Source organism: Lissotriton vulgaris, chromosome 1_1 (assembly GCF_964263255.1).
Source record: "Lissotriton vulgaris chromosome 1_1, aLisVul1.2, whole genome shotgun sequence".
Lineage (NCBI taxonomy): Eukaryota > Metazoa > Chordata > Amphibia > Caudata > Salamandridae > Lissotriton > Lissotriton vulgaris.
Window position 1 is genome coordinate 1,602,485,488 of NC_141685.1, and position 144,179 is coordinate 1,602,629,666.

At 44.3% G+C, this 144,179-nt stretch overlaps 1 protein-coding gene across 6 annotated transcripts; it reads left to right on the forward strand.

The window, feature by feature from the left end:
• Positions 1 to 13,058: 13,058 nt before the first annotated feature.
• TMPO (thymopoietin) lies at positions 13,059 to 101,022 on the forward strand. 6 transcript variants are annotated; one of them, XM_086918198.1, is made up of 11 exons: positions 13,296 to 13,658; positions 32,089 to 32,212; positions 36,960 to 37,106; positions 46,652 to 46,749; positions 70,863 to 70,970; positions 71,317 to 71,436; positions 71,541 to 71,633; positions 72,527 to 72,673; positions 76,312 to 76,396; positions 76,529 to 76,625; positions 99,763 to 101,022. In XM_086918198.1, the coding sequence occupies exons 1-11, from the start codon at positions 13,443 to 13,445 to the stop codon at positions 100,025 to 100,027; spliced, it is 1,500 nt and encodes a 499-aa protein (XP_086774324.1). In that variant the 5' UTR covers positions 13,296 to 13,442; the 3' UTR covers positions 100,028 to 101,022. The 6 variants fall into 6 exon arrangements, with proteins under 6 accessions (XP_086774342.1, XP_086774329.1, XP_086774324.1 ...); XM_086918193.1 differs by having other exon boundaries at positions 13,297 to 13,658; positions 32,086 to 32,212; XM_086918203.1 differs by lacking the exon at positions 76,312 to 76,396 and having other exon boundaries at positions 13,268 to 13,658; positions 32,086 to 32,212; positions 76,531 to 76,625.
• The last annotated feature ends 43,157 nt before the right edge of the window (positions 101,023 to 144,179 follow it).

Sequence of the window (144,179 nt, forward strand, 5' to 3'; positions counted from 1 at the left end):
TTATGAAAGAGATGCAAGTTATTCCGAATGTATATTTTGTATGTGGAAGAAATGCCTATGTAAAACTACCTGACAATTGGTATGGTTCGTGTTACTTGGCAATTGTCTTCCCCAAAATATATCATGCAAAGGATGTAGCGATAATAGAAGGAAAGGCTTCGAGGAGAGCGAAAAGGGAAGTAGGAGATGCAGAAGTAGTAGGAGATGTATTTGGAGCAATGTTTCCGATGTTAGGTTTAATACTTAACGATGTTAAGATCAGGAGACTGGCTACAGTTGTAGATAGATTGTCTGCAAGTACTGCAAGGTCATTAATGTTGGTAGAAGGCGAGATGCAGTCGATTAGAGCAATGGTTCTTCAGAACCGACTTGCTTTAGATGTACTGCTAGCAAAAGAAGGCGGAGTTTGTAAGGCTTTGAAGGTCCAGGAATGTTGTACTTATATTCCTGATAATTCAAAACCACTTGAGAAAGTCATACGGAACATTACACAGATTCATCAAGAGATCGAAGATTTATCCAAAATAAATGTTTGGGAAAAAGTTGGTCATGGAGTAGGAAAGGTTGGGAGTTGGTTTGCCAACCTTGGAAAAAGTATAGTATGGTACATAATAAAGCCTCTATTGATAGTATTAATTTGTATAATCACATTGTTAGGTTTAGTAAAATTGTATAAATGGTATAGATCGAACCGGTTACAACGAACAATGAGAGAGCAAGAAAGGAGATTAGCTGCTTTACAAGATCAACAGTACAAAAGCTTAAGAGCTCTCGAAACGATGAAAAGAGGGAATATTGTAACTAGTTCTGTTTAGAGATATTATTCAAATTGCATTTAGTGATGACTCCTAGAAGTCATCAAAGGGGGGACTGAGAGAGCGCAAATTTGAATGAAAATTATGTATAGGGCATATTTACAAGCACATTGAATAACGTAGGAATGAAACGTATATCGTAATGTGAAATTGACACTTATAGTACATAGATAACCGATATAATCCAAAGTAATATAGGAAATGTAACTGTATTCACTTTAGAACCTGTATTGGATTTAGAAGGCCGTATATGTAGTAGGCTGATGTAGAGATGATGTAGAAATGCTTACGAAATGTAGAACGTACAAGGTCGAATTCATGTACGAGTGTAACCTTTAAACGGAGAAGCAGCGAGAAATGAAACGTGAAGAAATGTGTAGAACTTGTATAAAACGATATAGAGAATGAGAATATAAAGTTATGCTTTACGTAGTTTATATTCAATGTATAATGTATTCACTTCTATGTAAAGGGATTGCTAAATACGAATATAAATGTGTGTTAAAGGTTGTACTGTGTAGAAGGCTTTTGTGAGAATGTTAGAAAGGTTTAGGTCATTTGTGATTCTAACCGGACTGGCCAAGGGTTAGCAGGAGCACAGTCCAATGTATATAATTTAGCGGACTTACAGGAGTCGTAAATAGCTTGATGTGGACGTGAGAGCCAAGAAGTCTAGCACTTGTTAGATTTAAGGTGACAACGCTGGACAAGGTTTATGGCCTGAACGTGATGAGAAGCGCTAAGAATTTGAAACTTGTTTTGAGAAGTCCATTCACAGGACCTAGAAGGGTCAACATCACAGTCGTAGTTTAAAGTTCTGTTGACGATGTTGACTTGTGCTCTGAAATGTCAATTATAAATTTGAATGAAGTCACCAATAAGAAGATGAAGATGACATCTAAAGAAAAAAGGTCACTTAACGGACGGCGAAAGAGATGAAGCAATGGAAGAAGCTAGAAGCTGACATCATCGGGGAAAGTCCGTGGTGGGCGTCAAGGGGCGTTCCACCCACACTGTGATTGTGTATTTTAGGGACAGCACCCCGGGGAGGAGGTAGCAATTGGCAATTGGAGATTAGGAACAGCAAGGGAATTGCTCAGAGAGAGAAGGACGAAGGGTAGATGACTTGAACAGATGCGCTGAGAGAGATTAAGAGCGCAAGAGAGCAGTAGGCCGAGGACCCTTAAGAAGAGCGGATGGGTAGGCAGAGAGGGTGAAGTATTTCGGGGTTCCCAAGGCCTACACGCTCCAGAGATTACCCACTTACACACAAGAACTGTTGGCACGGAAACTGTAAAATGCAAAGAGCAAGTTTATTAAGACCCCATGGGGTGGTGGTACACTCAAACAGCACCCTTCGGTAATGCAAGAGGTATCACACCGAACACCGGTGTGACCCCGTTTATATACAATCTTTGGGGCAATAAAAAATAGGCGGCATAAGTTTAAGACACAGTTTTAGAGACATATATGGTCATGTTTTGGAACACTGCCAGCTCATTGGTGGGTTTCAAACCCGTTGGTCAGTTAGCGGCACATTCCTGAGGGTTTACGGGTCAGTAAGAACTGCGCATGAGTGGCTCGACCAGTACTAAAAATAGCCTGTTGCTGGGCAGATGAGAGTGGTCAGAGGAACGGACAAAGGACTAAAGGGCACGTCGGCCACGAGGCCGCTCATGGTCTAAGATGGCCGCTGCAACATTCAAAATGGCGTTTATCGTATATAGCCAAGTTAAGGAGGACAACGTGTAGGTTCAGCTAGTCGCTAATCCAAGCGGGCCAATTACGACAGACGACCCTTTTAGCGTTTAGCTGAATCTACCTCATAATGAACATACTCTGGATGTTCGTCCTCGATGTCTATTAACATAATTTGTGTCACCTCTTTGTGTAGCATTATTTTGTCATGGGCAAGAGCCCGCCTCGATGGTAAGCAGGCTGATAAACACATTGAACATAAGGTAGGGCCACATTGGATACACAAGCATATAAAGAACATTGCTCCCACAAGTATGCAGAGAATTGTCAACAGTTTCCAGCCCCAAGTTGCAATCATGGACCAGAACCATCCAGAAAGTGTCCAAGTTCCATTGTCCGGGTGTATTTCGGCAGCTATCTTATGCAGCTTGGAAATCGCATCATACACAGATGGAGAATTATCAGGCACGTAAACACAACAGCTGCTTCCGATGATTCTACATGCCCCCCCACGATCAGCCAAAACAACATCCAGCACCATCCTGTTTTGGAGGGTGACAATTCTAGAAATCTGCAGTTCTTCAGTGATATTCCCCAGGGCAATAGCAGTATCATTCGCAACAGCCTCGACAACGCGAGTCAGCCGTCTGATTTTCCGGCTGTTCAATGCAGCCCCCACAAAGGAGAATAGTCCCAGATTGAAATCCACATACTGTTGTAATCCAGTGTCCGTTTGATCAATGTCCTCTAAAGCAACAGTTCGCTTAACTCTGTTCAAAACAAAATCGTGGTACAGAGTATAGTCGTTATGATACATCGGAGGGGCAATGAATACAGGAGGTAGCACAAACGATACATAGCATGTGCCCAACCACCCCACCGGAAGCTGATGGTACCCCTTCGTTCCACAGATGAAGTAGGTGTTTCGAGATGCAACAAATGAAATGCCATTCGGGCTATCAAACGTGAGAGTAATATTACATTCACTTTTCCCCACTGCAATCGTGCCCTTGTTTCTGATGCATAAATCGGCTTTGGTGGCAATGACATTTATAACATGAGCACTGGATACATTCACGTTTCGCTGATTGCTATATATTCGTGGGGCAGACACATTATCAGGCCTGTATTCTTCCCATTCAAAACGTGTACCCTCTGCCCGTGGAAACCCATCCTTGTCATGGGGACATTCTTTATTTAGGCGAAAAAGCACCCCCCCTTTTGTTGGCCATCTCAAAGTAAAGAGGAGAGTGTACCAGGCATTGCAAGACCCATTGTGCGAAAACGGGAGTGGAATAAGTGGGGTGCCCCCTCTCTTCTGGTGCCCAGGCAACATTCCACACACCCAGCAGTTAGAGGTATTGGTCATGTTATGCGTGTGGTGAAGAATCTGAATGAAGCTGTTATTTAAATACGTTTGGCGATGGCGTTCTTCATGGAAGGGCAATGTAAAATGGAAATGTTCAGACGGTGCCGGGGTAGTCGGCAGCAAATGTTCACGCACAGGCACCACAAGTTCGACTACCCAGGCTATAACAGCTATCACCACAATGGTTAGAAGAAAAAGAAAGGCACCCAACAGTTTCTTGTCACGAGATGCCGTTGATGCCATAGTTCAAGAAAGTCTGTGCAAAGTCTCAAATGACACAAATTGTTCACAAATTTTCACAAATAGTCTCAGATACACGTACGTGTATACCTAAAAAAGAAAAATGCGGTGCTGAACTCCGAGGTAGCCGTTGTTTTCTTCTCCGGGCCAAGACGGGTGTCGCTACTCTGGCAGAACTGATCCCCCCCCTTGGAATTCCCGGTTTCCGTTTCACAAACCTGGAGCGGTTACCAACCAGTCATAAAAAGGACAAAAAAAAAATCTTCTTATCGCGGACGTAGATTGTAGCGCTCTCTTCCAGTAGCAGATTGGTCCGGGAAGGCTCCCTCCACTTCGGCCGACGTCACAGCTGGGCTCTTTTCTTTCTCCAAGATCTCCTTATAATCAGTCAGCACAACAGGAGTCACCAGATCCGGAGAGACTCGGCGACAATGCGTCGAATGCACCCACCGCTTCCTGTTGGTCACTCGTACGGCGGTGCGGGTCGCCAGAAGGACCTGCTCGGGGCCCTTCCACCTGGGCTCCAGACTGCTTGCTCTTTCAAACGAACGGATCATCACATGATCCCCAGGACGAAGATCGTGGCCCTCTCCAGCAGAGTTGTCAGGGAGCGCTTCTCGAACCTGTTGGTGAATAGAGAGCAAATCATTTGTTAATCGTGCCAAATAATCATTCATCATAACACAAGGCACATCATGTATTAATCGCGGCTTGGGCACCCCCCAGATATTCATGGGGCGGCCAAACACCACCTCATAGGGCGTAAGGCCAGTTCGTGAGTGGGGTACTGATCTAAGAGAGAGCAGTGCTAGCGGCAATGCATCTGGCCACTTCAACGATGTAGACGCCACGATTTTGGCCAGCTTAAGCTTCAAGGTGGCATTGTACCGCTCGACCAAACCTGCTGACTGAGGGTGGAATACAGCGTGGAACTTTTGCTGAATCCCTAACCCCTTCAGTACATATTCCACAATCTTTCCAACAAAATGGGGCCCATTATCGCTCCACAGAAATTTGCAAACTCCAAAGCGAGGAAAGAACTCCTTAAGCAACACCTTAGCTGTTGTCAAAGCTGTATTGTCTTTCGTGGGGTAGGCCTCAACCCATTTGCTAAAAGCACACACCACCACTAGGACGTACTTCAGGTTGTTGCAGCGCTCGAGTTGGATGTAATCCATTTGAAGCACTTCAAACGGTGCTGAAGGTGGAACGAACCCTCCTTTCGGAGTATGGGTCCCCTTCCCAGGATTGTGTTGCAAGCATACCAGGCAGGTCTGCACTACTCTCTTTGCAGTATTCGCGATCTCAGAATGTTCCCAAACTCGTGTTAAAAGCCGGGTGATTGCAAGAGCTCCGACATGGGCCAGTCCATGAGTCATCTGGACCATCGCCTGTAAATAAGCCGCAGGCAATTTCCACTTCTCCATGTCTTTGCTTCTCCAACAACCTTCATCATCTAGCACCCCCTCTGCTGCCCAAGCCGCAAGCTCAGATTCTGTAGCTGATTTTTGAATATCCCGTATCTCTGCTCTAGCATCACTCCATCTCTCGGCCTGTGATTGTACCACGTACATAGGGGAGCTAGTTTGGGACATAGCCGTCTGCCTTGCTATGCTGTCTGCAAAGGCATTTCCTTGACCCACTTTATCCGTGATCTTTTTATGGGCACTGCACTTCACTATCGCTACTTTCTTGGGGCAGAGCAACGCGTTTAGGAGATCACGCACTAACTCTCCGTGCATAATGTGCTCTCCGTGTGATGTCAGAAACCCACGTTCCCTCCAGAGAAGTCCGAAATCATGGGCCACTCCAAAGGCATACCGGCTGTCTGTGTATATGTTCACACATAGGCCAGCACTCAATTCGCAGGCTCTTGTTAAAGCTATCAGCTCTGCTGCCTGAGCCGATTTTTGTGGTATTCTAGCTGTTTCAACCACCGTCTTAAGAGTCGTGATCGCATATGCTGCGGAAGTCGTACCATCTGGTAGCCTCAAACACGATCCATCAACCCACAGTTCCCCATCCACATCTGGAAGTGGCACATCCTGTAAGTCAACACGACCCTTTGTCTGTTCCTCAGTCAGGAAAACACAATCATGATGTTTTTCTTCCTGACCCTCCTCGGCCGGATAGGGCAATAAAGTCGCGGGGTTCAAAGTAGCGCATCTTTTCAATGTTATGTGTGGCGCTAAAAGTGTCAGCTCATATCCTGTAAGTCGTGCACTCGTGAGGTATTGGGTCTTTGTTTGGTTTAACAGGGCATCTACTGCGTGAGGAACTAACACCAACAGTTTGTGTGATAACACTATGCCCTCACTCTGTCGTATGGCTACTGCTGTTGCCGCTACCGCTCGAAAACACCCAGGCAACCCTCGTGCTACAGGATCCAAAATGGCAGAGAAGTATGCACATGGTCTCTGCTTATCCCCGTGTAACTGCACTAACACTGACAACGCGCACCCATCATTCTCATGCACGTACAATGTGAAAAGTTTCGTGTAGTCTGGTGCTCCTAACACGGGTGCAGAACAAAGGGCCTGTCTCAACTGTTCAAAGGCTTTCTGACATTCGTCTGTCCACTCAAGAGGCATCGGTGTAGTTTTGGACAATAATGCTAGCAGAGGTTTTATGATATGTGAGAAACCCATAATCCATTGTCTACAAAAAGATGTCAACCCTATAAAAGCACGCACATCTCTCTGCGTGCGGGGGACTGGTGTGTCTAAAATTGCTTGAATTCGATCAGATGTTAATGCCCTCCCCTCCTTAGACAACAGATGACCGAGGTAGGTCACCTGGGGTCTACAGTATTGAAGCTTTTTCTTGGAGACCTTGTGATTATTTTGTGCCAAAAAGGAAAGCAACGCAAGCGTACTCTGTTCACATTGTGCATAGGAGTCGGCGGCAAGCAGAAGGTCATCCACGTACTGGATGAGCGCGACGCCAGACTGCAATTCGAAGGAATCTAGTTGTCGTTTCAAAGCCTGGCTGTAGATGCTAGGGCTCTCAGTATATCCTTGGGGAACTCGACAAAATCTATATGATTTATTATTGAGCGTAAAACCAAACAGATATCTACTATCTGGATGGACAGGGATAGAAAAGAACGCATTCTTTAGGTCGATAACAGTGAAAATGGTGGCCGTCGGAGGAACCAATGTAAGCAAGGTCGTAATGTCGGACACCACTGGGTATTGGGGAATGACAATTTTATTTATTTCACGCAAATCAATAATAAATCGATAGATCTTGCCATCTGAGTCTCTCTTAAGAATTGGTAGAATAGGGCTGTTACAGACATTATAAGGGACCTCCTCCACTACCCCTGCAGAAATCAAATCCTGGACAATGTGTGTTAGTGCAATTTCGCCTTCCTTCGAGATCTTATACTGTGGTACTCGTGGTAGGGGGGCCCCCTCCTTAACGGTAATGTGTATTGGTGGAATACGCATCTCTCCCACATCCGTATCTGATGTCGCCCACAACGTGTGCGGCAGAGAGGCCAAAGCGGGAACATCTAAAATGACACAAAATCTGTCAGGGTCAGGGCAATCATCAGGGTCAGGGTAGTTGTCATTCAGAATAACCCGCACTCCCTCTGGAGCGCAGCGTATTGTTGCTCGAAAATATTTAAGCAAGTCAATGCCCAAGATATTATCTGGGGTATGAGGCGATAACAAAAATTGGCCAAAACTAAAGTATTTGTCAATGCATAGTGCAAGGGGCTTGGACAATGGGCTGGGGGAGGGTGTGCCATCAAACCCTACACACGTAATCATTTCGCCAGACAGGGGAGCCCTCGGAACCAAGTTTTTCGACAGAGCGCTACGAGTAGCTCCTGTGTCGACTAGAAACTGATCAGTAGAACCCAAAATACCCGCTGTTACATATGGACCTTGCTGATCTACTGGCACTTCAACTGATTCCTTACCCCATCCTACGCAATCCTATGCATGCACATAATCCTGATGTTCCACATTCTCTCCTTCCAAAATCTGATATTGATTCCGTCTATCAAACGTATTTCGTTCGTCCTGGCCACGGCCCCTCTCCTCAACCTGTCTACGATCACCTCCGCCACCTCTTGTTCCCGTATAACCTCCTCTTGACCTTCCACTGCCTCGACCACGCTGACTACGCTGTTCACGAAGTACCGGACAATCGTCGGCCCAATGCCCAAACTCCTTACAATAAGCACACTGATCCTCCGCAATGTCCGTACGACCATACGATGCGTTACCTCCACCTCGTCTACCTCTCTCATTCCCTCTACCCTGTGTTCCCCGAACCTGCGCCAACATCACCTTCGTTTTCAATTCCTTCGTCTTTTTCTCTACACTTTCTTTAGCCTCCACCTCCTGCCGCTCATAATACTGAGCCATAGTTAACAAGGACGCAGGGGTCGCCGTGGCCCAGGAACTTTCACTCGACTTCAATCGCTTTGCAATCTCTGGTAGGAGATTAGCCACATACTTATCTACAAACAAATGCCGACCCGTATCGTCAGTTAAAGATTGACCACTATAATCATGAAAGGCCTCCTCGAAGCGCGTAAAGAAATCGGAAACCGTTTCATCGGGTTTCTGTTTGCACGACGTTAACATAGTCCAATCAATCTTTTTGGCGGGAACAAGCGTTTTTAATTTACGCAAAATAGCCGCCGGGAGTTCTAGGATTAGCTGACAAGGCTTGCATGCTGGTTCTCTATCTAAATCTGCAGCATTTATCTCTTTCCAGGTCCCCCCCAAAATCGTTTCGTCATTAGTTTTACGAATTTGCCTCCACATATCAGGTGGTAATATCAACCCAAAAAACAAATCTATATCTACAAGAGTCATCACACAAGACGATATAGCCCCCTCTACCCCCTCATAGAATGCCGCTGGGTTCTTTCGGAGATCGGGTAAAGAATTTTTCAGTGCCATAACATCTGCCCTATTCCACGGCGTATATACCCAATTGTACACAAAATACCCTTTCGCATCCTTCGACAACTTATCATCATCCGTACCTTCCCCTTTTGGTGGAACATACAAAGGCGCGGCTTCACGCATAGGCATAACATGCAACGCAGAACTCTTATCTGAACCACGAAGAGAACACTCCTTAGCCGCCTCATCATTCCCCGGCTCAGACTCCTTTTGCCTCCGTTTCCGTTCCTGTCGCAAATGGGTTGTCTCATCCCGCAGCGCGATCAAATGCTTGAACAGGTCATCAACATCTGTAAGATCAAAATCACCTTTAGCCAAATTCTCACGATACACCGACAAAACTTTAGGCTCAAGCGTATCAGAAAGTTCACGATATGCATTTACAACTTCATCCGCCAAACTGGACAGAAAATACATTAATTCAAGATCCGACCACCCTTTCTTCTCTGTTAACAACTGCTCCTGAGTAACACTATGCTTATTCACTTTGCGAGCCCAACTACGTAAATGAGCGGACCTCTCCGCGGTAAACCTGAGAGCAGATACACCCTTTTGGTTCGACTTATCCTGTCCGTCATCATCAGAATCCACAGCTGGAGCCGTCGGCGTGACGTACGGAGGCGGTGACCGATCTAACAAAGAAAAATCATCAATTTCATTATTAAGGACAGGATAAAGTGGTCGGCGAATAGGAAATTGACCAGTCGTTAGCAATCTACGCTCCCGTTCCTCCCTTTCTTTCTTCTCCTGAGCCTCCTTCTCCTCCAGCTGTAAAGCTTTATCCCGAGCAGCCTTGCGCTGCTCTTTGTCCGCCAAGGCAACCTCACGCTTCATTCGTTCACGCGCCGCTTTCTCCCACATTCGCACACAATCAAACATGTTTTGTCTAGACCTGCGCTGAAACATACATTGCTCTACAAATTGGATTTTACTCAAATCATACGACCCGTGTAGGGGCCATTGCAATTCGGGATCGGCCTTAGTGTACTTATGCCATAATTTACCGTACATAATAGGGGGGAGGCCAAACTTAATATACATCTCCCTATTTGGTGTTCCCTCTGGGGGAGCCGGCTGTGATTCCGCTAACCTAATTGAGGTACCATCTCCTAAACAACACATTCCCCGGAGTGTGCTGAAAACAGGCATGTTCAAAGGAGTATCACGAAAGCGTGACACCGGACCAAATGGCACTTATAGTTCTTCTCACGATTGTGCCGCTCAAAGGAAAAAACAAAGTTTGAGAAACATCTCTACATGCCTGCCTATGTGAAGTGCACTACACATATAAGTTCAAAGATCACAAAGTCAAAATGTTAGCTAACTCAAATCAAAGTTCATAGAATTCGGCAAGCGTCCTCACCGATCACAAAGCACAGATTTTCAGTAAGCGTCCGAAGACTACCTTACCGAACACAATTCGTAGGACTTCAGTAAGCGTCCGAAGACTACCTTACCGAACACAATTCGTAGGACTTCAGTAAGCGTCCGAAGACTACCTTACCGAACACAATGCTTACCAAATACTCAACTGTCCAGGTTCCAACTGCCAAGGTCTTGTAAGCCAAATCAGCCAAACGGCACTCTCTCAGTGATGCGGACACTTCGAAAACTCAGTCGGAGACCGGCGCCACCTGGAAGGTCAGATCGGAAGGAAAGGAAAAGACACCGTGGCAGCCAAGACTCGGGTCACTCGTGGCAGCGCGCGCCCATGGCGGATTTCCAAGCCTTCGTCACGACCTCTCCTTCGGGCATCCGAGTCGCCGATGAGTCCCTTCGTGGTCGCCAATTGAAGTATTTCGGGGTTCCCAAGGCCTACACGCTCCAGAGATTACCCACTTACACACAAGAACTGTTGGCACGGAAACTGTAAAATGCAAAGAACAAGTTTATTAAGACCCCATGGGGTGGTGGTACACTCAAACAGCACCCTTCGGTAATGCAAGAGGTATCACACCGAACACCGGTGTGACCCCGCTTATATACAATCTTTGGGGCAATAAAAGATAGGCGGCATAAGTTTAAGACACAGTTTTAGAGACATATATGGTCATGTTTTGGAACACTGCCAGCTCATTGGTGGGTTTCAAACCCGTTGGTCGGTTAGCGGCACATTCCTGAGGGTTTACGGGTCAGTAAGAACTGCGCATGAGTGGCTCGACCAGTACTAAAAATAGCCTGTTGCTGGGCAGATGAGAGTGGTCAGAGGAACGGACAAAGGACTAAAGGGCACGTCGGCCACGAGGCCGCTCATGGTCTAAGATGGCCGCTGCAACATTCAAAATGGCGTTTATCGTATATAGCCAAGTTAAGGAGGACAACGTGTAGGTTCAGCTAGTCGCTAATCCAAGCGGGCCAATTACGACAAGGGTACTGCTTCTTAAACTTGAGTTACCTTTAGAGGCTAAGAGAGTTTGAACTTCTTTGGGAGTCAAACTGCTGACACCTTTTTAGGTTAGGAACTTGCGAAATAGGGATGTCACATAGCATAGAGTAGGGACAGATTTAACGTGATACTTTTCTCTTTCTGTAGATGACGCCAAGGAACCACTTCACATCGAAGCTTTAAATTGCGGATATCGGAATTGATTTTGTATTCTTTTGTATACTTTGAGGTTTATCCTGAGCGGATTGTAATTGCATCCAACTTTGATTTTATATAAAACTTTTAAACTTTATCAGTTGTAAGTGGTTCTTCAGAGTGGCGTCCGTTAATGGGGTTAGTCTAACCTATGCGGGGGTTGTCTTTTACTCAATGACAGATACTATCGTTCCAAAATAGATGAATGAGATAAGTTATTAAATTGATCATAAATTGATATCAAAATCTCATTCCCCGCAAGTTGATTACTAAAATATGTACACATTCACTGGAGTGACCCTCCAGTTGAGGATGGTATCCGCAGTTACATTGAAACAGTAATAATTTATGGGCCCAGGTGCTCCCATATTCCTGAATGTTTGGGTATATTTGCTCAATATTGACTGTAGTAGCGATATTTTGTGTTAGACTGTGAAATATCTGTTCCTCTCTATACTATAGCGCAAATTACTATTTGGCAATATATATTTAGTTCTTTATTTGTTTTTTTATTATGCTCCTCTTTTTTATTGTCTGAATGAGCCATTTTATGTTATGTATTTTATTGAAGGAATGTTTTGATTTTACCTTCGTTATTGTGTGGTCAACATGTATTCAGGTCCCGTTATAAAGGACTACTTTTATTTGATTAAAAAAATGTTTGGAAGGCTATTTATACTGATTCAAAAAAATGAAATTGTATTTAATTGTATGGTTTACGTAGCAAATATTTTCGGGGCTCGACTACTACACGGGCTCCAAAATCCATGCCAGACCTTTGGCTCGGCTATCCCTCTTAATTTGTTGGCTCGCCCACCTCTACCTTTGGCCTCACATAGGAGTTTTAAAAAAAAAAGTTCTAATATGCAACCTATACATTAGTGTTGCTTTCGGGCAGTTGGAGCGCGCTAGAAGAGTTTAAATAAACATGAGATGTTGGCCAGATAACTACTTATTTTTAATAGGATACCAGTAGGGTCAGATTTTCTACGGGGACGCCAGTATTTAAATGTCCTGGGTGGTGCAAAAATAAGCAAAATCTCGTAAAGCATATACTTAGCCTTCATCTATAAACACTTCAAACAGCAAATTTAATTAGAAAGCGTCTTTGAATGTGTTATAGAGCTGTGTTAATGAGCCCTGGTTAATAATCAATGTAAACAAAGAGAGAAAATGCACGAAACAAATGTCTCTATACCATTCTGTTTAAAGTCCTCTTTAATAGAATGTCCAGACCTTTGCAGACTCTTAAAACAGAAAAGGCCGATATTTTTATCTTTGAATTGTTGCAACCCTAAATATTAACCCAATGTATAGGATGCCAAATACACGAACTTTCTGATAGGGCTATTATAACTGGATGGATTTGTTTGTTTTCATGATTAGTATGGGCTCTAATGCTATTACGCAGCACAATAATAAGCAGACACTACGAAGCGGGGAGTGCCGAGGATGGAGTCAGGCCGCTCCACCCACGCCCTCCCTCCCGCTCGATTCAAACAGAGCATTTTCCTGCCGTTTCGCTTGTGCGACTGAAGGTTTCTGTTACAGAGCTACGAGCCTGGTTATGGTGTCTTGAAGGGGGCAGCCAATAAGCGCCTCGCTTCATACCGCTTTCGACCAATTGTAACGCGCTTTGCTGCGGGGTGGGCTTTACCTTCCTCGACAGTGTGAGAGCGGGCTCCATTTGTCTGGCTTAGCTTGTCGCCTGACGCCTCCGCCCCCTCCACCCGCTGCAGCTCAGAGCACGGGAGCCGCTTCTGGACTCATCAGGGCCAGCCAGGCAAGAACCAGGGAGCTGGTGCAGGATGCCCGAGTTCCTGGAGGACCCGTCTGTGCTGACCAAAGACAAGCTTAAGAGTGAGCTGCTGGCCAACAGCGTGGCGCTGCCGGCCGGGGACCAGCGCAAGGACGTGTATGTGCAGCTCTACCGCAAGCACCTAACGGTGCGCAACAAAAGCAAGAGCCGCGACTTCTCCAGCGACGAGGAGAGGGAGGCCACGCCGGCCCGGGGCAGGCCCAAGGTGAGCGCCTGATAGCGAGAGTGCATATGTTCCCAGGGCGCTGTTGTGGGTTCTGGGGAGTAGCACATAGTAGTCTCCACGATGAGGGCGAGAGGGAATTGAGGCTTTAAATAACAGATTGCACCCTAGGCCTGCGTGGCTGCCTGTGTGCATATGGTTATACTGGCGTTGAAAAGGGTGATCAGCTACACACATTTGGTCGTTGCTGCTGGGGATAACAGTCCTAAATAAATGCATCGTTTTTGGGCCGCTGCGGCCATCAAAACACCCAGAGGACTTGCTAACCAATCCAGCGCAGTTGAACCCTTTACTGCACATTGCAGAAGGCCGCGTGTTTTTTCCGCCTTGGTTCTTGGCTAGCCTAACGTTCGCCTTTACTTCAAGCCTTTTGCCTGTGTGCAGCTGCCCAGCTGGAGCGCTCCTCGCCCGCGCTTGTTGGTTTGGTCTGCTCTAGTCTGATTCCCTCTCTGCTACACTGTGGCGAGGCGGCGCTTTGTTGCCAAGGATTCCTACTGAATCACGTGTTTAAACCCGTCCTCGCGTGAGGGTGTTGTGTTTATACTGACAGTGCAGCTAAATCCACATGGAGTTGGCGGTTAAGTAAACTCGGTGTTGCCGAAGCTATTGCTTTGGTGCACACACTGCGGGCGAATGAGCTTCGCCCTTTTGTGCAGGATGTCCGTTGTCTCCCCTTTCCCCGCGCTCATTGTTCTTGTAACTACGTGAAAGGCCACCCTATATCCTATAATGACCACAGACTTGATTATTGCGTGGACCCGTGCAACGTATTTAAAATGTCACATTCGCCAGTGCAGCCTCTATGCTTAATTGTTTTGGTGTCTAGACCGTGACACTGTAGGCACTTAACGGGTTGAAGAGTTTCCCGCTTCCACGTACATTATGTAGGTCTGATAATGTGCCGCGCCCCCTGGAGGCCGAGTTAAACCCCTATAATATACATTGTGAGTTGTGACTACGCAGTCCCGCCTTTTCTGCAGCCTGCTTCATCCTTAGTTAAAGTGGTCTATTTCAGAGCTCCGATACGTTCATCCCACTTTTCTGTTCCTTTGTGATTGTGTAATACCGCCAGTAAAGGTAGATTGGAGTCTCCACTGCCCGCAAGCCAAACCCGATTACCTTGAAATGTATTCTCGGAGATGGACATTTGGTTTTGATGCCACAACAGAAGCTAACAGGAGTTTCTCCCTTAGCAGTGGAGACTGTACCTAGTGAGCAACTCTAAAAGCACGTGTTTCCAGTGTCTCAAATGCGTGCCTGATGTGGTAGAGCTTAGTTATTTTGTAGTTTACATTCACCGAGTGGCATAGTTTGTTTTGGCTTGCAACATAATGTTGCATTATTCAGTAAGCAATCAACAAAGTATTGTAATTAGGTTTACAGTAGTAAACGCATTGTTGAAACTGGCATCTGTTTTGTTTCATGAATTAATGTGTTTGGGTTTCACGCCCTCAAGTGCTTCATACGCGTGCGCTGTGTTTCAACCACTTATTCCCTTTGAACATTAGGATGCGTTGTGTGGCTCCAACGTAGTATAACTTTTCAAACATTAAATATTCAGAAACGTGTACAACTCGGGGGAATTCTGGCGGGTGTTTTACCTTGAACCCATTTAATGTCGGTGGTACGAGCCGTAACGTTATTTATATATAATTATATATTGTTTGTGTGTATATGTGTGTGTGTGTATGTATGTATATGTATGTGTGTATATGTGTGTGTGTGTGTGTATATGTGTGTGTGTGTGTATATATGTGTGTGTGTGTATATATGTGTGTGTGTGTATATGTATGTGTGTGTATATGTATGTGTGTGTATATGTATGTGTGTGTATATGTATGTGTGTGTATATGTATATGTGTATGTGTGTGTGTGTGTGTGTGTGTGTATATGTATGTGTATATGTATGTGTGTATATGTATGTGTGTATATGTATGTGTGTATATGTATGTGTATATGTATGTATATATGTATGTGTATATGTATGTGTGTGTATATATATATATATATATATATATATATATATATATATATATATATGTAATGTAAGATAGCATTTGTACCGCGCAGCAGTCACTCCAAGGAGCATCAAGGCGCAAGATACTGATCCAGAGATGTAGGAAACAGGTAGGGCATGGATGGAAGCTCACCCAACTGTTACACTAGTGCTCTAACACAGGTGTCCTGTAGCTTGTAAATCCAGGTTTTCAATCCCTTTCTGAAGTCTTTTTCCTTGTCTAGGGCACGAAGGGGGGGGGGGGGGGGGGGGAAGAGTGTTTCAAGCTTTTGCTCCGAGTACTGGGAGGGATTTGCCACCTCTCGTGCTGAGCCTGACCCTAGGTACTGACAGGAAATTTGAGCTGGATGATCGGAGATTGCGAGAAGGGTGGTATCTGGCAAATACATACGTATGTATGTATGTATGTGTATGTATGTATGTATGTATATGTATGTGTATGTGTGTATGTATATATATGTGTGTATGTATATATATGTGTGTATGTATATATATGTGTGTATGTATATATATGTGTGTATGTATATATATGTGTGTATGTATATATATGTGTGTATGTATATATATGTGTGTATGTATATATATGTGTGTATGTATATATATGTGTGTATGTATATATATGTGTGTATGTATATATATGTGTGTATGTATATATATGTGTGTATGTATATATATGTGTGTATGTATATATGTGTGTATGTATATATATGTGTGTATGTATATATATGTGTGTGTATATGTGTGTATGTATGTATATATATATTCAAACTTCTCCTGATCTGGAAAGATCGAGCCACGCCAACCAGGTACCAAAAGGCGCGTTTCCAGCGCACAGGCTATATATCAAAATGCCACTCCTTCAAGGACCTTTGAGGCCCAGCCCCTCAAGGGGCTGCATGTTGGAATCCCAGTCGCCCTTGAGGGGCTGGGCCTCTAAGGTTATTGAATCTATGCTCAGTAGGCGTTTACACAACATCGCACACTTACCGTAATAGCAGAATACATTTAATCAGAGTGCGCCAGGTACACTATCATTTCACTCCTTCAAGGACGCCACTCCACAGACAGGTAGGTTAACAACCATTTATTCTAGAAAGCTGCACATTACGTCTGCATAAAGAGGTCCCCAACGCATTTCGGAGCTAACAAGCTCCTTCCTCAGGGGGCGGCATCTGGTAAAACACTGAGTCACATCTATTTCGCTTCCCAAACGCATGCAAATCTCTGGTGATGCATGCTTTCTTGAATAAATGGTTAACCTATACGTCTGTGGAGTGGCATCCTTGAAGGAGAGGCATTTTGGGTGAAACTATATATCTATCTCAAAGTCAAAATATCGCACGCTCTCAGGACAACAAGACGCAACTTCCCAAATGAAAGGACAGTGTTGTTTTATTTCACAACGCGTTTCGCCATAACGATGGCTTGATCACGTGAAGATAAGACTCTCATCGCATTGGGTACATATCTGGAAAGGGAGTAACAGACATGAAAGAAAGACTCTGATTTATAACTGTCCATAATTGTAAATAAAGGTAATAATAAGCAAAATACATGTATGATGTATGAGCATCTGTATCGATGTTATCTACACTGGACACACATCTTAATTCAGTTTGTGGTTCGCAAAATATGAAAACAAATTAAATCCAAAGTGGATTACAAACACCCCATGTTCCTAAATAAAAAGGAATAGCTTTAAGAAGTCATAAAGGTGGTGCGGGGGGGTGTCCCTCCATAAGCTCCAACATACTCCGTAGTGTCCAGTCATACGGGCAAGGAGTCTAATTGCTCATGCGCAAATTATACGAGACTCCGCCTCCCTCACTATACTAGAGGTTTGGGCCATGGGAAATGTACGTGCAGAAGTAGCACACCCAAGTGGGTTGGCATATGTATTGGGGCTAAGTATGAGAACAAATTGTGATAATTACACAGAATAGTAATAACGATATCACAGAGCATGAAACTCTAAGAACTGGGTGAATGTATGTTGGCAATCATCACATGTCTATAATGTACACTGAAGAGTCCATAAAAACATGTTACCCCCGGTGATAGACCACATGGTGCAAGAATATTCTGGTGCTCGTGAAGAAAAGGAGACTGAGAAGGGGAGAAATCCCATGCAAGTGAAGTGTAGGTGACGTGGCCCCTTCTCAACCTCCTGCAAGACAAACAAAATAACATAAACATTAAAATATATAATAACGTTCACTTGATCACAATGCTACACATTACATTAGCATATTATCTGTACACAAGCACAGAATATAATTATTCTAGGGAATGAAGGAATTGAAAGAACTAAATAAAGAACACAGTCATCAGCTTTTAAATGAACGGACCGTTCCTCATCCTGATTTAACCGCCCTGGGGCCTTCGTTTGGAAGTCTAGGATTAATTATGACTCCCTCTGCCTCAGATTAAGAACTTTGTTTACACCCCTGGGGTTTTTTGGTACATGTTCCAAAATAATGTAGCTAAGATCTTTGACGTTTGAGTAATGTTGTTCTCTGAAATGTTGAGCTACTGGGTATTTTGGATCAAAATTTGTGATGGCTCTGGTGTGCTCAAGTATCCGTTTCTTCGCCATACACGTCGTGCTGCCAATATACCATTTGTTGCAGGTGCATGCAATTGCATATACAACAAATGTAAACAGCACGTGAGGAAATTAGTGATGTTTTTTGTAATCCCATTGTACCTAACCTGTTTGCATGCCTTACTGTTGGCACAGGCCTTGCAGTGGCTGCATGGAAAGAATCAGTCAAGGCCCTGGATGTTGGACGGGGGATATGCTGTGATATCACTATGGACCAACATGTCCCTAATGCTTTTACCCCGGCGATATGTTAGGCTTGGTCTCTCTGAAAAAATATCGCCTATGACTGTCAGTTTTCGATCCTCCCCAATTTCTGGTGATCATTTCTTGATTGCTTGGGGATCTGAGCTGTATGTCAGTATTAGTCTTGTGGTGTCATTGTTAGTCTCCTTATCAGAAGGCTTGTCTATGATGGTATTTGCCCTCTCTATTTTGTTTGCTCTTTCTTTTGCCATCTTAAGCACCCAATTAGGGTAGCCCCTCTCTCTGAATCTGTCAAGGATGGTATCGCTCTCCTCGGAGTATGCCTAAATAGTGTTGCAATTCTGTTTTGCCCTCGGCAGCTCCCCAAAAGGAATACTCCATTTGAGTTTCTCTGGGTGACTGCTGAGGGCATGAATGATGCTGTTGCCGGCGGTGGCCTTCCGAAAGAGTGAGGTGTGAACTTTGCTATCCTTTATCTCAAGTTTAACATCGAGATATTCTATACATGTTTTGCTTTTTATGCCACTGAACTATATTTCTGTCATTTTGATTTAACTTGTTGATGAAAATGTCAGCTTCATCCCCAATGCCTTTTCATACAATAAAAAGGTCATCGATGTAGCGAAGCCACATCAATACCATCTTAAATTCTTGTTGGAGGGAGGCATCAGCACGAATGTCCTTTTCCCTCCCACCTTCCTAGAAATACATTCGCAAAAATAGGTGAAAAGCAAGAGCCCGTGGCAGAGCCACTGACCTGACGGAAAAGTTCCCCATTGAACAAGAAAATGTTGTTCTGTAAGCAATACTTCACCATGTCCAATATCATTCAAGTATGTTCTGGAAATCTGATGTCTCTTTCAGAAAATCTTTCCATGCCTCAAGGCCCTGATGATGGTCAATTATGGTATACAGACTCTGTACGTCAAGTGTGATGAGTATAGAATCTGTATCACACCTCGTATCCTCGATCTTCTTCAAAAAATCTTAAGTGTCTCTAACATAGCTGTCTAAATTAACCACAAATTCTCTGAGAAAATGATCAATGTACTTAGACACTTTCTCAAACACCTCCTCGTGAGGAAACTATGGGTCTCCCGGGAGGTCTGGCGTTTTTATGTATCTTGGGTAACAAGTAGAGGACCGGGAGAACCAGATAGTCACATTTTAAATAGTTAAACTCCTCCCATGTAAGTATACCCCTCTCTTTCCACTCCATAGGGTGATAATGCTCTCATTGTAGCGATCAGCTTCTATGTGTTCCAGGGATGTGGAATTCCTATAGCCTGACACCCAGGACATATTGTTTGGGGTCAAGGGCAACCAGTTTTAATTTGCATTTTGTCCTTGGGACAAGTAGGCCCCACCGCCTGCAGCACAAACCCTTTGGCTGCCAGTTTGCAGTAGCACATTAAGGGCCAGGAAAGGGCACAGCCTGAAGTCAGGTTATTATGTGTGTGCCTATGTTAATGCTGTTCAAAATTGTATTTATGGTTCATTAATTGAAAGCCTTTATTAGGGTGAGCGATCTAAGTAAATGTAAATTCTGACTGCATTACTGACAGTGGTTACAGTATAAAAATGTGTACTTACGGTTTCAAAGTTTAGCAATATGAGGCTATGCATAATAATCCCAGAATGCTCTCTGATTAGATCCAAATATTTGCAGAAGCTTTAGAGCAAGATTAATGACTCTTTGCTTTCAATATAAAATGTTCCTAAAAAAATGAAAGTAGGAAAATACATTTTGCTAAACTACTGTGAAATTTCAGGTACCGTTTCTTTGCAGCATCATTTAGTAAAATGTGTTGTTGCATGCTAGTATTTCGCAGAAATATTCATATTGGAAAATCAGTGTAACCAGTTTCAATAAGATTATGAGAAACATAAAAATAAACAAGAATTGGCAAAGCCAGTAGGTCTAAAATTAGTGTCAGCTTTTTAATTTTGCCAACACGTGACTTGTTTTGACATGGTTTTTATAAAGCCTTCTTGATGTGAGAGCTGCTGGGCCCTCGCCATTTTAACAAACTTTGGCAAAAGCAAAAAACGAATTAGTCTAAAAAAGCACACTGCCACATTAGTTACTGCCACTGAACAAAACTACTGTGTGCCAATATACTCTGTGTGAAAGAGCTTAATGCAGTCACTCACAGTGAAGCCAGCCGATACAGAGGGAGAGAGAATTTTAATAAACACAAAAGGTTGTGGTTAACGCCAGACCAAATTAGGGGCCCTATTAAAGAAAGTCTCAAAGTGCACCCTTGGTATATGTCCTTGCATTAAGTGCAGCTATATGGCTTTAGTGAATTTACAAGAATTTATAGAAGTAGGGCAAGAAATGTACTCCTGGAAAATATTTGTGAACTGCAGTTTATCATGACCAAATATGCATGTGTAGATTTGCTCATGCGAAAACCAGAGAGTTTGCAAGGTTATTTTCCCATCAACCACTTTTTTCCCAACTCTGGAAGAAAGTTTGCGTCTGCCATTGTCAGGAGTAAATTTCCATCATTTCTCAGTATAGGAAAAGATTAGAGAAGAGTTGTTGAAAACCCTTAAAACATGCAAGTTAGTAGATTTGTACAGACTTAAAGGGCATTCCAAACCTGGAACCATTGCTTACCACTACCTTTAGTCCCAGTATGTAGATCTGCAGAAACGTGGCAACATAAAGGGATTGCCAGCATTCAAGAACCACTATGGTATGAGCACTGGCATAATCAGAGAGGCTATATAAGCTCTTATATGAGATTGCTACCATAATTTGTCGCCGAGCCACATGGCACCAAAGGGACAAGTGGATTTTGTTAAATAACAAGTAGATTTATGAAGCAACTTGCCCCATGGACAGGTAGATATTTTAATAAATTCCACACCCCTGTGTTCATAGAAATTAGCATCAGAAAGTTGTCTATTGGCCTCCTCTATATATTGTTCTCTATCAAGGATAACAATGTTGCTCCCTTTGTCCACTGCACGAATGATAATAGTATCGTCCTCCACGAGGGCTTTGATAGCCTGTCTTTGTTTAAATGTCATATTTTGATCTTCTTTGTGTCTCGATTTGTGTTTGTCTCAATTCATTAAAACTCATGTTTACACATTCATCATAAAAAGTATCAATGCTATCATGTGGGAGTATAGGAACAAAGCTAGATTTCATTTTAAAATCAGTGTCTGCCGCTGCATCTGTACATACATTGAGCTCTGCAAGCAGTTGTGTGGTACTGATTGGTGCTCCCTCCTTGTTCAGTGATACCTAGTTTTATAACCGTTCCCAGTATCTCACTGTTGCCAATATCCAAATTATGTGCATTGGACAACTCTTGTGCGTTCTTAAACAGTGTCTGAGCTTCCTTTAAGCTTATGCCACTTTTTAGGTCGAGCATAGCGAATGACCTCTTGTATACATTAGTATACCTATTTGCTTACTGAATATGTGGACACGAGTCGGACGCGCTCACTTTCCTTTTCGGATTTGGCCTCGTGAGCACACGTTTGCTGCTGGCATGAGCTGTGAGCGTGTGCGGCGTCAGCAGCGTCTGTTCTCGCGCTCCCCCATGCTTTCACTTTAGCGACGCCACATGAGCCTCTCGCAGGCACCTTCACTGCGGCTAAAGGATGCGCCTGCTTGAGATGCTGGCGAGGAACCGGGATGAGTCCAATATAACGCCTTGTTTGTTTTTGGGTCCATTTCACAGCGAAGCCGCCATCTCATCACCCGAACTCGTTTTAGGACTTGTGCCCTGCTCATACAGTTAAAGCGTGGCGTTCCTCAGTGTTGGACTGCAAGTAAGTTTTCATCTTGGATGCGGACAACTGACTCGTGTTTAAAAGCGGTTCTACTTAGAAAATAATTCTCTAGTCTGGAGTAGCCTAACCCATGGTGCCACCGTCTTGCGGAAGCTACTACTCTTCACTTCCTGGGTGCAGATAAGAAATGTGATGAATTACCAGCCTGTGTTTTCAGCAGGAGGAGCCACTTTTAAAGATAAAGCCTTACATTTTTCTTTTATTAATTGCCCTTTTTCCATACAACTTCAACTCAGAAGTGGCTTTTGGTATCGTACATCCGCACAGTTTCTCACAGTAGAGGACAAAGGCTGCAACTATTATGTCATGTGACAACGTCACTGGGCGCTAGTAGCATCCGCTCAACGTCACTATCTCCAGTCCCCTTCCCACCCTGGCTGCCCTGCTCTTTACCTGACTCGAGCACCACCTTTTCCATTGCTAGTACCCGTTCTGTTTTTTTAAATCTAATTTAAACCATGTCTCCCTGTCCTGTCGGCTCTGGGGCCGACACCTGTGCCACTGAGTCTTCTCCTGGGGATACCTGCCCCATTTCTAATGTTCCTAAAGATAGCTGTCCCACAGGTAACCCTGACTCCTGTAACTCGGCTGCTTCTGGCGCTGCTGCTTTCCCTACTGATACATGCAGTACTGGTAACGCGTGACACTACGATAATCTGCTCTTTAGCCCCATCTGCTAGCATCTATCCCTCACAGGCTCTTCATGCAACCGGGCGTTTACCAGCCGTTAATGCCTAGCTGGCTGTCCCTTTTGCTGGGGTGTGCCTGTGCTCCTTTTCCTTCCCGGTAATACAAATTCTTATCATACTCTGTGATCTCACCTATTGGTGTTGCTGCACTGTTTTTCTCACACCATATAACGCGTTATTTCACCGTAGGTTGTGCATGCGACTGCCCTTTGTTTGCTTGCAAACTATAATATCCCCCCCCCCCCATCCACGGATGGGGGGCAAATATTACACCTCTCGTTTCACGCACTCGTGTCTCTGAAATGTTTTGCCCCCAGGGACGACATCACTCAAAATATCAAAGCTGTTGTCGGATAAGGTGTGGGGGACCTCTGTCGCTGTAGATGCGCAGAATATACAGTACATTAAATAATTAGGAAACGTGCTTTGAAAATACAACTTTTTCACCAAATAACTGGAACTGAATACTCTGAATTTGGGGCCTGATGAACAACACGTGTCGCTGTGTTTTAAGTAACTGTTGGAGCGTTTGAGCACAAAACAATTTTGTTTTATTTTAAGATTATGCAGCAGACAATGGATTATGTGGTAAATGCAGTAAATCTATATATACGCAAAAAATGCTTTAATCCACCTCCGGGTACTCCCTACCCTTTATGGAGGTCCCTTCTTTCTCCAGTTGTCACAGGTTTCCCCCTTTCTCTTCCTCCTTCTTTCCCCCTTGTGTATTTTATCAGTCTTATGCTAGGCGCTAAAATTTCATAAGGAAACATAAAGCCAGTCCCCACGAGGAGTGGCACGCAACCCCCACAACCACTGTCTCAAATTGAGCACTAGTTACAGATCAAACCCTCACACCCCCTCACACCCTCACACACCCCCTCACCCACACACACCTTCACCCTTACACACCCTCACACCCCCGTCACCCTCACCCCCGTCACCCTCACCCTCCCTCACAACCCAACACCCTCACAACCCCACCCCTCACACCACTCACCCTCACACACCCCCTCACTCTCACACACCCTCACCCCCACTCAGACCCTCTCATCCTCACACCCCCTCACCCTCCCTCACACACCCTCACCAGCATATTATAACAAAACACAGCATAGCATAACATAACAAAAAAAGCATAGGATAGCAAAACATAGCACAACAAAACGAAGCATAGGATAGGAAAACATAGCATAGCAAAACAAAGCATAGCATAATAAAACACAACACAACAAAACATAGCCTAGCATAACAAAACATAGCAGAGGATCACCAAGCATAGCATAGCAAAACATAGCATAGCATAGCAAAACATAGCATAACAAAACACAGCATAGCATAACAAAACACAGCATAGCATAACAAAACACACCATAGCATAAAAAATGAAAGCATAGGATAGCAAAACATAGCATAGCATAACAAAACATAGGATAGCAAAACAAAACCTAGGATAGCATACAGCATCACTCCGCACCACCACAGCATCATTCAGGGGCACCACAACATCACTATGCGCTACCACAGCATCACTCGTTCGCCATCACAACATCACTTAGCGCCACCACAACATCAATCTGTGCAACCATTCAACAACACCTGGTTCAAATATGTTCTCTCGATGTTTCACGCTTTATTACAAATGTAATAAAACAATGTTAATATTTCACTTCTGTTCTTGGAATTTCGTCACAATAAAATACACTGAACATACAGCTAGATTCATGAAGCATTTTTGCGGGCACAAACGGTGCGAATCGCAGAATTCGGCCGTTTGCGCCCGCAAAAATGGCATTTGAAATTCATCATTGGGACATGTACTCGCAATTTGAGAAATCGCAAAAAAATGCGATTTTTCAAATTGCGATCGCATTTAAGGAATCTCAATTTGAGATTCCTTAAATGCTATTCATGACCCAATAAAAAATTGTGAATAAGCTATTTTTTTACGCAATTTACTGCGAAGTCAGACTTCGTGGTAAATTGCGAAAAATGCACTTTTGTGCATATTTCTCAGTTGTATGTTACACACACACACATGTCCTTTGGACTTGTGTGTGCACACATGTCTAATTTACATTTCAGGGGTGCTACAGGGTGTCCTGTGGGCACCCTTAGCACCCTTGAAATCGCATCCTTATTTGCGATTAGCGAATTGCTAATCGCAAATAAGGAATACCTCCCCATTCATTCCTTTAGGCCCATAGGAATGAATGGGGAGTTATTCCTTATTTGCGATTAGCAATTTGCTAATCGCATATAAGGAATGTGTAGGAATCTCAATTTATTTTGCGATTCCTACATGAATCCCGTTTTGCGAGTCTGTAATAGCGATTGCTTATTAATCGCTATTACAGACTCTCAAAACATGCCGATGATGAATCGGGCTGATAAATTTTGTGAAGATTATTTACAAAACTTTAAGCTATTGCCATTATAAATTACAATAACTTTTATTTAAGTATTAATTATTGAAAAAAAATTAAACCACTTATTTGTAATATCAATACATGTAAGTCACGTAAATACAACACATATTGTATTACAAATGCTATAGGTGTCACATTTGCGAAAGTTATAACTATTGGCATTGTAAATGACAAAGCTATTAATTTCGCTATTTTCAAAAACAAAACATAAATAAAAAAATTGTCATTTGCAATACCAATAGCTCAAACTTTTCTAATGCGAGACCTATTGCATTGCAAATGCTTGTTTAGTTTAAGTTTACGGGTATACTTGAATAAGTCAATGCGATTGTCAGTATATTTCGAGGGATGGGATGTGCAAAAGGAAAGGCCCAAACAAAGGGCTCTTTTCTTAGTTATGTTCATTACTCTCTTGGACAAGTTTATAATAGTCATGTTCACAGTTTTGTCATCCATTAGTATGTTCTTTTGGCGCGTCCCCTGTTGGTTCCCATGCCGCCACGACCCATGCCTCTTTTGCCATCGTTGTCTGATTCGCGCTCTTCTGTTTCTGCGGGGCCACTCCCTCGTGCTCTTTGTCCCCGTGTTTTGGGTACCGGTGTCTCCCTCGTCTAAATAAAGTCAACTGCTTTTTTCCTGTTTTGGGTGCCACCTCATTAACCAATGACACATCGGACTCACTTTCGCTAGTTGGATTTACTTCATTATCAGCTTTGTTTTTGGACTCATCCACCGTAACATTGCCTGAGCCATCATTTTTGTATAAATGATCATACTTAGGACTAAAGGTTAAAATGTGGCCACTGTCCTAGTCTGCGTAGTCGCGGTTGAGTTTTCTTTCCTTCCATGCTTTTGTCTTCCTCATGTTTTGTTAGTCTTTCACTTATGGATTTGTATCTTTTATATAGACTTTCTTTGTCCATGCTCCTATTTATATCCTCCATAAAGCATTAATCTCCTCCAAAATTTCATCCTAGTCAATCCAGGCATATTTTATGAGGATTTCAAGCATCCTTCGTGAACTGTTGGCTGAGTTGACTGACCACTCCTCTAACATTGGAGGATTTGGTTTCTCATAGGTTTGTGTTGTAAAAATTCTCAAACCTCTTGGCACCATGTTCTGTTCCACCTAGTGTTGCAGCGATGTCTCCTCCCACCATTTGGTAATCTCTATTTTTTTCAATTTTTCATATTGCTTCAATTTGATTTCTAGTAGTTCTGTTTGTGTCTTTTCCCCACTTTCTTTAGATGTATTTATAGGATTGCTCTTTCTCATAAACATTGATTTTTGCCGCTTTCGTAAGGTCTTCATCTTCCTTCATTCTGTCCCTTACAACACAAGTAGAGCTTCCTGTGGGGAAAACTTGTCTCAGTCTCCCAGAGAATGCCGGGTTCCCTTTGCCAATGTTGTCACACGTACATAGGACTCAGATTTTAGCTGTAAATGTAGCTGGACCCACAGTTCAATTTTGCTTAGAACTGTCTTCAAGGGTGTTCGGCCAATTCCAGTCCCCAGGATAATACTGCGGTATACCCAAAGCCCCGCTGCCCCAGAACGCAGGACTAACTACGCACAACTGCCATTGAGCGTCCCACCCCCCAAGGACGGAAAGACCTGGCTCCCGCTTACTCTCTCTGGGACTTCCGTGGAAGTGTCCTGTGTCGTGCCTAATATCCAAAGGCCGGTCTGTACAGCGAGGTCCTCGCTATTGATCCACAAAGCAAAATTACTCCTCCTGGACCCCCAGTGACCCAAGAAGGGTGGCGTGCACGCTGGCTGAGTTTAACCAGCAATCCAATGACAAAGTCAACATTTCAAAATATCGCACACTCTCAGGACATCAAGACGCAGCTTCCCAAATGCAAGGACAGTGTTTTATTTCACAACGCCTTTCGCCATAACGATGGCTTGATCACGTGAAGATGAGACTCGCATCGGGTACATATCGGGAAAGGGAGTAACAGACATGAATGAAAGACTCTTGTTTATAAAAGTGCATAATCGTAAATAAATCTAATCTCTCGGTGACTAGCTTCGAAGCGAAGGAGATAGATGGGCCAGTAGTTTTTTAGGTCCGTCGGGTTGGCCGAGTGTTTCTTGAGGAGGGGCTTGACCTCTGCCCACTTCCAGGCGTCTGGGAAGATGCCGGATTCGAAGAAGGTGTTAATGGTACTGCATAGTTCTGGTGCTATGGTGGTAGATGTGCGGTGGGCAGGGGTCCGAATGGGCTCCTGAGTGGGTTTTCTTCATGGACGTGGCGTTGTCTTCAGTGGTAGCTAGTTTCCAGGTGTTGATGGTGGGCGGCTTGTTGGTGGTGGAGATGAGGGTGGTGTCTTGAGTCTGTTTGCTGAAGTTATTGAGGGCCTTGATTTTCAGGTGGAAGTAGGAGCTGAGTTTACTGCAGAGGTTCTGCGATGGTGTGACGTCCGTTGCTTCGCTGGGGGGGTTTGGTGAATTACTATATGAGGTTGAAGAGTTCTTTTGTGTTGTTGGTGTTGATTATATTGTTGATAAAAGTACTCTTGGTGTCTTATGCGCTGGTGGTATTCGGTCATGGCGTTCTTGTAGGTGTTCTGGTCTCCTGTGTTTTTCTGTTCCTCCAGATTTTCTCGAGGCGTCTGCAGGAGCACCTGCTGCCTTGGAGGTCGGTGTTCAACCATGTGGCCGTCAGGGGGCGTTGTCTGACAGGGTGGCGGAAGGGTGCAAGCTTGTATGCGCAGATGGTGATCCAGCTGTTTAGTTCTTTTGCTGCAGAGATGTCGTTGGTCGTGCTTGTGTCTTTTGTACATGCATCACTGTTATTTGGGAGTGGTGTTGCAGTGCAGGAGCGTAGGTGTGGGACCTGTCAGCCAGTTGCATCAATGTATTTCATGCAGTTGTTGTAGTGGCTACAGGGTTTTTCTCGGTGCGTGGCATCCACCTCTTTGGTTGTGTCACCAGGGTAACTAATGGTGTTGGGAGGGCTATATCCGTCTCCATAGCTACATGTGAGATGTAATTATAGGGGTGTATCCAATAATTCACGTATTGTGCTTGAGCACACAAATAATAAAGGTGTAAGTCCGGGGCCCCAAACCCACCTTGCTTCTAAGGTTGAGTGAGTTCCTCCCACCCCGCTCCCGGTTATTCGCCAGCCCATGTGAGTGTAGTACGGCAGGAGCGCAGCTTTATGAAAAACATGTGTAAGGACGGTGGGTATGTTCATAAAAAGATAGAGAAAACATGGTAGAACCACTGTTTTTAGGATCGCAATTCTGTCGGCCAGTGGCAGCCAGATCCATCTAGCTACTTGGCTTTCTAGTTTTGAAGGGCCTTGCCTTAATTCTCCCGCACCAACAATTCAGGGTCACAATGTATTCAAATACCTATGTGTTTGACTGACTCCGTTTGCCATTGCAGAGGGAAATCCAATGGGATTTGTTTTGTGGCCGGTGTTGACGGAATGACTACCGACTTGGTCCAATTTATACCTAGTCCGGAGTAATATTAAAATCTTGCGTATTTTGTATTAGCGTGCTTAGGTTGTCTTCCGGATAATACCATATCATCTGCATATAATGATATGCTAATAGGGCGTAACCGTAACTGCAATGCTGTGTGCATGCTTTTAGCTAATCTTACACTCTAGCGGTTCGATTGGTAGTGTGAGCAGTAGGGATGACAGTGGGCATCCTTGCTGTGTTCATCTATGTATATATAACTGGGCAGCATACTACAATTTATCCGCAGCCTCGCACATGGTTTGGTATGTAACATTTTAATCCAGTACAGAAACAGTTGTAGGAATCCCATTCTATGGAGGACTGAGAACATAAACTACCATTCTATTGAATCAAATGCCTTGGTTGCATCCAGAAAGGCTGCAGCCGCAGTCCGGTCCGGGCAAGCTGGTGAAACATGGCAAATATACTGGGCAGTTTGTACGTTATTGATCGCATTGGTATGAATCCTGATTGGTCAGGTAATACTAACTTTTGCATTGGTGTTTGTAGTCGGGTTGCTATTATTTTGGCAAAGATTTTGCCATCAGAGTTTGAGGGATAAAGGCCGGTATGCGTCAGTGGGCTGGGTTTTTCTGTGGCTTTAGCAATGTAATTAGTAATGCTTTTCTAAGTGTAGGGCGAAGGATTCAATCATCAAATGCCTCAGTGTACATACCTAAGAGATGGGGGGGGGGGGGGGGGAGATCACTACATTTTTATATATTTTGCTGGGCAGACCATCCATTCCTGGAGCTTCACCATTGTGAAGGGATCTGATTGCCTCTTTTGTCTCTTCTTCGGTAATCTGTGGAGAAGTGTGGCTCAGGAGTGGAGAAGTGTGGCTCACGGGTTAGAGGCGGCAGACCCGGAAGCTGAGATCGGTCCTGGACCAGGGTTCAATTCCCCGCCTCGGCGGGTCTTGGGCTCAAAAAATTCCACGGACTCGATAATTCTCGTTCTGGTGCCTACTCGACTCACGGGTTCACACTCTGCGACTCTGGGCAATAGCTTGCTTAATCTCCACTACGGCCCCTCGCGGCGGGATGCCTGGCTTTCACCTTGTGGATACCCTGCTGGGGTTATCTCACAGGGGAATACCAGGACGGGTTCCCAAGGCAAGGGCCTTGATGCCTTCGGGTGATACGTGCGCTATATAAATCGCAATACATCTGCTGCATAAAGTATTCCCTGTGTGCATCTGAGAGCCAAGCCAAAGCTATGTAATCAAGATTTTTATTTTGGGAGTGGCTACGTGTGTGTAGTATAGGTGTGTATAATAATCTGAGAACCTTTCTATGATGGAGGGTGTGTCGTAACGTGGTATGCTATATGCGTCAATGATCTGTACTATATGCTGTGGGGTGCGCGTGTTTTGTATTCTTCCAGCTAGTGCATGACCCAGATGGCTTCTCTCTCCATAATTTCGTGCCACATAACTTCTTGAAAGGTATTTCACCTCACTTTCGGCAAACTCCTGGTATATAGTCCTTTTATTCCTGATTTCATCCAGTAGTGTGGGGCTCGGAGTCCGCGTATATTCCATTTCTAGTGAACGGATTTCTTTTTCTCCTTTTGCTAGATATGTCCCTTAATACCATGGCTCGTCTAACTATAGAGAATCCGGGAATTGTCACTTTGAATGCCTCCCATAGTGTTTGGGATCTAGTGACTGATCCAGGGTTATGCTAAGAAAAATGTATTATGGCTTGCCTTAAGCCGGCAAGAAATACTTGGTCCAACAGTGCGGTCGTCAGAAGCGTCACGTAAATTGCCTAGGGGTGTTTAGGGAGTGCCAGTACCAGTCGGGTAGTTGCATAATGTGATAGTGTCGTGGGCATATGGTCTATTGAGCTTGTCAAAGTACTAGCCCCGCATGTTGCTATCCAATAGTTGTCTATCTTTTAGAGCTCCATTCAGTATTTGTTTGGGTTTTGTACAAATGGTTCTAGATGGACATAGGAAAACTACTCTTTTGGAAAGTTGTCCACCAGTACAACTACTGTCCAGTTCATGTACAGCATTAACATGCAAAACTAATCTGATTAGCCAAGAGTGTTTGTCTTACATTTTGGCATTAGCAAACTCAAAAGCATTTTGGACACTAGAAATCTGTCTGCTGTAAAATGTTTGTCACAGATGAAATTAGCTCGTATCGTGGAGACTAAAATATTGAACCCTGAAGGACAACTTGCCCCCAAGAACAGTTTTTCTTTTTGAAGGTTACATCTGAGCCAGTTGTCCCACAAATGGGATAAACTTGACTGGTCATCCTTTCACTAATTTCCTTTGACGTTATCATTTATTTGGTTGTAAGTGTGGAAGCTTAAGGAACTGACCCACAAGCCGCATGGAGTGTAAGGAAGTGATTGAGAACATTCTAATCTGACTGCCCACAGCTGAGGTCTTGGAATTGTTTGTTCAAATGGAAATTCAGCTTGTGCCAAAATTGAAACGAAAGAAGGAGGGCTTTGGGCAAGTCCTGTGTGATGGGATAATAGAATCGTGGTGTGGCAAATTTTCCATCTTTCAATCCCAGGACATTGCACATTGTCTTGCACACTGTCCTAACCCTGTTCTCAGTGGGTTCTGTGAGGCACATTTATTCGGAGTGGCCTTTAGTTGCCACTTTGCATCGCTTCACATCACAGATTACCATACTGTTGCATTGAAGACCTCCCTTGACGCATCGCTGTTAACATTTTAACGCTGGAATGCAGACTAGGGTGATCCAGGAAAGGTTCCTGCAGAATATTGTAGTTGGGGAAAAAGGGGTGCCGAATTTAGGGCTTTTGCTCTGAGCCTTTAGTCTAAAGAGTTACCAGTTGGCATATGCGATAGGAGTGGTAGTTGGTCAGGCTCTGAACCCACATTCTTTGGGCCATGGTTGAAGGTCAGGTGGCCCTGGAATTAGGGTTGCTAAGTACTAGGATCTGTTGGGCTTTTAGCTGTACCCAGCAAGTTCAGTGAGCAAAGCCTAGTACATGCAGGTAGAGCATGATGAGTATTAATGAAGTGGGCCCTGCCGTCTTTGACCTGACAAAGCATTTAGTGTCCATAGTCCGTTGGGTAGACTCAAAACCTGAAACTGTTTCATTAAGCAGCCTTACTGGTGTCACTGTTCAAATACATGCCGCTATTAACCAGGGCTATCTTCCCTTTGTTCCAGAAGGCCACAAAGAAAACTGACAAGCCGAGGCCAGAAGAACAAGATGACTTTGATGTAACTGGACTGAGCAATGAAGATCTAAAAGAAGAGCTCATAAAATATGGATTGAATCCTGGCCCTATAATGGGTATGTGTCATACTAACGTAATTTTTTTTTTTTTTTTTTTACAAGGATAGGAAAAGAATATTTGCAACAAGTACTTTATTATAGATATTTCATACTTTGTTCTCATAGTACACATTTTACTTGTGTCTTCGACCAATAGCAGGGTTGGCAACTGGTATTCAGTTCTAAATCTTTAGAAGTGATTCCCTTGCAAACGTCTCCTCAAACTTGGACGAAGTAGTCCCCATTTCTTTATTAACCAAGTGCTGTTTTGTTTTCAATCTTTCCCGAAAAGCTAAAATTACACCAACTATTGGCGAGTCAGGAAGTTACTTTTTATGGTGCTACGACTTGTTTCGTTTTTTTCCTTAAGAAAAGGGTGACTCCCTATCACGCTTGCTTGTTCCTACGGTGCAGCAAAAGCCTTGCAATAAAGTAACTTTAAACAAAAAGGCAGGCTGTGATAAGAGCTCACAAAGTACCTCAGGTGACATCTTGTCCTGGTAAAAGTAGCCTTTTGAGTCCATTTTAAAAAAACAATTTCCCTGCTACTTAAGTTTTGAGCTCTCTTCCAGTTGTCTTCCGATGGCAGGCACCATTAGATATGTATATCAATAAGGACTAGCTAGTTTAAGGGAAGTAGAAGACTCCGGTTTGTACGTCAAATAAGGAGAAACGTTGTTTTCCTTATAAAGCCCTCACCCACCGACCTAGTCGGTGGCATGCTTCATCATCGGGCCCACCACAGTGGCACCGAATGTGCCCCGGGTGTGCTTCAACGCCAGGTGACTGCGGAGCTGGTATGTTGCTGAGTGTGCAGTGAATAGGGTGAGAAAGGTGAAGTTTAAAAACTATTCTAGAAGGTCCCAGCACCCGAGGGTAAATTATTTTAATAAACTGGGCCTCTGTTAGCAGATAAAAGGCAGGTAGACGTAGATTAGAGTGCTAATTATGACCTCCAGCGTCTAGTGTGGTCTACATGTTTCAGCCAGTGCCTTGTAGATTTTAAGCTGGCTTTCCTCTGGACCGTTTTAATATGTGAAAACGTGCAGATTAAATAATAAAATTAAATTTAAGTGGTTGTGTTGTCTTTTGGCTAAGAGAAGCGCACACTAAGGCGCTATAACTGTTAGAGGAGGATTCCCTCAAGCTTGATCTGTTTTGTCTTGTAAAAAGCTTCATGGGTCGCCTGGCAGAGACAGAGACCGAGTATTGCAGTCTAGTTCCTCCTTGGACCTATTCGTCCTTCCGGGCGCCCGGAAGGACGAATAGGTCCAAGGAGGAACTAGACTGCAATACTCGGTCTCTGTCTCTGCCAGGCGACCCATGAAGCTTTTTACAAGACAAAACAGATCAAGCTTGAGGGAATCCTCCTCTAACAGTTATAGCGCCTTAGTGTGCGCTTCACTTAGCCAAAAGACAACACAACCACTTAAATTTAATTTTATTATTTAATCTGCACGTTTTCACATATTAAAACGGTCCAGAGGAAAGCCAGCTTAAAATCTACAAGGCACTAGCTGAAACATGTAGACCACACTAGACGCTGGAGGTCATAATTAGCACTCTAATCTACGTCTACCTGCCTTTTATCTGCTAACAGAGGCCCAGTTTATTAAAATAATTTACCCTCGGGTGCTGGGACCTACTGTATAGTTTTTAAACTTCACCTTTCTCACCCTATTCACTGCACACTCAGCAACATACCAGCTCCGCAGTCACCTGGCGCTGAAGCACACCCGGGGCACATTCGGTGCCACTGTGGTGGGCCCGATGATGAAGCATGCCACCGACTAGGTCAGTGGGTGAGGGCTTTATAAGGAAAACAAAGTTTCTCCTTATTTGACGTACAAACCGGAGTCTTCTACTTCCCTTAAACTAGCTAGTCCTTATTGATATACATACATAATCTAGACCGTATCCCCTGGCTTATCTAGTCCTCTCTCTCTCGTTGATTTAAGCAGGCACCAAAAGATGACATTTGTCAGTTAGCAGCTCAAGAGTTTCCTGTTTGTGACTAAAGTTCTGATTACATTTTTATTTCTTCCAACTGTTAAGTGACACGACTAATGTCTTGTATTCTAGAATACTTGTAACAAGATAACCTACTAATAATCGTGCACATGAGTTTGCTCAAGCTGGAAAATCTAAAGACCAGGGCAGTCGTTTTCAAATTTAATTTTCTGTTGAATTAATCTATTGAAATTAAAGCCTCTCTCAGCTCTACCAATTCAAGAAATTACAAGGGGGGAAAGAATACAGATTGTAGGACTCCTCCATCCCGCACAGCATGCTTCCTTAACTGAATGAAGTGTTTGGAATAACATTTCCTTGATATAAAATGGAGATCTGAATTCTTGTTCTCTGCTATTCAGTTTATGGAGACCTTATTTTAGCTGCTATGACGACCATGCACCACCCATCTGAGTTTTCTTTGTGGCTTAGAATGACTGATCAGATTGCTAGCCTGAAGAGCAGTGTAAAGTCTAAATCTGTTTTAACAAACTCCTCTCCTATATGGTCTTTTTAACCACTGTGGAAGCCGGCAGCCTTTCTATCCTTATTCTTTGTAGTTGATGGCCAACACTTAAAGCTTTGAGGTAGTTGCTTGCTTTTCTTAAATAATGAGCTTCTGGCCTGAAGCAAAGGAATACGGTTTGCAGTATCTAAATCGCTGGCTGTAGATCTCTGGAGTAACCCAGTACTTGGATTTTTCTTCTTAAATACTTTTGATTAGGGTAGTTTTAGGGAAGAATGTCCTGCATAAGTAAAACGACTACATTGTTTAGATCTAGTTGATCTAATTAATGTGTACGAAAAGCTTAGTGAATGTAATTACAAGTTCCAGTACTAATAATTTTGTATTGACAAAAGGCCTGAGCATGGGTCTCCAGGAACCAAACTCATACAGATTTGAAGACTTGAGACAGCTTACCAAATGAAGTCGAGAATTGGTAAAGCCATCAGGTCTAGCATTAGATCCAACCGTTCCTCTTTTCCAATGCCTGTTCTTTAAATTATTTTAGTTATACTTTAAATCTTTAAGGATCCCCTTGATTGTAGAAGTCGGGTGACCATTTTGGATTTTTTTAATACAGTTTTTCAAAACACATTCCAAGATGAGTGCCTCTGTACATACATGGCACGCACAATTGAATGTCTTAGAATGGTTTTGGTGAACAATAACTAATGATATATGCAGGCATATCCAGAAAAGCAAGCAGTCAGGTAGCACTGTGCAGGAATGAAACATTTGAAAAATATTTTTTAAAGAGCAATAGTTGTCCTTCAAGCCCCGCAATGGAACTGCAGATTTCCTATATTGGTGACCTTGTTGTTCGGTAGATTAGTCACTCGTACAGAAAGGCTGATGTGGGCTCGTTACTTGCTGTATGGTGTGTTGTATGAAAGCAAAATGCTATGGATGAAGAGGGCAGACTGAAATCCTTTCTGTTAATCTTGTTGGCCCCATTTAAGAGTTGCCATGTGGCAAGCAGATGTGCTGGGTCTTCATCAGTATTTTGATGGGCTTTTCTCAGGGGAAACAAAGTTCCTTGCAAATGCCAGGTAAAGAAAAAGTAGGTTTACATTTCTACCTCATTGTGATTTGGCAGGGTAAGTCAAAATAAAGCCTGCAGTTCAGAGGTGGTTAATCAAGTTTCTGGTTGTGATTTTATGGAAAATTTCAGCACTTTGCAGCAACTTGTTCATTTCGATGTGATTTTTTGTTTTTGTTTCCCCCTATCAGCATTTATAAGCTCTGTCTATCCTTATTTGTTTCACACTACCAGTATGCCAACAAGCCAGTGCAACTCTGATGGTACATGGATTTTCATACCATTTAACAAACACTTGTGTTTTGCGCATCTCCTTATGCAAAAATCCCGACCTGAAAAGGTATGAACCGTGAATGGAAACAAGTTAATATTTGGACCAATCACTTTACAACCCCAGTCTAAAACTCCAGCATGTCCAGATAAGCATACCAAACTGTCAGGCTTCACCTGATCAGGCACCCCTCCTCCCCCCAGCTACATGTTAAAAGCCAGTCTGGAGACTGTGGCTGGTGCAACGTACAAATATATGGATTGATTTGAAGTGTGTGGTTCGATGTCTTGCACTTTGAGTAGAGTTGTTTTTTTTTTTTTGGACCTTCCGAGCTAGGGATGGCACAGTGTCCCACATCATAGGCCCACCAGCTGCCACTTTGAATGGATTGCGCCTATTTATTTGACCTGGCTGGCCCAGCCCCTTACTCCGATAAAGACCTTCGATTGTCTTCGAAATCTGGGGCATGGAGTTAATCTTATTTATTTATTCATAGTTTTGAGCCACAAACTTCATTTTTGATGTATGCCAAAAACCCTTATCCACTGTGCGTTCTTTTAAAATAATTGGTCGTCATTGGTTGTGATTATTTTGCACCACGTGAATTTTCCTTAAATTCTGTTTAAATGTAAATAATCCTTATTGTGGAACCCTGTAGTTTATATATTTCAATGGTGTTTTCTTTATCGGCATTATCTTCCTCTGCTTTATTGGTTTTCTTGAACATATTTGAAAGTTTTCAATGCTTGTTTAATATGTAGTAGAATATTTATACTATGTACTGACAAAAGATATTTAGGGCACACCATATACTTAAAAAAAGATCTATTTTGTTTTCAGTGCATCATTTTTATTGTAGGCGCCTTTTCAATGACTTAAATACATTTTTCTAGTGTGTTTCTATAAGCAATTATATAATTTTGACTGTTTCCTGGCCAAGGATCGACAAGAAAAGTGTATGAGAGGAAACTACTGAAATTGAAAGATGAGTCAGATGTACCACCCCCTCCACACGCAGTTACTTCAACAGCTGAAGAATCCAAACAGAACGGCAACACTGACTCTGATCAGTACAGTGATGATGACGGTGAGCTGCCTGGTTATTTCTGATTAATGTATTCTGTCTCACCTGGGCTATATTATGAGGGGCAGTGCCCGCATGTTCCAAGATCAAATTAAGCACTGTGGTCTATCACAGGGATAATTCCATCAAGATAAGGTAAGTAGTAAAAAGTGAAACTGTGAAGAGTATATGCCTTCAACTGGGCGGTTGTACACTAGGAGCCGACTGTTCCTGGTTTGACTCTTTGGCAGTGAGTTTCCCCTCCCACCCTACTGTGTAATGCCCTTTGTAAATGGGGACACATTTGCTCTAATCTTACTAGTGGACTAAGTCAGCTGCTCAGTATTAGCGAATGAGTATTGAGTGTTGAGCTTGTTTGTGTATCAGTGATTCTAAGAAATGAGCAGCCAGGGGCTTGTCCAAATTGTGCTTCACGCAATGGAATTTCAAAGTCAAATTATAAACTTGAGACTAAGTGCCTGCTAAAGTCAACATCGTTACCTAGTTTCATCCCTTTGAGGTCACCTTTTTCTGAATTCCTGTCTACGTTCTTTCTTCGAAGAACAAGTTTGTTTCAAGGTGACCTGTGATCCTTCGCAGATGCCCACACTGCACCAGGGCAAAGTATTCACATCAGAATATTTTTGTGACCATTTGGTTTGGACAAGTTTTGCAGCTGTTAAACAGTCTAGGTACGAAAGAGCATCTTTCCGACTGCAAACGCTAGAGTTTTAGCCAATGAATGCAGAAGACATTGGCCGACGAGGCTGTTAGAAAATTAACCTAGGCCAGTTTTTTTTTTACCACTTTGTTATATGAGGATAACTTGTGGTGGGGAGCGGGAGTTTATGGCCTTTCTGTTTCGCCCCAAGAGCAACAATAGGGTATCATAAGGCAAGCATAGGGTCTGTAACATCAGATTAGCCAATGTATTCGTGGTCTCTCGGTAAGCAGTTTGCCAGGCCTTTAAAAATTCCAACTATGAGATTAGAGGGAATGTTGATGGGCAGAAGTGGTGCTGAGGCCCCCCAGAGCCATCAACAACCCTTGATGCAGAGGATATGTAGGGAACTTATTCTGATAGAGGCAAAGCAATGGAACTGAGAAATCTCCAGTGGACCACTGAAACCTACATCCAGACTGTCTTATCACACAATACTCCATCCGACGATTGTTCTCTGTTGCTTAACCTTGACATGAATTGCAAATCTAGGCTAAACACTTGTCTCGAGTTGGGCTTCGCGCCGTAAGATTGCACCAGAGGTTTATTGGTAGCTGGTACCAACAGCCCACCTCTGCTCAGGAGAATCCTCCTGTGCAGGGCAGCAAGCCTTGAGGTCCAACCTCTACTCTAAAATTCCAAATCCCTTTTCTTAATACTGAAGGTGGCTTTGAAGTTTGCATTTGATGCCTGCCTATACCCGAAGGTATACATCCATGTTCAGGCAGGACATAAACATTTGCGCATCACAGCACGATACAGGCACTTCAACTCTGTTACATCTGGCCTCTTGCTAAATTACCCCTGTCATTTTTTTTCTTCTGACAATGTTTTTTGACTGTCGGCCGTATTTTGTTTTTGCTGGTTTTAGGACTCTGGGCACCTTACCAGTGCTTAAGTGCAAGAGCTCCATGTGTAAGTTGCATAGGTGGTTGATTTATCCATGACTGGCATATTTGATTTACTAGTAAGTCCTTAGTAAAGTGAACCAGATGTGCCTATGGCGTGTAAATAAAATGCCTCTAGTTGGCCGGCAGCACTGATTGTGCCACCCACATAAGTAGTCCTGAATACATGTCTCAGACCTGTCATTGCAGCACCTGAGTGCATTTTTGGCCCCTTCACTGCCAGGCCTCTCTCGGATGGACCTTTCTGGTTGTGGGGATATATAGGGCTTGTAGGTTCACCAAGAACCCGACGAACCCAGAGCCAATAACTGGGCATAGTCTTGCAATGGTTTGTTATGTACCAGGTATATACTAATTAATTTGGGAAAATATATACATATACATGGAAAAATCTGTATGAAAGACACCTATGTATTTCTGAAAATTGGAACAAAATCTAGAGTTTAGAAACTGATAATTGCACACTCCGAAATTGGAGTACCCATACTAGCATGAGAATTATCGGTCATTTTTCGAAATTACTTTTTTAACACATTGTCCTTAATTTGGAAGGCAGAAATGCTGTCAATAGGTAATAACAGTTGCTCTTCAGTTCTGTGCTAACCGAAGTCTCCCGATTTAAAAATGGTACCTCACTTGTGTGGGTAGACTTGGTGCCCACAGCCGGAAACTGCCCAAAATGCAACACCACACCACATTTTCACAGTGAAAATGGACCCTTTTATTATTATTTTTTTTTTTTGCTAAGTGCCTAGCTAGGGCAGAAAGGCCACTCACGGTATCGAGAACACACCAGTGTGCCATTTGGCGTCAAATATACTCAATACTTACGTTGATTTAGTCAGTATATGAGGTTAAGACTGTATATGGAAAGTTATTTGTGTGAGTAAATCTCTTTATGGATGTGGTGATGAGTAAATATATTTCTCAATGATATATGTCTAACAAACTAAAAATATAAAAGGCAGTGTATGTGACAGTAATTGTATGTAAATAAGTATTCATAATACTCAGTGATTGCATGATGGATGGATGGATAACTGTATACTTGTAATACTGATTTTATAACACACTAAGTATGAGTTACAATCTATATGAATAAATAAAGGGTTGTGTGAGTAGCTTAGTAAATATAAGTGATCGATTTTTTTGCATAAGTGAGTAGGATATCTGCATAAAGGAATAGGATATGTGCTGGTGTGTAATATTGATGTAGGTATATAAATATATTTAACACCTTGGCTGCTAGGACTTTTCCCCTCCTGTGCTGGAAATCCGTGATCCCCAGTGTGTCATGACGAGCTCAGCTCGTCATAAGCACAGCTCCAGTGTGCCTCGTGACGAGCTGAGCTCGTCATGAGCATCAAAAGGGTTAATAGAGTTCTATTGATCTTTGTTAGCGTGTATAAGAGAATCTATAGGTAAGTGTTTAGGTGTGTGTGTAGATGTAGGAATTACTGAGTGGGTTTTTAGAAACTTGTACTGGTGTCAATGGTTTCAAATATGCAACTTCATAATTTTATGAGTGTTCAAAGGTTATGCTACTGTATGATGAGGTGTATTTGTCACATGGATGTCATCCGTGATGTCACTGACCATGTCATGAATGATGTAATATCCTCAGCAGTGGATTGAGGGCGTGCAAGTTATAGTTAGTAGAACTAACTATTACTGGGGAATTTCAATGGTTTCGTATGAGTGAAATGTCCAGCTAACTAGAACGTGTGAAAGCTATGGGTTTTTTCAGTGAATTTTTAAGGTCTTTTAAATTCTAATTCCTAACTATAACGTGCCTAAAACCTATACGTTTTTTTTCAGTGAATTTCATAGGTTTTGTAAATGCCAATTTTTAAATGTATTCTATTTTTTTATACTAATTCCCTACATTTTTTATAATAATTTTTAGTTATTTTATTTTTTAAATTACATTACATATTTTTAATGTAAAAAAAATCTCATATTGAAATTTCGATTTTTTTTATTTATTTTTTTTTTTTTTTGTGGTTCGCGTACGGTGCTCGCTCGCATCATCCTTTGTATGTGTAATCGTACTGTACGCATACCTGCACATACGTTACAAATGTTTTGCAGTTCCGCATCGCATCAGCGCTTCCACATGACGTCATGCACGTTTGTACGGCGCACCTTACGCGTACTCCGAAAGTTTCTTAATGTATAAAAAGATATATCTATGTATTTAAGGTAAATATTAAGGCAAGACATCTGAGATAATCATAAATAGTTTTTATTTACTTTTAAAAGCAATTACGCAAATCGTGGGTGTACGCGCATCGTAAGCGTACCGTAGGCACACGCCATGTGACTTCAAAACAAGAGATTTGATTGGTTCATAATACGTCCTATTCCAACTGTTGAAAGACCACATCCATTTTAATCCTTCTTCTTTGACTTTCACTGAAAAACCATCTCTTTTCTGAAGCTCCTGTGTTTTAGAAGAGAACTTTAATATGGCTGCACGTCAGGATGAAGATACTTCTGAAACTCTTCAGAAGAGGAATTTCTAGCTGAGGATGCACAGCCAAAAAGGAAAGCAGCTTTAATCTGGAATTTTTGCACATTTCCAGATGGAGAAAAGAAGGTGAATGCTGCCAAGGTCACCTGCCAGTTGTGTGGGACCACACTTTATAGAGGAGATCCGAACAAAAATATTCATTTGGAACTGCTAGCATGGTTCGACACGTGAAGACTCTTTATGCGAGAGCTTCATGTGATAGGCTGTGGCACGACCCTCCACCAGCTGTCGCCAGCACTTCAACAGCACCATCCAGACATCCGTCCCGGTTTTTGGAGACCTGATAATTCTTTATGAATTTTGTAAAGAGACATTGTGCTATGGGGAACAATCAATTGAGTTGATTTGCAGGCTCAAACAGGAGCACCGTTGCACCCGCCGCTATTTATTTTTTTGTTTTTGTTCCCGTTGGAGCCTTTTTTTTTTTTTAGCACAGTTACTTTTTTTTCCTTTAAAAAAAAAGCGAGTAATAAATAAACTGTTAAACTTCACTGGTCAAAGAAAGAGCTACATTAATGTAGTGCATAAATGAATAAAAGAATACATTAGTAGTGTATGACTGTGAAAGTGCAGAACTATAAGGAAGTGCTACAGCATAAGTCTAAGGTTTTTACTTATAGTATACTGTAGTACTTCCGAAGTATTTGAATGTAACATATGTACATAAATGTTACAAGTCTATGCTTCCCTTTGCACACTGCCTGGATGAATTTGTAAGTGTTGGGGCAGATTTACAACCCCCTTGCGCCTCTTTCATGCTGCTGTTGCGTCACTTTTGTGACGCGGCGGCACAAAAGATGCGCTATGGTGCAGGATATTTACAACATGACTTATCTGGGAGATGCATCACGTTGTAAAACCCTGTGCCAGAAGGAGGCGCTTCTGCGCAGAGGGGGGGGGGGGGGGGATTTCCGATTCCCGGCGCAGGAACGCCTCCTAAAAGTGAAATATACAAGATTTCACTCAGTCACTTTTGGGCCCATGCTGCGTCAAAACCCTGTGCCTGCTTGAAGCAGACGTAAGGTTTGACACAGCTTTGTGAGCATCACAATACTGAAATAGCAGTGACGGAGTGTTTGGTGGAAGTGTAAGGATACAGACTGGAGAATTGAAGGTATAAAAGACAAGTTTGCAGGTGTATATAAGACTGCTTGCATAGTGTGTAGGGGTTTGAAGCAGTCCATGCCCTAAGGACTACTTTGCTGCATGAGTACTTGGGTACTGGCTGAATGATTACAGTTCTGCAAGCAGAGTGCCTGACTGAATTTATAAGTGCTTCAGTTTTAGCACAGTGCATAGATAAGCACATACTGCTGAATGGCTCACTACAATACTAAAACAGCAGTCACAAAGTGTTTGGTGAAAGTGTTAAGATACAGACTGGGGGATTGAAGGTATAAAAAACAAGTGTGCAAGTACATACAAGAGTGCATGCATAGTGCATAGGAGTTTGAAGCAGTCCATACCATAAGGCCTACTATATATCTAACTACGGCATTTTACTATACAACTCTAACTCATTTTGCAAATACATGAGCAATTTGCTGCACTATTTGCACCACCATTACATCGAGAAAGTGACACAATCCAACCACAAAGAGGCACAAGGTGCTTGTAAATCTGCCCCAGTGTTTTCAGCAGTGTATGTATACTGAGTAGGGAATGTAGATTTGAAACACAAGTCTGATTCTAGACAAAGTATCACTATAAATTACTCTTAAAGGGCTAATATGACTGCACACATTCCAGAAATATAAATACTGCATTTTACTGTACAACCATGAGTCATTTTGCAAATACAAAAGCAATAACTAGTTTCTAATTCTACCAAAACCAAGGATAGATTTTTAAGCACTTGTGTCTGCAAACACCAAACATACAAAAATGCTTCACTCAGAATAATTCCTAAATGCACAGCCGCACAGTGTGATTCTAGACAAAAAATATTAGACCTTGCATTTTATCAAAACACATTTACTAGTCTAGAAACGGTAAAGTGACTAAACAATATATAGTGCATTTTACTATACAGTCCTGATTAGTTTTGCAAATACATAAGCAATTTACTGTATTATTGGTGCCAACATTACATCGAAAAAAGTTACACAATACAACCACAAAGAGGCACAAGGGGCTTGTGAATCTGCCCCAGAGTGTATGCAGCAGTGTATATATGCTGACTGGGAAATTGTAGATTTGAAACACAAGTCTGATTCTTGACAGGCAACACTATAAATTACTCTTGAAGAGCTAATATGACTGCACACATTCCAGAAATATAAATACTGCATTTTACTGTACAACCATGAGTCATTTTGCAAATACAAAAGCAATAACTACTTTCTTATTCTATCAAAACTTGGAAAAAAGAATTGATTCTTAAGCACTTACGTGTCTGCCAACACAAAACATACAAAAGTGCTTCACGCAGAATAATTCCTAAATGCACAGACGCATGATTCTAGACAAAAAATATTAGACCTTGTATTTTACCAAAACCCATTAATCTAGAAACGGTAAAGTGACTGCACACATTCCATATATAGAACTAGTACATTTCAGTGCACAACCCGGGCTCATTTTGCAAATACATAAGCAATTTGCTACATTATTTGTGCCAACATTGCATCAAAAAAGTGACGCAATGGCAGAACAAAGACTCGCGAGAGGCTTGTAAATCTGCCCCAGAGAGTTTGCAGCGGTGTATGTATACTGACTGGAAAATTGTAGATTTGAAACACAAGCCTAATTCTAAACAAGCTATTTTCAACAACAAGGGGACCCCCAATAAGTATCAGCGAGGGACCTCGGGGAGCTTAATCATATAAACACAACAATGGTCCCTGGCAAGGAGACAAAATAAATGAAAATAAATATAGACTCAGTCAGTTCTATATTAGCGAAGACATGCCCAGCCGGGCAGAGGTCTTCAACATTTATAGTTAAGTAATTGTTTACAAAACACAATAACACCTTCAACAATTCACGTGTGTAGGACACAAGCCTGTGCCCAACCACAACAGTACACAGACAAGAACATACACAAAAGGGCTTGTAAGGCAAAATCAACTGACTCTGTAAGATTCCAAATGATCGACAGAGAATTACTCATAGGTACCATTACATAGTTCTGTATAGAAATCTCACAAGTATATGGTACACAGTAGGTCCTTGGTTCCAGGAAATCAAGTCGTGCCGACTGACCCGGCAATCCTGGTTCCAGGACCCTAGCGCGATACGGCGCTACCGGTATTATCCGGTCTTCAAGGTACACGCGGGAGCAGGATAATTATCCTCCGCCGCGCCTGGACCCGCGTTTTAATCTCATGACAAACCGAAAGTTCGGACCAATTGCCAAATCGTTCTGGATTAAACAATTGCCTGCGCGCTCTCATGTGAGCTCTCTTACCATATGCCCTTTGAGGCTAATAACTAAAAAAGGCAACCACTGCTTTGTCCTGATGATGGACCCCATCATTTAGTAAAAGGGGTCCGAAACGTCGTCGACCTACTGTGTACCATATACTTGTGAGATTTCTATACAGAACTATGTAATGGTACCTATGAGTAATTCTCTGTCGATCATTTGGAATCTTACAGAGTCTGTTGATTTTGCCTTACAAGCCCTTTTGTGTATGTTCTTGTCTGTGTACTGTTGTGGTTGGGCACAGGCTTGTGTCCTACACACGTGAATTGTTGAAGGTGTTATTGTGTTTTGTAAACAATTACTTAACTATAAATGTTGAAGACCTCTGCCCGGCTGGGCATGTCTTCGCTAATATAGAACTGACTGAGTCTATATTTATTTTCATTTATTTTGTCTCCTTGCCAGGGACCATTGTTGTGTTTATATAATTCTAAACAAGCAGCACTATTAACTACTCTATAACTGAAAAAGTGACTGCACACAATCTACATTTTTTAGTACTGCTCAAAGCTGAGTAACCAAACACATTAACTTACCAAATGCTTTTGTCACAATGGTTATCAAAATGCAGACAAACTCTGAATGTGATTCTACACACTTTAGAAGGATTAACACATTACTCTTACTAAAAACAAAGTGCACCACGTACATTCTCTTACAAGTCATCAACTCGCCTTTCAAATTGATTTGTAGATTAAAAAGAATGGCAGTCACACAGCAGATATTCTTATACAGAATCTCCCTACTTCAGTGTTCTTAGCAAAACCAGAAAATGGCACTTTCCCTTTCAATCTACACATATATATATATATATATATATATATATATATATATACATTAATAGCAAATCAAATTGCTTCCCACATTAATTTAAAACCAAACACATTTCTATTGGTTGAACATTTGAACCCTTTCCAACTGACATAACTTTAAACCCTACCCCAATTTGTTTTGTGCTGTTACCATACTAACAGATCATACAAAATTCAACTGACCACAGAGGTCAAATGTTCAGCACACTGTAAAACACTCCTCAACAAGTTTAGACTCTGCATAGGCATTTACTTATAAGCACCAATAAAGAGAGAGGCTCTTGGTAGAACCAACCAACATCTATACACATAAGATTGATAGGTATCTGAAATATATTTCTTTTTTTGTTCTTGCTAAGGTACAAGTAAGAGAGACATGCCAAATAGTGTGTGTGCTTGCCCCGCAATGGAGGGAGGCGAGCTGTGTAGGCTTAATTAAGCCCAGGGCATCGAAGTGCGAAATAAGCCTACAGCAGTATATCCATGTTTGGAGATTTGGTGGGCAGGGCAAAGTAACTTGAGCTTGCAGAGGTCAAATTAACAAAGGGAGGAAAGGAGAGCTTGAGCCCGGGACGGGTTTGAACAAATGCTGAGTGGACACTGCTACAAGGCTCCCTACGCAGGAGCCTAAAAAGTGCTTGTGTAATAAGTGAATGTGCTTAAACAAAGATGTACAACAAAAGCTAATGAATTCCAACTGTTTCAGCCTTCTAAATATGGTATAAGGAGAACTTTTATTTAAAAACACTGCAGTGCCTATGAAGAAAGCTGCAATGCATTTTGGAGAACGTTTATTTAACAAGCTCTCGGCATTGCTGGGGCGGAGGAGCGCATTCCTTTGAAGTCTGGGGCGGTGGAGCGGATTCCTTTTACGTCTGATGCTGAGGCTCAGACAAATGGTGTGCGATGTGCAGGCGCCTGGCTCACATGCACTGTACCTAATCCGCAGTTTGAGTAGACTTTTGAAAGCCTTACTATAATCTCTGAAAACACGCATTGCTAAAGCAATGCTGTAGGCGAGACCTAAAAATGGGGGTGACTAAGTTAAAAAGGGGCACTTTCCTACAGTTCAACTCAATACATCATTTATTTATATAGAATACGTAGCTCCAAGATTTGTACAAAAAAATAGACCTTGATTGTGTTTTTTTTTTTTCTTTTCTTCCAGATCCTGAGATTATACTGAAATTTGAGAAGAGGGAGCCTTTGAAGGGAAGGCAAAAAGCTCAAGTAAACCTCAAGCATATTAGAGTTGAACAGAATCAGGTATTTTAAATGTCATAGCTTTTAAAATGCCCAGTGAAATTCTGTAGAGGCTGTGGAAGGCCCCCTGTATATTCTCTGCAATATATTGGTAAAGTGTTAAAACTGAGGGTTTTAAACCGGTTAGTTGGGAAAAGTGACCCTTTGAGACATAAATATGTGTGTTTATCTGTGTGTATATTTATAAATATCCTTCTGGCGGTCGCCAGTAGGTAGTTCTAGTTAGTTCATTGAACGCGTTTGCAGAGTGGTGTAAAAAGGGGGCGTGCCCTCTGACCACCTCTGCAATCCAGCTGTGTGGCGCTTACTGGAGGTACCTGATGGGCTAGTTGGCCCCCAGGGACCCTCAGTATTCAAAGGGACTTAATCTCCCTATTTAGAACATGCCAGGGGGCGGGTTTGAAGAGCGGTGGCGAAAGGGGGCGAGGCCTGTGTCCACCTCTTTCTAATTCCACTGTGTGGGGCTTACTGGAGATAAGCGTTAGGCTAGTTGGCCCCTAAAGGGCCCCCAGCAGCGAAGCAGACTTTAATCCCCATCCAAGAGTGCGACAGGGAGCAGGTTAGCAGAGTAGTGGGCAAAGGGGGCGTGGCCTGTTATGAGAACTTAAAATCGTGCTGTGTGGTACTTACTGGAGGTAATAGGAGGGGTTGTTGGCCCCCAAAGATGTCCGGGGGGGGGGGCAATTACCCCTCTTGTTAGTTCCAGTAAGTCCCACACAGTAGGATTGATGTCGTCTTCGGAGGACATGCTCCTTTTTGCCACCACTCTGGAAATGCGCCTCCTGGCAGACTACAGGATGGGGAGATTAAGTCCTCTTTACTCCTGAGGGACTTTGGGGGCCAAGAACCCCTTCTGGTACCTCCTGTAAATGCTACGCAGCGGAATTCTTGAGCGCTGATCAGAGGCCCAGCACCCTTTCTTCACCTCTCTGCAAACGCGACTACTAGTTAAAGAAGTGTTTGCAATGTAATAGGTTTCGCATTTGTGAGAGTTAGAGCTATTGGCATTGTAAATTAAAAAGTTTTTTACTAATGTTTTGTGGGTGGGATGTACGTTGTGCGTAGTGGAATTATGTGGTATCTTGTGCAGTGAAATTGTGTCGATAGAAAATATGGTATTTAGTGTATGGGAATTATGTAGAGTGGGATTATGTGTTATGGAGAGTAATTATGTGGTATTGTAGTCTGTGTTGTGGAGTGGTAACCTCCGGTTTAGTCTTCCTAGTTTCCATTGAAGCTCAACTATAAACTCAGTGAGACAAAAAAGAGAATCACTGAGGAGCACTTGTGGACCTAGTCAGAGGTATGTGCAGGACCACTTGAATCATGCGACGGTTTGGCTGTACAGAGTTTAGCACAATTATACATTTTCCGCATCAGCCACATAATCCATTGGCTGCTCCTTAATCTGCAGATTAGAACAAAAAAGCCTGGTTTCTAGCTCAAACGTTACAAAAAATGTAGTGACCAGTGTTACAGCGTGTTAGAAGGCCCTTTGCAAACCTAGAATGGTCACCTGTTACTTATTGCTAAACGTGGGTGTTAAATTGGTACTAATGGTGTGCAAGCCGCTCTTGCTGCTTTCAGTGCCTCTTGCATCTTTCTGCATGTCTGCCTCTTTCTGCACCTCATTTGCTTCCTTCTGTATCCTTATTGCCTCATTCTACATTCTTCTTCCCTCTTTCTGCACCTCTTACCTTTTTCTGTATCCCTCTCACGTCTTTCTGCACCTTTTTAGGGCTCGTGATTGCATTGCGAGAGCCCTTTTTGAATGGTGTTTTCAAAGCCGACCACAAGCTCGTGTGATCGGCTTCAGTCTGGCATTGGCTTTCACATTTATTTATTTTTTACCAATAAAGCCACGCGATTGGGCAAAGGCGGGCGCTAGTCCCGCTCTTGCTACGCCCATTCCCGACAGTGGCTAGCACGCGAAGCAGCACGCATTCACCTTGCTGTCGCTCTTTCCCACCCCCGCTCCTCTGTGGTGCGCGTACACCACTAGTTGACCATAGCGATCTCGACTCTTTCAGTCCTGCTTGTTTTTTTTTACTTTTAGTATAATCGCGGCACTCACGCTTTACTTTTGATGTTAAAAGTAAAGCGCAGGTGCCGTGATTATACCTAAAAAGAAACCGTTCACCTCCTGACACGGCGCTACTGCTGACATCAAACGTGGGGGTTAATAACAGAGCATCTGGGAGCCATTTTACAGGGGCAGCCTGCAATTCCTGGCACTCGCATGGGTATGAAGTCGGAAGGAGCCACAAGGAAAGGCTATAACCATCTTCAGAGGAATGCTCTTAGAAACATCGGGTTTTTCTTAATTCCTCAGGCTAAACATCCCGAAAGTCCCGGCGGTGCTGCTAGGTAGTACACAGACATTGGGGTTGTAGCAGGCCCCCATCTAGGAATCACTGTGTATTTATGTGCGGCTGGTGATCCCCCAACCCCAATCACACATCTGCACATAATCGAGAACAAAGATAATTCGCCTGAAAACCCAGAGTGGGTCGGATAAATTCCCGATGAGGGTAGATTCACAAAAATTGTTCACACTAAACGCTACTTGCATTGCTAAAGCCCATTGTTCTGGCTTTCATGTGCCAACATATGTAAGCACATGTATTCACAAATGTAGTGTACATTTGTTGCATGCCAAAGTACTGATTATCTAATTAAAGCCGACCCTACTGGCGTAACTACCGCTAGGAAAATGCTAAAAAGATTGCTCTCTGTATAGAATGTATACAGGAGATAAAGAATTGAGTATTTCAAATAGCATGATGATTGAGTGTACTTTTCAGATCGAAAATAGTCCCTCTTTTAGTCCCATAGACGCTCTTTCAAGGAGATGAAAATAAACATTAAACAGCCATTAGCATGAAGTGAAGCCAAATCCCACTCTGTGTATGTTAAAGAATATTTAGAATATTGTAACTTGCCTCTTTATGGTCCCAAACCTAAAACTTTGCTAATCGCAGACTTTTGTAACCTCAAAGTCTTAGTACATAATGCTCCTAATTCTTTCTGACCTGAAACATACTCATTAACAAGCATTTGCAATGCAATAGATCTCGCATTTACGCGAGTTTGAGCTATTGACATTGCAAATAATGCCTTCTCTCTGCACATCTCGCACCTTCTCTCTGCACCCTTGCTTTAGAGGTAGTTTTAATGCCCCTGCCCTATTATGTACATGGGCTTTACAGGGGAGGTCATGCCAATCACAGGGGTACCCCAACTCAATACACCATAGTGTATATAGGTGTGCTCATTGTATTCTAAGTATCTTTCAGCATAGCATGGCTCCGAGCCTGGTTAGTTAGTTAGTCAGTTGGTTATCTCCAGTACCAAACCGTAAAAAATTGGAGTGTGCCCAGGGCACAGGATGACTTTGCAACAAGGCCTCTTTCTGCACCTCTGTTGGTTCTTTCTGCATATCTCTTGCTCCTTTCTGTGCCTTTCTTCCTCTTTCTTCACGGCCTACCTCTGTAGGCACATTTAGAAATAATCATTTGAAAAACCTTAGAAATTAACTGGAAAAAAACAGGTGTTCGAGGCATGAGGGCTGCTGAATTCATATCTGTGCATAGATCGCCGCCTAGTGTTGGGTCCGGATGATTGCACATTGTTGTCCTGGAAGAGTCTTCGAAGTATCACGAGATAGGTGGCTCCTCCCCTGGACTACAGTGCGCAAGGGCATCCTCTCCATCCCCAGATTGTTTTTTTCCGCCATTGGGTTCGGATGTCTAATCTCTTACTCCAGTTACTTAACTTGTACTCTTTCTGTTCCTAAGGCCAAAAGGCCTTCTTAGCGTCGGTATTGTATCGTTCGGTGCCTGGCCCTTTCGGTTTTTCGATCGGCGTCGAAAAAAGATTCTCTCGACGACTCAGGCCCAGACTACATCGACGATGGAACGGACCCCGTTTAAGCGGTGTCCTGTGTGTAATTCAAAATATTCGAACTTAGATGTGCACCCAGTGTGCAACACCTGTTTGTCCCCCGACCACGACGAGTCAAAATGTTTCGCCTGCTCGAGGTTCTGATCAAAAAAGACTATTAAACTTCCACGTGCGGCGAGGCAGTCGGCCCAACAGTTGGCTCCAGCACATGCAAACATCTTCGATGCCGGGGACGAGGAACTCTTCCAAGATGAGGATGAGGCGGAAGATGACGTTCCCGAAGAAATGTCGGAACCGGCGTCGGAGCAAGACTCCAATTTCGGAGTGGACGAGCCAGACTAGGAGTTCGGCCACGACCAGGATGTCGTCGAGGTAGGGGACGACTGTCAGGCCCTTGCGGCCGTTGATGACGACTCCGGTGGTGAACCGAGTCCGCCCGCAGTTCTAGGGCCTATCATTGACATTCAGCCCGCTCCGGCTCCGGTCGAGGCATCGCCGAAAGGCCTTAGCCAAGATCCATCCTTTCGGTCTACAGCCCTGCGACATAGCCAGGCTAAGACCCTTTCAAAGGAGCCATCGGTCGATTCCGTGAAATCGAAACCGAAACAGACGGAGACTAAATCGGAACTACTCAAAATGGTGGTCGGTTCGACGTCGACGCCCGCCTCGAAGGTTGTCATCAATCCTTCGACGCCGAAGATGCCCGTCGACGCCAAGACTGGGACTCCGAAGCAGGGGTCTGCCACCAAGACCGTCGCCTCGAAGGCCTCGGCGCCGGTGCCTGCGTCCACTAGCCAGCATAGCGAGCAGGGCAAGGGACTTCCGTTCGGGAAAGGTCTCCAGCCACCCCTCTCGGGACTCAAGGCTGGGCTGGCGAAGAGGGTCGAAGCCACGGCCAAGGACGCCCCGAAATTATCGTCGACGCCCAAAGACTGAGGCGCACCGCGCAAAGAGGTCGATTCGACGCGCTCAAGCGAGCGGCCTACTCAGGCGTTGAAGAAACACGAAGCCGGCGCTTCCGGTTCGAAGCAGGCTGAATCGACGCCACTTAAGTTTGGCCTTCCGCCCACTGCCCGTCCAAAGACTCAAGAGGCCTCCAAGGTGGCGAAGGTGTCCTCACATGCACAGGTCGTCTATCATGAGCCTTCTTACGACAACCAAACGAAACTGTTTATTGACTCGGAGTCGGGCAGGCTTACCGTCCACAAGCGGAAAATCACGCCTGAACATCCTTTGGAGGGTTACAAAATTCCCCTCAAAAAGAAGATGGGCTCCCGCACCTTTCCGGTTCTTGTTGAACCTCCTTCAGGACTACACGCACCATACTGTTCATTCTCCAACACAAAGTGAGGAAGACTTAACTGCGGACTATAGCCAGATGGGCTTCTCTTACAATACTGACACTGATCAGGATGTCTCAAATCAATGGTCAGGGGCAGCGGATCAAGGCGATGACCCTGATGACCCCCATACCGCCCCAGACTCTCAGTCCTACAATGTCAAACAATCTCCAACTGAGGACACTGCAGCGTTCAATGCATTGAAAGAGCGCGCAGCCCTCAATCATGACGTCGAAATGCATGCTGAGCCAGTGGATGAAGTCTTCTTATTCGACACCTTCTCCACATCTGAACGCTCCACCAAGACTCTGCCCATGCTTAAGGGGGTCCTCAAACATGCCACAGCCATTTTCAAGGAGCCAACAAAAGCCAGGGTTATCAATCCACGGATCGACAAGAAATACAGGCCTGCTCCAGTGGACCCCACCTACATCAAAGGACAGCTCCCCTTGGACTCCCTTGTGGTGGCTAACACGCGCAAAAGGGCTAACTCTCAATCAACGGGAGACGCTCCCCCTCCGGACAAAGAGTCCAAAATCTTTGAGGCGTCTGGGAAGCGGGTGGCAGCGCAGGCCGCTAACACTTGGAGAATAGCCAATACACAGGCCCTGTTGGCTAGGTACGACAGGGCGCACTACGACACCCTAGAACAATTAATGCAGCACATGCCTGATATGTACAGAGAGGCTGCGGAAATGGTTATACAGAGGGTAAACTGATCTCCAATGCGTCCATCAAGTGCGCACTGGACGCAGCGGACACTGCAGCAAGGGCAATCAATACTAGCGTGATGCTGCGACGCCACGCATGGCTGCGCATCTCTGGGTTTAAACCCGAGATCCAGCCTACTCTTCTCAATCAGCCGGTTAATCCAGACTTACTGTTTGGACCCGATGTTACAACACTCGAAAAAATGAAAAAAGACAGACGGCAAAGTCCATGGGGGCTCTCCAGTCACAGCAGTTTCGGAGCGGTTCCTTTCGTCGCTCCGGTAACAGGGGAGCAACAAGAGGACAAGCTCTACAGCACTCCCAGTACGCCAAGGGCAACACGCAGTCTGCATACACTAAAAACACCAGAGGTGGATACCGTGGGAACAGCGCCAAAGGGAGAGGCCGCGGCAATAACCACGCCAGGTCCTCCACTCCCAACAAACAGTGACTTCTTGTCACTGCCCCCCGACCATCTAACACCTGTCGAGGGGAGACTTCAGCAGTTCCTGCCACTCTGGGAAAACATCACAACAGACAGGTGGGTGAGACAACTTATCCATTACGGCTATTGTCTAGAACTGACCTCCCCCAACCCCCCGCCCCCCCCCCCCCCCCAACATACCCCCAAGAAACCGTCCTATGTCCGCAGAGCACTCGCACTTATTGCAGCAAGAAGTTCTCTCCATGCTACAAAAAGGAGCCATAGAACTGGTGCCTGCCGAAGAAAGGGGTGCAGGGGTGTACTCCCTGTACTTCTTGATTCCAAAAAAAGGACGGGTCCCTAAAGCCCATTCTAGACCTCAGACCTCTCAACCAATACATCATCTCGGAGCACTTTCACATGCTAACTTTACAACAAGTCCTGCTGCTGCTCCGTCATGGCGACCACCCTGGACCTCAAGGATGCGTATTTCAACATTCCCATTCACCCGAGTCACAAAATGTGTATCAGGTTTACAGTCAACGATCAGCATTACCAATTCAAAGTCCTGCCATTCGGGGTCACTACCGCTCCCAGGGTTTTCACCAAGTGCTTGGCAACTGTGGCAGCGCACTTGCGCAGGGAAGGTATTTACGTGTATCCCTACCTGGACGACTGGCTCGTCCAGGCAAAGTCTGCCATACAGTGCGGCCACGAACTGTCGCGGACCATTCACCTCCTTCACAGTCTAGGGTTCTCTCTCAACTACGCAAAGTCTCACCTGCAGCCAGCCCATGAGCAACAGTACCTGGGGGCGTCAAACACCCAGTCGGCCACGGCGCAGCCAGGGTCAACAGCATGCAAGCGCTCATCCAGAGGTTCTGACCTCAGCAATCCCTCCCAGCACAGGTTTTCATGCAACTGATCGGCATGATGGCATCCTGCATATTCATAGTCCCGCACGCGAGGCTGCACATGCGACCCCTCCAAGAATGCTTAGCCCGTCAGTGGAACCAGGCTCATGGACATCTAAAGGACCTAGTGTTGGTGACCGGTCGTGCTTACAACTCTCTGCATTGGTGGAACCCACAAAACCTTTGCAGGGGACGACCGTTCCAGGAGCCTGTCACACAAATAGTGCTAACGACGGACGCATCTCTCCAGGGTTGGGGGGCGCATGTCCTCAACTACACGGTGCAGGGGCTATGGACTGCACAACAGCAGAGGATGCATATCAATGTGTTGGAACTCATGGCGATCTTCATGGCACAACAGCAGAGGATGCATATCAATGTGTTGGAACTCATGGCGATCTTCATGGCACTGAGAGCGTTCAAGTTGCACCTGTGCAACAAGGTCGTGTTAGTCCGGTCGGACAACATGACCGCCATGTATTACATCCAGAAGCAGGGGGGCACGCACTCCCCGCAGCTGTCTCACCTAGCCCAGAGCATATGGAAGTGGGCCATTCAGAGGAACATCTTCCTCATGGCGGAGCATCTCCCAGGTGTCGACAACCAGATGGCGGACCTGCTCAGCAGGCACAGTCATCAGATGCACGAGTGGGAGATCCACCCGTCGGTTCTCCATCCGTACTTCCAGCAGTGGGGTCATCCAGACGCCGCCAGGTTCCTACACCCGCAGTCTCAGGGCAATGCGATATGTATGAACTGGTCAGGCAGATTTGCGTACGCTTTTCCGCCAGCCCCCCTCATACCTCTGGTGGCGCGCAAACTGCGACAGCACTCCATGACACTCATCCTGGTTGCTCAAACGTGGGCACGGCAAGCTTGGTACACCACATTCCTGGAACTTTCAGTGGTGCCTCACCAGCGGCTGCACCTCACCCCCAGCCTCCTCACGCAGAGCCATGGCGACATTCAGCACCCAGATCCACAACAGCTGAACCTTGCGATTTGGCTCCTGAGGTCATAGTTTGGATACCTGAACTTGCCTCCTGAGTGTATGGACATCATCAAGGAGGCAAGGCGACCAACTACCAGGGCCTGCTATGCGGCCAAATGGAAGCGGTTTGTTATTTACTGCTCCAACAATAACGTTAACCCGTTGGACGCATCTACGCAAAACATCATGTTACTTGTTGCATCTGTACTGATGCAACCTGGCGTACAGTTCCATCAGGATCCATCTGGCGGCCATAGCCGCTTACCTTCAAAACAGGCAACACCTTTCCGTTTTTAGGGTGCCGGCCATTAAAGCCTTTTTGGAAGGCCTTAAAATAGTGATCCCTCCCAGACACCCCCCTTCACTTAAATATCGTTCTCACCAGACTCATGGGGCCACCCTTTGAGCCACTCCATTCCTGTGACATACAGTTCCTCACCTGGAAGGTGGCCTTCCTGATAGCTATTACATCCCTGTGGAGGGTCAGTGAGCTGCAAGCCCTCACAATTCAGGAACCCTACCTGCAAATCCATGTGAATAGAGTGGTGCTTTGCACCAACCCTAAATTCATGCCAAAAGTGGTTTCGCAGTTCCACATCAATCAAAATATAGAACTGCCCGTTTTCTTTCCTAACCCAGATTCGGTGGCAGACAGAGCACTGCACACCTTAGATGTCAAAAGAGCTCTCCTGTATTACATCGACAGGACAAAAGACTTTCGAAAGACTAAACAGCTATTTGTTGCATTCTCTCCGCAACATAAAGGCAACCCTATCTCCAAATCGGGTATAGCCAGGTGGACTGTTAAATGTATCCAGATCTGTTATCAGAAAGCTAAACGCACACTAACAGTTCCCCCTAGGGCGCATTCCACACGCAAATTGGGGGCCTCCATGGCTTTCCTGGGTAATATTCCTCTAGAGGACATGTAGAGCAGCCACATGGACCACTATACATACATTTACCAAACACTACTGCGTAGATGTACACTCCAAACAGCAAGCTGCTGTAGGTCAGGCTGTTCTCAGGACTCTCTTTCAGACTGCTGCAGCTGGCACGGGCACCCGCAAGTAAGGAGGAAACTGCTATTTATTCTATGCACAGATATGAATTCAGCAGCCCTCATGCCTCGAACTGAATATGCTACTTACCAGTATGCATCTGTTCATGGCATTAAGGGCTGCTGACATTCATATCGCCCGCCCTCCTCCCCGGTGCCTGTCGCAGCTGCAGCTCTCAGAAGCATTTTCAGGCATGGTCATCACTTTCAGTATTACACTCCATCTCTGCCACAATGGCAAAAAACAATCTGGGGATGGAGAGGATGCCCATGCGCAATGTAGTCCAGGGGAGGAGCCACCTATCTCGTGATACTTCGAAGACTCTTCCAGGACAACAATGTGCAATAATCCGGACCCAACACTAGGCGGCGATCTATGCACAGATATGAATTCAGCAGCCCTCAATGCCAAGAACAGATGTATACTGGTAAGTAGCATATTCCTTCAGGGACGTTATAGTTAGAAATTATCATTTAAAAAAGCTTTGCAATTCACTGAAAAAACCATGGGTTTCAGGGACGTTATAGTTAGTTGCACATTTCACTCGTACAAAACCAGAGAAATACAGCGGTTCTAGTTAGTTGTGCTGACTATTACGCGCGCCTCCGCAATGATTTGCTGATGACGTCGCATTACATCATTCATGATATGGTCAGTGACCACACTGAGGACCTCTCAAATGACATCATCCACTTGATAATCTGATGCACCTCCTCACACCCTAATTTAACCTTTGATGCATCCACTTTAAAATACAGACTACCATTTTCGAAACCATAGGCACACCAGTACCAGTTACTACATACCCACTCACTGATTCCTAGGTCTACACAATGTCCACTCATTCACCCATACAGTCATTCATACATCCAACTTATCAGTACAGCACTATCATTTGCACTCATACACCTATACAGATACTCGCACATCGCAACTCATCCATAGTTACACACCTAGTCAATCATGCAAAGAATCATTGACCTTCCCATTTACTAACCTATAGACCCCACCTCACTTATTCATACAGATACTAACACATACTTACTCTTTTACATTCACAGATAAAAAAATCACTCCTATCCATACAGCCGCTCTCGCAATCACTCTCACATATAGTGATTTATATACTCACAACACTCACATATACTGCCTTTCACATGTGTAGTTACTCACACATGTACCACTGAGACATCCATTCACACACCAACACAACATTACACACACATTCACCCACCCATACAGCCCTTCACAGATCAATAACCCATATAGACACTCATGGAGCTACTCCCCAACTCATGCAGCCGCTTACACACCAACCAACCAACTGACAGACATTTACAGTTTACTCACTAACCCTTGCATTCAGTAAGACACTTTAAATCACTCACACAGTCAGTCAGACACCCACTAAATAATTCATTCAGACACTCCTATACCCACTCATACATTTTATTTTTCCACTGCATGTCACTGACTTCTCAAAGGACATCACTGATGACATCCAGTGACTATTTTTCTGTAAAGTTTAAATATATATATATATATATATATATATATATATATATATATATATATATATATATATCCTATTTAATCTTTAGTCACTGGATGATGTCATCAGTGATGTCACTGACATGCAGTGAATATATATAAATTGTGTGTGTGTATATATGTATGTATGTATATATATATATATATATATTTCGTTTTTGTTTGAATTTTGATTTTTTAAGTGCAATACAACGTAGATATAGTTGTAATCGAAGTACAGAACACAAACTGTGAGAGAGATGCATAAAATAGGCATCAGCCAATCCACAATGGTGAGGCTGTATCAGACCGAACATGACAATCAGTGTAGCAGCATAGACGGATCAGCGCAACCAGATAATAGGCATGGATTAGATTAATTGCTGACTGTCCATCTCAATAGGCTCATCAGTCCCAATAGTGAGGTAAGCATCCTCCGGCTAGGAGTCTGTAGGCTGCTGTACTAAGTACATTGTGAAGGGCTGCACATTATCCCTAGGTCTTGAGGGAGGAGGTATCATCTTCATAGAAAATTCTGGTTGCTCATTACAATATGTCAAGTCGGCAGTTTATTGCTTACATTTTGGAGCCTGTTCCCTACCTCATTTGTAGGCCACCAGTCATTAAGCCGACGGGAGGCCTAGTGCTACAAGCTTCCTGTAAGGTGCTGAGACATCTTTTACATACCCTATCAAGCGCATCACAACAAGTAGAAGAATCCAATGCCCATTTCCTCACTTCACCAGCACTGGTTGTTCTCGCTCAGTCAATATTTGAATAACGTCCTAGGGGTATAGTAGGCATGCATTAGTAATTCATAATGTACATTACATAGTTTACTGCTAGCGGACAGCTATGTTTCCACATCTCGCCTGCGATTGGCTGACTTGGTTCCTCTTGCTTCCTCGGGGTGGGGAGATGGGCAACTGCTATAGTGTGTGGTAATCCAGTGTCTAGTACATTCGACAAAGAGGAATTTATCCAGTGTAGAAAATATGGGGAGGAGGTTCAAAAGGGAATCCTGGGATCTTGCTTCCATAGCTACTTTTGAGGCTGTGATAGATTAAGACAGTCAATGGGGGGGGGGTTTCATGCCCGTCCCCATAATCTCTGTTAATGTTGGAAAGATGCTTTGACTATAAGTCTTCCCAATGTCACAGCTCTCTTGCACATGGGATTGCCTTAATCTATCATGTGACTGGTAGTAGTGGGCGATGCTCTAGTGGCAGGAGGAGGAGGTGGAGGGGAGGGGAGGGGAGGGGGGTGTAAATAAAGGGCCTTTGTGCCAATCTCATTCTTTAGTCTGCCCCATGCTGTAAGGGTGCACTCCACTGTGGTGTATTGCCTGTAGTTAGAGGAGAATAGAGGTCCAAGGAATGACCGCAGTGGAACAGGCAGTATCTAAACAGACTCCACTGCCAGATTGGATGATGGATGGTACCAGTGGAGAGCAATTTGGCCTGGACACATATATAGCAGAGTTTGAAGACTGCCTCTTCAAATCCCCACTTATGAAAAGGAAATGTTTCCCATTTTATATGGACCATCTGGGCCAGAGTTCAAAAATTCTGCGAGCAGCAGTATCCGTGAATTAATAAAAAGTAAGAGTTTTAGTAGTACCACCATCTTCACAAGCCCTATACCACCGCATAGAGACAGTGATCTCTATCATGGATATGTGCCATAATTCGTGCAATTCAGTTTCACCATCCAGATGTATCCAGGTTCCTAATTTAAGCTCTTCACACCACCAGTGCAGGGGAGGGGTGTGAATCTCAGGGTATTGGCTTTTAACTGGGAGAAAGCTTTCATTATTCCGTTAATCAACACACCTAAGTATGCGACAAGCCTTCTAAACTCATGTAGTATAACATTAAGGCAGATCACCAGGCTGCAGCGGGATCTCATCCACCTAGAGCGATACCAGGATATGTCTCCTAACCACTCCAATTATATGGCCACTTGCTGTGTTTGTCTTGCAGTAGCCTGATCATACCAAGAAGGGGAACGGCATACCCATCCTCTTGAGGATAGGCAATAAAAAGGTCCACTCCATAGTCTAATGCCGGAGCACCATCTAGTAATTTAACGGTCTCTTCCATCTCCGGGTCGAGAATGTGCAATATGGCAAAAAGGGTGTGCAAATTATGTGCTCTGTATCGCCCTCTAACACATCCGAACTGTCTACCCGAACTCAGGCATGAGCAACAAGAGTCTATTAGCCACCAATTTCGAAAACGTTTCACATCACAGTTAAGCAGTGACAGCGGCCAGTAAGAGTCTCATACAGAGGGGGGTTACCAAGCTTCAATTTGGGACCAAGTTGCCTAGTTTACCTCATGCTGCCAGAAATCAGCCTATCCCTTGCACCTTACAGGTGGGAAATAAGCCAATGGCCGACAAAAGATAGTGCAGTGTAAGGGGTTGCTCCAGGGAGAACCTTTGCTCCTCCAAGCTTACCCAGCGTACTGCTTCATAGTATTGCGCAGGAGGTTCCTCTGGGATCAGGTCATTGTAGTTGTAGAGCACTTTACCGTAATCTAAAAAAACATTTAGGATGCCATTTAGGTACTGAACAGCCATACCCTGTGTTATCTCAGTGATATAATTCACATTTCTCTGGCGCCTAACCATTGAGTCCTGAGCCCTCCCCTGAGTCTCCTTTCGCCATATTTTTTTGCCCTGTGCGTATATGCCCTTACATTGCATCCCTATTCAGCCGCATTGTGAAATTGAGTAATCATGGTTCTAATATGCTATAGACTGACACCTCGCCCACCTCCACCAGTTCACGTTCCAAAACCCTTTTTTTCACTTTGTAATCCAGATTACACAAGAAGTGGAGGGCTCCACTATGATTGGATATGCAATTTTCCCTGATGGTAACCTTAAAGGCTTCCACATTGTCAAACAAGTCCACCGTCCCTTCATTTTGTTTTTAAAGAAATCAGCTATTTTTCCCTACAATCCGACATTAAAAAGAAACAATCTAATATGGTCTTGGGGGCAAGCTTCCAAAAGGAGGAGTTATCCGATGGCTTAAACCTCAATAGCATTTAAGAGTTATCAGATGAGGTGCACTTGAGATGATCAGCACCAAGGTTCCATGTGGCAATCTCCCTGGTCTCCAGCCAGTTATCTATCCGTGACCAACCCCCATTTGCCCCACAGTAAAAGGTATCCTCCCTGCCTGCGGGGGTGATGGGGGTGGCTCTTCTGAGATCAATTAGGGTGTATTCTCTTATGGCGTTCCAGTGTACAGAGGCCAGACTGCGGTAGCTGGGGAGAGGGGGGAATATGTGATCCTTCTGTCTTTTCTTGCAAAACAGAATTTAAGTCTCCATCCCGGAGTATGCTTGCAAGTTTTTGGCCAGAATCGTTCCCCATTATCTCTCAAACACGGTTTCATTTACATTTGGCCCATAATGGTTACCAAATGTTGCCTTTGAAGAGCCTAGTTTTCTCCATGTGATGGCGACCGACCTTGATCTGTGAAGGAGCCCACTTCCCATTACGGGACTTCAAGCTTTATTAATATGGCCACCCCTCTAGCACATGTGTACTAGGATGAAAAAAGCAGGTGAGATACCTATTTCATGGCAAATCCACTTGATGCCAAATGCGTTTCCTTCAGTAACCCAAAATGCACCTGATGTCAGTCCTAGGTTGAAAGTACCGACCTCATTCTGGGAGGGTTATTCAATCCTCTCACATTCTAGGTCAGGATGTCCATTAGTCTGATAATCTCATATTTCTTCTATCTGATAGCTAAGTGGCTGTATGTGACTGGTGTGCGTTTGTGTACATTTAACGAGCTGCGTGTCCCCTGTCTTTTAAGTCCAACTTCCAAGCCTTAACTGTAGTAATGTCATCTCTCAAACCAGTCCACTCCCTTTGACTTCCCCTCCTGCCTTCTGAAGCCCAACTCCGCCAGGTCCTCACTCCTGCTCTGAATAAAACTACGAAGTCCAGTTAAACAACACTCAATATAAATCCAATTCCATGAACCATGTATAGGGGTCATTTCATAGGTTAGCACTAGGAGCCGAATAGTAAAGAACAGTAACCGTCCACTGATGCCAGGGGAAACTGTAGCAGTTAGCTAGGAGGCGACAGCCAGACACCTGGGGTTCATAAACTGTGTTTCATGGGGCTTCGCCCCCCGCCACCACAAGCAGTCTAGCCACTCCTCTGACTCCTGCATGTCTGTCTCATATCCAATAAAACAGTAGGCCTCACTCAGTCGTTCGTAGTATGAGGGTGTCGTCCTCTCCAGCTTCAGTGCAGGTCCCCTTCACGGCCAGCTTTGTCCCAGCATTGCCGATTTACCAGGCGGAGACTGCCAGCGATCCTCTCTTGTATATTTGGCAGCAACTCTGTAAACTCAATGACCTGTTGTAGTGTTTGAAATTCTTTGTTCACCTTGCTGGGAGATCCGCAGTCTTGCCAGATAAAGCATAGCATATTGTATATTTGTCTGTTGAAGCGGTTGCTCGACTGCAGTGAACTTTCATCTCTTCTTCTACAGCAATTATGAAACACATTGTATTTCCTTCAAGCACCAGTGTACACTTTTCTCTCTGGCTGTGTGAGGCTGTGTCTTGATCCCTGAAGTTAAGCAGGCGGGCTTTGATGGGACTCACCAGTGCGTCAGGGTAGCCAAAGATCTATGCATCCTCTGCACTACCAACATAGAGAAGGCACCCCCTCCAGATATGGCCACCAGCAGCTGTTTAACATATTCTTACATTTTGCCCATGTTTTGGGATTTGGGAATGTTTAGGATACGTTTATAATTGCGCCACAATCTCTCCTCAAGATCCTAATTTTTGGCCGCTATCACTTTGAAGATCATTGCCATATTTAAAAGCGATATGCTTTTAGCCACCTCCCAGTCTTCCATTTGGGATATGCGCTGTTCTGCTTACTGCAACCATCTCTCCAGTTTATGCTTTGTGTCCATTCTGGACCCCGTGTCCATTTTAGTGTCGATGGATGCAGACCTACCCTGTATACACTAAAGCAAGGTTTAAGTCAGCGTCTTCTCCCACAGGGGCTCCTACACTTGGCCATGCTGCGAAAGCAGAGGGTTGACCGTCCCCACCTGCGCTGACTTACGTACATCAAATTGGAGTTTTAATTTCTGGCTTTTGTTTTTCCCCTACTCCAAGTGTCAGTACAGTTCACCGTTGTGTGTAAAAACTACTGTATGGGTCCAATACATGCCAAATCCGCCGGTGTCACTATCGACTGTTTCCCCAACTATCGCTTCTGGTGCCACCTCGCACTGGGTGCTCCCCACCTCACCTCCAACCGTGCTGCCGTTGGTCCACGTCACATCCCTTCCTCGTTACACTCTATATCAACAGTTGGAGGTACCGCATCCCCAGGCTAGTTGCGTGTCCCACCTGGTCCAAAGTTCTCACACCGGCCCCTCTACCTCACCCCTCAGTAGGCACGGCAAGCCGTCCTAGGATCAGTAAGGAGCGCCGACCGAACGCAGCTTATCCTCTGGATAGCGAGGTCTATAAAAAGATGGCTGATGCGACTGCGCTAAAGGCATTACTAGATTGCTGCTGTCTCCCGGTGTAAAAGTAGCCTTGTAGCCTTTCCCCTTTCTGCCGCTGCCTTTAACAATGCAGTTGCCAGTTGCTGGCCCCTGTGATCATCTAGCCCACCGGCTCCTTTGCACCCCCACCTTTTGGGATATTTATCCTAAAGAAGTCCTACATGTGTACCTGCTATAATTTTTTTGACAACCAAATGTACTGCGATTTTCTTTCTGTTGCATTTCTTTCCTCCTCTTGTACTTGTGTAGACACAGAATACATGTTTGCCTATAATGGTGAGGCTACAAAAAAGAAAAAAACCTGTATCCAATGTTTATTACCATTTTATTAAGCATTTGTTGTCTATTTAGGGATTCCAAAATGTGATTATTATTAGAGATCTTGCTGCTCTATTTGTTCACTACCAATATGTAAAGTCTTCAATCAGGAGCCAAAGGAATTACTTGGCAGGAGAGGGCTAAATGTGGTAGAGTGGACTAAATTATGCGGCAAGAAAGAGGCCTACAGCACATTTTGTTGTAGCCTTACTCGATATTTATTTTTTTCTCATATAAACACGGTTTAGGTAAGTTTCACCTCATTAGTACCACTTTACCATTCAAAATCTAATAGCAACGGGAGGCAATGTCTTTATGTGTGTTTGTTTAGCGCTCTTTGTTTAACCGCTTTGCCGTGGGCCTTCACCCAGAAAACATCCTGCAAATGCATCTGTAGCAAAGAATCTACTGTACTGTAGACTGTTCTATGAAAGAGGGATTTCTGCCTTCTAAATATATACTAGATCGGAAGGCGCCTCACGCTGGAACAGAAATTGTCTGATAGCTGGCAGGTACGCCCAGTGGATATGTATTTCAATGCTAGGATTGTAACTGCCTGACTTCGTGCAAAATCAAATTGTCACGTAAATTGGTAGTGAACAAATAGAGCAGCAAGATCTCGAACAATAATCACATTTTGGAGCCCCACATTTACAACTATACAAGCCTTGGTAAATGCATTAGTTTTCAACTGTGTGATAAGCTGTTTTTGTTGTAAGTTGTAGCTTGCAGAGTAGTTGTATAATATAAGCTACAGAAATGCTGTTCAAAAGTTATGACTGGTTTAAGTACAAAGGCATTATATCGTACAGTTACTAGTGGTATAGTGCGGGTAAGTAATAGCAACATTTTGAAGAATTAAATGAGTGAGGTAAATAGAATTGATGTCATAGCACTATTGTGTTTAGAAGCGCTGTGCAGACGAAACCTAAAAAGGTGCTTAAGTGTTCACACAGTGATCAGTAACTTATAAAGAAATGTAACATATACAATGAGCAATCCAATAAAGAGTAAACAAGCTACCAGACTGCACATACATTAGTTTATAGGTCAGCCAAGGTTGGAAAATGGGCAAGGTCGGAAAAAAGATGGTAGATTTAGAGAAACAATTAGCACTTGCAGAGACAGCTCTAAAAAGTGGGCTGGTGGCCAATGGGGAGAAAGAAACCTTAGTAGCAAGGTTCGAGGCTCTACAGTTGAAGTTTATGCTCAAAATCGAAGAAATTATGCTTCAAACGTGGGAGGCAAGTAAAATGAGTGATTTTGACCAGTGCAAGAACTGTGGTAAAACTACTTGCCACGAGTAGTCGATGGATCTCGTAATTATATCGGCAAGATTATGGCTGGTAACAAAATTGTGGAAGATAAGAGGGATATTGAGCAAGCTTTTGTTGTATTCTTTCAAGGCCTACGTAATGAGGAGTTAACGGTTGAGGGTGATGTCATAGATCAGTGGCTCTGCGAGAAACCATTACCAAAGTTCAACCCGGCTAGCCAAAAAATATTTACTCCAGATCTAGATGGGAGTGAAAAACTCGCTGTTTTAAATAAAGAAAAGGGAAAGCCGCGGGACCCGATGCAGTCCCAATAGTGGGTTATACATTGATATCTGATGAAATTATCTCGATCTGGCTGAGCTTGTTTAATAATCCTTAGAGAAATTCCTCTTAGCCGGATTCATGGAGTGAGGCTGTAATCACCCTTATTTTGAAGCCCGGGAAATTTAAATCAATCTTTTATGTATAATCCACCACTATGTATGCAAAGGTTATCCGATCTGTCGTTCAAAGGCTGACTAAATAGACTCGAGCTAAATCTCTTTCCACGAATAAAGCTGCTTTAAATATTCCTTGTTTCCACAGTGGTTTTGTCTGTAGGATGTTTTTTGTACATGCCTGTCACATATGAAATATTCTATGGTACAGTCAACTGTTAACAACCGGGTACAGTTAAGAAATGCTCATAAACAGGTCTCTGACGATATTTTCAGCTTAATTTTGACCCAGTACCTCACTGTCATTCTGTTGCAGTTGAGAGCCCAGAGACCACCTGGGTTATAGTGCACTTGATAAATAAAATAAACATAACGCAATTAATGAGTACCATTAAGTGTTAGCAAGACTTGTATCGAAGGACACCACATCAAATGTCTCCCTCCAAAGGAGCCTTTTCTTAACTAGTACTTCAACTTGATTGGGTCTTATTCAGAGGTTTTGACCAACCAATACTAGACACGCACCCTGCTGAAAATTCGAGGAATGGCAAGTGGAAACGGATTGGTTTTTCGACCATAAATCAACACACAGCCTGACCTTGGACCCTGACTGTTAAATCTGTTAAACCTGCCTTTTGAGATGTTGGGCTCTTTCCCTTGTATGAATTCTATAAGGGGATATGGCTATTTTTGGAGGTTCGCTGATCATGTTGATCCATCAGCTGTCTGTTGATTTTTCTCTTTTCTTTTACTGGTAAATAGATATGCTCTTCAAAGTTCAACATTTCTTCACTAGCTTGAATATGCTATTATACAACACCATGAACATTTTCCATTGAAATAGTCTTTGTGGTCGACATAGCTGTCAACAGTGAACTAAAGCACCCGTAGTGAAATATTTTATCTCTGCATCAGTCTGGAGCCCTGTCGCAGTTCGTCTAAACTTTTTCCATTTCTCCTTTCTACCCTTCTCATTGTAGACCATTTTCATACACAGCTCATCACATTTCTAAAATATATACTAACAATGATTTGCACCATTGACCTGGATACTCGCCCATACCAGCTCTTGTGTGAAAGTGAATTGTGCACAGAGTAGCACCCTTAATAGTTCTGTCTAGTTACCTAATGTTTGTTATGATGCGTCACTGGAACATGGCAACTCTCTATTTCTCTGCAAAAAAACTTTGCTGACAATTACTCTGCAAAGATTTAGCCTAATCTTTGCTTCAAGTGCTATCAACCCCTCCACCCCCAACCCAACCCCATGGTGTAGGCATTCTCTAGCTAATGTTTCCCTTGCATATAACTTGTTTGTGCTTTTACCACGCTGTTAATTTTAGGTCGAGCCTAGCGCAGAAAGCATGCTCTGCTCTAGGGCAGGCTTCTTGTGAGCACTCCAAACTTCACTGTGTGGGTCTGACTCTTCACCCCTTCCCCCACGCATTAGGTTGGTGGTTGCCTGTGTCATTTAATTTTCATAGGCTGCAAATGGCTAAAGGCGGGCACATGTCCCACCTCTTTAGCAAAGGTTCACTCCCTAAGCGTTCTGCTTGCAAGAGCGAGCAGTGGCGCGCAGGGTGGCAGCTGCATTCCTTACCACCGTGGTGCATGCTAGGTCACGTCCAGATGATATTGACAAGTCCAACATTACAAATGTACGAGCCTCTCCAAGTGCAACAAGAGTAAATTAATCAGCGGTTGCCAGGCCGATGTGCTGTAATTCCACAGACGCCAGAGATGCCATGTTACTTAGCACACTGTCTAATAAAGGGTTCCTCCCAACCTAGTATTCCTCATTTATCTGTGTGCCTAAGTAAAGGGGTCACCGGCGGAGGAGCGCCTTTTTGTTTGCTTTATGCTAATGTCGCCAATGGGTGAAGTTCACCATTATCATTTCCACGGACTTCCCGGCAGTCCATTAATACGCAGAGGAGCCGGCCACACGCCGGCCTGCGCCCCAGGGATGGCATGCTGCACTTTTACTTTGGCAATTGTTTATTCTCTTTGGCAATTATGTATTATCTTTTTTAGTAATTCACACAGAATCCTTAAGATTAAAGAACAAGGGTGAATCTTCAGCAGGTCGTAATGGCATGACAAAACGACAGGTAGACGTTAAAACCACAGCAGCATTTATTTTAGAACAGCCAGTTCTGTGAAAATACCCGCCCACGCTGAATATGAACGCATATGGCGATTCACTTAGGACACCCTCCAACCTATGAAGATTGGTTTGTAATAAAACATTACAACTGACGTCACAAAAACATATTCTAGCGGACATCCAGCAGCGAGACCTGCCAGTTCTAAGCAGATAAAGATGATCAAATATGGGCAAAGCTGCCAAAAACCATCCAGAAGGTTGTTTGTATGGGTTTAGTCCAGTGCTTAATTTGTGCAGGGCTGGTGGGCGCAGATGGCGGCCAGCAACACTCTCTTCATTGACGGCATGAGGCTCGTGTTTTTCATGGTCACTTTGACCCAGGGCAAAAGAGACCAGCAGAAAAGGGAGGAATAAAAAGGTAAACACTGACAAATGTGTGAAGCGGGCATGACATGGAATGATGTAAGGCGACTGGGAGTATAGGAAAATAAGATAAGAGGTGATATCCAATTGCTTTGATCTTCAGCAAACCTGGCATTAGGCCAGGCCAGCAGTGGGCTCCCATCAGGAAAACTTTAGGCCCCTCAGCTTATTTTTATTCATTATTTATTTTTACAAACCCATCATTCGCTCCCTACAGTGAAACCGTTAGCGAAGTGCACAAAAGAGCTCCTAACGAGGCTGGAACTAGGGCTCTGCGTCAGGAATGTGCTGCTCGTGGCTTCCGTAAGGGCGGTCCCTGGCAAGGGCCTCAAGTTACAACTCTTGGCTGCCCTCATGCTGTTAGTGTCTTGATAAACCTCACCCGTCAGCGTGTGTTTACTGCTGTCCCTTCCCAATCTGTGGTTTCTCACGGTCAGGGCCGGTCCTAGGATTTTTGGGGCCCTGGGCAGAAGGGGAACGTGAGAGGCCCCCCCATAATTTGCCTATGGCATGACATCACATTAATACTATTCATTGACTATTAATCCTGTGGACTTGTTGAAGTGATTTTGCATGAATTAACTTTACTGATGCAATATTAACAGAAATATAAATAATTGCACTGATAAAATAAGTTGGAATATTTTAAAAGTATATTAAGTGGAAATGCATTATAGTATTATATTTAATCTAATTGTTAAATCATTAAACTATAAGATCATATACATGCTCACTGGCAAATCTGCCCTGTTATCCAATGTCACTTGCATCGCAAGGCTGGGAAGCCCTTCTTTAATTTGCAAACAAAACTACATATCCCAGAATGCAAATGATTTTTCACTAATTAAAATGTCACATGAGAACACCGAAAACCTGGAAGTGGCACACATAGGCAGACTAAAAATCTTTCCCTGGCCTCTCACACATTCTGTAGCCATGCCGGACCGAAATTGGAGGCCTTCACTCTCTGCCTGTGGCAGCCCGGTCTAGTGGTAAGAGGACCAGCGGAATTCACATCTCTCCTGGGCTTCGCAGCACAATACCATAACTGCGAGGCGTAGGGCTGAAGTGCCCCTCTCCTCGTAACAGAGCCATGGTATACCCCTGCAATGCCCACGGTAGGGGGCTCTCTTGGGCCTTGCAGCAATTGTGCAGTGATGTGAGGCCCAGGGTAGGGGGGCCCCTTCCTTAGGCCTCGCAGTGATTGTGACCAAGGCAACAAATGAGGCACCCTCATGAGCAGTAGACACTGTGGCTGCTGTCTCCTCCACCCCGCCCGAATCTTCTGTGCAGTGTGATAATCGTCACCCCCACACGGAGGAACCAGTGAGGCCCGGTGCCCCATAAATCCACAGCCCGTCAGAGCTGCTCGACGCCAGAGGAGATTACACATTGTTCTCTGCAAGACTGCATCTTTTGACTGTGTATCTATGTGATGTTCGTCTTTTGTGAAAGGAGCACAATTGAACCAATTGGGGTGACGCACTTAAAACAATGATTGGTAAAAGGAAGGCCTTGGACTGGTACATGGTGTCTCAGGACATCGGCTATTCTGGTGTCCATATTCTTATTGTAAGAGCTGAATTGAGTTTTATTAACCCCAGACCCGCAGACTTGTCTCCTTAAAAGGTTGTATATTGCACGCCAGGCGTGCGGATGTGACAAAAACATAATTTTTTTTTTGCAAGAAGACGTCAGAACGGGCAGAACGATGGGGGTGTAGAGAGCCCCCCCCGGGGGGAGATAAGCGGGTCCAGCGTGACTCAGCAGAATGTGACACCCTGGCTGGGGCTTGGCCGCCGGCCATAGGTGTCTGAAACATTTTAAGTATAATAAATATATACGATAATTGAAGCAGATCTCTTACCTTAACGTACAGAACTAAGTCTCAACGAGGAGGACTCCTGCCTGCAGCCCTGCCCATGCGGTCCGATCATCTGAGTAGTGCTGACTGCTCATGGCGTATGCGCATGCGGAGTGAGTCACACTGAGCGGGGGCTGGCCATAAAATCAGGTCCAGGGCCATCATTGGTAGCGTTTTCGCGCGCTACCAGATTGACAGCCCTGGGACCCACTGTCACCCGCATCATCATGTCAGCAAGGCCGTCGTCACGTCACCACCACTAAGGCACCACCAAGCTAGGTGGTGGGGTGCGTGCAGGCGTCCCGGTCAGGTTTGCGTGCGTGCGCACTGCGCAGACAGTGTTCAGTTCCCTCTGCTCCTTCCATGCCTTAGTTACTGCCTGCTGCGGCCCGGCCCCTGCGCGGCGAGAGTGCTGTGCGCACTGCGCATCGCTTTTCCCCATATCATGATTATTTATTCCATTATTCCCGCAACTGCGGGGCCGGCGGCGGGGCCCCCCTCAGCGCGAGGCCCTGGGCAGCTGCCCATACCGCCCATGGCTAGGACTGGCCCTGCTCACGGCAGTGAAAGAGCTGCGTGGAACACCTGTAGTAACTTAATATTGCTTCTGACAGCCCACTTTCCAGAGTTCAAGGCGCTAAGCTGAGGATTACAGTTTACTATTGATTAGAATCGCCCATTCATCTCCAACGCATCTTGGCTCATTTCATATCGACTTTAAATAAAAAGTGTACAATTCGAAAATGTTGTGTATGGGCATGCTAAAGGGGGATAATCTGCTGCATGGCTAAACTTATACGGTCCCAAAGGTGAGACCCATTTGGCTATGCCAATGCTTGTTTGATCTGGGGACACGTACAGCCTACATTAAAGTAAATCCCTCCCCCCCCCACCCCCCATCTCCATAGAAAATGCTTGCTCCTTATTTAAAGAAGTTGTGTGAAAAGTACTAGGAAAGACTTGTTTGGAACATTTCTGCTGCTCAGTGCTAATCTCATCTATGATACTGTAAAAGCTACCAAAAAGCTACCACTACAAAAGGGAACTTTAAGTACAAAAGAAGTTGGATTTTTTTTCCTGTGGTACATGCCAATGAAATGTTTTTGTGCATTGTATGCAGACTGTCCTGGTAAGAAATTGTGTATGAAAGAAAGGTATACAACTAACGTTTGTGCAGTACTACAAATGAAAATGTAGGCTAGAAGACTGATATAGCACAGTTAAAATGAAGTATAATTTTGTATTTAGACAACTGAAGACATGACTGAAATACCAGAGCAGAGTCTCAAACGGATTAACAGGCCTCCTATTAAGGCATTTTCCTCAGAAGATGATGATTTGGACAGAACTAATAGTGTAATCTATCGCATGTTACCTTTATTTTCGCACAGCTTTTCTATTCTTGCAATTGAAATTTGGCGCTAGTTGGTTAAGGTTTTCATATAGGGGTGATGGATTTAACCCTGCCTTTTGATATGGCTTTACAACTGCCTTTGCATACTTTAACACTATGTGGCTTTAGTGGTTTCTGTAATGTCACAAATACTGGCGCCTGTTGTCGTATAACCTAATTAATGCACTGCTTTAAGGGCCCAGTGTTTTTAAAGACTTGACCAGGAATGCATGCTAGTTTTGAAATAGATGGTGTCTGTTTTCTTGTTCACTAAGCTGTTACTCATGCGTATGTTCGATGCTTAAATAGACCTTTACTGGAGAAGCAGTGACTGAGGCTAGTTGGACAAGCAGCTCTACCAAAATTGGACTTCTGCCGACAATTGCTAGGGACACTGCACCAGTATCGAGAAGAACATCAAGAAAAAGGGTGACACACGGCTTAATTAATTTGAGAATTTATTAATTGGTGAAGAGGGATTAGTAGCACTTATATCTGTTTTTTTTTTCTTTTTGTTCATAAAAAAATGACAGGTGGAAGCAGCTGAACACCCTTTTGATGAAGCAATCATTTCAGGGAGTATTCCCATAACTGAAACACTAAGGTCTTCAAGCAACCAGACAGTTGTAACTATATATATTTTTATTTTATATATATATATATCCATGTCTTCTATTTGTCGCTGGAAGGCTTAGAAACTTATTGGTGCAGGTTGAGGTAACAATCAACAAAGGGCCTGTCGTAATGAGTTTGCCTGGCATAATATATTTTTTTCCGCGCCAGTTGAGATCAGTTCTATAAACCTTTATGATGCTGGGCTATTTTAGTGGTACTAAATAACGTGCCACCAACAATTTGTGAAGCTCAACTATCCAATATATTATTATTTACTACATTTGCCATGGGAACGGTTAGGCTTTCTGTTGCAAGATGGTTGCTGAAACTTTACATCAAGATGGCTTCTCTTTACTGTGTTGCTGTGAGGCTTTGAATTCTTAAGAGTATTATTGAACTGCACATTGGTGTGCTGTAGGACCTAGTTAACTAATCTGATTATCTTTTGTCCGTGTTACCCAACAGTGAGTAGAAATAACTGAAAGTTCTGACTACCTACAAAGTCAACCTCTTTTTATGGCCGTGTGTCATATGGCGAAATAGGATTCATGCCTTCTTCAGTAGCCATGATATCGTCACGTTAGTGAAAATCAAAAGGGGCACTGTCCGTCTCTTCTGAGTCTATTTTTCCATCGCACTTGGATACACGGTTATTTTGGAACACCGTGATCATTCCGTTAAATGGACTTTGTTCAAATGTTTTATGTGTTCGTTGGTTAGAAATGAGGAGTGTGAATTATGGTGCTTTTGTGAGAATTGGACAGACACTGCTGGTGTTTTTGATACTGAAACTTCTCTGGAAGACTAAGTTTCTCAAATAGCGTTGATCTTTCTCTAAAATGTGCTCTAAGATTATATACACTATTATTTACAACCCTTAAACTACTTTTTCTCTGTTCTGCAGGTGCATTCGGACTATGAGAAATACGAGTCTCGACAAGTGGGCAATAAAGTAACAGGAAATTTACAGCAATCAGCTTCTTTGCGATCAGTCAGTGATTTCTCAGAATTGCCGAGAAGAACACCAAAGAAAACACTAACGACTGATGAAGTAAGTGTTCAGTTAAGTCCTTGCTCTCAATTAAAGAATTGTAAATCATTTTTTTCTGTACAAGTTTACTTTACAAGTTTACCGTTTAGGCAGGACAAGCTGGAAACAATTTTAATGATTATGAAATAAAAGATTTGAAGTCTAACGCTTGGCTCTGGATCCGTATTTTGGAGGTCCATTTCCTATCAATGAACTGTATTCTATAAACTTGTGACAATTATTTGGATCATTACATATCTTGTGAGAGTGCTTGATTAATGCCTGTTTCTTCTCTGGCTTTCTGGGACTGTCCCCTTCACCGTAGCACTGTGCAGTTGCGTGTTGGTGTAGGAAGTTTGTTTCCCTACTAGCCTCCTCCTGGAAATCTGTTTGGTTGCTATGCATGCACCCTAACAATGCGGACGATGGGGATTGAAAGTATTGCGCCTCTAATGATTGAATTTCCTTTTCCACACCACTTAGCCACCTCAAGAGTGTCCCTCAGCGGGGGTATTGATCAGTTATTCCATGACGCAAAGTGTTGCATCTTAAGAACTGAACTAAGCTAAAACTACCATCTTAAGTATAGTATTGTGTATTTTCGGCGTTTATCGTCTTGTGTTAAATCTATAAAAAGAATACTTATTTTTTAATATACAACAGTGTGGTGTCCATCTGTAGTGTTGCCACTGGATTACTGTATGTGGTCACAAATGCTTTACACACTGCCTCTGAGATAAGCCTGTCTGCTCGTGCCAAGCTACCAAGGGGGTGAGCAGGGGTTGTTTTAGGAGTGAATCCCCTTACCATGACTAGAGGCAAGGGTCCCTATCGGTCACAAGTACCTACCTGTGCAATTTAGAGACCCCCAAATCTAACACTGGCACTATTATGCAAGGTGCCGGTTCAGTGTCTTGCTGCCTCATAGAGTGTTTGTCAAAACATAGCTTGGCCTGTTTGTCAGTTTTCTCCATAGCTGGCTGGGTTCTTGTCAGTCACCTCTTAGTCTGCTTATCTGCGGGGCCTGTTAACAGCCCTTGCACCAGGTGCGTATATAGTGTCTTAGAAAGTACCTTACTGCTCTTATTCCCAGTAATACGCCCTGTCTCCCCGCCGGGATGTGACCTGCTGGCCACTATGTGTTCTCAGGAGGGTGAGGCTGTTCCTTACTGCCCCACACCTCCGATGCGGACAAATTTGAAACTGGCCCCCTGCCTGCACCTTCCTCTGAGGCCTGTGTTCCTTCTAGATGTCGTTGGCTCTCAGTCACAATGCTCTCCGATCCCCATGTGCGGCAGGCAGAAAGTCTGTCTTGCACATTGCTGTCCCCCGAGCCCAGCCACAAGATGGATGTTGGCACAGGGCTCTGCTGCAACCCTGACTTCCCTCCAACTGCCCGTGTTCCCAGCCAGCCTCCCGGCGTGCACAAAGGCGGTTGCGCACTCCTGTTCCTGCCTCTCCGGGTGCTGTTTCTGAAACGGCAACCGCACCTCGAAGCGTCACCCGCCCTGTTCTGCCCCCGGCGGTCGCAGTAGCCTCTGGCTGCAACCCAGGAGAGCAGAGAGGCAGCAGCGGGCATGCCGCTAAACACGTTGCGTTGATGGTTGTTTCCAACGGGCGGTCGTGGCTCACACAATCCTCCCTTGGCGCCTCTCATCCGGCAGGCCAGCAACAACACCGCAGTCACTGTATGGATTGACTGAGCTGAGAGCGACCTTCACACAGCTCATCGCGAGACGCGGCTTCAAGAGCGCCGGGGGCTGACCGACGTGGCGCACTCTCCGGGCAGTGGACAGTCTGCAGGGCTGCTAAGCTACTTATCACGCCTCTCTGTGGCTCCACTGCAAACGCGGCGATGTGTGCCGCAGCTTTGGGCGAACACTCCTACCCTCTTTAGTAGCTGGGAACGGTGGTTTGATGCCGGATATATGATGGATGATGTGCTCGGCTGACAGAGCCTCTTCACCGAGCAGCCATTTTGCAGCTCGGCTCGGCCATGCCCCCACACATGGCGAGAGTTTAAACCTCCAAATGCCCATAACTTCATATAGATATCGCGCTATTTAAATATGTTAAATGCCTGCAGTTTCTTCCCCAATACTATGCTTTCTTTTCCACTCATAAATGGATTTTAAGCTTTGGGTGGGTATCCTCAAGTTGGCCTGCTGGGCCCTTCAAAGATATCAGAATGCAGCCATTCAGCATCTTCTCAAAAAATATTGCAAGATTGTTTCCAATTATTAAAGTGGCATACAGTCCCTTTCATCTGCCATAACCAAACCACTGCATCATCTTTGGTCGTTAGGGCTGTTTTCTGCCCTCCTTCCATTTTCTCCCCTCTTGACACCAAAAGAAATTCTAGTGAAGCAGTAGATGAACATACTTTTACAGCTTTGCTGTGCTTAAATACCATATAGATCTAGCCAGGCACTCGTTAAAGCGCCAACAAGATTAAGATTTGTGCTCCAACATAACCTGCTCTCCTTTCCTTCGGGTTGTGCACCTTTTGGAGTTCACTCATGTTATCCTCCTGTGTCATCACAAACCACTATGCACTTGATAGTTAATATATTTTGCATTTTTTGATGCACAAGACATTTGGGTTTGCTACTACGAGATGCACAATTCAGAAGTTGCAGGCCTGCTTTAATTTGTGTTCTTTCTCTCTACTTTATAAACTAAAATTGCCACACGCAAATGTTTGGTTGCAGCAGTAAGAAAAGGGAGCACATTCTATATAGAGTGGTAGGTTCAGTTCTGGCACTAAAATAATTACGTTCAGAATATAACCTTATTGACTAGATCCACGAATATGTTGTTTATTTAGTGTTAATTTTTCAAAAGGGAAATACTATCTTTAATAGATTAGTATTTGTAGCTGAGGATGCCCGTGGCTCGGCCTCGTTTTAAAGAAAATGTTTTTTAATCTTTTAATATTTTGCGGATATTGGAAAAGTATTTGTCAAACTGACCTTTTGCAACCTACATTAGGTGGACTTTGAGTAAATCTTTCAGTCAATGGCTTTTTTCAACCCGCATCTTTCTGCCATTGGCTGGAGACTTGTCTTGTCTTGTTCCAGTAGAGTACTCCCACAGCTAATGATATTGGCTTTTTGGACGTATTCTTTCTGCTCTAGTTGACTGCTTACATTAAACTACATATTGGACTACTGTACAACTATACTTTCCACTCTTGCAGTCCCCCTCCAGCGTCTTTGTAGTGTCACAAAGCTGCATGTGTTAGCACCTTAAGTATTGGCAAAGCAAATAGGTAAGTTTGTTTTAACTGGATACGGTGTATAATGGACTTTTAAAAAAAACATTTTAAAGTGTTTTATTATTTGTAACCTAAATGCACAAGTTTATGTTGATGGGAATATGGTGGTGCTTCAGGGAATGTTCTAATGCAATCCTAGCCCACTGCCTAGAGCTATGCCAAAGGTTAATGGCCCTCTCCTGAGTCTTAGGCTTTGTAACTCCGAGCCATTAATAACTTGTATAGCACTCGGCAGCAGGCTGTAATGGTACAATGAAGCTGACAATATTCAGCAGGCATAGGTAGCCCTGTATTCTTCTGACCACAATCTCGATATTTGATTTCGCCATATGCTGTATTTGTCATTGTCTGTAAAACTAATTAATCTTGCTTCATATTGAAGGAAGCTAAGAACCAGATAGACGACGATGAGACGCCAAAGATGAGGCAGTTGAAAATGACCACGTTTGTAACACCAGTAAAAGCACAGGGAAGCATTTTAAACCATATATAATCCACTTGGTGATGGCACTTGACTTTTTAAAATTAGCACAGCGTAGGGTGGCACTTGATCTAATCTTTAGGATGCAAATTTATAAAGAGATGTTTTTCCACCTACTAGGTTTTGGAGAAAACGGCAACAGAAGAAAGAAGGTCAAATAAAGATATTCTGAAAGAAATGTTCCCTTATGAAGCATCTACTCCAACTGGAATTAGGTAGGTTTAAAACTTGTCGGAAGATTTAGCTGTAAAAAGGTAAATGAATGTACCAGCATTTGATATTTGCAAACCTAGATAGCAGTGGAGTACAGCAGAGGTTTTTACAGCAGAAAAAAATAAAAAAGAACTCTACATAAATCATAACTGATACAGGATATGTTCTTACTAAGTCACCTCAGAAACGCAAACCTGAGTCAGAAGAAGAACCTTTCTTTATTCCTTTTCAAGAGGAAGAATGGGTACTAACCCTCCCCGCCTCTTTTATCACATTCTCCTTCACTAACCTCTCCACTTTTGCATCATTTACTAATTACACCAACTAACTCTCCACCACCCGATGATGATGATGATGATGGGGATTGTGGGGACAATATTGTACCAGTAGATCCCTGGAAGGCTTATCGCATAGATTCACCTACAGATAACAACCCAGATCTTTACCCTGCAGAGCCTTCCCCCTCCTGCTGACAATGTAGGATAGCTAGAATGACTTGCTAGAGCTGCAGAATATCATGGGGTGCAGTTAAACAATGAATCTTTAGAGTAAGATTTCCAATTTGAAACGCTCCATACCACACATAGTAGTCACTCTGCCTACGCTTAAAGGCATGATGAGACCTGCTGATGGCATCTTTAAAGGTCCAGTGCGGGCTTGCATTCTCACTCCCAGGATTCTGTGTTTTTTCCTTCACCAATGTATTCAGTGGTGTTTGTTTTCTCGTTTTGAACGGACTAAGTGTTTATTATGAGTGCTTCAATTCTTTGAAAAGATTGAGCAAGTAGGAGCGTTGCTCCAGTTCAGAGTATATACTTTGCATTCTTTTGGAGTGCTCCACTGACTGGGTGCTACATCTGCTGAATACAGCATAGCTTTTGACGGACCTTACTAGCGTCCGTGCACCAACATGAGGTTCTAATCATGCTTTAGGATACGTGCTTGGCTTTAGGAACCACTCTACTATACAAGTCACCCAGCCAAATTAAGGCTGGGACGGAATTATAACCAGCCAGAAGGCAACGGTTTACAAGCGGAGGATTTTAAGCCCTGAGGAAGTGGCGGGTGTCTTGTCCTGATCGACGAACCACGTGTTGGCTGGCTGCAGAACAGGACATGAATATTAAAATATTTTGTGCATGATTAAGCGCGTCTTGAATGTTAAGTTGATATAACTGAAATAATTGCTATCTTGGTGTGCAAGTGCTGGACAACATTTTTTTTTTTATAGACGTCTTTTTCCTATGTTCTTTATATTCATGGTTCTGCCTGATCCAAATTTCCTGTCTTCTGGAGAGAATGTACTTGTTGTTTTCAGCTTTTCTCATCTTGTGAGGAATCATGGCTGTTTTTTCTTGTGGTGTTATTTCTTTAGGCCACTTTGGACTGACAGCATTTTCTTATGGCAAGTCACCTACGGTGTGATATTGGTGACCTAGTACCACTTTTCTGTCTGGGTTGTGTATTTTCGCTGAAACTCATGAGTGGTGTTTATACAGTGTATGCATAATCTGCTATTTAATATATTGTTTTGTATCACAGGTGTGTATGTGCCTGACAAGGATTTAGTTTATAAGTTATTCTGGAACTGAACTTTTAGTTCTTTTTGGAACTGGTTTCACAGCTCTAGTTATGTATACATTACTGTACTCTGTTAAACTTTTTTTTTGGGTTTTGTTTTTTTAACAAAGGAGAAAAGGGAACTGTTTTAAGCAAAAATGGGGTGCGCTTTTCTCGCTTGCCATGGTGTTTGAGCTTATTCAGGGCTCAAAATTGTGTTCGGTCGGACTATGGCACAGACTGCTGTATCGAGGCAAGCTTTATACGTACTGACAGTAGTTATTCGTCCGTAAGATTCTGTGAATTTCTGGGTCAATCAGAGTATCTGGTGATGGATGTATGTATGTTCTCCCGGTATCGTATTTATGTTCTCCCGGCATCGTTCACCAAGATGACCAAAGACTCACTCCAGGGTCCGTGTTTCAAGGTATAGTATTTATTGGCGACGCGTTTCGACCAGACAGTCTTTTTCACTAGGCAAATGCATATAGTCAAATCCACCATTTTAAAGTGCACAGTGATAGAAAGTGAGGAAGGACCACTGTGCGAGAGCAACAAAGAAGCTGGAAAACAGACTATAGCTTTGCCCAGCTTCCGCTATGTATACTATGTACATGGTAAAAAGGCGGTTCTTTCCTTGAAACAAATCAATTAAATGAAGGGAACCAATTCATGGTGTCATTTCATACATTATCATGATTTTTTTTGCAAACAAATAATATATGTTCACTTTGTCAATTATAAGAAGGTTGAGTCCTGGTCAGGAATAGAACAACCTGCTCACATGGTGGTGCTGTTGAACCAACACAGCAAAGGAGGGGAAGAACATTCCAGCCAAGTGGCCTCGTGCATGCTTTCTCTGAAAAGATCTTGCAAACAAAGGACAAACTAGGCCTAGTGGCAGAGGGCAAGGTAGTGCTTAGAAAGCATAATAAAGTATTACATCAGGTAATACAATCCTGTTCGAGCAAATACACATATTTACATAACAGAATACAATAGTGGAAAATATATTCACTTGATGCCCTTTCAGGTTTAGAAAAGGTGGTCCATATCCAGAATAAATGTAAAAAAGGTGTTCCTAAGGTACATAGTGGCATTGGAACAGCCCATGTAGATAAGCAGAAATTGCGCAAAAAAGTGACCCCTATTCTAACTATTTACAACCCTATGGATGGTTCGACTAAGAAGGACACAGTGGTGAGTGGAGGTGTGATGTGCAGAAATTAAAATAAGTTCGTAGAGAAAAGTAACCAAGGGGTATATTCAGAATATGGGAGCCCCTGGGCAGGGTTTCGCTAAACTATTTATAATGGAAACATGAATATGATATTTCAGTAGACATAGATGCGGGGCTTTGTCCGTGGCCCCGGGGGGCCCAGTGAAAAGGTAAACTATGCTATCATGTGAAATTTCAATGTCCTGTCTGTTACATCTGGGTAGAGAGTTCTCTCCCGTGTTAGTGTGGCCAAGGAAATTAGCGGTCACAGCAGCAGGAAGTCCAGAATCAAAAAACAAGGCAGAACAGGAATAAACACTGAGTACTCATCCGATATGGACGTATAACTCCTCATCTTCATTCAGACCAAAGGGTTTCTTGGAATAGAGGCGGATGATGTATTGCGATTCCAAAATTTGCAGCTGTTTCACTCTATCACCCCCTCTGGGGCTAGCCGGTACTCTGGCAATGCCAAAAAACGAAAAACAGTTAACATCTTTGTTGTGATAGCGCAACCAGTGTCGCGCTGTTGCATAATTCACATCACCATTTTTGATTGCCCTCGTGTTCTAGGATGCGTTTCTTAATGGGGAAGATTTTGCTTTTTATGTAGAACTTACCACACGGGCACACATCAGCATAGACACAAAAATCGGTGTTACAATTCATAAATTTTCTGATGCGCTCAGTCTCCCCCGTGGGCAAGGGATATGATTTTACATTCTTGTTGGTCCCGCATGCCTTGCATTGTCCACACTTGAAAAACACCTTTTGTTCCTGTAACCATGTTAGTTTCTTGGGAGCCCCCAAGTAACTTCTAACGAACATGTCTTTAAGAGAGCGCGCCTTCCTGTAGGTGATTTGTGGCTGTGTGCTAACTGTGCTCCCTACGACAGGGTCATTCCTCACAATGTGCCAGTGTCGCTTGAGTGTCTCTCGCGTATTTGGCCTGCTTCCACACTGAATGTGGTGATCATCTTGACATTATTGGACTCACCAGTCCCTGTAGTCTTCCCTGTTTTCTTCACCAGGAGTGCCCCTCTGTCTGTCGCTTTCTCCTTGGCGGCCAACAGTACCTGGTCAGGATATTCCCTTGCCCTGAATCTTGAGGTCATGGATTCATGTTCTTTTTCAAATGCTGCCTGGGAACTACAGTTGCGCTTAGCTCTCAAAAATTCTCCAAACGGAATACTACTTTTGAGGCTTGTCGGAGGGTGACTCTTGGCGTGTAAAACGCTGTTCCCTGCAGTGGGTTTCCTGTGCAGGCTAGTGTGTATTGTCCCATCCTCAATCCTGACACTCTCATCCCAAAAATCCATTATGCCCTGATCTTGCTTGCTGGTAAATCTGAGATTGATATCATTGCTATTTAGTGATTTTAGGAACCTATCTAGATCTGACTTAGGCCCTCCCCAGATCATAAAGATGTCATCTATGTAACGGGTGTAGAAGGCAATGTGACGTGTGAGGGGTTCATTAGCATCTGTCCGAAACACTTGCTCCTCCCACCATCATACACGCGTAACTGGGGGCAAAACAACTTCCCATCGCGGTCCCAACCTCCTGTTTGAACCACCTGTCATCAAAAAGAAAATAGTTATTCATCAAGCAGTATTCCAACATTTCCAGTAACATGTTTGTCTGTTTGTAAAGGAAAGATGGATCTATCCCTCAAATTTTGTTTTACAAGCATTGATACCATCAGAGTGTTTGCACGTGTAGAGGGCAACTACATCTATGGTGACTAGCCAGAAATTGTCTTCCCATGTGATATCCTTGATCTTATTAATGAAGTCTGTGCTGTCTCTGCAGTAAGAAGGAAGGTTAAGAACATAAGGAAAAAAAGAAGTGTGCAAGAAGATAGAGGTGTTCTCAAGAAGGCTGCTGTTCGCAGACCCAATAGGCCTTCCAGGCGGGTTTTAGTCATCTTTGTGCACCTTGGGCAACATGTAAAAACAATGTGATACTGGGTGTTTGATGTATAGAAATCTGTACTCTGCTTCTGCTAGTAGGCCTCCCTCATCCATATCTGTGGTTCTCATAGTAGCTGGTAATGCTAGCGACATATTCCTCCTTGTTGGACTTTCTGTAGTTACCTGAGAGTGCCAGTTGTTTGTTGGCTTCATGTCTGTACATGTTAATGTCCCAAAAGACAACATTGCCCGCTTTGTCTGAAGGTTTTATAACTAGCCCAGGATCTGCATTAAGGGTGCCCAAGGCTGTCCTTTGATAAGGTGTCAGGTTGTGAGCATGTTTATTCTTGCTGTTCTCCCATACATGTAGCAGATCCCGGATTACAACATCATGTAAGGTGTCAAGGCTGTCATGAGGCGTTATAGGGTTAAAAGTAGATTTGGGCCTAAAAGTTTGTGGAGTCACTCCCCCCAAGTGTTAGTCCCATACGTTCAAGCATTTCAAAATCATTCAACCCCTCAATTTGTTCACCACATAGTTCCATTGCACAAGCCATACTTTCCACATCCTGTATAGTGAGCATTTTGGACACCTGTGTGCTCCAAACGACTTCACCCGCCCTCTGATCTAGAGCCCGCTTCTTCTTTATCATGAACATTTTCATGAGCTTCAATTTACGGACAAAAAGGAAGACATCAATTCTAGTCCGGCTGTAATCGAAATTGGTCATGGGGCAAAAGGTCAGGCCCAGTTCCAATAACAATCTCTCAGCCAAAGTTAAATCATGAGAAGAAAGGTTCACAATTGTCAGATTAGGCTCACCCACCATTGTCGCTTGGTCTGCGGTGTTGTCCTCCCATGCGACGTTGCGCCTTTTGTGTTTCCTTCGTCCCCTCGTTGCTTTCCTTTTTGTGCTTGCGCCTCTTCCCCTTCCTATTCCTGTTCTGGTGGTCTTGCACGTAATGTCATTCCCGATTGTAAAAAATGATACTCTTCCAGAGCTCTGAAGGTTAGAACGTTCCTGCCACTGTGGTCCGTTTGTTCTTCCACATCAGAGTAGTTCTCCGACCCAGATTCAGAGTTCGTAGTTTCTTGGTGCTGCCTGGTTGCCCCCAGCTGCTTGAATTGTTTAATTGCACCGTCATATTTTTTGCCAAAGGTCAGGATCCACCTACTGGCATAGTCCTGTTTGTCACGTAGAAACTTGCGTTTCTTTTTCTGTTTTATTTTGTCTTCCTACTCCATATGTTCAAGTGCTTTTTTATTTCTTTAGCATCATGTTGATAAAGGTCCTCCTTGAGTTTCTCACTGTCCTTGATGACTTGTTCAAGCTCTGCATACTTCGACAAAAGACCAGTCTCCTAGGAACCTGGGGTGGGGATTTTGGTAGGTCGGGGTTATTAAAATACGCAGTCCTCTTGGGACTCTGCCCACCTCGATATACTTTTCTACAGATACTTCCCACCAGCGATTGATCTCTTTTTTGACTAATTTCTCGTACTGGAACAGCATCTGTTTGAGGCTTATATCAGATGGCGATGTTGTAGGTTCCGCCTCGTTGGTGACTTCAGCTGTGTTCTCCGTGTCACAGAATAGGGATCTGGCTTCGTCTGCCCTCCCTGCTCAGTGGTTTCTGGGTGTTGTTTCTCACGTTGTAGCCGTTGCAGCCACCACTTTTTTACCTTTCGTCATGGTTCCCTTCGAATGGTTACTTGGAAATGCGTTTTTTGGTGTGGCAACATGGAAAAAGAAATCCCTGCCGCGCTGTGTCCCTAGTCAGTAGCGAGGTACCCCTGCCGATTGTTCACAGCATTCTAGTGCGCTGCCTGTATTGTGAGCTAGTATAGTGCCGGTCCGTGATCAGTTTGTTTAATGCGTGCTGCTGAAGGAGCTGCTGGAATTTTCTAACAAGACGTGATGATGTGCTTTCGATATTTAGGAATGGCTTTAGGATTGGAGTTGTTAACAACCCGCCATCAATTAACATTTTGGATTTGATTTCTCTTTTGAGTGCAAGTCTTGGGACACTGAGTGCACAGGATATGGTTTTCAGTTGGGTTTTAATGAAAAGTTGAACAAAACCAATGAGACAGCGTATGCTTCCATGTGAACATTTCTCAGACCCTCCAGGATATCGCTATTGGCACTTTTGTGGTGAGGGGTGTGCGCGAGCCGCAGAAGAGATGTTTTTCCCGTCATGATGCCGCGCGGCAGGCTGCTGTTTCGTACCCATCACACACAGCTTCATTCATCGTGAGAGTGACTGATTTCCATGCTGGTGCCCCCTTACTATCAGCTGTGCCCCCTTACTATCAGCATGCACCAATCCGTGCCGTAATAATTTGTGGCTGCGCACTAGCGGCTGAAATAATTAGCCAATCGGAGCAAAAAATCTGCAATCAATCATAGTCTCTGAAGCATGGGGAAGGGAATTTTTGGACCATTCAAAGGTGAATATGGCTGCTTTCATACCGCGCTTTCGACTGAAATATTTATAGTCTTACTGACAGCTTTTACTGAGGCCAAGAACATCTTGCGAAAATAGGAGTAGTTATTTGGTAATTACAGAGCTATATCAGTTTAATTTCCAAACTGCTCCCAAATTAGTTGTCACTTCGCAGTATTGCCATCTATGCATGGCACTGATTTTAAATTCAACGGCAGCTCACATCATCACATCTACCTTTTGCGGCTATATTTTGTGTGACTTCGGTCCCATGTTAAGATGAAATGCCAGGCGGCGGTGGGGGTTTAACATTGAATTCTCACACGCACTCGGCTGGTCAGCGCATTACTGTTTTTTAACAGCATTTAGAAGGTGATAACTGTAAACGCTTGGCCGCAGTGCGCTCTAGAAATATTTTTTTCATTTCATTTCATTTCATTTCAAACGTGTAGGATAGTATGTATTGGCTTTATTGTTTAAATGGGGAACGAGTATTCAAAGTGATTCGAATGTTATAACAACTGAGCTTTCGCTTTACACTTACCACTGAGCTTAGCTTGCAGTGGCTTAGTTTCAGTGTATTTCAAGTATAATGATTTTTGGCCCTGTGTTTATGCAAAGTTGATCTTCTGTGGTTTGCATCGTATTTTTGTGACTAACTAGATACGTTTAATCTGTGGCGGACAGTGAAATATCCTTCTATCAATCAATCAATCAGTGACACTTATAAAGCGCGCTACATACCCGTAGGGTCTCAAGGCGCTGGGGGGGGGGAGCCGCTAGATTTCAGATACACGAAAGCGCAGTATATATGCCTTGTTTCAGTATACAATCTGGTACAAAAAAGGGGTATCATGTCCCCATCTTGGGGTAGTCGAGGGTAGGCATCAAGAAATACACAAATTATCTACAAATAACTTTATTCAATTCAGTCCCATGACTAGCCCACTTCGTACATCCTTAAGGTAAAACATCCCTTAGACTGGTGTCCTTTGTCGTCAATAAAAAATATCCTCCTCTCTGAGGCCCTTATTACCAGTGGTTTAGAATAAAACTGTTAGAAAATGGGTTGGTAGTTGACTTGGAAGGGAGCCCGGGCAAGCAGCAACCAGTGGTCTAAGTGCCTAAAAAAGAAGTATGGGAACTGTGATTCTGTGCACAATGGGGGCAAGTGTGAGCGTGTTTGGGGGATGGTCAAAGGTGTGGCGAAAAAAAATGATCTAACTTTTTTCGGTCTTTCACCTCCAGTTAACTACACAACAATGCACACTAAAGCGGTGTCCAGCCGCCCTCAGACTTTCAGGCGAGAAAAGGGTTAAGGATGTGCTAAACACTGGGACCGCAATGTGTCAAAAGGTGATAACGGCTACCAACCTATACTGAAGCAAATGGAGAATTGCATTTCCAAGGGATAACAGCCTAACCTGTGGGCTGCTTCCTCTATTCCACATTCCAGGTTGCCTATTCAAAGTGGAATACTGTTAAAACGATTTCCATTGATTTAAGGCTGAAAATGAATGATTATGAGTAAAATAAAGTGCCGCAAAAATGCAGCTAAATTTCCGTATTTGTGCAGCTAAATTTGCGAATCCATGCCGCTATATCCTGGGGGGGTCTGATTTCTGCAGCATGCTAGAGTTGGGAAACTCCATTAGATTTACCTATGAGAAATCATGTGATTTTTAGCATTGTATACTTGTACATCACCGTATCCTGTTTTGGCTCGAGGTGTATGTTGCCATACATTTGGTTTTTCATCTTGAGCATATGTTGCTTATGTTAAAACAATTCCGCTGTGCTGTGCTACAATTAGAGTAGCTTTCAAATTATATATGACTTGCGCATGATCAATTGATCGTAATTATGTCTCTGTTGGTGGTGTGGTCCCAGAAAGTCGAAAAATTAGTTAAGTGCATCCTAACCATTCAGTTTTATTGCATTAATCTATTTTAGTTCTCCCAATGCCCCAAGTGATGCAGCACCTCAGAAACCAAAGATGTAATGTGAGATGGTTTTCGCTGTTTTGTTTTATAAACACAGCCTTAATAGGTTTTAAAATTTGCAATAGGATGTTTTACAATTACTTGTGCATAGCAAATATTATCTGTTGGGCTATCCAGATATTGTTAATGTGATGCATTATGCCTTCTTATTACAATTTATTTGGGAGCTGCAGTCGGTTCACCTATTTAATGTGACATGTAACTTGTAATGTGTACTTCTTTTTATTAATTCCAAGTGTCTCCTTTTTTTATATGCTGTAGTTGTTTCTGTCTGACAGACATTATAAATGTATTGGAAAAAATGGCGTGAATCAGATTGACAAAGGCTGCTGCAGCAGCCGAAATCCAGATTGAGGGAGGCCTGATTCAATAAAAAATGCCTTAGAACATGCAGCCCTTGTGTGCATGCTCTCTTCCGTTGGAGTTGCTTTGATTGAGAGATATCAGATCACCATCTGGTGTTGGGCCCGGATGTTTGTTATGGTTTTGGAAAAGTCTTTGAAAGTCACGAGTTGGGTGACTCCGCCTTTGGACAATAGTGCGCACGGGCATCAACTCAATCTTCAGAATGTTTTTTTTTCCGCCATCGGGTTTGGATGTGTTCCACGTGTTCCAGTTCGGTATTGTTACAGAGTTAACTTTCAACACTTAATCCTTACCCAATTCTTTGTGTTTTGTATCGATCATGTTTCCCTTTTGACGCCATTTCTACAAGCTTCTACTTCTGTTCTGGTCGTCGAAGCAGGCCTTCGGGTGTAGCTGTGTCATCAAGCCTTCGTGGCTCATGGGAAGGACTCCATTCAAAAAATGTCCTCAGTGTGGATCCAAATTTCCTCACGCCGATCTGTATGATGTTACCTCTGCCTTTCTCCTGAACAAGGGGCCAAAGACTGTCCGGCTTGGGCCGATTTCCTCTCCAAGAAAACCATCAGAGATCGTTAAGCTCGAAGCATGGCTTGATCATCTACACCGGACGACATCTTCCAGGAGGGCTTCGATGTACCAGAACAGGAACGGGTGAAAGAATAAGTCTCTGAAGCGGAAGAATCCAACGTCGAAGACACGACCCTGGGGCAAAGGGTCGTAAGTACCCACCCACCCACCCAAAGGCTTTGGTAACACCTTCACATTCAGGCCTAGGTGCACACCATGACAAAACTTCACATGCCCCACCTTCAGGCTCGGCAAAGAAGTCCACAGTCAAGCCTTCAGGCCACTCTGGATCGAGTGAGCCTACCCTCTGTGTCAAAAGTCAATCCTCTGCACCAGCCTAGGACAAACCGAAAATGAAACCGAAAGACAAACCATTGTCTTTGTACGTGCCGAAGCCTAGACCGGCACATTTGGCACCGAAACCAAGAGACTCAACCTTCGGATCTGAAAAAATCCTCGGAACCAAGGAAGCCACAGATTCCGAAAGCCACTACCGAACCTTCGGATTTCAAAAAAACATCTGAACCGAAAAAACAACCTGTTCTGAAAACACCTGGCAACTCCGATCCCAAAAAATCATCGGAGCCATCTAAACCATCGGTTCCTAAGACTCCAACCAAACCTTCAGAACTCACAAAGCCTTCCCAAACCAAGCCAAAGGAGCCCAAATAACTCCAAAGACTGTGCCGCACAAGCATTGGGACCCCAAAAAATTGGCGCTGAAACACCAAGGTTCACAGGAAGAGCTTTTTCAGCCTGATCCTACACAAGACTGGAAATTAACCCAAAAACAGGTAATTTTAGGATTAGTCCTTCCAACAAAAGGAAAATGGACAAACCTGTACCATCTCCACTACATTTAAGTAAAGAGACATTGCCAATTCTCCTTTAAGGATCCAGTTTCCACCTCCTCCACCATATATTTTCCTGTTCCATCTCCAGTACCACCTGAATCTCCTCCACCTCCCGATGAGGATTATACCACTGGGGACAAGGGAGATAATGAACCTCTAGAGGCGCCTATTCCTTACATCCCATCTGGTCTATGGGAAAATTATGGCACACCAGACGTTCCTGAGTTACCACAAGAGGACGTCTATTCATCTAGACCATCCCCTCCAGAGGACACTATAGGTTTCACGCAGCTAATGCACAAGGCTGCGCACAATACCACGGGGTAAACTTAAAGACCCCATAGAAGAAGACTTCCTTATGGACACTTTTGCAACATCACAAAGGTGGTCCTCTATTCTACCAATGTTAAATGGGGTAATTAAACACTCTCCCGAAGTCTTTAAAGACCTGGTTAGAGCTAGAGGCATCAACCCTAGAATAGAGAAAGTACAAAGTGGCCCCAACTAACTCCACATACATTAAGGGACAGCTTCCATTTGATTCCTTAGTTTCAGATGCTAGAGAAAGGTCCAGTTCTCAAACACCAGGGGATGCTCCACCACCTGACAAGGAATCAAAACTCTTGGATGTATCTGCCTAAAGAACAGCGTCGCAAGCATCCAACATGTGGAGAATTGCTAACGCACATGCTTTACTATCCAGATGTGATATGGCACACTATGACAAGCTAGAGACCCTACTACACCTTCCAGATCAATATAAAACTAAAGCCCATGATCTTAGACAGGAAGGTAAGCTCATAACTAATACCTACATTCGGTGTGCTCTAGATGCCGCTGATACAGCCTCCAGAGCTATAAATACCAGTGTCCTTTTACGCAGGTATGCCTGGCTAAGAATATCAGGGTTTAAACAAGAGGTTCAAACTACTATACTGAACCAACCCTTTGACACACTACATTTACTTGGACCAACAGTGGATTCATCTTTAGAAAAGATGAAGAAAGACACTGACACCGCCAAATCAATGGGAGCCTTGCAATTGCAGGCTCCAAGAAGTTCCTTTTGTCGCTCCTCTAGAGGCTTCAGCACAGATAATGTCTCCACTTCATAAGTCCCACCCCAACCTCCTCTGCCTGAGGCTGTTAGAGGAGGCTACAGGGGGGAATAACAGCAAAGGTAGAGTAAAAACTACCAACACTCGTATTGCCACCACCTCAAAACAATGACTTTCCATCGCTCCCCCCAGACCATTCAACACCAGTCGGGGACGATTAACCCTGTTCCTACCTGTCGAACACCACCACAGTGGGTGAGAAAGAAGTTCCAATCTTTTTTTTGCCTGGAACTCACTGCCACTCCCCCTCCCCCAAATACCACCCAGACAGCGTCCAATGTCAACGGAACATTTAACACTTCTAAACCAACAAGAGGTGCTTTCCCTTCTGCACTAACATGCAATAGAGCAAGTTCCCCTTCACCATCAAAACACAGGAGTTTATTACCTATACTTTCTAATTCCGAAGAAGGATGGAACCCGGAGGTCCATCTTGGACTTCAGACCATTAAACCTATACATACAATCAGACCACTTTCACATGGTCACTCTTCAACAAATCCTTCCACTACTCAAACAGACGACTTCCTTGCCACTTTAGATCTCAAGGACGCCTACTTCCACATTCCCATTCACCCTGCTCACAGGAAAGGTCTTCGGTTGCAGAGGACGGGCAGCACTATCAATTCAAAGTTCTCCCATTTAGAGTTACCACAGCACTCGGAGTATTCACAACATGTCTAGCAGTGGAGCAGTCCATTGAAGAAGACAACAAATTCATGTCTTCCCATACTTGGACGACAGGCTAATAAAAGCCAATTCACATACTCTGTGTGTAAATCACACACGCCACAATCCAACTACTTCACGACTTAGGATTTACAATAAATCGCGCAAAGTCTCACCTCCCAACTATCCCAAATCCAACAAAATCTAGGTGCCACAATAGACACCTCAAAAGGCCTTGCATATCCCAATCCAACCAGATGCGCCCCTTGCAGGAATGCTTAGCATGACAGTAGGACCAAGATAAAGTTCAGTTAACAGATCTGGTGTTCGTGGACTGCCGCATATATCGCTCTCTGCAGTGGTGGAGCACCCAAAACCTTTCCAAAGGACAACCTTTCCTGGAGCCGGTTCCACAGATCGTGTTAACAGCAGACTCCTCTCACTGGCTGGGGAGCTAATCTACTACATCACACCATACATTGCATTTGGACACCACAGCAAAAGCTACTCCACATCAATCATCTGGAACTATTAGCAAGATTTCTAGCATTAAACGCATTTCAGAAACATGTATCAAGCAAAGCTGTTTTAGTCTGGATGGACAACATAACAGCAATGTATTATCTACAAAAACAAGGGGGGACGCGCTCTCTGCAGCTCTCTCAACTAGCACAGAGCATATGGAGATGGGCAATTCCTCAAAACATATTCCTCTTAGCCCAACATCTTCCAGGAATACAGAATCAGGTGGCAAATCTGTTAAGTCATCAGACTACAAATACACAAGTGGGAACTTCATCCACAAGTTCTTTAATCGTTTTTCCAACTGTGGGGGCATCCAGACCTAGATCTCCTTGCCACAGATTTAAACACAAAATGCCCAAGCTTCGCCACCAGATATCCACACCCATTGTCCAAAGGCAATGCGATATGGATGAACTGGTCAGGCAAATTGGCGTATGCTTTTCCGCCTCTCCCACTCATTCCACTAGTGGTATGCAAGCTGCAACAACAGTCACCAACACTGATCTTAGTTGCTCAAACATGGGCCAGACAACCCTGGTACACAACCTTGCTAGAACTATCAGTAGTCCCCCATCAAACTATATCTCTCCCCACAACTGTTAACACAGAACCATGGAGAGATCAGACACCCAAATCCAGCACAACTCAACCTAGCGATGTAGCTCCTGAAATCGTAGTATTTGGATACCTCAATCTTCCACCTGAATGCATCAGTGTCATTAAAGAAGCTAGACGCCTCCACGCTAGAGCATGCTACACATCCAAGTGGAAATGATTTGTAATATATTGCAACAATAACACAATCAATCCTCTCGAAGTCTATCCCAAACATATGTTACCTACTACATCTTCAAAAATGTAATCTAGCTTATACATCAATTAAATTACATCTTGCTACCATAGCAGCCTACCTTCAAAACAGACATCTGTCATTGTTCAGAGTACCTGCCATTAAAGCTTTTATGGAAGGCCTCAAAAGAAAAATTCCTCCTAGGGTACCAACCTCTCCAGTGTGGGATGTAAACATCGTTCTCACTAGGTTAATGGGTCCTCCATTTGAACCTCTACATAAATGTGAGCTACAATTTCTTCCATGGAAAGTTGCTTTCCTTGTGGCTCACATCTCTCAAGAGTCAGCGAGCTACAGGCACTAACTATTCAAGAACCATTTTTACAACTCCATCATAACAAAGTGGTTCTTAAAACAAATCCCAAATTCCTTCTAAAGGTTATTTCTCCCTTCTATCTTAACCAATGTAGAGTTGCCAATCTTCTCGCAACCACAAACGATAGCAGAAGGAGCTCTTCATACTCTAGACGTTAAAAGAGCACTTCTTACTACATTGATAGAACAAAACATTTTCACAAAACCGCTTTTTGTTCACCACCACATAAAGGCAATCCCATATCAAGGTCTGGAATCTCAAGATAGATTGTCAAATGTATACAAATTTGCTATCGCAAAGCGTACACTTTCTATTCTCTCCCCCGACCCCCCCCCCTTCAAGCTCACTCCACTGGCAAAATAGGGGCTTCCATGGCATATCTATGAATCATTCCCTTAGATGATATCTGCAAAGGAGCTACATGGTCTACACCACACACATTCACAAAACACTATTGTGTGTAGATGTGCAAGCAAAACCAGCTAATGTGGGCAAAGCTATACACAAAACACTATTTCAAACTACTGCTACCGATACTGGTGGTCGCCGCTAAAGGGAAAGTACTGCTATGCAATCTATGCATAGTGTGTGATCTGCAGCTCATATGCCTCGAAGGAAAATGCTACTTACCAGTATGCATCTGTTCTTGGCATGTAGAGCTACAGATTCACACTCGCCCAGGCACCTCTCCTGCTACCTTTTTATCTGTCTCGGTATTATCTTATTTAGATACAACATACATGGACATCTTTCTGTTCTCACAAAACTTATCATTTCCCTTCTTGGCGAAAAAACGATCTGAAGATGGAGTCGATGCCCATGCGCACTATTGTCCAAAGGAGGAGTCCAGCAACTTGTGACTTCCAAAGACTTTCCAAGACAATAACAAACTGCAAACAACCGGGCCCAACACCTAATGGCGATCTCTGCATAGTGTGTGAATCTGCAACTCTACATTCCAAGAACAGATGCATACTGGTAAGTAGCATTTTCCATATATCTTTGTAGCAGGATGTTCTGCAGTTGGTGAATAGGATGAAAATTCATTTTCTCCAAACTAAAATATTTATACCAAGGAGGAGTTGTCGTTCCTCTTTCCCTTTGGAAAAGAGTTCTGAAAACTGTTTTGGAGGTTTATCAGGACAGTTCTTTATCAGATTAACAAAAAAAAATGGATACATTTTAACTTTTTTTTTATTTGTCATTAACAATTTATATAATGCATTTTACCTTTTTGGTCATAGTTTTCTGATCCCTTTGGGGGACGTGGTTTAATGCCTGTCATCCGACAGATGGTTCTTTTCCTTCAAGGGCTGATTCTCTCTGACCTGTAAGATTCTTTTTTATTTATATGTTCTGTGACGGTAATCATGGATTCTATTTAAGAGCCCTACTCTTGTTCTGCTGTTCCTACATACATTTGGTCGATTGTTTGCTTTGACCGGCTAGTTCTTTGAGAACTTTTGTGGGATTAGTTTGCAGACCCTCCTGTGGGATATAGTTATGGTATTTAATTCAAAGTTAAGGAATCTGCGGCTAGATGTCTTTATCAGATGTAAAAGTTAGTTGCCTTCTGTAATGCTATATCTGGTAGAGACAGTCTAGCCGCAGGTTATTTAACACCCTGGCCGTCCTCCACACTCTGCGAATGATCTTTGAGTACTGGGTTAGTATACCAGTGATCTCTATCTCAATCTATGTTGCAATAACATTTTCTAAATATGTATGGTTGGCAGAGTGGGAGGTGTGTTTTCTTTTTCACTCTGGATGACACACCAGTGAGCAGTATTAATTTAATTGTTCTTTCTATGAAAGTCTTCAAAGTATCATCATACCGTGACATTGGTACAGTCAATATATCACGTAATGGTGTGATTTAACAAACAACCTGGTGTTGTTGGTTCAGTTTGGCCATTGCCATGCCATTCATTACCAATGATAAATGGTCAATAGTGTGTTTGATCTCTTCCGTTATACAGGGTTTATTCACCAAGGCGTAGAGTTTTATGTAGCCCTATATTTCGTTGATTTTATTGGGTGTTTGCTTTAAAATCCATGGCTGGCATTAATATTCCATTTGACGTTTCTTCTTTATTAATATTTCAAAGACTTTTGATCTTTTTTGGCACACAGTTTCCATAACCAGTTTCTGTAGTGGTACCGCGTTCTGGCGCGGAAGGTGTGTCGGAAGAAACTGATGTTCGCATGCCGAAGGGACTCCACTGAAGTCTTATCCGGAGACTCAGTCACCAAGGAGCCGTGCGAGTCCGTCCCCCAGCGTGCAGAGGTACTGCTGAAAAATATCCGGATCCAGAATGGCACCTGGGGCAAGTTCAAAGTTAAGGAATCTGCGGCTAAAATGGGTCTCTACCAGATATATCGTTATCGAAGGTAAGTAACTTTTACAAGAGGTACCAGTAGTACCAAGTACCTTGTAGTCTGACTGGGTCTCTTAGGGCTGCAGCATGTATTGTGCTACCCTTAAGGGCCCCACACCAAACATACAGACTTCTGCTGCAGGCTGTGTGTTGTGGTGTGACTAAACTGAGTCGATATGACACACCTTCCTGGGTGCCATGTCTACACAACACTGCCTGTGGCATAGGTAAGTCGCCCCTTCTGGTAGGCCTTGCAGTCCTAGGGCAGGGTGTACTATACCACAGGTGAGGGAATAGCTGTATGAGCAATATGACCCTACAATGTCCCAGTCCATTCTTGGACACTAAGTGTAGTGAAGCCATTTTGAGTACATGGGCTGGGAGTTTGTAATCACAAACTCCACAGTGCCAAGATGGCTTTACTGAAGACTGAAATGTTTGGTATCAAAATTATCAGCATAGTAACGTCTCTGATGCCAGAGATAGATTTAATATAAAACGTGTCAGGAGTGCAACTTAGAGATGCCCTTGAAAATGACCAGCCATTAGTGTATTGGCTGACAAGTCCCTACCTACCTGCCAGTCTGCCACCACCAGACAGGTTTCTGACCCCATGGGGTGAGAGCCTTTCTGCTCTCGGAGGTCAGACAAAGCCTACTCTAGGTTGAAGGGCTGCTCACCTCCCCCTATCAGGAACAGCAGCACTTGATGGTGAGCATCAAAGGCTCTCCCCTTGTGTTATGCTAATTTGGGAAGCTTCAACAATTGGAGATGCCTGATCCCCTTTCCTTGCCCCTCTTTTTGGCGGCAGGATAGGTGAGAAAATTGTAAGCTGAATAGGAGTGTCCACCTGGGCCTGACATCCCCCTAGGATGACCAGGAGCCGGGGTGAACCACCATCTTGGTATGGCATAGGAATAGGGATGTGCCTGTTTCCCCAACGGGAGGGGGTCCCCAAAGGGTGTAGTCTTACTAGGGGACAATAGCCATTGGCTACTGCCCCGGCCGAAGAGCCATGTAGCAGTGGAGAAGACAACTGGCTTGGACCCAGACCTACCGGCCTGTCTCCTCCTCCAGCAACCCTTATCTGAGAAGCTGGGGTGTCCAGTAACCTAAGCTGCCTTGTCCTGTGGACATCGGATTTGTCCAACAAAAGCAACCTCCAACAAGGACTCAAGTACCTTCACCTAGAGTACTCACCACTCTGTACGAGTCTCCCTCAGCCTGAGTCCAGGTGGCCCAAAGATCCAGTGATATCTCCCTGGGTCCAGTGTTGGACGACCTCTCCTGAATTTTACCACAATGCCTGCAGCCTCATCTTGAAGGGTCCCCTGATATCTGGTGAGAGAAACTGACACCCAAAGACACCCTGCACCCGCAGCCCCAAGGCTTTGGAGTGACCAAACAGCGGTGTCGCGGCATAACCCCCACTATCCAACTCACCTCTCCAGTCGTTTGATTCCTTCAGCCAGTCTTCTGGTCCAAGCCTGCAGACCTTTTCTTCAACAGTGGATCTCCATTGATTCCTATAGGGGAACCAACATCTCCTTTGCACTATGCACCCGGCCATGCCGCTGGTGGCGCTACTTGGTAGCCCCTTCAGTGCTGAGCTCAACCCCCTGGGCCTCTGCCCCTAAACCACGACTACTTACCTGCAACCAGTGCCTCTTCGAGGTACCCCCATCTACTACAGGTTAACATTGGACCCAGTGGCCTTTGCACCTGGCTGCTCCAGTTCCACTGGTGGTACAGTACCTACCGTGGTCCACCCCATACCCTGTGTTGGTTAAACCCATTGAAGACTTGGCTTGTAAGTCGAGGGCTTACCTGAAAGTTACTAACCCGTCTTTCCTACCATAGGACTTCGTTGATTTTCTCTGTATTGCACTTAGTGTTGATTCTGAGATTAATACAAAGTATATCCTTTGGCATTGAAAAGTATTACATGCACCTGTAGAGTATTTTGAATACTTATACAAACAATTGTCAACTGTATATAAAATCGCATTTCTGAAAAGTCTACTTGCCTGTAACTGAGTTCAGATTGGTTCGTAAAATAAAAGTAACTAAAGTAATATTTTTGTAAAACATTGGCCTGGAGTTAGTCATTGAGTGTGTACCTGCCTTGAATGAATGTGTACAACAAATGCATTCACACTACCCTCTGATAAGCCTAACTGATCAGCTACCACTAAAGTGAGAGTAAGGTATTTAGTTTAGCCTCTGCTATACCTTTTTGGCACTTACTGACCTCTGTGCACACTATGTATTTTTGATATTACAAATACAGAGCCAACTTCCTATAGATCCCACCCGAGTATTCTCTGGAAGCTAAAGTCTGTTATAACATAGGAACAATTACAAGGCAAGGAATTCTTGCTTATCTGCCTGCAAAATGTGAGCCTCAGTAAAAAAAAAAAAAAAAGCTTTTGTGAATGTATTACTTTTGGTCCTCGTGTTCCTATCTTCTCAGCTAGTGAGTCAAGCAGACCTCCCTCAGAGCATTGTCGCTTTTGGAGTCCCTCTGTGCTCCTGGGCTCCATTGCTGTACACCACAAACCATGTCATACAGAGCCTACACCCTTTTGGAAAGATAGGATGAGGAAGTAGTTTTGCGAATGTCTGACCCAAAATGCTGTTGTCTGGGATGACAACTTTGGCCTCCGTTTCACAAGGATGAAGCATAGGTAGTAAAAAATTAGAGGGAAGCGGTGAGAGGGGGCAACAAACTGTGTAAGGAATCGGAGCCTCACAAGTTAATGCTGGCCGACTAAGGAGGTGCCTACTCAAACCATATACAACTATTCTGTAACTCACTTTGGTTGAGTGAGGGAATATTTCAGTCTCTATCAGCTAGTGTATTTCCCTTTGAGGAATGCTCATCTAACACATTACTATCACACCATTCTATCCTTGGCTAATTTGGTGCAATTGTTCCTATGTGGCCGTGCAATTTAGGACCTTTTTGGTCTATAATTCTACATATGATTCATGTTTGCCAGCTCGTGCAATTCATTCCATACTTTCTCTATACTCACCTGGCCGTTGACTTTACATTTATTATATTATGCATTTAACGAGGCAAATAAAAACTACAATTCTCAAAATGCACCAATTTAATGAAAGGCCAAGTGCAAAAGCATTATGCCCTGCGTTTATTGATTGAGGTAGTTAAATATTTACATATGTTGGTGCATATTTAGATATTTGTAAAGAGTAGCAAAGCACAAGAGATTTCCAAACAAATTTGGTGCTTCGTAGCATTTCACAAGGTGATAATAATAAAAGTAAATGCTACATGGATTTACATTTCAATATTGGCAAACTTCAAAAAAAAATTTTTTTCAACTTTTATATTAATTGTATTTGTGCTTTAGAAAAAATAAACTGCTGCTATGTACTTAAAACTGATTGCATTTTTTTTGTGATACAAGCTATCTAAATATGTGTTTATTTACCAACATCTAGAGCTGTGTGATAATTCATGAACGTAAGAGGTGTGGCACAGCTCTGCTGTGAGAAGCAGGACATTAGCTAGAGATTACAAACAAAAACTGCACCAAAGTGCAGTGCTTTATAACGGCACTTTATTTCCACCAGCCTCACAAGGCCAAAAATGAGAAAATATTTTATTAGTATGAAATAAAGTGTCTTTCCTGAGCTGTAGGTATGCATAGCTCGTTCAACACCTGTCGAAGGAGTTCTACTTGCCAACAACCTCGTAGCCCTTGGAATTTGTGCATAGGGACTCTGGGATTATGCAGAAGGGAAGTCAAACTGTGTTGATGTGTCAAATACAATGAACAATATTAGAAATTATGCTATTTATGCAATTTTATTACTTAGAGAGGTCCCAGTACTATCTAATGCATAGCTTTCATGGGAAGGAAACGTGAACAAATTTTCAGGTCCACAATTAATTATTTTTTCTTTGTTTTAAGAACTTTTATTAAGTGTCCTGTCTGCGTCACAGAGACACAATATAATGTTTAAAGGGTAGTATTGCAGAGAGTAAACGTTCCCACTTGTCAGAGTAAAAGGTGGGACTCTTATGTGACACCTCAGCCTTTCAGCATCAATCTTTTTCCGTATTCACATGCATCTATTCTACCATCTAGTGGTTTGGTCCAGTAATGCTTTGTTTAAAAAAAACTTATTTCAAATGCTTTGACCACCACCATTAGGTGTTAATTCCATCCCTTGTGTGACGTCAGACAGCGCCCCGGAAGTTCCTGAGCGTAGTCATCTTCAGGTTCTTTTTTTCAGCATTGAGTCTGGAAGCACGATGGAAGAGCTGCGAAGAATCCTAAGAATAAGGAATTGCACCACCGAAGTGGGACAGGTACTTCACTGGTGCAGGGACAATGAAAAGTTGGGAGCTAGGACCGAGCACGAGACTGTACTATTATACCTTACCCCTCTGCTGGACAGCAGCTTGACCTATGCATCTCTAAAGGTTCACCTGTCCGCAATAGTCTCACCACAGGTACAACAGGGAGCAGCCTCTTTACACTCCTATTGGTGAGAAAATTCTCCTGGAGTTACCAAAGAGTAGCACCACCACCGAGGGTTGCTCCAACGCAAATGAGGTACCTGAACCCGTTCATGGAGCAATTGCTAACAGAGCCTTTTGAACCTATTTCCAAGGCGGATTTAAGTCTTTAACCTTAAAGACCCCCTTCCTATTAGCGATATTGTCCCTACGCAGTCTACGAGCTACAAGCACTGACTATACAAGAGCCATACCTACAAATCCACAAGGACAGGGTTGTCCTACCAACAAATCAACTGTTTCTACTAAAGGTTGTGTATCAGTTCCACGTCAACCAAAGGATCCACCTTCCAGTCTCTGCACACAAACTGGATGCGCTAAGGGCTCTAATGTACTCCCTACAGGAGACGAAGAATTTTTGTAAGGGGAGTCAACTATTCTATTCACGGCAAGCAAGGGATCACCAGTAACCAAGGGATCAATCGCACGCTGGATAGTGGACATTATACAAATCTGCTACACTGGGGCCGGAAAGATCTTACCCATACACCCACAGCGCATTCAACTAGAAAAAAGGGTGCAACACTAACATTCCTAGCAAAAGTACCGATTAATGATATCTACATGGCTGCAACTGATTTGTCATCTCTACACACCTTCACCAAAGACTACTACGTGGACATCCAGATGAGCAATGAGGCACAGACTACTACAACACCTCTTTGCCAACCCACCTGCATTTCATCCCAGCCTACCCAAAGAACGAAATTCGGGTTCATAATTGGATGCAAAACATGTGGAATCCAGCAAAGGATTCATGCAGTAAAACAAAATGGTTACTTACCAGTAGAAGTAATTTTGCATTATGGCAAGAAAACCTAATCTAAAAAAAAAAAGTGGGAGGGAGAGGAAACCTAATAAAGGGGGGAAAAGAAAAAAGAATGACCACGCACAAGAACGTCCGGGACACCGTCTGACCTCACACAGCGGATGGACTTTAATCCAAATAGTGGTCAAACATGCACACCAGGGGAGGGCTAGGAAGGACCAACACGTTTCTGGACTAAACTACTAGTTGGCAGAAAAGATGCATAGCATGTGAATACAGAAAATTATTAAGGCTGCAAAACTGCTCAAACTGGTAAGTAACCATTTTGCTCTCAAACATAGTTTTTTTTTTTTCGGGCACTTACTGTTGGGTCTTTGAAATCCTTCCTTTAATTTAAAACACTGCTGTACAAACCAGTATTTTATAAATGTCGGTACTTGTCACAATAGTACGCACTATGGAATTCAAGACGTAACTGCAAAAAAATATATACAACCTATGCGAGATTCTTATAAAATTCGAGAGCTAAACTACAGATTGGTGTTTGATGTATACATGAATGTGTATATTGACAAAGGAGTCTCCCTAGTTGGATTACATGTAACTGTTTTAGAAAAATCTAGGAATTAATTTTTCTTGTCATTTCCTGACCTTCATGTAATAATTTGCTATGAATGGTGCAAGAAGCTTAAAGACAAGTGTAATAAAGCACTTCAACGTATAAAGTTGACTATACTTATAAAAGTAGGTCCTGCTCTTGGATACCATGGATAATGGCAAGTAAACTTTAATTTTTAATGAGAGGAAAAACAATTTGAGGCCCAGAATTTAGTTTATTTTACTGAAGGTATCTGCATCACCACCGTGTGTGTGGCATAGTGTGATGAGTACTTTGGCAATCGAAAAAAAGTTTGATATCTGCGGAAGATTTCTTGCTTATATATGGTCCTGGAAGTGTTAGTAGTTTGATAAATTTAAAATTTTTAGTATTTGTCAGTTTAAATGTATAACTTATGGTTCACTTGTATTTCAGTGTGAGTTGCCGCCGACCCATCAAAGGAGCCGCTGGCCGACCTGTGCATCTATCTGAATACAAAATGGAAGAAAGTTATTCAGGAAAATATGTCCCGAAATATACTACCATGGTGGATTCTAAACCTCAACTCTCAAAGAAAGGACGCTCTCTTCCTGTCTGGATAAAAATTATTCTTTTTGTTCTTGTGGCAGTCTTCTTGTTCTTGGTGTATCAAGCTATGGAAACAAATGAAGGAAATCCATTTGCTAAATATCTTCATTAGCTACAGAATACCCACTCATCTATTTTTTATAACTATCGGAACAGAACTTCTGCCCTCTGGTCAACTCAAACTTACTTAAAATATATTCATAACTGGTTGAGTCATATGTACACAAGTGGACTTAAATTGCATTTGTAACTGGATTTTAGGAAGTCACTTTGTGCCATACAAAGAGAAATGTTTTTTTAATTAGGTATCTTGAAACTTTTTTAGGCTGTAATTTTTTTAATGTGGACATCTTAAAGCTGATTCTGAAGAAAATACGTTTTACACAACCATCAATTTTTGAGGGCAAAACTGTGAATGTGAAGCTGTGGTGTTGTCAGACTACATACTGGCAAGTTCTTAAATTCTGACTTTTATGTGAATCATTCGGACTGGAAATGAGTTAGTCCAATAAGGCAGAATAATAAACTTTGCAATTCCTTCAAGCATTGTATGTTGCTGAGTCCAAGATGGCAATAAGATTTTACGTAGAAAACTAACTTTTCTAGCAGATCATTGTAAATGTAATTTGCTGTATTATGTTTCAAATTCTTAGTATTGAATTTACAACCCTTAATTTGCGTGCAACATTAAATTCTTTTTAGTAATTCGCTGTTTTAGTTATGTAGTAGGTGCTTCATAATATCTATTTTGCAAGGTAAACCGGTCTCAAAAGAATATATTTATTAGCATTGTGTGAAAATAAAGTTTTCATAAAGCATAAATAGGTATCATGTTTATAGAAATAATTGAGATTATCAAGTTTCCAAAATTCTACTTTGTTGTTCTTGGATTTGTCCCTTTAACAAATTAATCACATTTATTTTGGTATCTTAGCTTGATATTTCAATCTGACATTACAATAACCTATGCCAATATCTGCTAGATGCCGGACTTAAGAGAGCTCTGAATTATCCTTTGTATGACCGAGCAAATTTAGGTGTTAATGTACAGTCTATGTCTGGAAAAACCTCCCCCAACAGTTTTATTTATAAAAATATATTCAGAAATTCGGTCTTTCAATTGTGATCTACAATATGAAATATGTAACAAGAGTTGGTCTATCAGTTTGTGTGCTTAAAGCATTTAGTCATGTCACAATGTTAGTGTGTGTATATATGTGTGTGTGTGTATATATGTGTGTGTGTGTGTATATATATGTGTGTGTGTGTGTGTGTGTGTGTGTGTGTGTGTATATATATATATATATATATATATATATCACAACCGTAGTCACAGACGCCCATCTATATTTACTTTGCCCTATTTGTACTGCCTTTGAATATTCTTTGTGTTTAGCTGGGAATACTCAATAGAACTAAGCGTGTAGAATTTGATAGTTCTTATTTTTAATGATTTACTAGTACATTCTATACAGTCCTCCTTTAGACTTCTAAGATGTTATGCTCCACACAAGATAGGTAAAAGTGCCCCCTTGGTAAATGTGGAACCCATCAATGTCCACATTCCCCTCCCCACCACCACATCCAATGACTTCAGCATCTCAACACCCCCTCATCCAGTATTATGGCTGTCTTTCATAGATTCACATGACTGAATCATTCCCCGTCGTCGAGACGGGAGTCTCCGGTACATAGGAAAGTAATGTCCTATAGACATACATAGAGAATAGTAGGCCTAAAGGCCTCGACTTAGTAACATATCCATGTCCTTTTGTAAAAAGGACCAAACTCTAGATAAGAGCCGATCACCTCCCTCTAGCTCCTTCCTGGCAGGAGCCTCAGTCCCTCAGATTTTCTACCGCACATTGTGCTAAGGGTGTCTCCTCTGAGCTCTGCTCAGATTCTGTGTTTTTTGACTTCATTAAATAACTTTGTTGTCAAGGATTCTTTTCTAGGTAAAGAAAGACTGCAAGTAAGTTTTTTGAGAGGTCGTGAAGGGCGACTTTTATTATGGTGTCAAACACTAAGACCAGAAAGGAGGTTTTTTATTTTCTCCAGTGAAAGTGATGAGGCGTTGACCTCAACATCTAGGAGATCTCAAAAAAGAAGAAAATCTCCTCAAACTCATTCCTCAGGGGAACGTCCTGCGAAGGCCCTCAAAAAGACCACTCATGGGTCTTCTGGGCGCAGTTCTTCAAAATCTCCTCACTCTGTGGAAAAGGAGAGTAAAGGACTTGCTTTTGGAGAAATAAATTGTTTAAATAATTGTTTTCACCTCAGTTGCCGATCCCCCCAGCGCCAAGAAACCGCAAGGTGTATGCTGCGCTTTACAAGTATTTTAAATTAGAAATTAAATTAGAAATTACATGTAAAAAAAAAAGACTACTTCGGAGCCGTCAATCACCTACTCTGGTCATAGGACCCTTCAGGAAGGCGTCTTCTATACCTCCTGAGGTAAAGACTAAGAAGCCAACATCGTCAACAAGATCGTCGACGAAGAAACCGTCATCATTGCCTATTACAGCTCTTCGTCTACGATGGCCTTGTCTACGATGGCCTTGTCTACGATGGCCTCGTCTAGGACTGCTAGTCTAGGACTGCTAGTCTACGACAGCCTGTTTACGGCGTTGACGATGGCCTCATCTAGGATTGCCTAGTCTATGATTGACTCATCTACGATGGCTCGTCTCGTTTCGTCTACGACGGCTCTTCGACGACTGCCTTGTCTATGACTGCTCGTTTACGACAGCCTGTTTACGGCGTCTACGATGGCCTGTCTATGACTGCGTCGTCGACAACTGCCTTGTCTATGACTGCTCGTCTACGACGGCGACGAAGGCCTCGTCTACGCCGTCATAGTCGACGGCCTCGTCTGACTACTCGTCTACGACGGCCTGTCTACGGTGTTTACGATGGCCTAGTCTACCATGGCCTCGGCTACCATGGCCGCCTCTATGACGGATTGTCTATGACTGCTAGTCTATGACGGCGGGGAAATTCTGACCATTCTGGAATCTCTTATAATGTGGTAGAGAGGGCTGCTCAATGTTTTAAGATTTAAATGGTCTCTCAAGAACAGGTCTGCTTCTTGTAGGACTTCAAAGAACCTCTCAAGAAGGCAGTAAGGTCTATACCGATTATCGATGACCTATAGTCAGAAGGGGTAAAGGTCATGCCGAACCCCTCCTCTGTATCACCAGTGATCTGTCAGTTCGATAAGAAGTATAGGGCGCAAGATAAAGCACCAGCGTGTTTAACAGGAATCCTAAGCCGGACTCCGTGGTGACACAGGCGGCCCAGAAGACCTCCAGGAATCCTTTGGCCCCTTTGTCGCTTCCTCCTGATAAGGAGGGAAGAAGAGTGGACAACATTGGGAACAGGTTTACCTCAATGACGGTAAAGGCCGCGAACGCCCTAGCGCTCTTGGGACGCTATAATAGACAATTGTGGGCACACATAGCCCCATACCTGTCGGAATTGCCAGATTCATCCAAAGAGGATTCTGCTAGATGGTGAAGCATCGGCGTCAAACTATAGACTGCGCGATGGAGATCGCTCTGACAGGGTTCCACCAGTTGGCTGGAGCAGCAGTCTTGCAGCTCCAAGGATGGCTAAAGGCAACCCCTTTCCGTCCTGAGGTGCAAACAAACATTTTGGACATGCCATATGATAGCCAGTTAGTATTTGGCACAAAAAATTGATGAAGCCGCCATTGCGAGAGCTTTGGGCACTCTTCAGTATAAGAACCAGTCCTTTAGTAGAAATAGAGGAAGAGGACAGGCTTCCTACAGAAGAAATTATCAATACAAGTCTTCTTGCTCTTCAGGCCAGAGTAGACCGCAATGCCAACAGCAGCAAAATGAGTAATCCTCTTTTGGGAAGTCGTCCTTTCAAGGTAAAGGACAGCGGAAATAACAAAAATCTACGGCTGCTTCTATGAGAGATCTCTATTATGCTGCAAAAAGGAGCAATAGAGAGAGTACCTCCATCTCAGAAGGGAAAAGGGTTTTATTCCTGCTTCTTTTTGATCCAGAAAAAAAAAACAAGTGGAAACTAATCTTGGACTTCGGGCCCTCAACAAATTCCTAAGAAGGAGTCGTTTCGTATGGTAATGATCCAGGAGGTCTTGCAACTACTGTAAGAGCAGGATTTTAGGGCGTCCCTAGACCTACAGGACGCTTACTTCCATATCCCAATTCACAGGAATAAAACAAAAGGTACTTGCGATTTGCAGTAGCGGGCAGACACTTGCAATTTCCCGTTCTGCCCTTCGGGCTCAAGTCTGCACCGCGCAGATTCACGAAATGTTGTACCCCGGTGGCGGCATATCTCAGACAGTGCCGTTACCAAGTCTTTCCGTATCTGAATGACTGGCTGGTGAAGGCTCCAACCTTAGACGCGTCCAGGTCTTCCAATGCCTGTTTAAAGCTAGTCGATTGAGGAAAACCTAAGCAATCAGGAAAAATCGGTCCTACTACCCTCTGAGTGCATCAGTTTCCTAGGTGCAACCCTGGACACACGGTCAGCAAAAGCTTTCCCATCCAGAGAGAGGATGAACCAGTTCCTTGCACTAGCTGCTATAGTAGCCTCGAAAGTCATGACAGTCCGCCTCTTTAAATCCCTCCTGGGGATGATGTCATCGGGTATCCTCCTGATTGATTCCTCACTGTCGACTACGAATGAGACCTCTACAGGAGGCGCTCTCGAAGCAATGGGTCTAATGCACAGGGTCATTCGACGACCACATAAAAGTGAATCCTCAGATGGTTGGAGCCCTGCAATGGTGGATGTCTCAACCTGTCTCAAGACTTTTCATTCCTGCTTCCGGCTGTTCCACATGTTGTCACAACAGGCGCCTCCTTGGAAGGCTGGGGAGCTTTTCTGCAAGAGCTACAGATAAGCGGGAAGTGGTCTCCTATGGAGAAGAAACTGCACATCAATCTGCTCGAACTGCGGGCAGTCTTCCTGGCCCTTCAAGCTTTCCTGCCAAGAATCAAACATTCCTTGGTGCTCGTCTGGACAGACAACACCACAACTATGCACTACCTCAACAAACAGGGAGGGACACGCTCGCTGACGCTCTCTCGCGAGTCGCAAAAAAATCTGGAATTGACTCTTACTCCACAATGTAACCCTAAGGGTGGAATATGTCCCAGACACGGACAATGTGCTCACCGACGCGTTGGGCAGGCAGAAAACATACGAGTAGGAGCTAGATCAACAAATTATCGACCAGATCTTCTCCAGATGGGGCACGTCGCAAATCGATCTATTGGTGATGAGAATGAACGCCAAATGCCCACACTTCGCAAGTTGGCCTCACCAGTCAGGGTCTCTAGGGAATGCATTTTCCATCTCATGATGTAACGTCTTTGCGTACGCCTTTCTGCCATTCCCGATGCTTCCCAGAGTCCTCAGGAAAGTTTAGGTGGAGCCTTGTACTCTAATTTTAATAGCCCCAACTTGGACGGAGCAACATTGGTTCACAGAGCTCCACCGTCTATCCCTGGAGCCGCCGATCCACCTGCGGCAGTATCCATCTCTGTTCACAATGAACAACAATAAAGTTCAATATCCAGATCAGAAGTCTCTCAGGTTAGCTGCTGGGCTCCTGAGTTCCGAGAGTTCCACAATCTGAATATTCCACAAGACTGTAGAGGCATTCTTGCCAGAGCAAGGGCGGATAGCACGACCAAAACGTATTCCTTGAAATGGAAGCGCTTTTGTGTTTGGTGTGCAGATTAAGGCATTTGGCCTTTCTCCTCCTCACCGGAGCAAATCTTACCTTATCTGTTACATCTGACAGTCAGGCCTAGCCTACTCCTCCATTAAAGTACACTTAGCAGCAATATCTCGTTATAAAAGAACTTCGAGTCAATCTCTCTGGTCAAGCAGGTTGATTAAGCAATTTCTAAAAGAATTATACCGATCTTTCCCGCCAGTAAGGATGTTGCCACCTACCTGGCATCTCAATGTGGTTCTTAACCAGCTCATGAAGCATCTGTTCGAACCAGTACACAGAGCTGACCAAAAGTATGTCTTGTGGAAAACAGCACTCCTCCTGGAGCTCATATCTGCAGGGAGGGTCAGTGAGCTACAGGCATTTCAATCCAGGATCCTTTTCTACAGTTTAAAAACGACAGAGTAATCCTGAGAACCAATCCTAGGTTAAGTACCGCCGAACTTCCACCTAAATGAACCTGTGGTTCTGCGTTCCTTCTTTCCAAACCCAAGCACGGCAGCTGAGAGATCGCTGCATTCTTTGGCTCTCAAGCAATGCTTGAAGTTTTACATTGACAAAACGAAAACATTCAGGAAATCTAACCAGCTATTTGTAGCTTACAGCAGACGGGAAAGGTCTACCACTTGCCAAGCAGAGCATCTCCAGATGGATTTCTGCAGCCATTGCTTTCCGTCATGACCAAGCTGGACAGCAGACAGGAAAGGTCTACCACTTACCAAGCAGAGCATCTCCAGATGGATTTCTGCAGCCATTGCTTTCTGTCATGACCAAGCTGGACAGCCATTGCATTCCAAAGTGAGAGCGCACTCCACGAGAGTTAAGTCCAATTCTATGGCTCTTTGCAGGGGTGCCAGTCATTGACATTTGCAGGGCCGCAACATGGAAGTCTCCACATACCTTCACTAGGCACTACTGCCTGGATACCGAGCTGATGAATGATGCAGCAGTGGGACAAACAGTGTTACGCCATTATTTCAGTAAGGTGAGCCGTCCTCCTTCCCTCCTCCTACTCTGATATGCACATTTCTTTACTAATACTTATTGTGGATGTCTAATGATGGTTCATGCTCACATGATTATTATCTAAGGACTTGTATATGCTGTTCCATCAGAAATGTGCACTCTGCATTGCTTGCTACTCTGATTCTGGCATGTGAATCTATGAAAGACACCCATAATACTGGATAAGAAATGCGTTACCTGTAACTGCAGTTATCCAGTATTGGTGTCTTTCATAGATTCACATGCAACCCTCCCGCCTTCCCTGGAAGGACTCACCTAACTCTGTGTCACGCCTACTTAGCTTAGTGGATACGAAAATCTGAGGGACTGAGGCTCCTGCCAGGAAGGTTCTAGAGGGAGGTGATAGCTGATTGGCTCCTATCTAGAGTTTGGTCCTTTTTACAAAAGGACATGGATATGTTACTAAGGTGAGTCCTTTAGGCCTACTATTCTTTTTACTTTTCTATGTACTGGAGACTCCCGTCTCGACGACTGGGAATGATTCAGGCATGTGAATCTATGAAAGACACCAATACTGGATAACTGCAGTTACAGGTAAGTAACACATTTCTTTGTGTGCTCCTATGCAGGGCATTTTGCTCTGTTCACAGGATGTTTTTTGACTGACTATTCCTCGACTAGATTCAGTGAATGTATTTCCTTATTGTGACATTTGACTTTACTTATTCAGGGTCTTCAACAGGCTTTTGGGTCTAAGCTGTCTTCCTGGCCCGAAAAAAGGAATTTTGTAACTTGTGGAGTTTTTAGAAGGTATTTAACTTAAGGTGTCTGTAAAGGCCCTACACCACACTTCTGAGTGGTTAATCATCTGGTTTTATTCTTCATGCCTGTCTGTGCTCATCAGTGGCTGACCCTGAAGTGCGATTTTGTGGTACTGTTCCTCAGCTTACAAGATGCCTTCTGGACCTATAATTGCCCATGCCTGTGGTGTCCTTGGGGCAAAGTGTCCGTGTGGGTGTGTGTAAATTTAAAGTTTTTATCCTGTTTGTTGATCCTTGTAAAGTGGGTATCTGAAAGAAACACGTTAGTGTTAGATTCATTACCTTAGAATATCCCCAGGCGTCAGTCTGGATCCGGAAACTTTTGCGTAGCAGTACCCTTGTACGTCGGTAGGCGTCGTCTGCAGGCGTCCCCTGCGTGTCCGCGTCCGTCGTCGGCGTCGTGCGCCGTGATGACGTCGCTGGAGTACATAGACGCCGCCTCCGCGCGCTGATGTCAGTTCTTTTTTCCGCGCCAGTGGACGCAGATCTGAAGAGCGGTACCCGGTCTTTTGACCAAGTTTATTACAACTTATATCTATCTTTTGTGCCTGGTAGGATGCCCGGTTTCAAAAACTGTGACGGTTGTGACTGCACGATGTCGGTCACGGACCATCACCGACTCTGTCTCTGGTGCCTGGGCCCCGACCACGACGTCGACTCCTGTGTCGATTGCCGGGCTCTGACTAACAAAGCTAGGCGGGAGCGGTCCTGCAAGCTACTCGAGCTCCGGGTGTCGGCCCACGTCGAACGGTCTCGGTCCGGCCGGAGGTCCAGGGAGCGTTCGAGGGAGCGGTCGCGGAGCCGCGCCGGGTGCTCCGGAAGTCGACATCACTCGTCGAGTTCGTCAGGTAAGAAACACAAGAAGTCGGGGCGTCGTCATCGTACCCCCGACGCTCGCGTGATGCGGCCGGGGGTTCGGGTGACCCCGACCCTACGACTCCGCGGGAGTTGCTGGCGCGGCCTGCCCCATACCCTCAGGTCCCTGGGCAAGGTGCGACGCCTGAGGAGATAGAGGTGTTCCTCATGGCCATGAGGGCCCTGTCTCCTCCGGAGGGTTCCACGGCGCCTACGGGCCCAGTGAACCTGTCCGGGGGCCCTAGCGGTTCAGCTGACCCTGCCTTGACGCCGTCGGGTGCTCCAGCGCCGCCGACGGCGCCGATCCCGGCGCCGCTAGGGCCTTCAGGTTGGACGCCAGATGGACGTCCAACCACTCCGGCGCCGATTCCATCGGGGTTGCCCCCGACGCCGTCCCCGCGCGACGCCGGTTCCTCTGTGCCGGCTTCGGGCGGCACTGGGGCTCCGGCTCCATACCCTCACCGAATCCGGACGTGGAGTCGGACCGGCGTCGCTCGCCGCCGGGCTCGACGCCGATGGGGCCTGTCGACCCCGTGGAGCCGGTCTACATGGTTGACACCGACTTTGGTGATGATGTGGAGTACGGTGAGGGCTGGGAGGGGTCTGAGGACCCTCTGTCACGTGAGTGCCAGTATGACATGGACTGGACAGGTGATTTGGGGGACGCCAGTGGTTTGGTTGACTCTCCTAACCCTGGTTTTGTCTCTCCTCCTTCCGTGGCATCGGAGGAGGGAGCTGCTTATTCAGTGGTGTTGATGAGGGCTGCCAAGGCCTTAAACCTTGAGCTCCCCGTCGCGGCCGTGAGGCCTAACATCCTCACTGAGGTCTTCAAACCGCGGTCATGCCCACAGGAGCCTCTGCTGCCGTTTAACGAAGCCTTATCAGACGTTCTGTTGGGCACGTGGTCCAGGCCCTCTTCAGGTGCGCCTGTTGATCGGAACGTGGCCAGACGCCACCGTCCTTGTCCGGATGACCCCAAGTTCCTGTCCACCCACCCCACCCCTGAGAGTCTGGTGATCCAGGCCTCTACCTCCCAGTCCGCATTCCCGTCTGCCCCGCCCGACCGGGAATCCAAGAGGTATGACCAGTATGGCAAGAAGGTCTTCTCGTCCCTGAGTTTAGGACTGCGGTCTTGCAACACCGCTTGCCTCTTGGGCCGCTACACCCACTCTGTGTGGGATACGGTCGCGGAACTGCTGCCAGAATGCCCCATGGAGGTGCGGGCAAAGCTGTAGCTGAGGGCCGAGATGCAGCTAGATATTCTATTCGATGTGGTCTTGATACGACCGACTCGCTAGGCAGAGCGATGTCCACGACGGTGGCGATTTGTCGCCACGCCTGGTTGAGATCCGCCAACTTTTCGGCAGATGTCCAGAATACTTTGATGGACATGCCGTTCGATGGCTGTCACCTGTTTGGTGACAAGGCGGACCACGCGCTGGAACGCTTCAAGGACTCCAGGGTCACAGCAAAGTCCTTAGGTCTCTCGACCCAGCGCCAGCAAACGGGTTTGTTTCGCTCCTTTCGTGGCCACGGAAGGGGCGTCCCCACACGTGCTGCCAGCCACGCACCGCAGCAATCATTTCAACGCGGTGGCGGCCGTGGAAACCGCTGTGGGGGCGGTCGGGGTCAGGCCACATCCCCCCCAGCATCTGCCTCAAAATCCTCCTAGTCCGTGCTTTCAGGCCCACGTGATGCCAGTGGGTGGCAGGGTTCGCCATCACCACGCCCGCTGGTGCACGATCACATCGGACAGGTGGGTGCTGCAAATTGTCCGAAGGGGCTACTCCCTCCCCTTCGAGACCACTCCTCCAGCCATGCCACCGCAGAACCACCGTGTGTCGGGGGACCACTTGCAACTTCTGCAGGAGGAAGTTGCGGACCTCTTGGCCAAGGGGGCCATCGAGCGCGTTCCTGGGCCAGAAGTAGGACGTGGTTGCTATTCCCACTACTTTCTGGTACCCAAGAAGAACAAAGGGGGCCTACGTCCTATCTTGGATCTCAGGAACGTCAACGGCTTCCTCCGGAAGGAGAAGTTCAAGATGTTGACTTTGGCTCAGGTCTTGGCTGCTCTAGACCCGCAAGACTGGATGGTAGCGTTGGACTTGCAGGATGTGTATTTTCAAATCCCTGTCCTGCCGGCCCACCGGCGTTACCTGCGGTTCACGGTAGGCCAGGAGCACTTTCAGTTTATCGTGCTCCCCTTTGGCCTTACCAGCGCCCCACGGGTGTTCACAAAGGTGTTGGCGGTGGTCGCATCCCATCTGCGCAGGTTAGGGGTTTCAGTCTTCCCCTACCTAGACGACTGGTTGTTGAAGGCGGGCTCGCCCCAGACAGTCGTCCACCACCTCCAGATGACGGCAGACCTCTTGCACGGCTTGGGGTTCTCCATCAATGTGCCGAAATCACACCTGTGTCTCTCTCAAAAGCTCCTTTTCATCGGAGCGGTTCTCGACTCGGCGCAGTTCCGGGTTTATCCTCCGGAACGGCGGGTCCGGGATATTCAGGCTTTGATTCCCATCTTTCAGCCGCTATCCTGGGTTTCGGTCAGGTTGATGCTGTGGCTGCTGGGGCTGATGGCTTCCTGCATCCTTCTGGTGCATCACGCCCGGTGGCGGATGCGGGCTCTGCAGTGGGACCTGAAGTTTCAGTGGGCCCAGCATCAGGGCAACTTGTCCGACCACGTCTTGATCTCGGAGGGCACTGCGAGACAATTGCAGTGGTGGCTTACGGACTGCGATTGGGTCAGAGGCAGATCCCTCTCCCTTCCCCAACCGGAGCACTTTGTCGTGACGGACGCGTCCCTCCAGGGCTGGGGAGGCCACTTTGGAGAGGCGGAGATCAGAGGCATCTGGTCTCCGGCGGAGTCCCGGCTTCATATCAACCTGTTGGAGCTGCGGGCGATTCATCTAGCACTGAAGGCATTCCTCCCCTTTGTCAACGGGAGTGTAGTGCAGGTGTTCACAGACAACACCACCGCCATGTGGTACTGCAACAAACAAGGCGGGGTGGGATCTTGGACCCTTTGCCAGGAGGCTCCGCGCCTCTGGCAGTGGCTGGAACGTCAGGGGGTGACTCTGACGGTTCAACACCTGGCAGGTTCTCTGAACGCCAGGGTGGACAAACTCAGCCGTCGGTGCTCGATGGATCACGAATGGCGTCTGAACTCGGATGTGGCGCAAGGCTATTTCAGAAATGGGGAGAGCCTTGGTTAGATCTATTCGCCACAGAAGAGAACGCGCAATGTCATCAGTTCTGCGCGTTGGAGTTTCCAAGACAGCACTCACACGGCGACGCCTTTCGGCGCGAGTGGAGTTGCGGTCTGTTATACGCCTTTCCGCCTATACCACTTCTGCCCAGAGTGATGAAGATCAGGCGCGACCGGGCCTAAGTTATCCTTGTGGCTCCGGACTGGGCTCGAAGGTACTGGTATCCCGAGCTATTCAGCATGTCGGTCGGTCCCCCGATCCGCCTGCCCCTTCAGGAGGACCTTCTGTCGCAGCAGCAGGGGACGGTCCTCCACCCGAACCTGTCCAGTCTCCACCTCCATGCTTGGAGATTGAGTGGCGGCAGTTGAGGCCATTTGACTTGCCTCCTGAAGTCTGTGATGTAATTCTGGCAGCCAGGCGTCCCTCCACAAAGTCGGTATACGCCTGTCGGTGGAACAGATTTGTGGCATGGTGCACAGCAAAGGCTGTGGATCCTCTTTCTGCCCCTCTTTCCGAGGTTCTTCTGTTTCTTCTCTCTCTTGCCCAGCAGGGCTCTGCTCTGGGCACTATCAAGGGCTACCTTTCGGCCCTTTCAGCCTTTCTAAGGCTTCCTGATCAGCCTTCTTTGTTCAAGTCCCCGATTGTAACGAGATTCTTGAAGGGCATCACACACATGTATCCACCTGTTCCGTTTGTGATGCCTCAGTGGGACTTGAACCTGGTTCTTACCTTTCTGATGTGTGCTCCCTTTGAGCCCCTTCATTCTTGTCCTCTTCGTCTCCTGACTTTGAAGACGGCTTTCCTGGTTGCCATCACCTCTGCCAGGAGAGTGAGTGAGCTCCAGGCTCTTTCTGTCCAACCTCCTTTCTTGTCCATCCATCCTGACAAGGTGGTTCTGAGGACTAGACCTTCTTTCCTCCACAAAGTAGTTTCTGCTTTCCACATCGGGCAGTCCATCACCCTCCCTTCCTTCTTCCCGCCTCCTTCAAAGGATGAAGAGCGACTCCATAGTCTGGACCCAAAACGTGCGCTTTCATTTTACATGGATCGCACACGCCAGTTCGGGGTGGATGACCAACTGTTTGTTGGCTACGTGGGTGCGAAGAAGGGAAGGTCGGTCTGTAAACGGACCATCTCTCGATGGGTCGTTCTCTGCATCAAAGCGTGCTACTCTTTGGCTCGGAAGGAGCCTCCTGTTGGGCTGAGGGCCCATTCCACTCGGGCCACGGCGGCTACTACTGCCCTGGGCCGGGGAGTCCCCTTGCAGGACATTTGCCAAGCGGCTACGTGGGCCTCGCTGCACACCTTTGCGAGGCACTACTGCCTGGACAGTCAAGTCCGGAGGGATGGCTTCTTTGGGCGATCTGTCCTCCAGGACTTTCTGGTGTGGTATTGTATTGGTTCGCAGACCCACCACCGGGGTTGGTATTGCTGGGGTATCTATTCTAAGGTAAGGAATCTAACACTAACGTGTTTCTTTCAGATGAACAAGTTACTTACCTTTGGTAACGATATATCTGTAAAACATTAGTTAGTGTTAGATTCCTTACCGAACTCACCCATCCTCCCCGTTCTGTGAACTGATACCTAGGGTTAAGGACATCCCTTTCAGGGCCCTAGTTTCAAATGGCACCAGTGTTGGTTCTCTCATGGCTCTGCGTCTTCTGGCGCGGAAAAGCTGTGTACAAAGAACTGACGTCAGCGCGCGGAGGCGGCGTCTATGTACTCCAGCGACGTCATCACGACGCCGACGACGGACGTGGAGCCGCAGGGGACGCCTGCAGACGACGCCTACCGACGCGCAAGGGTACTGCTACGCAAAAGTTACCGGATCCAGACTGACGCCTGGGGATATTCTAAGGTAAGGAATCTAACACTAACTAATGTTTCTTACAGATATATCGTTACCGAAGGTAAGTAACTTGTTCGACGGGCACTGTCCATCCCCCCCCACCCCCCCCTTTTCTGGATCACAAGGATGTCTCAATGTAGCCCCTCCACAATAGTATGTGCTTCCTGAAGGGGTTGTCTTGAATGTTTTGTTTAAAAGCTGGATGCATACAGCCCTGCAACACTCTGGGCCAAAGTGCTGCTCATCGATGTTCTAAAGGTCTGCAAATACAGGGTCCCTTCAATGTCAAAAATTATTTTTTTAGGGCTAGGTGTGAGCAGTCTAGATGGGTGTGATGTATTCCCACTCCCTGACCCAGGGCTTTTTGTATCACTGTCAGGGTATCCTCCTAAGGGAGGCTCTTGTGTAGAGTACGACCACTTATGAGTATTGCAGCAACTCCAGAGCATCAGGCCCCTCGCATCGGCGTCATCCTGTCTGAGTCAGCCCAGGGCTATATGGCAGGTAAGGGCTGAGGATAAACAATGAGCATCTATCGGGTGCGATTAGTGCCTGAAATGGAGGACCTCCTGAGGTAATAGTGTAAAATGGGGGCTACCTTAAGGTCAGGCGATTGCTATGTGCTCCCGTGTATCGCTGATACTGTGCCTTCAATTCACATCTGGCCAAGACATTACAGGGAGCCTTACTTCTGTCGTCCTCCTTCCCATGGGACAACAGGGAAGCCTCCTGAACTACTCCTGAGTGAGGGAGGACGCCTGCCATTATTGGGTCAGGTGGGCCGAGATATGTGCTATAACCTCCTTTACTGTGGCAGTGTTGTTGTATCCCCTGCACGCTGGTGGAGTATGCCATAATAACCTACATCTTGTTTGTACTTGGGTTTAATCTTTCCCATCGACCCTGCTAATAAAGTTATATCTTGGGAGTTGATGGGGAGTCTTTATCATAGTGTTAGGCCCCCCAGATGATAATAATGAAAGAGCTCCCGGAAACATGGTTGAGTCCACCCTAACTTTTAAATGTTAGGGGTGAACTCGAAGAGGCATGATACTATTGGAGTAGGTGAGGGTTATTTATTTAAAAACATGTTTTTTTTTTCCTTTTTCCCACCTTTTGGAAGCGTTTTATTGGTGTGGCACATATCAGCCCTCTTCTCAGGATCCCCACTGCTGTAACACCAATGGAAGAAGGTTGACTATTATGTGGTGATGCTGTTAGCCCTCACCTTGCAATGCTGTCACAAACCCCAAGGATGGCCCTTGGATTCACACTAATAAATCCTTAACTTAGTTCTGGTAATGTGGCAAAGAGTAGCCAGGCTTTACTATAGAACCATGTGTTAAGCATTTTAGAGTACCAACATTGACGATAAATACTTGATACAACTCAAGAGAATTCTGACACCCATTTATAAAAAAGTGTATTTTTATCTTAATTTAGATACCAAAGTAAACAGAATAGCATACATACAGCCGAAGTAATATATTTTAGAAGCAATTTAAAATCAGTGCAAAATAATTGTCAAGACCAGATCCATTCCTCAGGAGCAGTACCCTCAAGATGCCCACCTTCTGGCAGTTCCAACTCTGATTAATATAAAAACAGAGGATCAGAATGACCAAATGAAGGGAAGGGTACTGCTTGGAAAGAGACCTGAAAGCAATGTCAACAAGTTAGCAAACGTCACTTTTACTTCAATGGCAGATTTAGAGCTAAAATATATATCCACATATACATGCGAGAATTACCTGAAAAGAAATAGAAGTTTCTGGTATTAAAATAGTTTGTACCTTTTATTCAACATAATCCTTCTTTTGTTTAAAATAATTTGTGTGCTTTGTCCAACATCCGTACCAGAAAGATAGTCTGAACAGAACACTTGAAACTTAGTTCACGATGATCTTAATTAAAATACCCCAGGAAATCTGGCATGAAATGGTTAATGTTCACCAAGTTTCTGAAACTCAATACTGCACGAATTATCAATGTAATTGTTCTGTAATTATCACAAGGAGTCCTGAGTCGAAAGATGTTTAACGAATCACTCTTATGTCCAAGTATCAAAACCGCCGGCTGTTTTCATAGCGTGCCTTTGCGCTACTCTGAGTTACTTAGCTCACGCTTTCAGGAAGAGATTGGAAAACTCTTACCTGTTTCTTGATGTCCGATTTCCAAGAATTTCTGCTACCCGAGCACCCGTCCAACCAGCTCGACAGACCGCAGCTGTCCACAAACGCCAATAATCTGTAACTGGCAGCAGGGGGTGTGGCCGTTTAAATAGGATGACAGCGGGGACGATGTGAATGTGCTGGAATAATCTAACTGAAAAGGAAAACTTTAACTAAAGGCCAATAGCGCACAATACTAATCCAATGTGCTTTACTGCAAACACTGTTGCTTTTTAGCTGCACTAAAGTATCTTACAGCACAATCTATGAAACGGAGTAACAGTTCTTGCCCAAGTGCAATATACTTTACAAATGGTCGGCAATTAGACCTCACCTGCTGATCTTTTTATAGCTGTTTCTTCTTGATGGGTTCCAATTGTATTTACCATTAGTTGCCTTCTCTTGTAGTTTGCTGCATAAGAATACATGATGCCGAAGGTTAGAACACAGCATATACTTGAGAATTCCTGACAGTCCTCCCCTTCAAAAATGGTGCTAAGTAACTCACGTTGCTGCAGATGTATGACTTATGAAAATTCCAAAATAAATGTGGTGCATGCATATTCTCTTTTGATTCCCAGGAATTTTCTTCTGGACCATATCCTTCCATGACACTAAGTACTGTGTCTTTCCGTTTATCTTTTTACTGTCTAGAATGGGTTGTACATTGTATTCTTGGTGATTTCCCCCCCCCCATATAATGGGTGGTGATTTGGGTTTCACTTGTGCTCGACCTGGTTTCAGTAGAGAGGTGTGAAATAGATATAGATCGCCATAGTTATAGGTAATTTCAAATTTAACGTTACTGGGTTGATTCTTTTTACCACTTCAAAGGGTCCTATGAGTCATGGGTGAAATTTGTATCACTTTTTTTTGTAGACCACTAAATCTTGGCAACAGAGATTCGGTTTGTGATAACAAAGGCATGAAATGGGAATGAAAACCAGGAGTGGCATAAAACTGGCATTTTTGTTGATGCATGGTTGTGGTTGTTATAAGCAAATTCTGCTTCCCACAGTAGAGCAACCCAGGAACCATGATGATGTGAGAGGTAGCAACGTAAATACTGTATTAAACATTGATTTACACGTTCTGTTTGTCCATCGGACTCTGGGTGGAAACTGGTAGATGGATTACTGCAAATTTTCACCAGGCTTTCCATAATCGATCCAATATGGTGTTGCTTCCTTGATCTTTTGGCAGGTCTGTAATGAAATCAAGGTACATTTCTTCTCTTAAGGGTTGGCAAAGGCAATAATTGTCCCTTCTTTTTGGAGTGGTCACTTTTAGCTCGTATACAAATCTCACAATTCTGCACAAATGAAAGAAGATCTTTTCTCCAGCTAGGCCACCAAATATTTCTGTTTTCTAATTCCAGGGTTTTCATGTGACCTGGATGACCTGCTAATGGCTGTTCGTGACACCACCTCAATACTTGTTTTAATTTTTCAGTAGGTACATACTGTAAATGGTCTTGGAAAGGTAGCGCAGCCAAAATGGATCTATTTTTATCTCGTCGTTGCAATCTATTTGTTCAACGGCATATGTTTTCTGATTGTATCCAAGAAGTTATTTGATATGGTAGCTCCTATTATTTGCTGTGATGGTATAATAGATGGTGGACTTGGTTTAGTTATAGAAGGTGTGTTATTCATGTATTGTGACAGCGTCAGCCTTGTTATTTATTGTTTTTGGCCGATAAGTGATAGTGAAGTCAAATTCTGACAAAAACAATGTCCACTGTAATTGATGCGGTGTTAAAGCATGGGCACATCGCAAAAAAGGTTTCGATGGTCCGTATAGACAGTGGCTTATTTGGCTCAGAAAAGGTAATGTTGCCATTCTTTAAATACAAGAGGAATGGCCAAAAGCTACTTTTCAGCCACTGTGTAATGATATTCTGTTGGCAATAGTTTTATGGAAAGGTATGCCACTAGATGCAGATGTGTTGTATTGGGATCTTTTCGAGACAAAATTGCTCAGATTGCTATATTTGAAGCATCAGCTTCGACAAACCGTTAGGTAACATCTGGATGTTTTAAAACTTGTGTAGACATAAAGGCTTGTTTAAGCATTTGAAATGCCTTTTCCGTATTAGGAGTACATTGGAATTGTACAACTTTTTGCAATAATCTTGTCGAAGGAGCTGCTTTACTGGAAAACTGATTGATAAACCGTCAGTAAAAGTTAGCAAACCCTAGAAATCGTTTATCTTTAACGGAGGTTGGTGTAGGCCAGTGGTTCCCAAACTTTTGACTCCTGAGGACCACCATTGAATCACCACTGGAAGCCGGGGACCCCCAAGCAATTTGTATGAGTTAAATTTCAAATATTAAAACAGTAATTCGAAAAAAATATACAAATCTGCACACAAAACAAATACTCAAAGTACTAAGGATTTTGGGGCCAGATGTACGATCATTTCATTTAGCGCCTCACAATTGGCGACACAATGTGAGTGGCAAATTGCGAGTCGCTAAATTAAATGTACAACAGTGTGTTTAACACTGTTTGGGATTCCCAATGGGGTCGCAAATTGCGAGGTTCATTAATATTAATGAGCCTTTTCGCAATTTGCGAGCCCATTGGGAATGCCAGCCCTCCCAGGTATGGTGGCCTGCTGGACTCTGCAGGCCACCATGTCTGGGACTTCTTTTAAATAAAGCAGTTTTTTAAAACAAAATGCAGCTCGTTTACAATGCATTTAAAAAAACTTTTCATTTTCTAAGGGCTGGCAGAGGTCCCTGGGAACCCCTTCCCATTTGCAAATGCATTACCATCTACTTGAAGTAGGTGGCATTGTGAGTGTTTTGCGACTGCAAAACATTTGTACATGGTTTTGAGACTTGCTATTTGGAAGGGAATGCCCCTTCTAAATAGCAAGTTGCAACACCTATTTAGCGAGTTGCAAACAAATTGCGACTCGCAAAATAGGCAATGTACATGGCCAAATAGGTTTTTGCATGCGCAAACGGGTTCGCAAACCCGTTCGCACATATAAAAACGGATAGTACATCTGGCCCTTAGTATTTTATATTGAAGTAATAGCCCCTCTGTCACATGCATTTCTTTTGTTTTATTGCATCTCTCCATACCATTGTAGGATGTCAGAGCACTTTACATCAAACACATATAGAGACATTGAATCATACATGTAAATCAGTGTGTATATAAAATGTTTAAAGAGTGCTTGGTCTGGAAAAGCCCAAACTCAGGATTCAGAACATCACACTGGCTAGCACTGACTAACATTAAAATTGTATTTCCACCCAAATACATCTTTTTAGCAGCACCAGGATAATAAATAACTGGGAAAAAAACAAGCTACTAACTTGTACCATGCAGTTTGCAAGCAGCTCTTTGATGACAGTTTATAGGTCCCTCTGCTACATTACGATTGTCACTTATGAAGTGCACAGTAACGAAAGAATCTGTGACAAAAGCAGTAACCACGAACCTATGCACATAAAATACTGCTTTTTAAAATGCATGTTACACGTTCTTTGCAGTAGGCACATTAACACTGTGCTACATTAGTTAAGTCAAAGCTGCCACTGAACAAAACTCTTCTCACGCTCCAGCAGGTACATTAATCACTGGCATTATCTTGACACTTTTATTGTTGCTGGAAAGCTGCTAATTATACTAGAACCTTTTCTGTGCTTTTAAAACTGTTGCATACGGACCCCCTGGGATTGTGTCACTGACACCTGGGGGTCCGCGGACCCCAGTTTGGGAAACTCTTGTGTAGGCCATTCTTCGATTGCTTGCCCCTTTCGATCTGCCATATTTATTCCTTGAGGTGAAAGTATGAATCCCAGGAGTTCTACAGTTGGTGTATGAACTTCACATTTGAATAGTTTGCAATATAACCCATGCTGACGTAAAGTATCTAGGATATTTTTAAAGGTGTTGGTCATGTTCTGATTGTGATGTAGAAAAAATCAAAATATCATCGGTATAAACGATGACTAACCTATCCAGATACTCGAGGAGAGCATCATTAACAAAAAACTGGAATACCGCTGTGGCGTTGCAGAGGCCAAACTGCATAACACAGTATTCGAAGAGGCCATATCTGGTTCTAAAGGCTGTTTTCCACTCGTCCCCTGAATTAATTCGTACCAGATAAGTGCCTCTGAGGTCTAATTTCGTATATATGGGGCATTCTTGACTTGATCGAGTAGCACTGGTATAAGTGGTAAATTATATTATTCTTCATGGTGAAGGCATATAATGCTCTATAGTCCATACACATCTCTCCATTGGCCTTTAGTACAAAGAAAAGAGGCGATGCAGCTGGGGACTTGGACAGGAGACTAAAACAATTTGTATATATTTATCTAAATGGTCTCTTAGATATTGATTTCCTTGTTCAGTTAATGCATTGATTCTGCCACATGGGATTTTTGCTCCAGGAAGCAATTCACTTTCACAATCATATGCACGATGCAAGATTTCTGCATTGGTTTGACTGAAAACATAATACGTTTCCATAGATAGGAGGTAATTTTGTATCTTGTTCAGCGGCAGTAGCTACTGTATGGCCAGAAGACTGACTGTTACTGATCTATATGACATGTTCAACAGCATTTGCTATGAAATGTGAAGGGGTTTCTTGATTAACATGATTCTGGGTAGTACATTAGTGCTTACATTTCTCGGAAGTAAATGATGCTTTTGACCCAATCGATGGTGGGATTGTTGGCAGTTAACCAAGGCATGCGAAGGATCACCACGAATTGGGGTGCATCTATGAGATCAAAACATCTGGATTCGGTGTGGACTTGTTCCGGTGTTTGACAAGACATAACAAGTGGTATAGTGACATGGGTTATTGGTCCCGAAGTTAACAAAGTTTCATCCATTTCTGGTTTTGTTTTGGTTTGTGCGGGAATCTTCAAATGCGTACAAAATATTGCATCAATAAAATTGCCAGTGGCACCAGAATCTACCATCACTACGACTTGTTCTGTAGTATCTGACTGGCAAGTGCTGTTTATCTAGTGTCTTTATTCTTGCCTTTGATTGTTTGCTTGTGTGATTAGATAGTATCTATTTTTTCTTATTTATTACTTGTTTATTGGTATCTTAAATTCCCCACTTTTCAATAGTTCGATCCTGGTTATAGTATGACTGCCAAAAAGTTGAGATCTGGAAGAGTGTTGGGGGGAAGATCTACAGCTAAGACTAGATCAAACCCCCTTCGAAATAAGAATGTTTCAACGATTCAGTTGAAAGGTCAAACCCAGATTTTCCAGTTCTGGGAGAAAGCGATAGATGGTGTTTCCCAGGAAAATATTGTCTCTGATAAAAGCATCTCCCTGGTCTCAACCCCTATCACATCTTTGGCTTGTCAACCGAAGGTGGTGGAACTGGGAACTCCTGGTCTAAGCCCATGTATTTCTGGGGGTATTTCATCTACTACTTCTGTACTTCTGGAGAATGAGAAAGGCTTAATTTCCAGCCAAGTTAATCCCAGAAATTCTAAGACTCTATTAACTTCCGTAAATGTTTTGCACAACGGGTCTTCGTCCATCTCCAAGCTGAGGGAGGATATAAATGAAGAATCACAGCCCCTGATTATTGACCCTGTGCTGTGCAAACGTTATTTGGGTGACGTCCCTAGGGCATTATCAGAAGTTGTAAAGTCTCCTATGGGCGCAACTCCTTCTGGCCTCCATCTTTTTAGTAGTACCCCTTCTCCCAACTCACAAGATCCTTCATTTAAAACAAACATGTCTTCAAGTCCATTGCTCAATATAACCGGGATTGAGGTCATCAATGATCCTAGCCTGAAATATTCCGAGAAACCTATATCTGAATATTTACTTTCCTTGGAACAGTTGCTATCCTCAATTCTCACGCTACTTAATAAATTCGTGGGTAGCTCGGATTGCGTACTGGACTCTGTTACCCAAATTTTAAAGGCTTTATTAACAAAGACCTGTGAAAGGAGCTGTGGCTCTGACTCTCCCACTTTAATACCTCCCATTAATGTTCGGGCTAATACATCCTGCCTGTTGATTGAGAATACGCCGGTGGCTCCTGTAGTGAAGGACGTGTGTCCTACTTTGAAATCCTCCGCTTATAATTGTATAAGTGATTCCATCCCAGGTATTGTTGCTGAGGAAAATAATTTGGTAACTCCTAATGTTATTGCCGAAGTGGCATTATACCCTATTTTCGATCTCGAACCTAAGGGGTTGGAATTGGAGGAAAAAGCGGAAAAACAGGTAAAACCTAAGGGGGGGAAAAAGAGGAAGTCTCTCCGCAGATTCCAAAAAAGGAGGCAGAGACAAATTCTCTTTGAGAATCCCAAAGTTTCCTTCAAGTCCCCCTCTGTTGAGGTTGAAGATAACAAGGACAAGGACAAGGATAAGGTATTTCTGAAGCTTGATCCAATTAGGCCATCCTCTGATTTTTTGGGGCGCTCCATTGATTCTGATGAAATTACTATGAATTGCTCTAAATTAAATCTAACAGATCAGGGTATAGGAAAAGAAAAATCTTTGACCCACCGTTTAGTTGAAGAAGAAAGATGTTCCACCTTGGTGGCTCCCACTTCTTTAAATCCTTCTGCACCTTCTTTCCATACCCGGATAGAGGGGGCAATTGTGGGCCAAAACACCGTTCATAAATTCACGGAACTCCGTACTGATTCTTTGTTTTTGGACTTTGTCCCATTATTTGATACTGATTTAAGTCTGAACAGATCTTTTCTGTTGAAATGTTGTAAGGATATTGAGGGACTAAATCTAATCAAATCTAGCGACATTGACCTAGTAACAGTATTGGGATCAGGGTCCACGTCATCTACTAGGGTAAGATTTTACTCAAATTTGATAGTGAATCTAATATTAAATAAAGCTGAACTTTTTCAGAGCCAGGGGATTGATGTGGTGCCATTTACCGCCATTAGTGGAGATAATCACATGGCGAATGGTCTTCATAGGGGATTGAGTTCGGTTGGTCTCTCTCAACCTTTTGATGACTTAAAAATTAGAGTGTCAAAAACTAAAAGGATAGTAACGCATCCCATTCCCTCCCCTATAACAATAAACAGAGGTTTATCTGAAAATGATCAGCAATGGAACTGGTTACCCGGTGCCCTGGTGACTAAGGTGACGGACAACCCTAGACTGTTCTCTCACCTTTAGCAGTAGTTTTTCTGTCATCTCCTGGAATGCAGCTGGCATCAATAATAATCCTGAAAAATTGTCATATCTTTTTTCCTTGAATGCTAATATAATCTGCATTCAGGAAACTTGGTGTACTGATAAATTGAATATAGTGAAGGATTATTATGTATTGGAGGTGGCGGCAACCCCCTCAAGCAGAGGACACGCAAAAGGGGGAATTGCCTGTCTTTTATCAAATACAATAAAGTGGAGTTTCTCTCACTATACAGATCCCAGTAACCTTTTTCAGGCTGTGACCCTCTCCAACTTAGACAAAATTGGGGAGAGACACCCTTTTGTTATAATAAATGCCTATATTCCGCCTGGTGATCCTTTTAACACTTTGATGAAGCAAATTTTTACTTTTATTAGACAAATTAAAAAAACAGTCCCTCTCTCTAATTTTTTGTTAGTTGGCGACTTAAATTGTAAAGTGTCCAATTATAGTCTGGAATTATTTAGGAATAAAGAAAAAGAGGAGGTTTTATTGATACCCCAAGCCATTTTTCCGGATAACATAAAAACAAACAAACGGGGCAAATTGCTGCTGGAAGAATTATATAGTACGGAGGGACTCATAGTTAATGGTAGGCTTCCATCTGATGTCCCTGCAAACTATACCCATAGCTCCTTCAACAGCAAATCAATTTTAGACTATATAATTGTTGACCAACCTATTTTCCCCTTGTTAAGGGATTTGGTGGTCATGGACACTAGCCTTAGTGACCATAATGTTATGGTACTAACGCTCTCTTTAGAGCCTCCCAATTCTGATACCTGGGTGTTGGATAGGGAGGTGGTCTCCTTTCAAAAAACAGGAAGATGTTTTTGGGATTATAAAGCCATGAAGGATCTAGAACCCCTTCTTGAAAAAACTGTGTCCAATTTAAATAATTGGCAGGGGGTGGAACAGTGCTCTTTTGATGTTTTTATAAAGGAGGTCATCTCTGCTGTTAAAAAATCGAACCTAACTAGGAAAAAAAACATCCTCCCAAAAGCGGTTGTTTCCCTTAATAAGGAAGTAAATAAACAGGTGAGGGAACAATATATATGTGGTGCAGTAGAAAGATCCCAGAAAATATCCCTTCTTAAAAGGAGGCGGAGCAGGTTAAAGAAAAAAATGAAAAGAGAAAAAGAGGACCTGTTATGGATTGGATTGCGAGAAGCCGCTGTCCATGGGAACTCTAGACAATTCTGGACCCTTATTGGGGAGGGATGTGGTTCTAGAGTACGCCCATCTCCAATTCCTATCTCCGAACAAACCTGGGTTAATTACATCTTAAGTCTGTATGCAAAAAATGATCGGCATGTGCAACTTAGGGGAATTGAGGAAAACACTACCCCCATAACTGAAAACCCCTCAGTACTATCTATAGAATTAGCTATAAGAGACATGCGTTCATCAGGTGCCATGGGTCCTGATGAACTCCCGATATCAGTCTTAAAACAAAATCCAGTATCCTGGAGCAAAATCCTATTTCCTCTTTTTATGATTTGTTACCTTAAAAAATATATTCCAGCATCCTGGAAGGGGAGTATTCTGGTTCCGCTGTTTAAAAAGGGTGATAGGAACTTGCCTATCAATTATCGCCAAATAGCTCTTCTAGACGCTATCGGGAAAGTGTTTTGTAAATGTCTACTATCACTAATTAATGATTGGGTGGCGCTAAAACAAATCCTACCCCTAGAACAAGTAGGCTTTCGTAAGGGCCACGGAACGCTGGACAATCTTTCCGCTCTTCAGACAATTACTGATAAATACATAGGGGTACGCGGCGGAAGAGTCTATGTGGCCTTTATAGATTTCTCCACAGCATTTGACAAGGTTGACCGTCCACTGCTGTGGAGAAAGCTCTCGGCTATGGGAATGCCGACATATCTATTAGATATGATTCAGCTGTTGCATACAGACACCTGGTGCCAGGTGTTGCAAGGAGGAGACAGGGGGCTCTCTAAGATTATTCCTTCTTGCAATGGTCTTAAGCAAGGTTGTTTACTTGCCCCGTTACTCTTTTCGTTATATATTGCTGATTTACCCGCCTCTCTCTCCTCTTGCGATGGTATAGCTCCAATTCTGGGCGGAAAACACATCTCATGTATGTTATATGCGGATGATATCATAATAATGGATCTTATGCCCAAAGGTCTTGCCAAACGCCTCCTTGCTCTACATCAGTATGCAGTTGTTCATTTCCTAAAAATTAATGCAAGTAAGAGTAAAATTATGTGCATCACAGGCCGGAAAAAAAAATAAATTCAGGAATTTTTCCTGGTCTGTGGGAGATGACAAACTGGAGGTTGTAAAGAATTATGTTTTTCTTGGAAAAGTAATTTGTGATAATTTAAGTGCCAAATCCCACACCGACCACAGTGTCCGAAAGGCATTAGCTCAAGGAAGAAGTCTAAATTCACTGTACTCGGCACTGGGAAAAAGGCATTTTTCTCATTTACTGGAGGTCTTCAGGGCAAAGGTCCCATCCACCCTTCTATATGGTTTAGAATTAATTGATATAAAGCACTGGGATTTCTTAAATAAGGTGGAGGGGAAATTGCTAAGAAGTATTTCTTCAGTCAGTTCCGCCTGCTCCGTGGCAGCCTGCAGACTTGAGTTCGGTCTGCGCAGCAGCTGGGTGCAAGGCTTGGCAGCTGTGGTGCGCTGGGTCGCAAGCATAGCCAGAGGAGAAGAGGGGACTATGAGGTTCCTCCTAAGGACTGAATTATTGGGAGGTTTAGGGGAACACTCCTTGATTGTTAGCAACTTTAGAAAGGCTGTATCCCTCTTGCAATTGGAAGAGAGTACTCTCTTTTCTTTATCTGCATCCCAGTTAAAGTCTGTCCTGAAGGAAGCCACTTGGGACCTTAGTTATAGACTAGACTTTACTGCTATTTTTGATAAGAAGGGTGTCAATCTTCTTACTGATTCATTTGCAAGAAAATCCGCCCAACCTTACGCCACTTGGAACTTACCTCATGGTATTAGGAGATTTTGGTTTTTATTGAGACAAGATTTGTTACCCCTAAATAATCTTTTGTCTAAATGGCACGGAGTATCTGCAATTTGCAACTTTTGTCATCACTCTACCCAAGACCGAATACATGTACTTTTGATATGCCCAGCGTTGCGTTCTCATCGCAGCAAGTGGTTAAGACAAGTATGTTTGCAAATGGGTATTCTAAATGTGAATTCTTTTATGTATGCTTTATATAATCCCCCCAATGAGAGATTTTGTTTTCATATTTTTAACTTTTTTAAATGTTTTTTAGAAATTTATTGAAGATTGGCATGCTTAATAATGTGTCACTTTGTGTTCCAGTAATTGTCATTGCTATGATTTGCCTACTTTCGCTGTGAATGGTATTTTGTATTGTACTTTTTCTTTATGTGGACCTCTAACGAGTTCCAAAGCATAATAAAGATTGAATTGAATTGAATTGTATCTGAATAATGAAAGACTACACTTAATGACAGGTGAAGAACTGTAAAGATGGTACTTAGAGTGCACTCGAGGAATTCTCTTGCTTGTTCCTTGAGTTGTTTAGTTTCCCTGTTTTTTGGTAAGATCTGGAGGTGTGGTAACTTCGAACCCTTTGGGTTTTACTGGACATTCAAAATGTCCCTTTTTACCCCAGTAAAGACACAAAGTGGTATTTAGAGACACCCCCCCAATTTCCATGGGTTTGGCTGTGTCTTGGTTGAAAGATAATACTGTCTCTTATTTGGTACGATGGGCAAAATTACGTTTTTTTTTCTTTTTTCTTTTAATCTCCTTTTGGGTCTGATAGACGATCTAGTCGTAGGGTAAGAGTAATTAATTCTTCACATCTGAGTTTGTGGATCAATAGAAGACAAGATATCTCTTAGATCGTCCTTTAGCCCTTGATCGAATAGGGCAGCCCTTTTTTCCTCTGGCCAATTGGTTTCTGCAATAAGTCGGTTAAACTGCATTAGGTAGTTGTGAGATAGTTGCTCTATATATACTGGACCAGAATAAGGTACAGTGTGTATAGAGTTCACAAACCCTAAAGGTATAACAGGGGTTAAATCCAGGTGTGACCTTACTCTCTAAAGTGGTAGCTTGGTCGAGCAGTAAGGCAGTACCCGAGGACAGTGTAAAGCATTTGATGTACACACCCAGTCAGCAAAAGGTTTCACACACACACAAAGACTGAACTCCAGGCCAATTGTTTTTATATCAAAAGATATAGTTTTTTTTATTTCTAGAACCAACAGGTATAAAACCAAAATATGCTGTTCTCAATATGAGCAGTCTCAGATGAGTACTTTGCAGAAAGGAAATACACTTTGTAAAGACATTAGGTACAGGGGTTGCAGTAGGCAACACAATTCTACACCCAATTTATCACTGAGCTTAATGGATTTCCTTATATAAACACAGCTGATTACTTTGTAGATTACTTTGGTGGTTCCAGGACTGACTCCTAGGTTCAGTCTTTGGGTCTAAGCTGAAAACAGTTTAGCAAAAACGTTTTAGGTATTGTAGTGATTTTTCAGGAATAAAAAGCTATTTTAAAAGTTCACACTTTTCAACAGGAATCTGGCAATGTTATCCAGTGGTAAAAAATTCAGGTTGCAGGTAAAGTACGATCTTGTTACTTTTTTAATCCAGTACTGGTCTCCTGGGGCCAGCACTGGGCTCTCAACTCAAAACAGGTAAGTAATTACGTTTCAGTGTTTCGTATGATTTTTAAAGAATATTTCTAGTTTTCAAAAGTAGACACTTAGAAGAAATTTCATAGAAAAGCAGACAATGGATTCCTATGGAGAAAATACACGGGGTGTTGCAGCAGAGCCTCTGCTGATGGGAGTCCCAGGCTTTAACAGAGTCCATGCAGGCAGGTCCTCTGGGTGTCCCAAGGTTGCTGTCCGCAGGAGTCGCCGGGATGAGGCAGGAGCCGCCGGGATGAGGCAGGAGCAGGATCCACGATCGACAGGCTGGTAGGGCTGAAGCCCAGTCAGTTGTTGTCATCCTGTTAGCAGCTGCATGGCGGGTCTTCTTTCTCTTTATCTTCTTTTCTTATAGGGTTCTAAGGAAGGAAGGTAGGTTCAGGGAGCCCCTAAATACTGATTTTAGGGGTGTTACAGGTAGGGCAGGGGCAGGGACCAATAGGTCCCTGTCCTGGGGTGGTTACACTCCCTAGCCTGCTCCTCTCCTGCGGGAGGGGGCAGGAGCCTAGCTGTGATTGGGCAGGGCTCCCCATCTTCAAGATGGCTGGAGCCCTGGGTCGTGCTTCACCTAGTCTTCCCCACCTGAGGGGCGGGGTTGGCACTGGCTGGCACCCCCCCTTCCTGATGTATTTTGTCCTGCCAGTCTTCCCACCAGAGTGGGGGTCTGAACTGGTGGGGGCCGGTTGCTGGGTACAGCAAATGGTCTGGAGAAGCTCACAGAGGTGGAATGCCTTTGAAGCTTCCCCCTGCCCATCCTGGGGGAGGAGGCCTAGCACCTCGCCCAGGATGTGCATTGTTGCAAGCCCAGGAGAGCGGGGATTCTCCACTCAGGGGTCCAGCAACATGTCTGCGGTGTGGCAGCTTCTGCAGCCCAGACGTGGATTGTGGTTAGGTTTAAGGGAGCATCTCTAAGATGCCCTTGGTGGTGCATTTCTCATTAAATTCCACACTGGCATCAGTATAGATTTAATGTGCTGAGAAGTTTGATACCAAACTTGTCAGTCTTCAGTGTAGCCATTATGGTGCTGTGGAGTTCGTAATGTCGACCTCCCAGCACCATATGCTCTTAATGGCATCACTGCACTTACAGTGCCCAGGAATTGCCCTGGGTACTGTAGGGGCACAGGGCTCATGCACCTAAGCCCTCACCACTAGCATAGGGCACCCAGCTAGAGGGGTGACTGATGTATGCCAGGGCAGTGGGTTTGTGGGCATGGCACACAGTGATGTGTGCCATGTCGACTCTTTGTTTAGTTCTGTACTTAGGCACTCCGCCTGCAAAGGCAGTGTGTGGGTGCCATGGTACAGGGCCCCTAAGGGTGGCACAATAAGTGCTGCAGCCCTTAAGGATCTCTTCTGGTCACCATGCCCTGTGTACCTAGGGTACCATTTACTAGGGGCTGACAGGTGGCCAGAGATGCCAATTGGGTTTCAGTTTCAACACAGTTTTAGGGTAGGAACACAGGCCCTGGGTACCTGGCTGGCAGGAGCCCAGGGCACACTCTGTCAAGCACATCAGCAGTCAGAAAAAAGTGGGGGCATACCGATGCAAGAAAGATGGCACTTTCTCACACAACCTCCACACAACATGGGCAGTTGCTGGCCGGTGTTCCACTTCAAAGTCCATTCCCTGAAGGGAGTTGGTTCATCTCAATAGTTTTGGATTTTCCCCTTTCATTTGCATTAGCCATCTGAGAGGTCTGTGGTCAGTTTGAACCAGGAAGTGAGTTCCAAACAAGTAGGGCCTCAACTTCTTCAGGGACCAAACCACAGCAAAGGCCTCTCTCAATGACACTGCAACGCTGCTCTGTGGAGTAGCCTCCTGCTTATAAAAGCAACAGGTTGGTCTTGGCCTCCCTCATTGATCTGGGAGAGGACTGCACCTATCCCCACCTCTGAGGCATCAGTGTGCACTATTAACTGCTTGGAGTAGTCTGGTGCCTTTAGAATGGGCGCTGAGCACATTGCTTTTTCAGGGGGTGAAAAGCCTTTTGGCAGCTAACAGTCCAGTTTACTTTCTTGGGCATTTTATTGGATGTGAGTTCTGTGAGAGGAGCTACAATGGACCCATATCCATTCACAATTGTCCTGTAGTATCCAGTCAAGCCAAGGAATGCCCTGACTTGGGTCTGGGTGGTTGGAGCTTCCCAGTCCATGATGCTCTGGATCTTGGACTGTAAGGGTTGGACCTGGCCTCCACCAACAAGGTGGCCCAAGTACACCACAGTGCCCTGCCCTATCTGGCATTTGGATGCCTTGATAGTCAGTCCTGCAGATTGCAGGGCTTCTAGAACCTTCCCAAGGTGGATCAGGTGATCTTGCCAGGTGGAGCTAAAGACAGCAATATCAAGATAAGCTACACTAAAGGACTCCAATCCAGTCAGGACTTTGTTCACCAACCTCTGGAAGGTGGCAGTGGCCTTCTTTAACCCAGAAGGCATTACAGTAAACTGATAGTGCTCATCAGGGGTGGAGAATGCTGTCTTTTCTTTGGCTCCTGGGACCATGCCAATATGCCAGTACCCTGCAGTTAAGTCAAAGGTGCTGAGGAATTTGGCTGCCCCTAGCTTGTCTATCAACTCAACTGCTCTTGGAATGGGGTGAGCATCTGTGTTGGTGACAGAGTTGAGCCCTCTATAGTCCACACAGAACCTCATCTCTCTCTTTCCACCCGGTTGATGAGGTTTGGGGACCAGAACCACTGGGTAGCCCAGGGGCTCAGAGGGTTCAACTACCCCTAGCTCCAGCATCTTGCGGACTTCAGCTTTGATGCTTTCCTTGACTTGGTCTGATTGTCAATAGATTTTGTTTTTGACAGGGTTACTATCACCAGTGTTCACATCATGGGTACACCAGGTGGTCAGACCAGGGGTCAAGGAAAAGATGCTAGCAAACTGTTGCAAGACTTGGTTGCAGTCAGTCTGCTGTTTGGGAGAGAGGGTGTCTGAAAAGACCACTCCATCCACTGGCCCAACTTTTGAGCTGGAAGAGAGGAGATCAGGGAGAGGTTCACTCTCTGCTTCCTGTTCCTCATCAGTCACCATCAGCAGGGTGAGGTCCTACCCTGTCAATGTAATGTTTCAGGCAGTTCACATGGATAATCGTTTTAGGTGTCCTATTGGTACCTAGGTCCACTAAGTAAGTGACCTCACTCTTTTTCTCCAGGATAGGGTAAGTGCCACTCTATCTGTCTTGGAGACCCATTGGTGACACTAGCTCCAAAACCCACACCTGTTGTCCAGGTTGAAACTCAAGCATGGCAGCTTTTTGCTCATACCAGTGCTTCTGCAGCTCCTGGCTGGCCTCAATATTCTTGGAAGCCTTGTCCATGTACTCAGCCATTCTGGACCTTAGGCCAAGCACGTAGTCCACAATGTTTTGCTTGGGCTTTTGGAGAGGCCTCTCCCAACCCTCTTTCACCAGACAAAGTGGTCCCCTTACAGGATGACGAAACAGAAGTTCAAAGGGTGAAAACCCCACTCCCTTCTGTGGCACTTCCCTATAAGCGAAAATCAGGCATGGCAACAGGACATCCCATCTCCTTGTGAGTTTTTCAGGGAGTCCCATGATCATACCTTTCAATGTCTTGTTGAACCTTTCCACAAGACCATGGGTTTGTGGGTGGTATGGGGTAGTAAACTTGTACTGCATCCCACACTCCTTCCACATGTGTTTCAATTAAGCAGACATGAAGTTGGTACCTCTGTCTGAAACCACCTCCTTAGGAAACCCTACCCTGGTGAAGACACCCAGAAGGCCTTGGCTACTGCAGGAGCTGTAGTACCCTAAGGGGAATTGCTTCAGGGTACCTAGTAGTTTTTCCCGCCTGAGGGGGGAGGGGAGGGGGGGTCAGGACTGGTGAGGGCCAGTTGCTGGGTACAGCAAATGGTCTGGAGAAGCTCACAGAGGCGGAATGCCTTTGAAGCTTCCCCCTGCCCATCCTGGGGGAGGAGGCCTAGCTCCTTGCTCAAGATGTGCATTGTTGCAGGCCCAAGAGAGCGGGGGCTCTCCACCCAGGGTTCAAGCAACATGTCTGCAGTGTGGGAGCCTCTGCAGCCACTCAGCCCAGACGTGGATTGTGGTTAGGTTTCAGGGGGCATCTCTAAGATGCCCTCTGTGATGCATTTCTCATTAAATCCCACACTGGCATCAGTGTGGATTTTATGTGCTGATAAGTTTGATACCAAACTTGTCAGTCTTCAGTGTAGCCATTATGGTTCTGTGGAGTTCGTAATGTCGACCTCCCAGCACCATATACTCTTAATGGCATCACTGCACTTACAGTGCCCAGGAATTGCCCTGGGTACTGTAGGGGCACAGGGCTCATGCACCTGTGCCCTCACCACTGGCATAGGGCACCCAGCTAGAGGGTTGACTGATGTATGCCAGGGCAGTGGGTTTGTGGGCATGGCACACAGAGATGTGTGCCTTGATGACTCTTTGATTAGTATTGTACTTAGGCACTCAGCCTGCAAAGACAGTGTGTGGGTGCCAGGTTATAGGGCCCCTTAGAGTGGCACAATAAGTGCTTCAGCCCTTAGGGGGTCTCCTCTGGTCACCATGCCCTGGGTACCTAGGGTACCATTTACTAGGGGCTGACAGGTGGCCAGAGATGCCAATTGGGTTTCAGTTTCAACACAGTTTTAGGGAAGAAACACAGGCCCTGGGTACCTGGTTGGTAGGAGCCCTGGGCACACTCTGTCAAGCACATCAGCAGTCAGAAAAAAGTGGGGGCATACCAATGCAAGAAAGATGGTACTTTCATCATCATCAAAATCTTTATTTCAGTCAAGTAACCATAAAAGAATACAATACAATATTAAAACATCATCCTATACTGGTACACCGAAAGAAAGTCTATTTAGAGCATACATACATACTTAAAACATTTGTGCAATAAGAGTTGACTGATAAAAAGGAACCAAATTTATGGAGAGATTAAAAATTCTTATAGTACAATATAAATCCATCAGTCGAGGTAATACATAGTTAAAAAAAAAAATTAAAAGCAATAAATATTTTTAAGAGATTTTTGGCAAGTAGCAAGAGCTAGCATTATAAAAGTAGAATTGATAGTGTTTATATCATAAAAAATCTGGAGCCATTATGCAGGGAACAATTGGTACTTCGATATGTAAAGATAACTATAGTACTAGTCCATTTTGTTTAGCATACTGTTAGTCGATACAAGTCCTAGGAGTACTGCTATATTTTTGGGCCATTTCTTTTCCTAACCATTGCCACGGCAAGAAGGAAACGGCTCAGACTAAATACTATAGTCTGTGAAGTATCCCCTTTAAATACTCTTTTCCCTTCTTTGATTTTCAGAAAACCTAAAAGAAGGCAAATGGGCTTAATCCACTTTCTCCTTGCTTGCAAGTATGCAGGGCATATAAATAAAACATGGGCCTCGTCCTCCTTAACGCCCATGTCACTTAGTTCACAGAAATCAGTTTCAGATTTTCACATAGGACCTATGTTACATGCCCACTTTGAAGAACTTGTTTTAAATAGTAGAATGCCATAGCAATACTTTAAGTATAATGACTTTGCCATTGAAGGTAAGATTTCGTCCATGAAGCATTCAAATTTACATTTGGTTCTAACATCAAAGAATTTAAGGGTCAGTTTCCCAATTTTTGAGTTTTGGAGGGGGTAACTGTGGATATATTCCCAGTACCGTACCTTCAATAACTTTTTTGAACGGTAAGGTGAGGGAATCAGGATCTGTCAAAAAACTATATCGGCCTAATTTTAAAAACCATTTCTCAATGTGCACTAACCAGGTCAATCTATTGATATTCTTTATCTGTAAGATTTCCTTTAGTGCCGCTCTATAGTCCACTAACTCGTCAGTGGACCGCAGATGAACACTGTAGAGCAGGGGGCGTAGGGAAGCGTAGTCGTCAGAGCGATGTATGTTTAGGTCCCAAAATAAAGGAATTCGAGGAGTACAACCTGGAACAGCTAAAAGTTGTCTGAAAAAGCTGTTTTCCTGCACTGAAAGAGTCTCTAACTACATGGCCCCACAGTTCTGCCCCATACAAGGTAGCCGATTGAGCTTTATACTTAAATAGCTCAATTGCTGGTGATACTGCCTTACAAAAACTGTTTTTATACTTCCTTATTATAGGGGCTTGGCTTTGTATTAACGTTAGACTCGATTTTTCTATTTGCGATTTCCAATTCCTTTTAGAATCGAGGCTAATGCCCAAGTATTTAAAGTTTTGGACCTGTTCAATGTTCTCGTTATTTACACTAAAAACTTTATTAAAACCCTTATGTGGACTGATCGACATAACCTTGGTTTTAGAAGAGTTAATTTCAAGGCTTTTGTCCGAGCAGTATGAACAAAATTTGTTCAACAGATTCTGTAATCCTTTAGGGGTCTGAGAGATTAAAATCGTGTCATCCGCAAATAGTAGTGCTGGAACGGCTTGACCAGACCACTTGGGAGAGTCCTGCTCGCAGCCCAATAGGGTGTCTGGGATGTCATTTACATAAAGAGAGAAGAGGGTTGGTGCCATAACACAGCCTTGCCTTACACCTCTCTTTATGTCTATTCTTTCCGTTAGCTCTCCGTTAGGTCCCCACCTCACTCTTGCATAATTCCCCTCATGCAGCCTGATTAGTTGTTGTAGTATGTCCCCTGGGACTCCCATGTCTCTTAGTGATTTCCATAGTTTCCTCCCCTCTGGACCAGATCAAAGGCGGCCCTGAGGTCCACAAAAGCTGAGAGTGCCTTATATTAATATATTTCCAAATTAGGCATAAAAATCTAAAGACTACTGTACTAATTCTAACTCTAAACCCTGCCTGGTATTTTGTAGAAATAGAATTTTCCTCGATCCAAATATTTAGCTTGCTTAAGAGTTGATGTGCAAAAATCTTTTGGAGCACATTTATCAGGTCTGTAATGGGATGGGTTGTGTCTATCTCCCTTCTTAAAGATGGTTACAATTTCGGCACCCCGCCAAGTCTCCGAATTGGGGCCCCTCTTGAGATGTTGTTACTAAGCAAATTGATATACAGAGCCCACAAGAGGTTTTCGTATTTCCAGAGATCGCCAGGCATTCTATCTGGGCCTGGAGCTTTACCCTGCTTGACTGCGTTAATGGCTAGTATAGTTTCAGACAGACTAAATGTTAAGGGTGTGTCACACAAGTCTAATTCTATATTCCCATGTGTCCACTCTTCATCATCCCCACCGCACGAGTACAGGGATGAGAAGTGTTTGACCCAGACACTTTCTTCAAGGAACCTATCCCTCGATGGGGTTCCATCTTTAGTACCACTCGCAATCAGCTTCCAGAAAGAGGATTGGTCTTTCAGTTTACATGCTGAGAGCAAGTCCAACCAGACTTTTCCATCCCATTCCTTTTTTGCAAGTTGGATTCTTTTTGTGTACTGCATTCTTTTATCTCTGATAATATTAATGTGGTTCCCTTTTACAGCTTTTATTAGTTCAGATTTGGCATGGCGGGAGGCTCTGCTATACCAGAGACCTTCCTTCAAATACGTTTTTTTCTGGCCAAATTGTACTTGCTTGGTCCCTTTTGAAAGGGTCTCTCTGAGCTGTGGCATCAATTTCCCATGCACATCTGTTAGGGAGATGCCCTCAGTGTTATCGACTAACGGTGACATTTAAATTACATAAAAATCATACATTTTCTTTGATACTCGCATTACTCATAACAGCAGGCCATTTTAGGGATCTGCGGTTATTGGACTCTAGGGCGTCCTCAGATCGAATGTGACCACAAGGATTCAGCTCGGTGGGGGACGCGAATATCGAGCTACAAATGGTCAAAGTTAAGGGGAGGTGGTCACTTTCTATACGGTTATCCACCTTCAGGCCCAGAAATATTGGCCATAGGCACATAGAGACCAATATGTAATCTAAATGGCCGGCAAAATGGCCTCTTTTAAAAGTAGGATTGCTTGGGCAGTCTGATGTGAAACGCCCATTACAGGCGCGCAGACCATATTCCATTGTCATTTTTAGTAGTTGCAGGGCGCCTTTTGAGCAAGCGACGGTATTGCTTGCATCAATACAGGGAATATTTTTAGCGTTTTCTACCTCCCCGTAAATATCTTCTAATCCCACAACTGGCTCAAACTCCTATTGAAGTCTCCTCCTATGATCAGCATGGTTTTGTGGTGTAGGCTAGAAATAATATTGTCTAACTGGGCTATTGTTTTTGATTCTTTGTTAGACGATTGGGGTCTGTAAAAGATATTAATAATACAGACCGCCCGTCCTTTGACATCCTGAAATTTTATGACCAAGATATCGGGACTGTTGAAATCTATCTGTTTAAAAGCAATGCCCAATGTAGTTCTCGCCCAGATTATCAGACTGCCAGAGGGTCTACCTTTATTCGGATTGCTAGCGGAAATATAGAATGACCTATACCCTACTTTAAAATAGTTTTCTACTCCCCATGTTTCTTGGAACAAAATAAGATCCCCACTATTAATATAGTCATGCAGGGTCAGACATATTTTTCCCTATGCCAGCAATGTTCCAAGAAATTATTTTCGCCTTATCCTTTGCTAATAATTGTTTGTTAAGGGATCAGCCTGTTATTATTTAGCCAGAATATCACTTTATTTTTTAGTTCTTGGTAAGATTCTGGTTTCCCGCTCTTTAATTCAGGGACACCAGTAAGTACGATAACGTATGGTAATGATTCAGGCGGTAGGTCAACCGTAACCAAGGGGACTCTCAAACTGCTATCATAATTTTCTTTTATTTTTCCATACCTTCTGGGCAAGCAACATTTTTAGATAAGTTATCACCTGTGGTGTGTTGTGCAATCTTTTCAGGGGCTTTTTTTAGTCTGCTTGTTAGTCTGTTTATTAGTACTAGTACTAGGACCCTTTGTGATTCCTACATCTATAATTTTAGTGGTGGTAGCACAAGTTATAATTTCTGTAGTGTTAACAGCAGGTTCCCTTGGAGGAGGCACCATATTCTCCATTCGCTCTCTAACTTCAAGTTTTACCAGATTTTTTAATGACGTAAAGTTATCTAGGGTTAACTGTTCAAGTTTCTCCAGCTTGTTATTTACCAATGTTATCCTTTCGAGGAGAGGGAGGATCAATGATTTAATGACCTTTTCTATCTGTGCTATTGACACTTCAACTTCCTCTATAGGAGCAGAGGAAGGCTTCCCTACATAGTTACCTCTGGCGTTTTGAGTAGGTCCCCCTTGGGTATCATCCAACCTTACTTGATCTCTATCTACTGGTAAACCTGGTTCTAAAATAGCGGCATCCACCATTTTCGATACTTTTGGTTTCCTCCCTTTCTGTATATGTTCAGTCCTTTTTCTTTTTGTGGCACCTCTAGTAATCACTCAATTTTGGGCTTGTCTAATAACCGATTTGGAGGCAAAAGTATCCTCAGTTAGGATGGTCTCCTGCACCCTTATTTGGTCAGTAGTACCTGGCTGACGGGGCCCCTCGCTGTTAAGCGGCACTAGTGGTCTAGCTGGTGCATTTTGGGAATCAGCCTTAAATGAAGGCCCCAATAAGGAGGTGTCCAGTAAAAGGGAGGACTCTACACTTAGATATTCGACTTGCAGAATTGGTGTTTGTGAGAGTCTGCTAACAATAGGGTGTGACCCCAGAAGTGTATCTTGTGTAGATGGAATAGTGAGGTTATTCTCTACCCTAGGGATGGTCTATATATGAATCCAAAAGTATTGAATTGAAAATATTTGCCTGGGGAAAAGTAGTATTAGTTTGTAATTGAGGCAAACACATATTTGGAGGGAGGGAAAGGCGTCTCTCAGTACTCTCAATAGCAGTGACGACCACCCCAATTGTCAGACTTGGCAATGGAGCAGTAGCACTCTTTTTGAGTCTGGAGCTAGATCGAGTTTTGACAGGGGTATTTTTTCCCATAGTTCAAGCGACGATAAATATCAAAAAGTGAAAGAGTACCTTTAGGTCGAAATAATGGGTTTGGACTGGTCAGTTTGGCGCTGCCAAGGGGGGTGGCCCAGCCCAGCCTTGCCAGCCCCGGACGGCCAGCCCTTTGCCCGGGCTTAGCCCGACATCGCCCGCGCGCTGTCCCGCGACGCGGGGGGCCTCATCACTTTTGAGCGCCTCCGGGCACCAATCTGACGGCAGCGGCTGCAAAGGACCCTGAGGATGGTAGTTTTCTCCCTCCACCCGGCAGCCGCAAGATGGTGTGCTGCAGTGGCGGGAGGGAGAACACAGGAGCCTGCGAGGGACCGAGGGTCTAAAGATCAATGGGACCAAGGTGAGTGCGTCCCCTCTTCAAGCAGAGTTAAAGTTTTAAATTCGCCCCGATGGAACTTTCTCACAGTGTACTAAATCCATATTTCCTTGACAATACTCTAATAATTCATGATCTGCTGACCTAGTAATGGTTCTCCTATTGAAGATATGTTCAAACCCCATCTTGGAATCACGTCCATTATAAAGTAAAGGATCATCCAAGTTTACCAAACGTACGGCCCACATGGCAGCATCACCAGTTAAATATAAAAAAAGGAATGCTATGTGAGACTGGGCGTCAGGAAAACAACTGTATTTGAGTTAAAAATGTCTGAAATTTCATTGGATCTCCAGCAAAGCGTTCTGGAAAAGCTAAAGGCACTACCGGAGGCATAGTCACAGATACTGTGGGTATTGATGTAGCGGTTACTCTGGGCATCTGGTTGGGGGGAGGGGATGTCTGTTAGGTTGTGGTTTCCCTCTGTAGTTGAGTCACTTGGTTAGATAACGTAGCTGTCTCCATACATGCCGCAGACAACTCTTTTTGCATATTACTCCTCATTTTACAGAGGTCGCCATCTTTGCAATACTGCTTGGGAGGAACAAATTGGGATGGTGGATTATTTCTGTCAAGACCAGATCCATTTCTCAGCAGCAGTACCCTACAGAAGCCTACCTTCTGGCAGTTCCAACTTTGATTAATATAAAAACTGAGGATCAAAATGGCCAGATGAGAGGAAGGGTACTGCGGGGAGGGAGACCTATAACAGATGTTGTCAACAAGTTAGCAAATGCCACTTTAACTGCAATGACTGATATACAGCTAAAATATATATCAACATGTAGAAGCGAGAATTATCTGAAAAGAAATAGTAGTTTCTGTATAGTCTGAACAGAACACTGGTAACTTAGTTCATGTTCATGATGATCTTAATTAAAATACACCAGGAAATCCGGGATGAAATGGTTAATGTTCACCAAGTTGCGGAAACTCAAGACTGCACTAATTACTATTGTACTTGTTCTGTAATTAACGCTAGGAGTCCTGAGTGGAATGATGTCTAATGAACCACTCTGTTCTGTTGAAGTCCCAAAACCGCTGGCTCTTTTCATAGCGTGCTTCTTTGCTACTCTGAATTGCTTAACTCACGCTTTCAGGAAGAGATCTGAAAACTCTTACCTGTTTGCTGAAGTCCGATTTCCAAAAATCTCTGCTGCCCAAACATACGTCCAACCAGTTTGATGAACCTCAGGCTGCAGCTGTACACAACTGCAATAATCCGCACCAGGAGGCAGGGTGTGGCCATTTAAATAGGATGATGGCGGGGCGACGTTACACGCACATGCCGGAATAAACTGTAACTGAAAAGAAAAACTTTAACAAAAGGATAATAGCACACAATACTAATCCAATGAGCTTGACTGCAAACACTGTTGCTTTTTAAATGTACTATAGTAGCTCATAGCACAATATATAAAACGGAGTAATGGTTCCAGCCAAAGTACAATATACTTTACAAATGGTCTGCTGTTAGACATCATAGCACTGACCTGCTGGTCTTTTTTTTGCTATTGCTGCCTCATTGATTCCAAGTGTATTTGCCCTCTCTTTTTGTAGTTTGCTGGATACGAATACATGATGCCGAAGGAATATGACACACCACATATTCGAGAGTTCCTGACAATAATACAGTAAAAATATAACATTGCTGTCAATGGGAAAAACCACTAGTAACAATCCGTCACTTGCAGGCATGTTGCATGGTACCCTTGCAGGATAAAGGTGATGGGGGCCCAAGGACCAGGCCATGACGGTCAGTTCAAATTTACCTGACCCATGGAGCCCGGGTAGAGTTGTCCTGGCTGTCCCTGGTACTAAACTGGAGCAGCGGGAAATCTGCTTTTGCTGCTTAAATGGTGTTGCAGGGAAATAAGGTTCAAAACACAACAGGATGGTTGCTGATGTCAGTCGAAGGTCAGAGGGAATTCTATCTAGGTGCATCGTTGAGTGAAACGGTCAGTTGCTGAACTGGTGACCAACAAGCCTTGGCAGAGGTAAATCTTGGAAAAAGGTACTTTGATGTCCGGTGGTCCCGGGGAACACTGTAGCTGCCAGTAACTTTGTGGAAGGCAGGACTACAGTCCCCACAATGCACTAAAAATCTGGATTAGTGTGATCCCACAGAGATTCTGATGATTCTTCGGATCCGAAGCGTTGCTTTACCTATGCCACTAGTCCAGGGGAGTCTGAGGGTGCTTCAGGCTTCCACAGGGGTCCTTCTGTTTGGGGGAACAAAGAGTCTTGATCAGGCAGTTCCAGGAGCATTGCCACAGGTGCAGATAATCCCTCATTTATTTTGTGCAAGTCCTGTTGTCGCAGAGACCGGTTTCTTCTTTTGTCCTCTTAGATGCAGGTTGTTCATAGCTGAGATTCCGGTGTCAGAAGTAACCCTTAAATCCTACATTTAGGGATGTTAGGGGATGGGTGCACGTGGCCAATGGGCTGCTTGCACCAGCGCCAAACCCACCCCCTGAGGTGACCACCTGCAGGGGTGTAGGTCACCCTTTTGACCCAGAATGCTCTATTCTGCCACTTTAAAATGGCAGAACCCTTCTTCCAACGTACAGACCTGGCTACCCATCCCGGAGGTGTGACTAGCCTTGACTATCTAATTTCCTGTCTGCCCTGGTGCAAATGTGCCTGGGGCAGGGGGGGGGGCAGTTTCCTGCTCTGGGAGTCAGCCCTGATTTATTTCAGAGGCAGTGCAGCCTTTGCAGCTCACTGCCTCTTCCTGGGAGAGGCCCATAGGAATGAATGGGTTTTACCGATTCGGATTTTCGAATACCGAAACGCCAGTTTGAAATTTGACATGTGAGCCTGCCAACCAAACAGGAACACCCTACACACCCCACAACCAAGGCCCAGAGAATCCAACCAATCAGAATGAATCACCACTCCCCAGTACCTGGGAGTGGCCGCACCCATGCAGGTGCACAGCAACTGAACAAACAATTGAGCTGAGGTGAGAGGAGCTGAGCATCCAGAGCCAAGCAGTGCTACAGAATGGAGTCCCAGGAAGGGCAAAAGCATGGTGGGGAGCGCAAAAGAAAGATAAAGTTCAGCCCAGCAGAAGTGCAGGTGGCTTTAGAAGAAATAGTAAGTCACTACAACCAAATATTTGGAAGACATGTTGCAGAGTCTGTGAAGAGGAACATATGGCTTGGCATACAGGGCAAAGTCAATGCCATTAGTGTGACACATCGGGAGATCGAGGACATTTAAAAGCAATGGTATGACCTGCGCATCATAACCAAAAAGAAGATTGCTGCCCAAAAAAAGGATGCTGGTGTGACAGGAGGTAGTAGGAGCAAAGCACCAAACCTTTCTGAGACCGAGGAGCTTGTTGAAACAACCCTGGAGCCAGAATGCATCCATGGGATTGGAGACCTGGAAAGTACAGCCAGAGCAACAAAGAATAAAAGTAAGATGCCTGTACCCTAATCCACAACCATTACCCTGAACCCATACCCCACTGTGTAGTCATGACACTGCAGAACAGCTCATACTTGGGGCCAGCAATGCATCATGGGAGACGTAGTCATGAGTACATACATGCAATGCATACACCACAAGACTCAGCAAGGCATGCCACACACATCTCCAAACATACAATGTACACTGGGCAAAGGTGTGTAAAGTATTTATTTAATAAGTACACACAGGTGAACAACAACATTGACCCTATGTCAATTTCATTCCACAGGTGAGTCCTCACGCAGTTCAGCACCACCAAGGGAGGAGAGGGCACCAGCAACTAAGAGAAGTGAGAAGGAGAAACAAAGCACAGGACACAGCACAGCACTGTAGAAGGAGGCAACAAAATAACCCAGAAAGCCTCAACACCAGAGCAAGCCCCAACACCTGTCCCGCTATCACCTCTATTGTTTGGCTCTCCTGAGGTTGAAAGCACACCACTTACACCCAAACCAACTTCCAGGTCGACCATGCAAGGAAGGATAAGTAGGGCTGATGTGACCACTCAGAGGATCCTGCAAACCTCTGATGAGGAGGATGATGTTGCAGATCAGAAATTTGCACCTGTGGCTGACAAGGCCAGATCACAGATCACTGCTGGCGCTGCGCGCACCAGTGTCCTCGGCAGGAGGGCACGTGAGGCTGGCGATGGGCAGGAAGGTGAGAGCTTATTCTGTGGCCTGGAGGCCACAATGGTCAAAGTACAGCGCGTGCAGGCCAAGGAACTGATGGCCATGCATAGGCAGGTGCGCAGCATGAACAACAAAATGACAAACATTGACAAGGTAATAGGCCACATTGCCTGTAGTTTGGAGGCAATTTCCAAGGAGATGTTGGACATCTCTACCTACATGGGTGTACTGTCTGATAAGTTGGACAGGGATCAACTTGAGCGTCGCAGGGAGCGGCAGTATATGCGGCAGCAGTCCAAGGCACTAAACAGATTTGCTACATCCACATCCCTACTGTGCCGCCGCTCAATTTCCATGCAGGATGCAATTGTGCACTGCTGCACAGACTTGACAAGGGGCATGGGAAGAGTGACCTCTGCGAAGGAGCAGATGCTCACAACTCAAACAGGCAATGCTGGTGACACGGGTGTGGAGGAGACAGAGGGGTCCACCAGCAGGAGTGGCTCCAGCACACCTGTACCAGAGGTGCGCAGGAGCGGCAGGTGCAGCAAGGCCCCAGCCAAGATTTGGAATCCCTGTCACGTCAATCCCAGAATGTAGTGCGTGGGCGTAAGCAATGAACATTGCCAGGAATGCACAGGACTGCTCACAGTCACGGCAACTGAGCACACGCAGTCGTGCAGATGGACATTTAAGGACAATCGCTTTCCTACTATGTCTCAGATGTAGTGAATATTAAACTACAATTATCAAACTCTATTCCTATCTGTGTCATACATTACCTAGAAATATCGACGTGTAATCTCTGTCCGTCTCAATCTTCCATCTGTCGCTGCTGCTCCTGCTGCTTGGGGGTCTACATGTTCTTGGTCATCATCAATGTCCTTGTAATGTGTCACCTCCACCTCTGTGCCTTCTTTGGTGGCAAGATTGTGCAACATGGCATAGGTCACTATAATCTTGCAACACATGATGGGGGTGCACTGTCGTGCTCCTCCACTCTTGTGGAGGCAGCGGAACCTGCTCTTGAAGAGTCCAAATGTAAACTCCACTACGTTGCGAGTTGACCTGTGTGCCACATTGTAACGCCTTTCGGCTCTGTTAGTTGAATTGAGGTATGGTGTGAGCACAAAGGAACGCAGGGCATATGCACTATCGCCTAGGAGAGAATGAGAGGTCCATGAGGTACATACATATGACACATACATCTGACATTCATATCAGGGTGTGTTACACTTATTTACCTAGCAGATATCCATCACCAAAATCTCCAGCAACAAGACGTGTGCATATTCCGCTGTTCTGGAATATGTAGGAGTTGTGCGTGCTCCCTGGATATTTGACCACTATGTTGAGGAAATAGAAATTTTACGTGGCCAATGTGTCCCCTGCGTGTACCCCACGTTTAGTGTATGTGCATGTCATCCATGCATTTTCCCTCTCAGTGTGGCTCACTGGTTAGAGGCGGCAGACCCGAGAGCAAAGGACGGCCCGGGACCAGGGTTCGATTCCCGGCGCGGCAGGTTTCTGGACCAGGGTCAAGCGGACTTGATAATTCTCTCGCCTCGGTGCCCACACTGATCAGCGATCACACTCGGCAACTCTGGGCATTAGCTTGCCTCATCTTCACTAACGGCCCCATCAGACCGCCGGGGATGCCTGGTCTCACCCTGGAGATACTCATTAAGGGACCATCTCTCAGGGAAGCCAGGAAGGGTTTCGCAGCGGTCGTAGCGCGGAGATACTCTCCCGGGAGTGATTCTAGCGCTATATAAACACGCAAGTTAAATTAAATTAATAATGCCTCTGTATTTCCGTCCCACATTAGAATGTCAGTTACCAAGTCTTCCATGAAAGAAACGTGTGGCTCACTGGTTAGAGGCGGCAGACCCGAGAGCAGAGGACGGCCCGGGACCAGGGTTAGATTCCCGGCGCGGCAGGTTTCTGGACCAGGGTCAAGCGGACTCGATAATTCTCTCGCCTCGGTGCCCACTCTGATCAGCGATCACACTCGGCAACTCTGGGCATTAGCTTGCCTCATCTTCACTAACGGCCCCACCAGACCGCCAGGGATGCCTGGTCTCACCCTGGAGATACCCATTAAGGGACCATCTCTCAGGGAAGCCAGGAAGGGTTTCGCAGCGGTCGAAGCGAGGAGATACTCCCCCGGGAGTGATTCTAGCGCTATATAAACACGCAAATTAAATTAAATTAATAATGCCTCTGTATTTCCGTCCCACATTAGAATGTCAGTTACCAAGTCTTCCATGAAAGAAACGTTAATTCTGCACTGAGGCCTATGTTGCCAATGTATTTGCATGGTACACGTTTAAAAGTCGAGATGAACCCGTTTGTGGCTCAGCC

What these genes read in the sequence shown, in the direction of transcription:
- TMPO (XM_086918193.1), top strand. Translation starts at nt 13,443, where the DNA reads ATGCCCGAGTTCCTGGAGGACCCGTCTGTGCTGACCAAAGACAAGCTT. An exon ending in CGGCCCGGGGCAGGCCCAAG is followed by an intron (nt 13,659 to 32,085) that starts GTGAGCGCCTGA and finishes CCTTTGTTCCAG; the next exon opens with AAGGCCACAAAGAAAACTGA. An exon ending in TCTACTCCAACTGGAATTAG is followed by an intron (nt 76,626 to 99,762) that starts GTAGGTTTAAAA and finishes CTTGTATTTCAG; the next exon opens with TGTGAGTTGCCGCCGACCCA.